Source organism: Solanum lycopersicum, chromosome 9, assembly GCF_036512215.1.
Source record: "Solanum lycopersicum chromosome 9, SLM_r2.1".
Classification (NCBI taxonomy): domain Eukaryota; kingdom Viridiplantae; phylum Streptophyta; class Magnoliopsida; order Solanales; family Solanaceae; genus Solanum; species Solanum lycopersicum.
In genome coordinates, this window is record NC_090808.1 from 62773764 (window position 1) to 62894447 (window position 120684).

The following is a 120684-nucleotide window of genomic DNA, read 5'->3' on the forward strand; positions in this document are numbered from 1 at the left end:
CAATTAGTAACATTGTTTGAAGATTTTACTGTCCCTTCATGAAACTTGTTGCTTAAATAAATCACCAAATTTGTTGATATTCCATAGAATGCCATCCTCTCAAATACCTCATACCCTATATATACATATATAAAACTAACTTTTATCACTTTATTAATTTTAGTCTTATTGAGCATAATAAAAAGAATTATAATTTTGTTTTATAAAATATTACCCTAACTTAACAGATATTTAAAGAATGACAATACACAACAAAGTAACGAGAATAATTATAATACAAGTATAGTTTTGTTTTTAAATTAATAGTACTATTATCATAAGTATCAATTTTTTAAAATGAAGAAAAATTAACACATGTTAATCTATTATTCATTTATTTTACGATAAATCAACAATCGATTTTAGGTAAGAAGAACTTTTTGATATTAATTTTCTTTTTTATTCAGACAAAAAACATGGAAATCAAAAATAGGAGTAAAAAGTCTTTAAGTGATTAGGGTCTTATGAGGAACCGTCAAGCACATATATATAAAACGTATCAAGAGAAATCTTCTTCTTGTTTAATAGACATTATTTTTCAATTATGAGTCATCTAATTACTTGATTTATGGGTAACTAGAAAGGTTCACCCCTCAAATATCAGTTTAAAGCGAATTTAAAATTTAAAACATTCCGTGTGTGTAGATGTGAATTATTAAAATTAAACATACCAACAATGAAATAACAAGCTCTCCATCTTCCAGTTTTTGATCTAAGCACAGGTCTACCTTTGAGGTCCACAGTCCCATCTTGTGTATAATCTTCATGATCCCTAATATTATTCTCTAATTTTTCACTCATCATACACTAAACAAGAAATTATAATTTTGGGGGTTTGGGTCTTAGAAGTCCCTTTAATATTTGTATATAATATAATATAATATAATATGATAACTAGACATATATTTCTAAGTCATGTTTGAGCCAGCTTTTATATATTGAAAGTTTCTATACATATTGTCCCCATAATTCCAAATGTTGCTTTCACCTTGCATCTAAAATATATTATACGTAATTTCCTACAACTAATGCAAAAGAGTTTTATATATATTTCATGATATATGCTTTTAATTATAAAAATATGTGTTTGTCTACATTTATATGCATATGTGTATTTGGAATGTGCAACATCAATATTATCGACGTGCAACCCGAACCCTCTTCGATAAAAAATTATATTTATTTATATATGGTTAAAATAATTTTATATGTGTATATAGTAGATGACGAATTTCCTTCTGCTACTTTAATTTATATATATCTACTTCTACAAATTTTAAACCCCTTTATTGAAAATCTTGATTTTGCCTCTGTGTCTAATTATAGAGCTTAGTCATAGAAGAGGTGATGTGTGCATCACACTTGGTCACAAATACTTTATATCTTTTGTTTTTTCTCCTCATTTTTCTCGTTTATTTTATTATAAAAGTCATCATCAAAACTTTCTCTTAAAAAATATTTTCATTTTGTAATTGCTAGGCACAAGGATCTATTCTAAACAGCTATATTAAATTTTGGATTTCTCTTTTATGGATTGAACAGCATGGTTGTAATTTAACATCTGTAGATATTCAAATTACTTTTACACGTTAAGTTGAGGAGTAAACAATTTTATCTCTTTATATCATTGTCAATGTATAAATATCATAATTATTAATTACACTTTCATTATTTTTCTTGATCATTAGAATTATAAATTTGTATTTTGGAAAAAATATTATGTGTCATGCTCTTTTTATTATTGAATATCTTTTAGTAAATTCATATTTAAAAATGATGGTAATTTTATAAGGCAAATAAGCATCATTTTACATATGAATTGTATTTTTTTCCTTATAGAGCTACAAATAAAATCTAGCATATAAAAAAATCCTTCTGAAACAGAAAGTAGCATAAAGATTTTTTCCTCTTATGTTATTAGAGTTCATTTCCATCAAATAATGTGAGGATTTATTACCACTACAAATATAAATACGCCTTTGATATTAAGATCCAAACTCTTATTTTCTTAATTTTCTAAAATTAAAAGTTTAGTCATGGATCGGGTGAATATATACATATTCAAACCAGAGAAAATCACAAAGCATTAAGTAAGCGACCAGGGGCATAGCTATGTACGTTTCAGGGTGTCCAATCCATTCGTCACATCATATATATAAGAAAAATATATATATATAATGGTTAAATAATATATTTTGAACACCTTTAACACAATCAGCTTTAAGATACCTTGAAAGAGCCAAGTTTTTAAGCATTTGTGAGTTCAAATCTCGCTAGCAACAGTTTTAAGCCTCTTATTTTTTTAAAAAAAAATTATTTATATTTCAAATTTTTACCTCTTTTTTAAAAAAATTCATGTATATTACGTACTTTTTTTCAAAAATTTTTATGTATATTACGTAGTTTAATTTTTAAAATTTCTAGTGCACCCTTTCATCTTCTTTTTTTTCAAATTTTTTCAGGTATATTACGTACTTTTTTTGTGTGTATTACGTAGTTTAATTTTTAAAATTTCTGGTACAGTGATTCATTTAAATAAAAAAATGTACTCGTATACAATTCATGAACACCATTCATGAAATTTCTAGTTCCGCCACCATAAGCGACCAAGGAGCACATTAGGTATACAAATATACACATATATCTAAGGGAAAAAAACAATAAATTTTCACAATTGTTAAAATTTATAATTATAGGTCTTTCACGAAGCAAGACTTATACATATATACTAGATAATCGAAGGCCCCTTCACGGGCGTAATATAATCAATTATCTTTTCAATTTTAAATTAAAAATTTACCTAAATTCATATTTTATTTTATTTTAAGTTCTAAGATTTGCTACCATTTAAAAAAATTACAAAAATTCCCTCTCAGCTACATTCCTATTCTCTGTATACATCACTATCTCCTCTCGAATATATCTCTATCCTCTCTCGAATACATCTTTATCCTCTATTCTCTCTTGGACACATCTCTCTCCTTTCAAATACACCTATATTCCCTCTCGAATACACTTCTCCCCTCTCGGATTCATCCGCGAGATATGTGTTTATAAGTTTTCTGAATAGTATCACGACCAATGTTTCCGTATTTCTGCAGATAAATCTATGAATTTTTTTTGTAATTTAAAAAAGAGTAGTGATATAATGTAATTAGTTTTTAACACTATGAAAATGTCTGTGACATTTTTTTGTAGTCAATTTCAAAAGAATGATGTATCAATATATTTAATAACATTTTGACTTCAAAAATATTCATTTTATTCTTAGTAAGATGATTTATAATCATATGAACATTTATGGTTTGTTTTAAGCCATGAGTTCTAAAAGTATTTTTAAAAAAAATATACTTCATGTTAAGTCAAATAAAACATTATATAAATCAAAATGGAGTGAGTACAAAATTTAGATCAATTTTATATTTATGAAATTTGAGTTTTTGTAACTATTGCGCCTTTTAACAAAATTTAAAATGAAAATACTAAAGTTTTTTCACAATTATTTTTATAGTATTTTTTCATATCAATATTCTGTCGATAATATCAAAATTGTAATAAAAGGTAATAAAGTAACTTACTTTTAAATTCAAGTATCAAAATATCAATTGAGAAAACATTTATTTTTAAATTGTAAAACATTCATAATTTAATATTTAATATGTTTCTTACTCTCGACAAATGATACTAATTTATCATAATTCAAGATTGTACAAAGTAAAAATTAAAATTAAAAAGTGCAACTCACTATTATATGAACGTCATTATGAGTTAATTGTCACACATTAGAGATATGTCATATATTAATTGTCATAATGAAACAACATGAAAATTATAAGAGATGATTAATTTATAGTTTAAAATTATTTATGAAAAATGGAGTACACATTATAAATGTAAATATGTCTATTTCATATACATATAAACATATTAGTGTAAAGAAATTTCACAGTATAAATTTATTTACTTATTTTAATATGTAATTTATTTTATTATGAAAATTTACAAATTAAATGTTTTATGAAAAATTGATATGAATATTTTTATATGTCCTCGTAGTAAGTAGTTCTTTACTTTATAATAAAGAAATATTACTTAAAAAGTAGTTCTTTACTTTATAATAAAGAAATATTACTTAAAATAAGTTATCACAACATTTAACCATATAAGTTGTAATATATTAATATAATTTTTTTTAGAAATAAATCACGTAGATCAATTTTCTAGGTCTTAACAAATTATTAGATTAGCATTAACTTTAGACCTATAAAAATCATTAGTATATTGTAAAAACAAAAATTTATTCTACAATTGCTTAATAAATATTTTTGGTTTAATGAAAATTTTGTACTATATAAAAAATAAATCTATAAGAAGTGTAATATCTCATTAAAATAGACTAGTTATTAGTCTATATTCAAAAAATTTAAGAAAGAAATGTGATTGAAGATGTGGTCCATATTAAATATCACATCATTAGGATAAACATGACATTAAAAATATATTTGGTTGTTTGGTCATTACAAATCTATTACCACTTTCTTGATGTCATGATATAGAAACAAACATTCTAGAATTTTTATGAACCGACAAATTTACCCTTGGTTGTCCTCAAATTGGCTCTTCTCTCTCTCTCTCTATATATATATATATTCAAACCAGAGAAAAATCATAAAATAAACAAATACAATCATAAAAATATATTTATCTGAGTAACTTATTATATCAATATACATATGAAGCTACTAATTGAGAGATATTAAATATAAGAATGACACAAAAAAAAACTTATCAAAAATTCAATAACATAATTCTGAATTTTGAAAAAAAATAATAAATATTGAATACGTAATTATTGATCTTTACAAACATTATCAACGATATAAACAAATAAAAAAACAGGGAACTAAATTAATATTATGAGTTCATCCAATCCTTCTAAAATAGAAAGTAGCACAAAGTTTTTTATTTTTTCCTCTTATGCTAATTGATGAGTTCATTTATGCCATCCAACACTTAAGTTTCTAACCATTGAAGAATGCTTCAAGCAATTTGGATGCGAGATCCAATTAAAGAACTCGACATTCTTGAACTTCAAGAATTAAATGAAACCCTAAAAACCAAGATAAAGAAATTTAAGTTAGAAGCGCGTTGTCATCACAAAAGAAACATCATGCTCCATTCCCTAATAGTTCCCTTGGATGTTCCTTGTGTGACAAGGAACAATCCTTTGTTAGATTTTGATGATAGGTCAACTAGATCGCGTTAAGATCTAAATGACCTAGCATCAACTTCTAAGGATGCCATTGGGAATGAAACATGGTGCTTCGTTTGTGATAAACACTCTTTCAACTTCCTTTATCTGGTTTTTCAAAGGTTACCACCAATTCTTGAAATTGAAGAATGTTGAGTTCTTCTATTCACATTGCTTGAAGCTTTCTTCAAAGTTAGGAACTCAAGTGTTGGATGGAGTATTCACTCTAGCTAGCCTAAAATATAATGTTGAATCTCAATATTAGAGGTATATTTATAGTGAAAAAAATTAACAAATTGTTTTATGGTAATGAAGTCAAATATCAAAAAAGGAAAAAAAAATACTAATTACTTTCATTTTCAGAATGATTTGAACAAATCTCATAATATTAATTGGGTTACCTTCATTGTGTCTTTATATAGATCACATTCAATATTTTTTTCCTATTTAGAATTTTGTTTTTTAATTTTTTTTTTTTTTAAAAAAAATGTGTTTCATTGATGGAATATCTTAGTAAGATTATTTTTAAAATAATAAGTAATTTATGAGGTAAAAATATAATTTTTTAATAAGTAATAAAAAGATTTTTTATTTTTTTTTGAATAAGGAATATACACATAAATCCTAAAGTACGTAAATCAAATGTGTGTAGTTTGCAAAATACGTGAGTGAAACATACTCTTTTTTAAAAAGAAAAACTAAGGAAATAAAAACTTCTATTATTAATTTTTAAACAAGGAATACAAACTATTTTTAAAAAAAATTAGGAATAAAAAAACCTCTTCTGAACAAAGGAATATTTTTTAGAAAAATAAGGATTACCAAACTTGAGGCGTGTATCATTGTTAAACATAAATCACAAAATTGTGTAGTTTGAAATTTTTTTTACGCAAATGAATAAATAAAATATATTTCTTATTTTTTAAATAAGAATCGTTGAACATGTGTAGGACTGTCGACATGTGGATTTATGGAGTATGATAACTGATGACTAAAATGTTAATTTAATAATGATTATAACTATAAATCCTCAAGTATGTTAATCAAGGGCAACAACTACAACCTACTCACACACATATATAAAAGAAAATTTGCATGTCAATTCGAGTGTGAAGAATAAAATAGCGGCTTCCTTCAATGAGTGTTTAACTTGTAGAGTTGGAAGGGTTAGAATTAGTCTCTTAGACTATAGAGTTGTAATCTGAAATCACTCATTGAAGTTACTGTATTTTTCATTGATTCTTCTCGTGGTCATTTAGGTCTTTCATTTGTAAACTCACATTCAGTTTTATATGAATAAATGTGTTCAAAGAACTTTGCGTTATCTACTCAATTATCGTATTAGCATGAATCTAGGAATTATCGGATTTGTAGATTTGTGAACCAAAAATCGACAGATCTTACTGTTCGCAGCATATTCAATAAATGCACAATCTATCGTTTTGGGTCCAAGTTTCACCCTTTTGGGTAAAGGAGCCTCTGCCTTGGCGAGACACCACCACACTTTGAAATATTTCAAGTTGGGTTCCTACCTTTCCACAATTCATATGGAATTGATTGTGTTTTGCTACGGGGTATCCTATTAGCCGTAAGGATGGCTTCCCCCAATGGTTTTGCGGTGAACCTGAGTTGATCGTTAAGGCATTCATTATTTCCTTTAATGTTCTGTTCTTCCGTGCCGCCAAACCATTTGATTGTGGTGTATAGTGTGCAGTAGTTTGATGAATAATACCATATTCCAAACATATCTCTGCAAAAGGAGATTCGTATTCTCCATTTCTATCACTTCGAATCATTTTTATCTTTAGATTCAATTGGTTCTCCACTTCATTTTTGTATTGCTTAAATGCATCAATTGCTTTATCTTTACTATTAAGCAAATATACATAACAAAATCAGTGCAATCGTCAATAAAAGTTGAAAAATATTTTTTCCACCACGAGATGGTGTCGACTTCATATCATATATATCTATGTGAATTAAGCCTAAAGATTTAGAGTTTCTTTCAACAGACTTATAAGGATATTTAACAAACTTACTTTCCACACAAGTTTTGCATTTTGATTTGTCACATTTAAAATCAAGCAATACTGCTAAAGTAACCAATTTTCGAGGCTTTGTAATTTTTATGTCCCAAACAAGCATGTCATAAATAATTTGACTTCAATAAATAATCAGAAGAATTGTTATTAATATTGTCAACAACCATTACATTCAGTTTGAAGAGACCCTCATTAAGGTAGCTCTTTCCTATGAACATCTCATTCTTACTCATTACAACTTTGTCACTAACTAAGACACACTTAAATTTGTTCTTAATTAACGATTAGTGCAGCAGAAACTAAATTCTTCCTAATAGTAGGGACATGCACAACACTGTTCAAAGTCAACACCTTGTCGGATGTCATTTTCAAAATTACTTTCCCATTTCCTACAATCATTGTTGTTGTTGTGTTTCCCATAAACACATCTTCATCGTACTCAGCAGAAGTGTACGTTGCAAAGGCTTTTTTCGCAGAGCAAATATGTCGAGATTCACCTGAGTTGAAAAACCACTCATTGAGATTTCCAACTAAGTTATACGCCGAGATCATTGCACACCAGTCATCTGCATCTTCCATATCTTCCACAATGTTTGCTTGACTTTGTCTTTGCATTTATTTTTTTCCTTTCTTGGACCACAACAGTCAGAAGACCTATGATCAGCCTTACCACAGTTGTAACAGTTGCCTTTGAATTTCTTCTTGGCTTGTTCTGACTCCTGTCCGTTGGACTTCTTTCTCTTTTTGTCTTTGGCATGAGTTTCTTCAAAAATATTAACTCCAATGATTGTTGAACTCTTACAAGACTTTTTTTCAGCGTTTTTGTTATCTTTCTCAATTTTTAGCCGAATGACAAAATCTTCAAGCTTCATTTCCTTATGCTTGTGCTTTAGATAATTCTTGAAGTTGTTCCACGAAGGAGGCAATTTTTTAATCATTGCAGCCACTTGAAAAGCTTCATTTTACTATCATATCTTCAGCAATCAGATCATGGGAATAATTTGAAGTTCCTGCACTCGTGATCCAACCGTTTTACTATCTACCATTTTATAGTCTAAAAATTTTGCGACCACAATTTTTTTCAGGCATGCATCTTTATCTTATATTTCTTTTAAAGTCCACCCCCAACTCTTTCTAAATTATCATTTTACTATAGGCATTATATAAGTCATCCTCTAAAGCACTCAGAATGTAACCCTTACATAGGAAGGTTGTTTATTTTCATGCTTCAATAATCATGAATTTTTCTCTTCTAGCATTTCAGTAGAAGTCACTGGAGTTTCTTCCCTGATAAATTTCTGCAGACCAAGAGTGATAAGTCAGAAAAATACTCGTTGTTGTCATCCTTAAACATTCATACCATAAAATTTATTCGGTTTCTCTGCTTGTGGTACAACAGTTTGGGCTGATGCATCAACAACCACCATAACATTGATGTTTTCCATTTCTGATAAAAAAATCGATACAATCTTAGTAAGCAATAACTCAAAATTGTAGACTTAAAGGAGTATAAAAACCACAAAGGTTTTTGTCTCCACCAAATACACAAATTAAACTAAAATAATAATTTCCTTAAGATTGTTGTCAACCTGTGTTTGAAAAATAGAATTACTGATTCCAACAAATAAAGTTTAGCTATGGTTGGAGTGAATACTCAACCCAATACTGAATGGAAACTTAGAATAGAAAAGATTAAGCCCACTGAATGTACAGTGTCCCCTTAAGGAAATTATTCTCTTCTAGTATCCGAGGTTTGATTTGGAATATGTCCTCCCAAGATAGAATGAACTCAATCACCAGCGTATTGATACTCAAAACTCTGGTGTCAGCGAACCACTCAACATCAAAGTACATGAAGAAACTTTTGTGCAGAAGAAGAAGAAGAAGAAATCAGAAAATTTCGTAATGAAAAATTATGAAGAATAAATGGTATTTATAGGCAAGAGGAACATGTTATGAAAGGTTGCAACCCTTTCAGAATCCACATTACCATTAATGAAAGTTTGTAACTTTTCAAATGGTCATGGCTGTTCCTGAAAGTTGCAACCTTTTGGAACAGTCATTTCCAAAAGGTGAAAAAAAATTAAAGGAAAGATATTAAATAAAACGGGTCACGCGAATCCAAGTCGGATTGGGTTAATCAACTAAAAAATTAAAACGTGTCGATTAATCTCAACTAAATAATTAAAAATGTTTATGTTATCAACTAACTAATAAAGTTTTGGTCATTTAATTTGATTTAATTAATTAAATAATTAATTAACTAAATAATTAAAACAAGTTTTGTCCAAAAAATAATCTCTCGATCGATTATCTTCCAAAGTTGTAGCCGTAGTCGAGCGAGCGAGCGAGCGACGGTGCGAGGGGGGTCCCTCTTTTCAACCCTTTTAACAATTAATTATATAATAGGAGTGTTTTTATATTTACAATCTCCTATTTTCCTTACCACCACCATGAGGGACAAATGTATTTTAACTAAAGTATAAGAGGACTCTTCAAGTTTCAAACTTTTCAAGTTCCTCTCTTTTCATCTTCCCTCAATTTTCCATTAATTCTTGTTATATACCTAACACGTGTCTTGGAAATTACATCATTACTTTTCAATGGATAATACTATGAATGGTGCCCTCCATTTTCCATTAATTCTTGCTACATACCCAACATGTGTCTCGAAAATTATACCATTACTTTTAAATGGATTATACTATAGATGGTGAAAAATTGGAATGATGTAATCTTTCCGAATTAGAATTCTTTGTTTGGATTCTTCTTTTTTTAAAATAATTTTTCATTCTTTGATAGAATAGAATAAGTTCATTTTTAAATAAGGAATAAATTTCTCTTTTTTTATTTTTAATACAAAGCGCTGAATCTAATGTGAGGTACGTATCTCATCGAGGTGATAAGAATTTGATATGTATAGCTCGCAAAGAACATAAAGTGAAAACACACTCTTCTTTTAAATAAGAAATAAAAAGTTTGATTTATTTATATATATATATATATATATATATATATATATATATATATATATATATATATATATATATATATATATAGACAATAAATAGAAATTTTTTTAAAGAGGGAATAAAAAACCTTTTTTTGGAATTTTTGGCCAAGGAATATTTTGCTAAAAAAAAATAAGGATCATTAAACCCAAAAAAGACTACCTACTTACCATGTTAAACATTAATCAGAAAATTGCCTAGTTTGAAACATTACTTATACAAATAATAACCGAAAGGTGTTTTATAGTGATAAAATCATCGGATTATTTTATGGTAATGAATTCAAATAACAAAAAAGGGGGAAAAAAATTACTACTTACTTTCAAATAGGTTTGAACAAATCTCATAATATTAATTGGGTTACCTACATCACTATAACATATTCAATATTTTTCCTAATTAGATTTTTATTTTTGGATTATTTTTTTTAAAAAAAATATTATGTGCCATTATTTGATAGAATATCTCTTAGCAAGTTCGTTTGTAAAAATGATCTTTAACTTATGAAGTAAAAAATATTTTTTTCTAAAAAATAAATTTCTATCTACTTTATATTGTTCAATAAGGAATACACATATATGTTTATCCCAAGAAAAACTACCTACTTACCATGTTAAACATAAATAAAAAAAATTGTGTATAGTTTGAAAAATCCTAAATAAACTTTATTAAGAAAAAGAATAATACATAAATCGAAAGAAAAAAATCATTGAATCCGACTGCCTATATGTGGATTTATTAAGTATGTTGACTACAATGTTAATTCAATTATGAGAATTATTTAATTGAGAATATGGTCCGGTATATAATAGGTATATGTGACGCATGCTATTTATGGTAAATGTACTAATTTACTAAGCACGAAAGAAGAAAAGAATCGTTTGCAAGTGTTCAATTTTCTACTTTTTTTCGTTTTAAAAATGATGGTATAGTTTAATTTGAAATTGAATTTTAGAAAAGAAAGAAGAATTTTCAATCTTTTGTGATTTTAAATTAAAATTATGTTAAATGTACCAAAATGTTTTTAATTTTGTGCAAAGATAAAGTTAAAGTGTTGTCAAAAAAAGCAATAAAATCATTCTCTTTTAAACAGACTAAAAACAAAATAAAATCATTCTTTTTAAAATGGAGGGAATATTAATTTTGAGTCCATATAGAATTGTAACTATTCTTATTACTGTTCAATTTAGGATTGGAAAAATTACCAAAATATTCAATTTAAGACTTTAATTTACATAATATTAATTTTATTTATAACATTATCATTTTAATTACAAATATAATGATTATGACGATTGACTATATTATGAATTAGTGTCATTCATACTGCAAGATACTCATGTAGCCCAGATCTTTGAGTTTGTGCATATTGACATAACTGAAATTGATCTAATGTACGAGGTTACACTCTTGTACATTCTATTTTGTTGCAAGTCCTTACACAAACATGGAAAAACTATACATGGAAAATAAGTTTTAATCGCTTCTCTTCGTCTCACCTACATCTCATATACAAAATAAATATTTGTTTTACTTCTATTGAAAAGAGTAAAAATATTCAAAATAAATAAATGAATGAATGTGAGGATAAATTAGCGAAACGACCAAAAAGTTAAAACTTCTTAAGAAAATGTGGAATGGTACCTTAAAGGACTTGAATTCAACCTTTTAAAAAAATTTAATCATGCGAAAGAATAATGCATTTGTTTCTATTATACTTATACTATTTCTAGTAAAAGGAACATCATTTATACAATAAAAACCCTTGATGTTGAATCTCAATATCAAGGGTGTATTTATAGCGATAAAATCATCCGATTATTTTATGGTAATGAATTCAAATAATAAAAAAGGGGAAAAAAAATTACTACTTACTTTCAAATAGGTTTGAACAAATCTCATAATATTAATTGGGTTACCTACATCACTATAACATTATTCAATATTTTTCCTAATTAGAATTTTATATTTGGATTATTTTTTTTTTAAAAAAAAAAAAGATATTGTGTGTCATTATTTGATATAATATCTCTTAGTAAGTTCATTTGTAAAATGATAGTAACTTATGATGTAAAAATATATTTTTTTTCCTGAGAAATAAATTTCTATCTTTTTTTTAATTGTTCAATGAGGAATATACATACATGTTTATCCCAAGAAAAACTACCTACTTACCATGTTAAATATTTTTTTTAAAAAAAGAATTGCTTAGTTTGAAAAATCCTAAATGAACTTTATTAAGAAAAGAAATAATACATAAAATAAAATTTTCTTTTTAATAGAAAAAAGATCGCTGAATCTGAATAGGATGCTATGGAGTTACGAAGATGAAGAAAAAATTAACAACTTCCTTTAACAAACGTTTAATTTATTATTAGTTCTACGATGATGGTATGGAGTTTGTAACACACTACATTAAAAATGATTATCAGCGATAATTAACATTTGTATATGTCCCAAAAGCCTTTAGTGACATTGATTAATGACATTTAACAAATGCCGATATTCTATAATAATTATCATAGGCAGATTTTTTATGCCAATATGTAGAAACTAAAATCATTTTCAAGTAACCAACTGTAGGAATAGATTAGATTTCACATAAATAGCTACTTCAGGTATGAGATCAAGGAAAGAAACATAATCATTCAGGTAGGAGTAATACCTTCAACAGAAGATGTCAATGTAACTAATCGTCTGCACGAATGTAAAAACGCTGTAACACCAGTTTAAACCAACACTAGTCAGCTGTAGGAATGTTAATGAAAAATGTAACTGTTACGCGATAATAAATAGACTGCGGTAACTCAACCAGTCATCGGATCTATTGTGACCAAACTGGTGGTGTTAACAGGGTTACTTTTTCTCTGATTGAGTCTTAGAAGCTGATAATATAATGATACGGTTAGTGCTGTTAGTATTCCCCTCAGTCTAACCACAATAAACCGGAATTTCTTACTTATCGGAAACTAAAACTGCATCAGGAAACCCTGGAGAACCAGTACTGCTGTCAAAGACTGTTGTTGTGGTACTGCACCCATTTGCATGGGTAGTTGCCTCACCACTGCTGCTGTTTGGAGGAGCACTACCTGTATGCCTATCACCAGTCTCGTTACCATCAGAATCAGTGATAGGACCTTCATTTTCTGTGTACATACTGCAACCATTCCCCTGATTATTGTTTTGAGAAGCATGACCCTGAGATGTACTAGTTGATGACAAAATAACACCACGAGTGGATGAAGCACCCAACGAACTAGAAGCGCCATAACTTGCATTTAAATTATAGAAATCACCATGCCCAAGATTCTGGCTGCTCCACTGGTTTCTTGTGGCACCAGGCAAGCTGTTACCATAAACAATGCTGGCCAAAGATGGATTCATATATACTCTAGCTGCCCCACCGTAGAAAGTATAAGGATCATAACCATAACCATAACCATAATTCAGAGCTCCATAGCTGTTATAGGGAGTGTAACCACAAAAAGCAGGCTGTGGGAACCTAATGGGATCAGAAGAACCATAACCCGGGTAACCTCCACCATAATTATTGCCAGCGGGATTTGCTTCTTTTGGCAGGGCACGTTTTACCTCCACTATCCTATTTTTCAGTTCATGAAAGGTTTTATGAAGAACTCTATCAACAGCATCTTCTGAGTCAAAGGTGATGAAACCGAATCCTCGCGGGCGACCAGTGTTTGGGTCAAACATAATTACTTTATCTGTCACATTACCATAATCTTGGAAGTACTGGCAAAACTCTTCTTCAGTAAGGGATGAAGGTAGCCCACCCACAAATATTTTTCTCGTTCTGTTGTTGAGATTGCGCATTACCAGTCTTGTATCTTCACTGGCATGAGGAAGTCGCGATCTCAAACTCTGCTGTTGTGCTCTTGGTAAAGCCCTCTTAGCTTCAACCTGAATGGAAAAACTTGAGTCTAAAGTGAAAATAGACAGACAAGTAAACAGGCATTTCATCAGCAAGAAATTCCAATGTGGTTTAGCTGAAGCCAAGCTACAACATCACAGCCGCCAAGCGGGATTTTTCATCAACTTTAAACACTGCTAAGAACTTTCAGAATATGTGACTCAAGCATATCCACTAGAATATCATGTCTTTGAATGGTTTCGGGCTCAGATAAACATATCCAATAAAGAACAAGAAAATCTAACAGATTACTCCTTTAACTTTGCATAGAGTTGACAACATAGGCGCAAGTGGGATGTCATCATGTAAACGAATAACAAAAAGTCATCTAATCAGTGTTCCCCAAAAGAGTGAACATCACATCATCAGAAGTTGGGTCCTTTCCTTGAATGAATATATTACAAAAAATGGGAAGTACAAAAAACAGAATCCTTCATTATCTAAGGAAATTTGTCTTCACTGCCCTGCAAAAGCAAAACTAAACAAATAATACCCTACCCTTACCCTTGCCTTCATAAATGTGATGGTTTCAACAGAAGCATTGCACAGCTTTTAATCAAACAACCTAAAAGATAAGTTACAAGTGAAAGGAGTGTACATCATTAATCATACCCACCATTTGGAAAAACTGACTGAAAAATGGATTCAAATTTAGAGACAATGTGGTATAATACACAGGTTATATAAACACTTGGAGACGAAATTGAAGTCACGGCAAATGCCTAGACACAACACATCCTGATGCAACTAATGACAAAATTCCAAACTGCCTTATGGGAAAACCTTAACTTTGAAAGCATTCAAACATAAATCAGTTGGAAAAAAAAAACTCAATTGAGATCAATTTTGAAAGGCATAATACATAAATGTGTTCTTTAACTTGGTTTCAACGAACATCTATTCCCTCTAACTTCGAGTCTCCACAAGCAAGCACTTAAACTTATATAAACATATTCATCCTACATTGCAATTTTGCGTCATACGTAGTGTCCCACGTGTAGCATGTCAGGTAGACACGTGCATTTATTTTTCAATTTTATACAAGTTTAACTGTACACATTCAAAATTGAAGGGCTAAAGCCAAGATAAAGGGCGATATGTATTATGTCATCTTAAAAAGTAAAAAATGGTAAGGACTGAGAGTGTGTTTGGATTGGCTTTTTAAAAGTAGGATATAAGCTTAAGCAAAAAGTCATTTTTTTATTGTCTTCTTCAAACACCACAAAAAAAAACACTTCCAATAAGTCAATCCAAACAGTCTTAAGGCTACAGGTACAAAACTGATAAAATAAACCAACACCCACATGAAATTAGCAACAGACAGATTGAAGACGACAAATTTTGTAGCTAAACATCAAAATTCATATGGATGATCATGAAATTGGAAATGTTACTTACCGGACGGCCATCAATAGTGTGTTTCTCCTGAAGAATGGCATCAATAACAGAAGGATCGGAGAAGACAACAAACGCGAATCCTCTCGATAAGCCAGTAACCCTGTCACGCATGATTATGGCATGGGTAACTTGTCCATAATGGGTAAAATAGTCTCTTAGCTTATCTTCCTTAATATCCCATCCTAATCCACCAACAAACAGCTTTCCTTCATCGGAATCCATCTTCTTCAAATTCTGAAAAACAACAACAACAACAAAAAGAAAAAAATCTCTCTTCTGCTGTGTAATGTTACAGTTTACGTATGTATTTTCTGTGGGTAAACAAAGCTTTTGTGGAATTCATCGCTAGGGTTGGGGAAAATGAAGATCAAAAAAATCAAATTGAACAATTCTTTTTCCAGATTTAGGGCAGATTTGGGAATCACACTTCAAAATCGTATTCTAACTGAAACTGCAATACTTTTTTGTGTGTGTTAAATGGTTAAATAAATACATTACTAACCTAACCAATTCTATTTTATTTTATTTTTCTTTTACGAATATATTTGTTTCTTTTTTTATAGTATGGTGTCACATGTTAATGCCACGATAGATACTGATTTATGATATGTTTTAATTGAGCATTTGAACATGTGATGAAGTGTTTTAATTAGACATATAAATTTATGTATGTTCTCAAGAGTTTGTTAGGTAGCTGAGTTAACTATACATAAACATTATATCTCTTAAATAGTATGATATGGTCTTAAAAGTCCTAAAAATTTGTGAGTATTTCCTAATTGAAGTTAATACATATATAATTAAAGAAGAGGAAGGCCCTTTCTTTCGTATTTCATTTGTCGTCAAGCTTATTGCTAGTATATCGACTAGAGTCAAGCTTTTGACTGTCATGAGATTTAATGTGGTTAATTCAAGATGGTTGTTACAAGAAATATAATCAGGCTTCTTATAGTTTGATTAGTTATGATTCGTAGTTATATGTTAGAGTGAGGAAATAGGCGAGCGAGAATGGGAGAGGGGGAAAAGAAGTGAGCAAAATGTAAAGTGAGACATAATTGATTTGTATATCTAATCAATAATTGTATTACAAATAAAATTGATACAAATTAAATTATTTGTATAAACATCTAGCTATTGAAAGGAGGACGAACAGCGATATTGGGAGAAATGAAAAAGGGCGAGCGAGATTTGAAAAAGAGATTAGAGAGAGACTCAAGTGATTTGTGTATCTCATCGATAATTGAATATATGTCCGATAATAGTTTCACAAATACAATTAATTTTTATTGATGAATACAATTATATCAAAGACTATGTATTCAATTCACATTGCAAATCAACTGCATCAGGTATATCAACAAATATAATTTGTATCAAAAAATATAATTGTATCATTGTTGTGCTTCGTAACTAATCGTATTTGCATTCATGTGTTGCCTTGTGTATTATATATTGTGTTACCATGTATGTTTGTGTTACCATTTGTTTCTATAAGTGATTATTAATTGATTTTTTTCCATTTGTATTATTGATTGTTACTGCTATGTTGATATTTTGATGAGTTGACAACTTTGAGATGATAAAACTCCAGTTACCCCAAGAATTCTTGCAGATAGGGGGAACTGGTGAATATGTTTGTCATCATCAAAAAGGGAAAAAAATGTTATTTGTAATTTTGATGATTTGACAAACTCAGGGACCTTATGAAGGAACCCGGTTCTTGGCTCAATATACTTTTTGGCTGTCAGCTGGAAAAAGTACAAAAAGTTGGTGCACAGTCTCCAACAGTGGCAGAAGTGGCAAACGCGCCAGAATCCTCAGCCAATGGGATTGTTTTACGTTTTGTGACCTTTATACATAAACAAAACATCCTCATATTCACAATTAGTTTTTGCAACTTGAAAAAACACATTCAAGAGCTCTTGCAGAGGCCTAGAAAATCAAAGAGAAGAAATATTCAACAACAACAGAAGCTCAAGTGAACATTGTGTAGTTGTTTGGGAATACTTTTTTTCGATCTTACATTGTAAACTGATCCTAAAACTATAAAGGAATCAGTGTGATTTGATCTGAAATTCTAAGTTAGTTGAATTAATTTAGTGGGCAACCTTTGTGTTGCTTAAAAAATTCTAAATCATAAGTAGGTTAGTGGTTTAGTGGGCAGTCTGTGAGATTGCTTAGAAAATTCTAAGTTGTCTAGAGTGATAGCTTAGTGGGTAGAATAACATCTAATTAGGCTCATCAAGCAATGGAGTTATTGCTTGTTGGTGAGATTATAACTTTTTCTCACATTTTGTGTAACCGATTTCCTTTTGCTTGTAAAGATTAGTGAAACGGTTATGAAAATCATGTGAGACAGGTCGTGGTTTTACTCCCTTGAGCAAGGAGGTTTTCATGTAAAACTCATATGTTGTTAAACTGCATTTACTTTTTGTTATATCCTTATTTGTGTGTCAAAGGACCTGGTACATTGACAGATAGTGAACGCAAGATTCTAACAGTTACCAATTGTATTGTATCATAGAGAGGGAGGGGGGGGGGGGGGGGGCAGAGTGACTAGCAAAAGTCCAGAGAGAGGAGAGACATTTGCCATAAAATTTTAGTTATAACTATAAATCGTAATTCTTTTAATTATAGTTATATATAATAAATATATATCACATTATAACTTGTTGTATAGCTTTTTCTTAATTTAATATTTAATAGGCTCTTGAGAATTTGTGCAAAAAATTCTCAAAACATAAATTAAAAGTGTTCAATTGCAATACTTTATCGTACGTACATATGTTCAATTAAATAGACAATATATAGTTAAAGTATCAAAATGAAATTTGGAGAAAATGGTCAAAAGCCCCCCTCCCAAATATATAATCGGATTCCCAACTACATGCTCATACTTTACAGGGGAGGTCCTATCATCCTCATGAATTTTATAAAACTGAAATTATTACATCCCTAGACGCTTAGCTGGCAAAGTGAGTGTATTTCACTCTCTTTGAGAGAGTGAGCAAAAAAAATTTAACATTAAAACTTTATTTTTAATATCTATTTTTAAAAATATATGTTTTTTAAAAAATTTATTTATTGTCTTCTTCTCCATAGCAATAAAGATCAAATTCATCCACCATTCACCATCTCTAAACCACCATCTTTAGTGGATTCACCATGGTTGATTTCACACAAGTTTTTAAAATCTCATGTAAGAAAATTTTATAAATCATTCAAATCAATTAAAAGTACAATGAGATCTATCTATATCACCTAAAAATGAGATCTGGATCATATTTGGGGAGAAAAAAAATCAATTTAGGTTCACATCAAACCCAATCGAACTCTCAAATAAGTTTTCTTTTTTATTTTATAGATTCTTTAGTTATCAATCTCAAATCTCAAGCAACAAATTAGAAATTTCTTCCTCATTTTTTCGAAGAGAATCTGCACTTGTTCTTCCTCTCTATTTCACTACCCTTACTTTTTTCAATTTTCTTCTCTCCACTACTACCAGTGAAAAACTACCATTGTTGCTTCCTCCGACGAAATGTCACCATTGTGGCTGCCTCTGACGAAACGCCACCATTGTCACTGCCTCCGATGAAATGTCACTGCTGCGTCTGGTACACCACCATTGTCGTCGCTTCCGGCGAAACTCAAAATATCAGCAAAAACCCTCTCACACCTCCTCTCATCTCTCTCTTGTTCCTCATAATCCAATTTTGATGGACTTTGGTGTTTAAAGTAATGATGAAGTTACTTTAGAAATTTGAAGTGATTGGGAAAAAATTGTTTAAGAATTTGAAGAAATTGGAAGAGTATAGGAAAAAGAGAAAGGAATTATAAAAAAATTAAAAAAACAATAAATTAATTAAATTTCTAATTGTCGAACGTGTGAAAATTCACAAATCAATATAGATGTGGTTGTGGCCTTTCAAGGGTGTAACTATTTCAGTTTTAGATAGTTTAGAGGGGGTGATAAGACTCCCGTAAAGTTAAAGTATGTAGATGAAAATCCAGTTATAGATTGGGGGGCTTTTAACCATTTTCTCGTGAAATTTGCTAGAAAATTTAAGAAAATAACTATGTAATAAGTCCCGTAAAAACCTTGTCTTGTATTTCTGGATAAAATTTTGTTGAAATTACTCTTACCAATCTCAAATATTAGTTTTTTTAAAAAAAAAAGAATAATAATAAAATAGGAGAAGGGGAAATGGGAGAAATGTATAAAAATTTAAAGAGTACTATAAAATCTAAATCACTATTACTTGTCATTTTTTGTTGATTCCCTATAGAAAAATCAATTACTTATATGGAAGATGAGAAGTTCACACAAAAATATAGAAGAAGACATTAGAATCAAACTCTTGATCCCATAATGAATTGAAATCCTTGAATTCTTCCATCAATTTTTATTCCTTACCTTTACCGCGGTAATTGGACAATTTGAGTTAAATTTGTGCGGATCATAATGAGTTAAGATAACAATCTGGACCTAACTCATTTTAAATTTAGGTATTTTTCCATGTATAATATGTTAGTATGATAAAATATAGATTTTTTTTTAATTGTCAATGTCATAACACCCTGAGTCAATATTAGTCAAAGTTGTAACAAACTATAATTACCAACTTACCATACCTTAGAATACTGAAACCGAACTTCAGTATACCGAACCATACCGAGTTAAATTGATATGGTAATGATATAGTATTTTTAAAAACGAATACCGAAATTACAGTATCTAAAGTTTCAAATACCGTATCATACCATACTATGTCCACCCCTAACTATAGTTATCTCTACCTTCTCAAGATAGGATAAAGTTGCATATTCACTATCCTTCCAAACCACGCTTATAAAATTATATTGGATATGTTATTGTTGAGATACGATAGATCGGTGAGTGGAGGGGATTAAATAATTTTAAATTGGGTAACTAGGGCCAATAGGATTCACACAAAAACATCTTCAATAGAAAAATAGAAATATAATTTTTTGAAAATTTTAATATAACATCCAAATCGACGTACTCTTTGCTAATACAGTATTAGCTTCCATGATGAAAATTTATTTTTAATTGACATTTAAGAAAAACATGCCCTCTTAATTGCACGAATAATATTGGAAAATTTTGAAGATGTATTTATAATACAAAATCTGAAAAGATTTGAAAATCCTTATAAAATTTGGAGAATAAAAGTATTAAAAGGGAGCCTAATTTTAAGGGAAGTGGGTGGCACTATTACTTTTTCTATATAAAAATGTTTGGAAAATTAAATGAGTTTTTGACTAACATTTAATATTGTATTTATTTGCCATTTGATACAAAGAAAATTGTAATTTATAACATAAATTTACTTTTTAATTATAAAATTATCAACCACATTAATTTTAAAAAAAAGGAGTTTCAAACAAATTTAGATTGAGGAAATTGAAAATAATAAACAAATCAAAATGGATTTCCAGATATGCGGTCACATCACATAAAGAATTAAAATAGGCTCATTAAAATATTAAATCCAAGTATGAACTATTTTTCTAAGAAAATAAATAAATTATAGTTAGAAGTTTGAATAAGCTTTAATGGATTAAATATTTTTTATCCGAATAATATATTTATGTTAAAAATCTACTTACAGCATTTAAACATTCTTCTAAAATCAGAAAAGAATTATAAAATTGAATTTTTGGCTCCCCCCTCATGTCATTTCAGGCAAATATTTTGTTCAATTAAACCAAAAAATTTATACTAAATATATCAAAATAAACTTATATATGATAATAATAATAAATAATATATTCAGAATAATTACACAAAATAAGATTTAAAAAGATAAAATTACGCAAACCTCGCTACAAGCAATATTTTAGACCAAACAACACATCTTAAAAAAATGAACTTTATCTCATTATCGAAATAGCATTTTCAAAATTAAATATGACGATAATGGCAGGTTTTTGTTCTGTTAAATTCACTATCACAATTATATAATCAAGAATTTAAACTCAAAAAAGCAAAAAACCCACCATTATAATAATAATTTTATTTATTAATTAAGAATAAAAAGGCAAAAATAAACAGCTATGATTAGTAACGGTCACATTTGCCTCTTTTTTCAAAGTAAAATAAACCCCTGTTTGCCACTCTGTCTTAAGCCCCTTCCCCCCTTACCAATTTTCTTGACCGTTTCAATCCAAACGCTCCTCCTCCTCCTCTGTAATCATGAGGGTTCTCGGTTGATTTCTTGCTCCACCATTCTTGGCTGGAAGAGAAACACAATCCCCCCAACCCCCACTCTGAAAACCAAGATTTGAATCGTTTTTTTTATCTGTGTAGATGGGTTGTTTTCTTGGGTGTTTTGGTAGTGATAAGGAAAAGAAATGCCGGAAAAACAGGAAAAAGGTCATCCCTCGAGACCAAGTAAGTGTTTCTGAAGAACCCCTTTTTTCTTCTTTACGTTTACTCCTTTGTTGTTGTTACCCTGTTCCCAAGTTCTGCTTTTGAAGTTCTTGGGAAGGGGGTTGTTGAATTTGTATCTATTTTGAGCAAAGATTTCATCTTTTTATCATGGTTGGGAGTTGGTTTAATTTAACTGGGGTTAGGGTTAATTTAGTTGATGATGACGGGAATTTGACGGAGGGTCTTTCGTAAATAGTCTCTCTATCTTGCACGTGGTAGTGGTAAGGTTCTCATACGCTCCATCCTCCCAAGACCTCACTCGTAGATTTCAGTGGGTATGTTATTGTTGAGTGTACCATTTATTCCTGTTCCCAAGTTCTATTTTTGAAAGAAGGATTTGAGCAAGATTCCAGCTTTTATAATGATTGGGAGTTGTTTTAACTGTGGTTAGGGTTAATTTAGTTGATTATAATGGGAATTTCTTGATTAGTTGATGATGATGGGATTTTGGCTTCGGGACTTTCGAAAACAGTTTTTCTATCTCCATGAGGCAGTGGTGTAATGTCTGAGACCTTCCCCAGACCCTACTTGTGGGATTCGACTGGGCCTGTTGTTGTTGTTGTTGAGTATATCATTTGTTATTCCTGTTCCCAAGTTGTTATTCCTTAGTAGTTACCCTTTTTCCCAAGTTCTATTTTTGAAATTATTGGTAAGGGGATTGTTGAACTTGTCTTGTATTTGAGCAAGATTCCAGCTTTTATCATGATTGGGAGTTGGTTTAACCAAGGTTAGGGCTAATTTAGTTGATGATGATGGAAATTTCTTAATTAGTTGGTGATGATGAGAATTTTGGACGAGGGTGTTTCGGAAGCAGTTTCTCTATCTTCATAAAGTAGTGGTAGGGTCCTCTCCAAACCCTACTTGTGGAATTTGTTGCTGTGGAGTGTACCAATTTTTTTTGTTTTCAAGTTCTGTTTTTGAAATTCTTGAGAAGGGGATTGTTGAACTTGTCTTGTATTTGATCGAGATGACATCTTTTATCATGATTGGGAGTTGGTTTAACAAGGGTTAGGGTTAATTTAGTTGACAGTCTCTTGCACTCCATGAGGTAGTGATAGAGTCAGCATACACTTTACCCTCCCTAAAATCACTTGTGAGATTTCACTTGATATGTTGTTGTTGCGTGTACCATTTTTTCCAGTTCCCTAGTTCTATTTTGTATTTCTTGGGAAGGGATTACTGTATTTGAACAAGATTCCAGCTTTTATCATGGTTGGGAGCTGGTTTATCTGGGGTCAGGATTAACTTAGTTGATGACGATGGGAATTTCTTAATTAGTTGGTGATGATGAGAATTTTGGCCGATGGTTTTTCGAAAACAGTTTCTCTATACTCTATGTTGTTGTTGTTGAGTGTACCATTTGTTCCTGGAGTTTTTTCCTGGGGGGACAAATTAGTAGAGCCATGGTTTTTGTATTTCTTTTCTTTTGGTGATATTAACAAACAATGTAAAAATCTAATATTGTGCTGCAGAAACATGTTTGTCAGGATGCTCAGAGAAGCATTATCTCTACAGAACAAAGCATCACAGAGGAACCCTCTGGGAGCTTGGTTACCGAAGCGCGGTGAGTTACTGAACTTGGCTTTTTCTCTTTTTCCACTTTATCTTACAAAGTTAAATGATATGGGTTGCTGTGACATGCAGAGATAGGCCTGAGGAGCAACTTAGCTTGAGTGCTAGAAAAAAAGTCACATTTGATTCAAAGATCACTACTTATGAACCTGTTTCAGTTTATGAAAGTACAGATTCTTTACCTGAAACCAAGAAATCTGGTGAAGAAGAAAGAGAGGAGGAGGGATCTCTTGCTAAATCAAGCAAGTCCAGCTCTTCCTCTGAAGGGGGTTCTGTCGTTTCTAGTGTAGGATCATATCCTACAAACCACAGGTATCAGAACTGTCGAGACAGTGATGATGAAGCTGAGGAGTTTGGCGACAGTGACGTGGACGAAGAATGTGATCTGGATGATGATGAAGACTACGGGGATTTCGATTGTGAAGGTGGACAAGTGTGGTCTGAATCAATGGTGGCTGACAAGTACTTTCATCAGATGAAAGAACAGGAAGTGGATAGTCCTAATTTGATGTTCGGTGTCCCCGAGAAGGAAACGAGGAAGGGTGAAACAAAAGGATATGTGAGAGATAGGAGTGCTTACATCCATCCTGTGTTGAACCCTGTAGAGAACCTCAGTCAGTGGAAAAGTGTTAAATCAAAAGCAGCAGAACCCATGAAGCTACTGCCACAGAAGGAAAATTGTACCGCAGAAGTAGAAGGGCCTCATGCTTCGTTCAGTTTAGAACCTACATTTAAGCAATCATCATTTAGTTTTAAGACAAAACCTAAAGATCAAGAAATTGGGGTTGATGCTAGTCTTTCAAATTGGTTGGTTACACCTGATACCACCAAGAAGGCAGGGTCCAACGCGCTTGAGACTGTTACATCAGAAAAAAGCATGTCACAAGGTTCTAACTCTATGATGAGCTTTGAAGACAGGCCAATTTTAGGTGTCTTGACAGTTGAGCAGCTGAAACAGCATTCAGCAACTTCCTCCCCGAGAAAATCACCCTGTCGAAGCCCTGATGAGATGCCTATTATCGGAACTGTTGGTACCTACTGGAATCCCTTGGGATCTGCTAAAGACTCTGGGTCAGTTTCTTCTTTTAAAGGCATACCAAACTCGACGAGCAAGTACAGAGAGGTAGAGTTGATATGAAATTTTTTCTTATTAATGATGCAACTCACCATCACTAAGTACTAAGTGGTTCTCATGATAATGCAGGATAAGAGAGTTAATTGGCACTCCACACCATTTGAGGCAAGATTGGACAGAGCCTTGAAAGAAGGTGCCACAGAAGCCTCTATAGCTTGATAGATTATTGTATATCTAAACTGGCACAGCAGATTGTGAAGCGAGTGCGCGACTCTTCTTGTTACTATTGTTTGTGTTTACATTTCTATACAATTCGTGGATTTTTCGTGTGTATGGATTATGGGAAAACTGTTTGTTGTAATTCTTTGTAACTATGATAAGTGGTGATGCAGTGAACTTATTTATTGCTTGTGTTTTTCCCTTCAAAAAATTTCCATGTTTTGCTTCCTTAATATAGTGATTAGTGATGAATGAAGTAAGATTAACCTAACCACGAAGGTCTTATTAGTGAAGATCACCAGACTATATTATGTGCTAAGTTGTGACTTGTGTAGACTCTTCACTTCCGAAGTTGCACCTGTGTGTCGAATTCTCCACAAGTATACTACTTTTGGAGAATCCAATACATGCATGTTGACATTTTTGATGAGTTCGAGTGACAGAGATTCTGTTATAATCACACCTTTGCAACTGCATGACAATTCTGGTGCTTTTGTTTGATTTTAACTAGTAATTTGAAAGGACAATTTATAGGGATGCTTTTAAAGCCCACAAAGATTTAATGGTTGGTACTTGGTCTATATTATTCGGCTGAAAAGGGTTTAAAATATTTTTAAACTATGTGAAGTTGAATAAAAATTTCTATTGTTAATAGTTGATCTAAATATGTCTCTATCATTAATACTTTGGTCCAAAAGTATCTTTACTGCTAATAGTTTGATCCAAAAATACGTTGTATTTAATGGGTTAAAAATATTTAGTTTTTTTTTAATAAATATATTTTATTTCTGTTCTTTCAAAACACATTTTATTCCTAATAATAATATCACTTTTAAGAGATCTAATCTTGTTTCTTTTCTGTTAAAATCACTTGAATAAATAAATAGGAGATATTCTTTTTTTTCTTAATTTCATTTATTAACTAAAATAGAATAACTATATGCACCTTTTTAACTGACGATATAAATCATATATATAAGATCATAATATTTCACTTCGTCATTAATTTTGATAACGATAAAATAAACTAATAAATTAAAAAAATGTATTTCTTAATCTATTTTGAATTGAATTAGTGTAACGACCTGTTTAGTCGTTTTGAGCAGTAGATTTTATTTCTGGAAAAACTGGCTGAGACGACGGAACCCACGACGGACCGTCATGGGCACGACTGACCGTCGAGGGTGTCTCGTTCCAAAATACTTAGAATTCTGAAAATTGGGTACTGAAATCGACTCTCTGAACTTCGTAACGGAATGGCAGGACGGACGGTCGTGGGCACGACGGACCGTCACAGACTCTTTAAGGGAATTGAGTCTTTGAACTCTGTGACGGAGCAGCAGGACGGACCGTCGCAGGCACGACGAGCCGTCACAGGCTGCATAATCCCAGGCGGAGTCGGATTTCTTTAATGATTTAAGGGACGTTTTTGACTATTCCGGCTTTAATTATAAAGTTAGTGGGTTAATGTTAATAAGTCTAATTACTTGGGGGTTAAAAGAGGTAACCTTGAGTAAATTAGTGGGTTATTATTGCCATCTTTTATTCTTAATTATATGCTAATTAGGGTAAAAGAAAGAGGGTTTAAATAAAGAAAATAGAAAGAACAAAGAGAGAGAGAGGATCGAACGTGAAGAGGAAAACACAAAGCTTTGGGGAATTTGCTTGTTTGATCACTAATCTTCGATGGAGGTAGGTTATGATTTTTACACTATTCGTAGTAAACTCTTAATAGCGAATGATATGTATTGGGTAGTGTTGTAAACCCTTCTATATGCTTAATTGTGTGGTTGCAAGTTGTGATTATATAATTGTGATAAAATAAGCATGATGAAGCTATTGAATCCTAAATCTTGAAAAAGAAACCCTAATCTACTTTGTTAATGATGATGCCTTGGTATAAAAGAAGGTTTGACGAACGAAAGTAGTGAGATTAGGGGATCGGGTGCCACGTTCCGGTACCAGGATAGTATATGAGGATCGGAGTGTCGCGTTTCGACACCAGGATAGTATATGGATCGGGTGCCACGTTCCGGTACCAGGATAGTATATGAGGATAGGAGTGTCACGTTCCGACACCAGGATAGTATATGGATCGGGTGCCACGTTCGGTACCAGGATAGAATATGGATCGGGTGTCACATTCCGACACCAGGATAGAATGAGGATCGGAGTGTCACGTTCCGACATCAGGATAGTATATGAGGAGCGGAGTGTCACGTACCGACACGAGAGGAATAAAGATAATGAATCTTGAAAGATGTTAATATACTCAATCTGATGAACCTAATTCCCAAATGAGTATGATGAGGAGGCGTGAGTCCTCATTGATGTGCTTGGTGTTGTAACCAAGGGTTATGGTAATTGTAAATGCTGCATGCTAAGGATATTAGTTGATTTTATGATGTTATCTGATATATACTGTTTTCTATTTTGAATTGGCCGATGATACCTACTCAGTACTTGTGTTTGTACTGACCCCTACTTGTATTTGTTTTCTTTGTAAATTGTGGAGTGCAGCAAACGTACCGTCGTCTTCAACTCAACCGCAACTCTAGCCAGTCTTCATTACTCCGGATATCAGGGTGAGCTAATGCTTCTAGCTTGGACTGGATCCTCCTCTTCATGTCTTGATGCCTTGAAGTTCCGGCATGGACTGGCTGTTTATGTATTTTAGCTTCTTAGATACTCTTAGATTTAGTAATTTGAAGTAGATGTTCTTGTGATGATGACTTCCAGATTTTGGGGATAATAAATGTTGTTGAGTTTTTAGAAGTTATTTAATTGATTTTCATTAATGTGTTTAAGTCTTCCGCATTATTTTCTGTTATTATTGGTAAACGATTGGGGTTAGATTAGTTGGTTCGCTCACATAGTAGGATAAGTGTGGGTGTCAGTCGCGGCCCGATTTGGATCGTGACAATTAGGAAATACATTTGTTAATAAAAATATGTTTACAAAGAAACCAGATATACTTATATATTTATTTGGCAAAATGATATTTTTAAATTATAGGTATTTTAAAATTAAATTAGTGACGGTGGATATATTTAGATCAAACAATTTAACACATCATATTTTTATTCAATTTCACATAATTAAAGGATCTTTTTAATCCGTCTTATTCTAAGTTACAAAAAAGAAAAAAAAACAACTTTTTAAATAACAACGTTTACTCAAATATCATATTATGAGATAGTGACACATATTTCCAAAGGGGAAAACTATTTTCATTTTTGATTGTGTATCATCTTTATATTAGCTGTCCATTTTTTTATATGTTTAAAAACTATATATAAAAAGGATAATTTTATGATAAATTATAAGAGTAAAATTAAAAAGAATAATTGATTAATTTTATCTTAATTTTGTAATTTGAGATAATTATTTTTAATATATAAAAAACCAATATAAGAAGGAGAAAGTATTTATTCAAACTCGGTGTTTGCGTCAAAATAATATATCTATGATATGTGTGCGTTATGTGATTTGTTACTTAATCATGAAACCTGATTTGATGCATAGATTAAGTCCAAATAACTTATTTTAGCTGAATATAACTAAATCATGATAAATTAACAATTGATTTATCCCACTCATTATTTTCTTCTTTAATATGATTTTTTTTTATTTTTGAAAGTGGGACTATGATGATGTCTTATCAAGAGTAACAAAAAATGCACATCATCTTTTTTTAATAATATAGTGGAGTACTAGGTACTAGGAAAATGATAAAAAAACTTTATTTATGCGCCACAAAAATGGCAATAGATTCACAAATAGATTACAATTGTTGATGATATAATCACTATAACAAAATTATGACATATTTCAAATTCCATTATATTGCCAAGAATTTACTCTCTACATTTTCACACATGTTAATTGAGGGAAAGTTGTGGGGTAAGATACTTCTTATCGGGAAAAGTTTGTTGATCATTTAAAAATTGATTCAGAAAATTTTTGATTAAATGAGTTGGGTTTAGGACTTTTTATTTTTATTCAAAAAAATATGTATCAGCATTACATCATTAAAGATAACCCAATTTATCACTTTTCGACTTGAGGGATCTTTTTCTGAAAAATGATAAATGATAAATGATTTTATGACACAAGAGAAAAAAAATTATTATTTTTTGGTGAAAAAATTATAAGTGACTTTTCTGATTTTAAAAAATAAGAACTCCATTCACCTATATTCAAAAATTTATTGACCTTTTCATGAATGATGAATTTGATCGAAAGTATTTAAAGGGTAGCTTAGACATATATTTTTTATGATTAAGGTTGATTAAATTTTTGTTTTAAAGAGTGAAAACTTTCAAAGACAAATAGTATACAAGTTTCAACTTTGAGCGCATGCATTTCTTTTTTACAAGTTATTTTGGTTTCTCACTCTATGTTTAAAATTTATATTAAAATTAAATTATTTTAAATTCATATTGCGTAGATTTAATTTTTTTTTAAAAAAACATTTTGTATATATTAAAGATCTTTTTACATTTAAGACTCCCAAATAACTTTATTCGTCGCACCACAATAACTTTATTGGTCGCACCACATTAATTGATGATCGTTTACTTTTTAGTTGTTATAGAAATTCAAAGTTCAATTGAGACAATAACATATTTTTCAACTAGTTTTTCAATTAGCCCATATTTTCCATTTGAATGCTTTGACTTTATCATCACTTATTTACTTTGGTCTTGATTTGAAAATTTAATGTGTTTACTTTTGAAAATGACGTATGTGTATACTTCTAAGTTTTGAAAAGAATTTAGTTATATGAGTAGTCAGATTAATTATATATATATAAAAAAAATTGGATTAAATATACATTGTCTACGTGATTTTTTCATAAAGTTCATCTAGTCAACTAGTCAATAGTTTATTTTAATATTTTTTCTAAAGTTAAAAAGATACACCTAAGAATATTTATTTTTTTAACCAAATTTATAAAGTTTTAGCAACGAAAAAATATTACTAGTAATATTGAGCTAGCATCATTTTGGTATCAGTATTACCTACAAACAATAGATAGTTCAATTAGAAAAAAAACAATGCATAAATTAAAAGTTAAAAACGTAGATCCATAAGGCGTAAGTCCTAAAATTTGAGGCGTAAATCCTGAACATAAAAACGTAAGTCTTGGGCGTAAAAACGTACGCCTCAACGTTTCTAATGTATTCCTTTTAATTTTTTTTGCTTTAAATTATATTTTTATTATTGGTGTAATGATATTTCTCAAATAATAATGATAATCCTTCTTTCTTCGTTATTAAATATTAACACTTTATCTCACATAAAAATCATAATTTATTGAAAAGTTTGCTTTTGCTTATTTTATCGGTAACAAAATTATAAAATTGAATATACATTCGACTATGCCCCGTAGATCCATGGGACTTACGTCCTGTGTCTCGAGGCTTACGCCTCGCCCCGTACTATATAAAACGTCTCGCCTCACGCCTCCGTCTTTTAAAACAATGAATTAAAAGCTAATAAGAATTAGTTGGTTAGATTATGGTCCGCTATCTAAAGCCTGATTGATTACGCTAATAGCTTATGATTATAATTTATAGCTTAATTTTTATTGCGCTAATAGCTTATGATTAAAATTTATAGCTTAATTTTTATTATTTTAACTTAAAAATAAGTGTGCAAACACTTTTTTATTTTACTGAAATACTATAGAAGTGTTTTAAAATTATATTAGTAAGTTACTCCAAATAGGTTATTAGTTTATTCATCTAAAGTAATTTTTTAGCAGATCATTAACTTATTTATTTATTAATTATTTTATTTTATTTAAATTTAACTCAACTTGATCATTTAACATTCTATTATTTATCATTTTTTATGCAATTATTTGAAATATCGTATCAAAGTATGCATCACATTATAAGTAATGCAATCTAGTCAAATTTCAAAGAATAGATGCGATAGATTCAAGATTTAAATATTATATGTTCAAATTTAAATTTTTAATATTAAATATTTTTAAAATTATAAATTTATATTTAATAAGTTATTATAATTACGATATATATTTATAAAACGCGGCGCAATTCTGACCGCTAAAAATGTTTTGATATTGGAAGCACCAAAAACTAACCAACAATTATTTTATACTTAGTAATTTCTTTAATGGTTTAACCACAAAGGTGATTTCAACAATCAATCGATAACAATTGACATTTTAATTTTATTATATTATCTCTATTCCATGACACCACTAATTATGAGATCTAGTGAAAGAAAAAAAAAATCTTAAAAAAGCAAGCTTGATCTTGGTATTTAAATATATTTTTTTAGTCCATTGTGTCACTTGAATTATGTCAAAGAAAAATAGGAAACATCACTATAAGTGACACATTATTTTACATTATCTAATATTTTATATTTATTATTGTACATTTTTCTACGAGCTAAGTATTAAATATTAAGGTAGACATGATTTTAGTTAAAGAAAAATCATGCCATTTCACTTGGTCATATAATAATTACGTAGTCAAAGACTAGTACCATTTAGTTAGTATGAATAAAGTTAGTCAATATACTCATAAATCAGCCTATAGCAACTTTTCCTAGACTGGATCGATGAGTTAAAGGTAAGATATATCGTATTATTTTATTTCATCTTTCATATGAAATAATAATTCTATCATATTTTAGTCTGAGATACTCGTTAACTTCAGAAAAAATTATGTTTAAATATGTATATTTTTCTTGAGAAACTGACAAGAACTAAAATATAATAATCATGCACCCAAGAGAAATTTATGAGTGCTCTTATGTCGTTGGTACAAGATGGAGAAACTATTGATGAAACCAGAGTTTGAATTTAACTAAAACCCTTTTCACTATTTTTTTTAGTTTAGCTTAGAGCTCAGATTTTGAATTAAGATAATACTGATACATCCAAAATCTTTAAATTTTAAATTTGCTTCTGACTTTAGTATAATTGTTTTGAGATTAAATAATATCTCGCACTAAATATAAGACAAATTAATTTCAAATTTTATCATCAGCGTATCAAACGACCTCTAACAGTTTTCTTTGGTTCTACTATTAGAAACAACGATTTTTATATCGTAAATGAATCAATTAAAATTTATATTATTAGACATGATTTTATTCATCAAAATAATATTTAGAATAGTTGTTAAATATTTTTCTAAGTGATATTTTAGCTTTGTTCGAGTAAAGCCAAGGTTGTTGAACATTTAAATGTATGTATTGAATATAGCCATCAATTTTGACCCCAACCAGCACATGTATGTACTTTAATCTGTATTTATTTTTCCACTAAAAGATTTTTCAAATTATAACTTGTTGACTGACCAATAAAAGGTCAATCATCCAGCTACTTTAATTCATCATATTTTTAAACCCTCTTGATAAATAAAAATTCTGATTCTAAATGTACAATTATTTCAATAATTTTTTTGTTTGTTGGTTTGTTTTTTGGTGTCATGGATTCAACAATTTAATATAAATAAACGTTTTCATCAGTTTTCACAATTCACACTACCACATGTTGAAGAAAACAAAAAAGAAAATTCATTGACTTGACTTTATTTTTCTTTGATATTGATTTTGAACCAATTTTTTTTTTTAATATACTTATCCTACTTAATTGTTCACCACTCAATTTTTTTATTTTCTGATATATAGTTTTGACCAAAAAAAAAAAAAAGAAAAAAGACAATAAACCGTGTCATTGTCATATCCTATTGGACACTTTAAGCTCTGTATTCCAACTACAAAAAGTACAACATTTTATTTTATTTTATTGGAAATTAACAATTTTAGATTCGCGCTGCGTAGTCTCATTTAGGGGGAAATGCTTGTTAGACGTTTTCATATTCCAAGTTTAAATCTGAGACTTTTGCTTAAGCGAAGAACTACCCCATTTGTTGTATCACATTTTTGTTTCCTACTTGGCGTTCGACGTCTTCATTAGAGTTCCGATAAAATTTGAATCGCACATTTTCTCCATATTCAGGATTTAAATTCGAGGCCGCTAGTTAAAAGTGAAACAGTATCAGCACAACCCAGTACATCTTTTGGTGATACAATGCAACATCTTTGACTTTTTTTTTCTTCTTTTATGATTGTTTTTCCACTACTAATATACACCCTTTTTTTCTCCACTTATATATTAACAGCCCTTTCATATAAAAAAGCACAAGAATGTTGTATTAATTCTTCTAAGAAAACCAAATATTACACATGACAACATTTCATACTAGCTTAGTTTACATTTTGTATGTGCTACTTCTTTTTTCACTTCCATTAAGTATCACATCTTCAGCAAGAACAGAAGCTGAATCTCTTCTCAAATGGAAGAGTAATTTACCTACTACTTCTTTCTTAGATTCATGGTCCATTTCGAATCTCGAAAACTTGTGCAATTGGACATCTATTGTGTGTAATGTTGGTGGAACAATTTCAGTGATCAATCTTTCTGATGCAGCCCTCTCAGGCTCACTTGATCACCTTGATTTCACTTCATTTCCGAGTCTCGTGAATTTCAATCTTAATCAAAATAACTTCAGTGGATCGATACCTTCGAGTATTGGCAATGCCTCATTGCTCACTTTCTTGGACTTAAGTAACAACATCTTGTCAGGTATCATACCTGAAGAGATTGGAAAGTTGAATCAACTTGAGTATCTGAGTTTTTATAACAACAATATCACCGGTGTGATTCCGTATCAGATTAGCAATCTGCAGAAGCTAATGCACTTGGATGTTGGATCAAATTACTTAGAAACTCCTGATTGGTTGAAGATGAGAAGTATGCCTATGTTGAAGTATCTAAGCTTTGGTTACAATGAACTGAGGTTAGAATTCCCTGAATTCATACTCCGTTGTCATAATCTAACATATCTTGATTTATCGATAAATCATTTCAATGGTTCGATTCCTGAAACAGTATTTACCAACTTGATCAACCTTGAAACACTTAATCTTTCATCTAATTCATTTCAAGGTTCATTGTCACCAAATTTTAACAACTTGTCTAAGTTGAAAGAACTTCAGCTAGGTGGTAACATGTTTTCTGGTTTAATTCCTGATGAAATTGGCTTGATCACTAGTCTTGAAGTTGTTGTACTTAACAGCAATTCATTCGAAGGAATGATTCCATCTTCTATAGGTAGACTCATAAATCTTCAAAGGTTGGATCTTCGAACGAACAGTTTGAATTCAACTATTCCTTCTGAGCTTGGCTTTTGTACTAAACTCAATTACTTAGCTCTAGCTGAAAATGACCTGCAAGGGTCATTGCCTTTATCATTCTCCTCTCTTACAAAGTTATCTGAATTGGGGTTGTCTGATAATAGTCTTTCTGGTGAAATCTCATCGAATTTAATCACCAATTGGACTGAGTTGACATCTCTGCAGCTTCAAAACAATTCCTTTACGGGGAAAATTCCACCCGAAACCACTCAATTGACAAACCTTGAATATCTTTACCTCTATCATAACAAGTTCACTGGTTCCATTCCCTATCTGATTGGGAACTTGCAAAACTTGTTAGAGTTAGATTTGTCTGATAACCAGCTTTCAGGCATAATACCTCCAACCATTGGAAATCTGACCAATCTAAAGACGTTGCACCTTTTCCGCAACAATCTCAGTGGAACCATTCCTCCTGAGATTGGAAAATTGATATTCCTTGAAAGCATCGACATCAACACCAACCGACTAAGTGGTGAGCTGCCGGACAGCATTTCTGACCTCAGTGCACTGACGATTATTTCTGTATATACTAATGATTTCTCAGGCAGTGTGCCTAAGGACTTTGGAAAGAATAGTCCTCCATTGTCAAGTGTCAGCTTTGCAAATAATAGTTTCACTGGTGAACTACCTGCTGGATTGTGTAGCCCAAATCTTAAGGAGTTGACGATAAACGGGAACAAATTCAGTGGGAAGTTACCAGATTGTTTGAAGAACTGCACGCTGCTAACCCGAGTACGGCTTGAAGGCAACAATTTATCTGGTAATCTTGCAGATGCATTCGGAGTGCACCCGAATCTTGTTTTCCTTTCTCTTAGTGACAACCAACTTTCAGGTGAACTCTCACCTAACTGGGGGAAATGTGATAGTCTCACTAATCTAAGAATGGATGGAAACAAATTTTCTGGTGTAATCCCAGCTGAGCTAGGGAACCTGAGAGCGTTGCGCATGTTAGCTTTGGAAGGAAATGAATTGACTGGTGAGATTCCTTCTGAACTGGGAAGGTTAGACCTGCTCTTCAATCTCAGCTTGAGCAAAAACAATCTTACTGGAGGCATCCCTCAGTCTATTGGCAATTTAACTAATCTCCAGTATCTTGATTTGTCAACAAACGAGTTAAGTGGTAACATACCAGTAGATCTTGGGAAGTGTGATCGTCTGTTGAGCTTGAATCTTGGCAACAACTCATTATCAGGTGGCATTCCATCTGACCTTGGCAATTTGATGCAGTTGAGTATTCTTTTGGACCTAAGTAACAATTCGCTAACGGGAACCATTCCACAAAACTTGGCCAAACTCACCTCATTAATGCATCTCAACCTCTCACATAACAACCTCTCAGGTAGAATTCCTCCAGCATTATCTCAGATGATCAGTCTTCAGGAGATGGATTTTTCCTACAATGAGTTTTCTGGACCAATCCCAACCGATGGAGTATTTCAAAGAGCACCCGCTAGATCTTTTCTTGGGAACTCTGGTTTGTGTGGAAATATAGAAGGATTATCCTCATGTAATTTGGATACTCCCAATGACAAGTCCAGAAATAATAATCAAAAGATCCTCATTGCGGTACTTGTACCGGTGGTCAGCCTCATACTTTTAGCAATCCTGTTTGTTGCATGTCTCGTGTCTCGAAGGAAGGCTAAGCAATATGATGAGGAGATCAAAGCTAGCCAGGTACATGAAAATACAGAATCTCTGATTTGGGAAAGAGAAGGGAAGTTTACATTTGGTGACATAGTGAAAGCTACTGAAGATTTCAGTGAAAAGAACTGCATTGGAAGAGGAGGCTTTGGAACTGTCTATAAAGCTGTTTTGCCCTCTGGGCAGATTGTTGCAGTCAAAAGACTCCACATGTCAGACTCAAGTGACATTCCATTGACTAATCGTCGAAGCTTTGAGAATGAGATTAGAACTTTGACAGAGGTGAGACACAGGAACATAATTAAGCTCTTTGGTTACTGTTCTAAGAATGGGTGCATGTACTTGGTTTATGAGTATATAGAAAGAGGTAGCCTGGGGAAAGTTCTATATGACAATGATATGGGAATGGAACTTGGATGGGGTACAAGAGTGAAAATTGTGCAAGGAATAGCTCATGCACTCGCTTACTTGCATCATGACTGCTCTCCGCCCATCGTTCACCGTGATGTATCATTGAATAACATTTTGCTTGAATCAGAATTCGGGCCACGACTCTCTGACTTTGGCACAGCAAAGTTGTTAGCTTCCGACTCATCAAATTGGACCACAGTTGCTGGTTCTTATGGCTATATGGCACCAGGTATGTTACATACTCATTACCTAATGCATCCATATTTCTGTTGATTAAGTAGTATATTCATTGGAAGGATACTTCAATAATATTGTGTCTCTCTTCTTATGCAGAGCTTGCACTTACCATGCGTGTTACAGAAAAGTGTGATGTCTATAGTTTTGGAGTCGTAGCGATGGAGACTATGATGGGAAGGCATCCAGGGGAGCTTTTAACTTCATTATCAGCATCAACAACATTGTCTCCGGAAATACTTTTGAAGGATGTTCTTGACCAAAGACTTCCTCCTCCCACCGGCCACTTGGCAGAGGCAGTGGTTTTTGTGATCACGATTGCCTTGGCATGTACACGTACCACGCCTGAATCGCGACCAACCATGCGTTCTGTAGCACAAGAATTGTCTGTTCAGACTTTGCCTTACCTTCCACAGCCACTGGGGACAATAGAAATGAGCAAACTAACAAGTTTTCAGAAATAATGTACAGGTTGTAGAGTTTTAGTGTTGTAATGGATCTATTCAAATAAGTATGTTTTAGATGCACTTTTCCCTAGAAAGAAAGAAATAATATCATCTTGTTAATCATGAATGTTACAAGGTATATTAATTTGGACAAGTATGAATATTACAAAGATGCACAATGCCCTTTTCCTAGTCTTCACTTTATTGCTAGGCAAAACACTAGCACAAAGATACAATGTGTTCACTTGCAATAAAAATAGCAACCTAACAAAAATTTGGCAAAGAAACATCACACAGATACCAGGCATGGCACTTAGCATTCCACTCCACACTGCTTGAGTATAGGTCCCTTCTGCTTTGGTAGGAATGGGTCTATTCGTACCCAAACGAGTGAGAAGATTGAAGCAAGAAGAATTGACCAGAGGACCACAATGGTGGGAGTCCTGTTCTGCCTGCCCATCAATCCCTTTAGGAAAGGATAGAGATGCACAATAACCCAAAAGGCGAAAAATAACTTTCCAAAGAGAGGACCCCATGAACCATAACCATTGTTGATGGCATCCGAAACACCAGCTACAACACCAACCATATTCAAGATGATCAGAGTGGTTGGTGGGATGAGAAGTGTGGTCCATTTGAAGAGGTAAAGCTCCCCAAATTCAGCGTCATCAGCTGCTTTTGATGTTACAGTGAAGTTTGTGTCTACACCAGCAAGAACTTTAAGAAGGCCTTGGAAAACTGCAAACAAATGTGCTGAAACACCACCGATGACCCAAAATTGCTCATTACGCCACCAGGCCTCAATGCTTACTCCACTCCATCGCAGCTCGAGTACACTTGTGGCTATGATGGAGATAAAGAGAGCCATGAACCAAATGCTAGCAAAGTTGTTAAGCTACAAAACAAACATGGGATTTGATTTAGAAAATCAAAATCAAATCTTTATATTACTGAACCAAATGACTTCAGTTCACTTACTGTGGGGACGATAAATTTTCCAGTAAGAAGGCATACAGCTGGAAGGGTGCAGTAAGCTAGCAGAGCAATGGAAGTGAATGGGTAAACAATGGTGTTAATGTATGCTAGCCTTTCCAACCATTTAAGTTTTCCACCCCAGGCATACCAAAGGGGACAATGACGACTCATGAAGATTTCAACAGAACCAAGAGCCCATCTCAGGACTTGGTGCAATCTATCTGATAGATTGATTGGAGCTGATCCCTTAAAAGCTGCTCTTTTAGGACAGCAATAAACCGATCTCCATCCTCTGCAATGCATCTTGAATCCAGTCAAAATGTCCTCGGTGACAGAACCATAAATCCATCCAATCTGTCAAAAAAAGAAAAAGAAAAATGTAAACCAATTTATTAGAAGTTAGCTAAGCAAACACCAGCAACTCATTATTTATTCATGAAATATGATTCTGACCTCTTTGCCCCAGTCAGTTTTCTCTTCATACCCACAGCTAATAACATGAATAGCTTCTTTTATGAGTGTTGTTGGGTTTGTCCCTTCAGGAAGCCCACCATCTTCCTTAAGTGTGGAAGCTATGAAAACGGGGGACTGCCCGAATCGTTTCTCAAAGTTCTTTTGTGACATGAGAGATGACTTCTCAAGCTCATCATATCCTTCAAGGCCTTCTTCAATTTCCTCAAGATCAAAGACAGGTCCAGATGGCTTCCTAGTGTAGTTCTTTCCATTCATTGTTTTCTTTTTCTTGTTGTATAGTCCTCCGAGTCCAAGTAAGGCCTTGATGCTCTTCTTCTTGGACTTGGACTTGGACTTGGACTTTCTTGAACCACAACAACAGCAACTGGGCCAGCAATCACATGTCATCTTTTGACGCTTCTCAGAAACAGGTGGATCATAGCCGTATAACGCCTGCCTGTTAAAGACAGTACCTGTTCCAACATAAACTGGTCCTTGAATTCCATCCAGGCCTTTCATGTTGATCTGCCACCATGAAGGGAAAAAGCATATTAATACAGGGATTTAATCCATTGTCAACACAACTGCAGTATTTATAGATCAACTTACATCAAAAAAGACAACATTACGATTGGCATATCGATCGTGGCGATCAATACCATCAAATCTTTGGGGAAATTGAACATAGCAAAGCTTCTTTCCAATTTGTGGGTCCATTAAAAAGCACATGGCTTCTCTAACTGCCTTGCTGTTGTTAAGGTAGTGATCACAATCCAAGTTCAACATAAATGGTGCATTGGTCAGAACTGCAGCTACTCGAACCTAATTAGAAAAACAGCACAAATTGCATAACATTAAGAAAAAAAAGACTTAATAAAATGTCAAGGAAGCAAGCCAGAAACTACTACATTAATTACTAACCAAAGCATTCATGGCACCAGCTTTCTTGTGGTGTTGATAGCCCGGTCGTTTCTCACGAGAAACATAGACAAGGCGGGGTAGCTCCTTACCTTCAATGTCAAGTGCTCCTTCACTACCAAGATAAACTTGAATCATACCAGGATGATCTCTGGTGTTGTTACCGGGCCATGGAGTTCCATCTTGCATTACCCATCCTTCTTCTGGTTTTTTCTGAGCTTTTGCTACTAATGCATTAATTCTTACTTTGAATTCTTCATATTCTCTCTGCCACAAGAAAGTGAGTTTTCAATTTGCAGAAAAAATCTTATTTCAAGCCAAAGAAACTTAAGCCCCGATAAATGATACTCCTTCTATCCAAACTTATATGACATTCTTTTATTTTGGGCACGTCCTAAAATGTTCGACATGATTCCTTCTACAACTTCTTCTTAAACCTTGATATGATTCAGTCAACATTTTAGGCACAGCATCTCCTCTGATATAGTCATATAAAATGAGACGAAATGAAGTAATTGATACATACCTTCATGGCCCTGCGATCCTTGACAAAGGTAGGCTGAACTTTATCTTTCAAGTAATCAATCTTTTCGTTGAAGTAGAAATCGGGTGCTCTAGGCTCTACACTATATTTCTTACAAAATGGCACCCATCTCCTGGCAAATTCAGCTGTTTCTGCTAATGAATCAAACAACAGCATAGAAGCACCATCATCTGATACATAACAGCTAACCTTCTCGACAGGATAATCAACAGCCAAGATTGACAGAACAGTGTTTGCAGTGATAATAGGAGGTTCCTTGAGAGGATCAACAGTACTCACAAACACATCCACTGGGGCTAATCGATTAGGCTCGCCGTCACGTTCAAACCTCAATGTCAATCGATCTAAATAAGTTTCACGGTTTATGGGTGACCATTTGGGGAACTGATCAAGTATCCATGATAATGCAAACCATATTTCACATATAACCGAGATAATCCATAATGGATATGCATCATAGGCTGGTGTTAAGATCCGGAAATGGAAAAAGAATCCAAGAATGACAAGCCTGAGGATAATGACAATCCGATATGGACTGATTAGACTTGATGGAAGTGGAATTTTTCGCCAAAGTGGTTGCCGAGCCTCAGCCAAACTGCTTGGAAATCAGTTAAGTGGTCAGAATATTGAAATATACTGCAAGTTCTATATGCTTAAACTTGATCTGTTTCAATTCATCCACACGCATTTCATGTTGAAACATTGTAGTATTTGATTCATTTTGTTAATAATATTACATGTAACTATAGAACTTTCACAACTATAAAGAGTTCAAATTATTTAACTATACCAGTTAGTCACTGAATGATACAAATCTACAAGTGACAGAGACAATATATAACCGAAAATCCAATATTTAAAAGTTGTAAGGAGAACGAGGGGAAGGTAAAAACAACCAGATATAATTTGATCGTTATGAACAAATCAATAGACCAGGTTGACTGATTTGTTATATATATTTAAAGTATTTCTATAGGGTCTTTTCCTGCTCCATCTATGCTGTTTTCTCGATAACTCCTCATGCAGGAATCAGCTTGAATAATCAAACAAACTTTTCAATATTTTCTTCCACTACTAAAAGTATATCTCAAATAACATGTTTAATTCCCCTTCTAAGCTGAAGGTCTATCGAAAACAGAAAATCTAGTAGGGGTAAGGTGTGGTATATCCAAGACTCCACTTGTAGGATTACACTGGATGTAAATAACATGTTACATACCCCCTTCTAAGCCGAGCGTCTATCAGAAACAGTAAATCTACCCCAGAAAGGTAAGCGTAAGATGCGGTATATCACTATATCTTACCCTCTCAAACCTCACTCGTGGGATTACACCGAGGGTAAACAACAAGTTAAAGTGAAAAGAAAGAGTACATACAGATAGTCATCATCTTCATCAGGTTGATCATTTCCACCATTATTAACAAGACCTCTCTTTTCTTGACGATTCTTCCATTTCTCAACTCTTTCCTTCCATTCTGCATCACCATAACTTTCTTTCTGCTCATCCTCCAATTCCTTCCCTGCAACTGTAAGTGAATTTACATTTTTGAAATTAAACAAAATCATGAATTTGAGTGACACATATAAAGTGATACAATTACTCATTTCGAAATTAAATAATAGAGATCGATATAGCTTTACCGCTTCCAATAACTGATTGATTAAAAGCAGCAGCACCATTGGTGTTATGATTATACTCTCCATTCTCCTGTCAAACATATAACAACACTTCAAATGAGAGAGCTCGATTGGTCTATTACATAAATTTCACTAGTTTAGGGCGTTATCAAAATCGATCACTATATGTATTGAGATTCATGTATCTTGTATACATAAGTCAAAATAATTAAGGTGTAATTTGTTACAAATATACGGTACACTCTCTCATCTCTCCCTATTTGGGGTGCACCGACTTACTCTCTGCTTGCTTCCCTCCTATCTTGTTTGCCACTTTTTTTGTATTTTTTAGAGTACAAATTATAAAAATTACGTACTTTTAAGGCAAAATTACAATCTATTAGTTAAAAGTTTATAATTACCAAAATCTCTCAAACTTATACAATAATATAAGTGCTGATATACTAAGTAAAGGGTCGGATACATGCGCTGATACATTAAAAAAGAGAGTCGGATACATTAATTGGAGAGTTCGAATACATTAATGGCCAAAAAATCAAAGCGATAAGACAGTAAAATGAGGGTCAGATACATGCGCTAATACATTAAAAAGAGGGTCAGATACATTTATGACATTTTTTACTTAAAGAGAAAATGAGGAATTTTGGAGATTTATAAAATTTATAGGGGATAATGATAATAAGTAACTAAAAGATGGGATTTTTGTAATTATTTGGTAGTAGAAGTACATATATATAGGTATATCTGACTTGAATTGTAATTAGTGAGGTAATATGTAATTTATTTAAACTATAGAAAGAATTAGTAAATATGATATAAATGTTTGTATAATTAGATAGTTTTTCTAAATAATTACTACCATTATTCCAAAATTTACATAATTGCTGCGAAAACCTCCAATTCTGAAGTACACTTTGTTCATCTAGTTAACCAACATGGACAATATATACACTATAAATACAATTACAGGTCCAATATGCATTTATATTTATTTATATTAATGTATAGATATATATAGTATACATAAATTTAATATAAAATATACACTAACCAATTGGTGGTGGTTGGGAGAAGTGTGATGATTCTTGATCTGAAATTCTTGTTCAAAATCATCATGAATATCATCTTCATCATCACCTACAACTCTAGGACACCCTGCCAAATATTCAACAAATTAACAAAACTTGTGTAAGATAAAAAAGAAATTCAAGAATGATTTTTTAGCCCATTATGACTTTAATTTTTTACGAAAGCCGTTTGAAAAGGTCATTATCTTCTATTCAAATCGAAAGAGGACAAAAGATCTTATTTACTCGTATTATCTATCTATCTTACTAACATATCTCGAAATACATAAGCTGACATGTGTTCAAAGGAGAAATGATTGTACATACACACAACATATATAAACAATTTATCGTACGATTTTAACTTGTTATTATTCCTATATAAGTGAGAGGGAGGGAGCAATGTACCTTTATGACGTTTATATCGAGTATGACAGTGAGGACAAGCTTGATTGCCTTCACTTCTTTCATATTCATAACATGGCCTGCAAACTGGAAATCCACACTCCCCACAAGCAACAAATACCTCTCCATTTTCCTTAACTTCAATCTCATCTCTACAAATCTTGCATATCTTCTTCAACGAAACGACAAACTCTTTCGACGTTTCTGTTGGAGGTCGTTGCTATATATACACACACAAAAAATTATATTCGTTAGCAAACAAAGCAAAAAATTATATACACACAGTCTGTGTTTGACTGAATACAAAATTTAGTATCATGTAAAATGAGACAGAGACAGAGAGACGTACGTCGTCTCCCGTATGAAAAACATGAAGTTCACTCCTAGAATGTGAACGAGCAAGAGCCATGGGGTTAGATGGATATTGGCAGTAAGGCAAAATGAGGTGTATTAATATTAAGAAGAGAATATGTAGTTTTTTTTGGTGGGAGTTTGAGATTTTTCACCTAATTGATAGTTGAAATGTCATTGGTTTGATTAGAAGACACGTTACTTGGATAGGTAGGAACACATTGCTTCTTCCACAACCTATTTAATTCTCTTTTTTTGTAAAAAATAAAATAAGATCTTATAATGTTCTCTAATATTTTTTATAATAAGATGATATATATATTGTGTATGATCACTTATCATGTGTGATTAGGTAGTATATAGATAGCTTTGATACAAAGGTATCCAAACTCAGAAACTTATAGGTTGGCCAATGATAACTCATTATAAATTATTCATTCTAATTAAAAATTATATTCTTCTGCCGTGAAAAGAAGTTTGTGAATCACATAATTAGACATACTTTACTATTATATATATTATTTTTATATGTACTTTTAAAATATTACGTATCTTATCACTAGTGAAGAGTTTTTAATCCTATATATTGAGAAAGATACGCTTAGATTCATGTATTTTTGCTAACCAGATACTAACATAGGTAGAGAGGAGAGTCAGATGGAAAGGGAAGCCAGCGAGATTTGTTATGTAAACCAGATACAAGCGAATCACACTAGATACATGTATTTAGAACAAATTACACCTAATTTTGACCTCATGTATATTGAAAAACATATACTTGAACATATCTAGAAGCACCAAAATGTGATGATGATTTTATTTTTCTCCAAATCTCCCTTGTGGGATTAACGTCGAATATCAAGTATATTGTTGTTCTACTGATCTTCTTTCCCTTTCTTCTATGTTTTTTTTTTCTTTTTCCACTTACATGATGAAGGGAGACTAATTACTACTCTGGAATTCCTAAGCCTACTTTAACATGATTATAAAAAGGCCCAAAAAAAACAGCATCTTTAGCCAAAGACTATATTTACATAATGTAACTGATGAGAATTCAAGCAATAAGAACTATTTTCCTTCCTGATACATAAGACTATAACAGAACAATTCATGTTCAGACAAGCTACATTTTCAGTTGATGGAATTTGACACGACAAGGACGACCAATAGTTCCTCGTTTTCCATCCAAGATGACTCTGAAATGCCACAAATCTAACATCAAAGGTTTGATATTTCTTTATGATCTAAGTCAAATGAGAGGACACGCCATGGCCCCTCGAGATATTGTCTATGAAAAGAATACCATGGTACTTTTAGCTCTTTCACGAGCCAACTCCGTTCTACTCAAGGATTTCATGTTCCAAGCGTCAATATATTACTATTCCATAGTCTACCGATGGTGTTTTGAACCTACAAAGGCTTATTCATCCAATTTAGAGCGCTTCAAAGGAGGTGAATCAGATGTGCTGGTTATATTTGTCTCAGGATCTCCAAGAACTTCTATTTCCCGCTCTTTCTGTTTCTCGTGATCAACTTCTTTAGCAGTGTCAACCTGTGACAACTGTGCAAAGGCATCATCTGCTGTAGAAGATGATGAGCCTTTAGCCAAGTCTGCGCCAGGCATTGACTTGCACTGCTTCTCAAACATCATCTGGAGGTATCGCCCTTGTTCTTCTATACGAAGCTGCAGGTTTCTTTGAATCTGGAAATGTATATTGACAATATAAGTGCTGCAAGTTAGATTACCACGAGATAATCAAATAAGAGATTAGATGAGCTGGCTATTCGTTATATCAATGAGCAAAAGAAAACTATTCTACTACCCATGATAGAGAAGATTTTTAGCCCCAAGAGTGAACTATGATTAACTCGAAATTGACTCATCAAAAAGATTGACAAGGAAGAGAAAATTACAGAAATTGCTTACATAATAAATTAAACTGAAAATGTACAAAGAAAAATCTAAAGTGCACTTTTCATTTTCTTCAGAATTATCTAGTACAAATTGAAGACTCTAAAAGGCCATAAAAGCAGCCAAAAGCTATCCTTGAGAAAAATAAAACATGACAAGCAGATATTCTCATATAACAGGCAGTACTTTGTTGAACACGTAAGTAATGATCACCTGTCAAAGTGTGAGTATTTTTTAGCTCAACAGAAAGAAGCCATACCTCAAGCTGTTCATGGAGACGCTTCTGCACTTCCATCTGCAATCGTAATGCCTCAGTGATCTCAATTCCCCTGTGTCAGCCCAACACACCAGATTTGAATGATACAAGTGTACAAGTATACACGAGAGTAAGATATAACAGGAAACTCAAAATTACATAAATAGAGCCCCTAAAGCTACCACCCAGTTACTGTATCGGAGCACCAGTAGTGACCTGTGTTAGATAATACATGCACATAATTCCCAATTAATGTAGAATTAGGAATTCCTCTCGTTAGATTATGTGCAAGAGAATTTTAAATCTTCATAGATTAGCTCAGTATTACCCTCCAGAAAAATTGTCGATTTTGGCTTTAACAGTCAATATTACTATTGTATTTCTGTTGTAATTATTTGAATATTTTCAAATGAAGAGTTTTCAGACTTGTAAAATTTTCAGTTTCCTTATCTCTATATTTAGCATTATAGATAGTGGTTTTATTTAATTTTTGAAACAGGCTTTAATTATAGTTAGTGATTAAGTCAAGTCCCTTTACTTAAAAAATTGCTAACTTCATTTACAGAAGGTGAAACGAAAAAAAGACTAAATTGGGACTGAAAATGTATTTGATATCAATAGGTTACCTGCAAAATCACATTCCTACATGAAAGCTAAACCAGAAAGTTTATTAAACAGAACCTAAGCATCATGTAATGCAAAACGAGAAGGGGACAGACCACATGCTATGGTTATGTAAATGCATTTCCAGGACACTGCTTTGTGGTATCAAATCACGAACAGGAAGGGCCTCATTGAGGACAAAGCAGGATTGGGGGGTGCGGGGTGGACAAACGTTCCACATTATTGTTCTAAATACTTCAGCAGAAACTGTTTCCAAAAATTTATGTTGTAATTGCAAATGATAAAGATAAAGCTGGTAATAGTCGGTTAATTCTCTTGTAAATTTGAGGACAAACAAGTAAATCAAGTATGTGCATGATAATTATGTGAGTGTTTTGTTGGCCCGGGAATTGTTTAATAACAAAGTACAATACCACAGGAAAAAGAAAAGGACAACTCCCATCCCTCTAAAAACATCAAAACCTACAATGCCTACACCCAAAATCTAACAGGTTAAGCCGCTCCCACAATCTAAAAACATTAATAAAGACAGGTCAAACACAGAAGAGAAAAGAAAATCTCCAAATCCTTATCTGAACCAATGCCCCGAACCACAAAACCAAAAATTGAAACTTCTATCACCAAAACTAGACCATATCCCAAGACCAAGAAACAGATATCTCCAAGACTCAAATTACATAACCAATAGCCAAATCCCAAGCCCAACAGAAAACAGAGATCACTTCATCAAAAAAAAAAAAAGCGACATCACTAAAGCTGCCATGGATGCCAACCTCTGTTCTTCAGAGCTTGTGGATAACATATTCAAAGATGAATTTTGAGAAGGAAGAATCCAGTAGAGCCAGAAAAAAAAAAGACATTGAAGAGGAGATTCTGGAATGGCGATGGACCAACCCCTGATTACTGGAAATTCAAGTTGGCCCTTGCACCAAATTTTGATAATCTATTATTTTAGGTGAGGAAGAGAAAACTGGTAATTTTTCAATAGTAGCTAGAGGATAGAGAGGAAGTGCTGCCTGTGGAAGAAAATTTTGTGCTGGAAAACAAAGAAGCAGTCAAGGTTCAGTGCCAAGGTGGCAAGGTCTTCCATGAAGATAGAATTCTGGCGAGAGGAAAGAAGAAGTCACTCTTCCTATATACTGTGCCAACCAGAGATATTCTTTTGATCCATTTGGGGTGGGGTGGGGCGGGGCGGGGGTAGAGTCAGAGTAGAAGGTGAAACAGAGGAGAGAAGAGGAAGGCTTATGTTATAACCTATAAAAGATATATTGCAGAAGTTCTCTTATGCGTAGAATAATATATTGACTTGTAATAATTATATAAATAGAAGTGCGGACATGGAACAGCAACTTACGTCTTTAAGTCCAGAGATGCCAAATCATCTAGTGAAGATTGTTTTTTCTCTGAAGACCCAGCTATGAGATAAAAGAAAAGAATGTCAGCAACCAAAATCATCAGAAGATAAGAATGGATGGAGAAATTAATTAGTCACAACCTGGAAACACAGGATATTTAGCAATCAAATATTTTATGCTGATTAACCATTTAGTTGAAGAGTATCTGATTTAGGTCAGAGAAAGACAGACTCGAATTTTTTTTACAAGACAATATGAAGTTCATAATACTCTTCTATCCAATAATATTTGTCACTATTTCCTGTCAGGGATGTTCAACATACTGATGCCCTTCCAGATAAGATTTTCTCATCCCCAAATTAGCCTTAGACAAAACATGTACAGATTTTCAATTGAAGTGGGTATAACTGAGGGGGGAGGGGCCTTGGGAACTATTTTAGTTCTTACACTGAGTGAAAAAGCAAGAGATGCAGGAAAAGAAGAGATGGAGGAGCAGTCTCTGGTAGGAGAAATTATTTTGAAATAGAAATGTAAGAACCTAACATAGATGTATCTGGAATTTAAATTTTCAGTGTAATGCTTCTTTTACTAATGACATTGATGTAATGTTGGAGTTTTTGGAATTACTGCAGTTTTAAGAGATTCACACCCAGCAAACTGTCTTTTACTAGTGCAGTACCATCTTGGGTTCATATTAATAAAATTATGCCTTATCGAAGAAAAATAGGAGTTAAGAAGAAAATACTGCATGCAGTGTAAGATAATAAAACACATTCAGCTAAGAAGGGAGAGGGAGGGAGAGGGAGAGAGAGAGACGGGAGGTTTAAATAAGAGAAACATACAAAAGAAGTACCTTAAGGTAGTGAGCTAGGCTATGAGAAGTGATGATACAAAACAAAGTACAAGATGTTGGAAATTGTGTACAAAGTTTACAGTTTCCTTAAGTAGTCCCAAACTTTTTAAGTTTCCTATGCAATAACTTCCGCACAGTATTATCTCATTCATTTATGTCCCTAACATGGAAAAAAACTATGTAGCTCGGACTCTTCAAAAAAATCTATGAGAAAGTGTCAGATTCTCCAAAAGTAGTGTATTTTTGGAGAATCTGACATGGGTGCGGCATCGAAAGTGAAGAGTTTGCTCAACTTAGGAAAAAAATACCATATCACGTGAAGTTTTCAAACAGAGCACAAGTTCATGTTCCTGAGACAGACAGTACCAACTAAAGATCTGATCCGAGACTCATTGCTTCAAAACCTAGTTGATAACTCACAGGTCCATATCTTTCAGATCCAACATATATTCTTTTCTTGGGCATTAGAGAAAGCTCATCTATTATGCAGTAAAAAGCTACCATATGAATAGCTGTCGAAGAATAATTTCATCATCTGCTACCATGCATATAAGGATTGAGGAATCCACATGAAATCAAATACAAAAACAATAAGTTGACATGTGAATAAATAATTAAAACATGCAAACACACATACATGCGCACGCACTCGGTTTCCAAGAAGAACCTTTCAGATCTCAAGTACTTAACAAAAATTAGACATCTACTGTCTCAAAAGAATTTCACAGCTTTACAACAATCAAAGTTAATTCAAGAATAAGAACAAAACACTTCTTTAAAATTGCTTGAGAAAAGAGAAAAAAAACAAAATGAATGAAAAGATAGACACGTAAACAAACACAAAAGAGTGAGAAACTACATACCTTCTGATGCTTCTGGTTTATATCTAGCTGTTCGATATTTCTGCATTTCAGAAAAATGGTTCAAAACCATCAACAAAGAAATACAACAGGTCCATCTCTAAAAAGAATCAAATTGAGGACATGAGATAGCACAAACCTGCAAATGGCTTTTAACGTGATAGATGGTCAAACCCTCAACTTTCATCATTTTTAGCACCCCTTTGGGAGTAGCTCCTGCAGCTCATGTAAAATCACTGAGTCAGACAACAGTCTAATACTAAAACTCGGTTTATGATGCACAACAAGGAGAGCTTTATAAGAACTGATGCACACTAAGGAGAGTAATCACTTTCACTTCCACCAAGCTTGTTGACTGCTTCAACAAAGGCTTCATGAAGTTCTGGAGTCCAACGCATGCGCTGCTTTGTTGCAGCACTACTTGCAGGGGATGATACAGGAGCAATAGCTGAAGTTTCTACAGGCACAGGTGGGATTTGCTGTGATGCTTGGACTTGCTGCATTGGGAAATTCAAAGGTTGTTTTTCCTCCTGAAATTGCATCTTTGAACACACGACAAGATAAGAATGGGTCTCCTTTTGTTATTTTAACACTAATAAGATCGTACAAGAAGTAAATGAATGAGGATTAGAAATTCAGCAGTCAGTGCAGAATAAACTGACCTTCAGCTCCGAGTCGCCAATACTTGTATCAGCAATAATATCATTCCAATCAGAAGGTAGAGCATCTTCATCATTGAGTACAAGGTCGGCCCACTCCTGCCAATCGCTTTGTTTATTGCTAGAAGCTACCTGACTATTCTGGACAGGGTTATCCATCGAATAATCAAGGAAATTAGGCAGTGGATCTATACACCAGGGTTCATGGTTTTCATTCAAATATTGGCTTGATGCTGTGGACTGAAGAACTCCCGAATGAGGTAATTGGATCGATGTCTCACTATATGTTGACTGAGAAATGAAAGGTGCAGTTCCTGAATGCTTTTCCTGGGGTGAAACAGATGAGAACTGAAGATCGGCGGAAAATCCTGATGATGATGAGAACATAAGACCAACAGCCCCACTGTTGGAAGGCAAAGAAGAGACAACAGTTGCAGGATGTTGCTTGAGCTCCTTTCCCATCGAAGCCTGCTGCAAGTCAGGAAACTTAGGGTACTTTTCTCCAAGGGCTGTTGGAAATATAGACAGGGAAGAAGAAAGTGCCCCTGATGCACCACAATTACTGAGTTGACTTGCAACCACACTTTGAACAGACACAGCAGGACGTGCTTCCATTTGAACTTTGTGGATGAGTACAATACACTACTATATTCTCCTCAATTAGTATCTTCTAATTTCTTAGTAACCAGTGTCCAAGATTGATTCCTGCATCATCAGCATGACATCAAAATCAAAACACCAAGAACCTCAAAGATAAAACATACCAGTAACATACCTTGCATTTAGGATTATTAAACACACATGGTACTCATGACTGGACACAATTCCAAGGAAAAATATCAAAGAAAAAATAACCATTTTAAAAATTAAGTGCTTAGCAACATGGATTATTATGAACAGAAACAACAAGCGCCCTACAACTAAAAAGGAGTATACGAGATATTTCTTGCCTTGTTATAGGAAAATTTAGATGGTTAAGCATAGTTCTGTCTATGTTGAAATTCCGCAAACACAGAAACTGCATGATGGATACATGCAAAACCCCACAAATGAAAGTTATCTGTCATTGTGACAGCTAAATTACAACCAAGCAATGAAATCAAGCATGACTTGCCAGTAAGATGATGCAAGACCCCAGCACTGCCAAGTAGAACATATTGTACAACTGGAATCTTTTTTGTAACCAGAGTAATTATATGTAAATTATCACTAATATTGCAACTTTGCCAACCAAAGATACACATCATATTCACAATTTTAAGTTGAAGAAATGTTGAATAAAATAAAAATGAATCGCATCATTGTAGTACACATGGAAATACTATGCATTTTTCAGATACATCCACATTAGAATTCCCCACAGAATTAGCCATTTATGTGCATGTCAGGGTGGCTGCATACATCACATCCCCTTGTGGTGCGGCTCTTTCCAAGACCCCACAAGAATGGGGATGATTCATGCACCAAGCTTCCATTTTTTTAGCTTTTTCTAGAAATCGCAACAGAATTATTTCTTTGAGAAGTCAAACCAGAAGATTTATGATTTCTTGAGTCAGGTTCACATCCTAGTGAAGGCAAAAACACTAGGTGATTTCTTTCTAAGTACCTGGTACCTGTGTCTGTCGAGGTAGCAGGTGACCCATTGAATTAGTAGAGGGGCAAGCAAGTTGTCTAGACACCAAGGCTATATGAAAAAACAAGAAAGATTAATGATTTCCTCTGTGAATACAGAAGGAAAGGTATTAGGTTGACATCAGGGCTTACATTGTCTTGCATGAACAGCAAGGATTCAACCATACAAGAGCAAAGTTATTAGAATGGAGATTACATGCAAAAACGGAGCAATTTTTGCACAAAGATTGAGCATAGCTTGTGTTAGCCAAAAAAAGTTTGAATAACATCTTTGGTAATGACAAAAGAGAATAGGACTTAAATGACACTACCAAGCTAATGTAGCTCTGAGATGGATAGGCTAAAAGTTGAGTAGTACTATCGAACCGGGATAAGAGATCAATAAATTTCAGAATGCAAGAAGAACCCACCTGCTGTTGAACCATGTTTATACAAGGCTAACCTCCTGTATTCATCTTTTCCTTTTGATCGGAATAGAATTGATCATGTCAAGTTAATTTAGCACTGACATCAGCTATTGCCTAAAGCTTCCGCTTTTATCTCAGTACCCCAACCAGATTAACTGAATCTAAAGTTGCAAGAAGTCCACACACAGAGTCAATGTTGAAATTTTCAATCTCAACCAACTTAATCTAAATAAAACCAGGCAAAAGTAATCAATTAACTATGTCTCAAGCCCAAATTAATCTGAATGGGCTCTCTGATTCTCTAATATTCATTTTGCTCGTCTCGAACTTATTTCAACCTAACATTGGTGAATAATTTGTCTTTTTAAGACAAATTAGGGGTTCTCTAAATTCTAGAAGTAGAGGATCTCGACAATCTCACACTTAGTCCTAATCAATAACTAGATTAGCAATGCTCCGAGCAAACTCCTACCCTTGGGCAAGTTTTATATCAACTAAGGATTCATTTGGTAATGCAGGTATCAGTTACTCCATCTTTTACCCAACATAAGATAATTCAACAATTCCCTCATAACTTATAAACACACTATTCATTCAGGTTTTAAATTGCAAACCGAACATCTTATTAATATACATGAATAGCTTACTTCCTAACCAGCTACCAAAAGTTGTAAAACTTAATCAAAATTAACACATAAATAAGTAACCTCATTACTAGCTCTACCAAAGGAACCCCGAAGTTGATACCAAGTAGTTGGTATGCCTATAAGAAATCTTTGCTTTTTGTCTGTTTACCCTTGTCTAAAACTCCAAGAACAGGTTTAATAAGAGAAAGTATAGGTCTTCTAAGATAACTTACCCCACTCCACCCCACCTCATCCCACACAAGAGATATCCCATTAGAGCTACAATCAAACTCAGCAAAAAGAAATAGATAAACATTAAAAATCACTTCTTTTGGCAAGAGATTATCCATTCCATCCAAAAACATCAAAATTATTGAAAGAAACGAAAAGGGTATACGAAACTTTTACCTAAAAACAAACCCAGATAAGAAAAAGTTTGAGTAGAGAATCAAAACAGCTCCATTAGAACCCGAAAAAACAGGCCAATCATAGAGCACATAAACTTCAATATAAAAAATCACCTGTATGCACAAACAGCTAACTCGTTGTTGCCGATTTCGGGAGATTTCATTTCATCGCCGGCGAAATCGAAAGAATTTGAACGGTGAACGTTGATTTTTTTTGGTTGGCTGAGAATTTTTAATTCTAGTAGTACAGTGCCTACTTGCAGAGATGGAGGTTGACTACACGCGCTTTGTGCTTATGGAGAGCGCGTGCGGAGATATGAAGGAATATGAGGAGAAGTTGGTGACTACCATGTGGTGGGTCCCAATTGACCAAAAAAGCAATATTATTGGTTTGTGAGGTGAGTATCTCGTGCGCTACACGTGTGATTTTTTAAAAAAAAAAATAATTTTTGGATTTTAATAATTTAATTTTTTATTATTATTTTGTGGGAAAATGATTTTAATATTCTAAGTGAAAAGGGAAAAAAAGTTAATAATTGTGAGTTGAAAACTTGATTTCATTAGTGTGGTTTCAGTGGATTAAAGGCCAAATTGGGAGGTCCTTCTTTTTCTGGGATAAATTATGTAAAGTAGTCATTTAGCCAGAAAAATTATACAACAAGGTAAATATATAATAATAATAGTATAATATGTATTTATGATAAATACATAATTGTCAAAAAATATATATATATATATTCCACATTAATATGACAATTGTGTTTTATCATATATCAAGTGTATTTGTACTCCATATCAATTGTGTTTTTGTATCATGTATCAATTGTATATATATTTTCTATCAGTTGTATTATGTCATTGTATTTGTTGACACAAATTGTGTTTGTTAATATCATTATATTTGATATATAATATAATTCAATTATATTTAAATAATTATATTTGTGTTTGTATGTGTTGATTGTAGTCGTGATACAACGAATATAATACGTATTCATTCATCTCTCCTTCCTCTTTCGATTTCGCTAGTCTCTCTCCTACCTCTCTCTGTCTGGCTCATTTCTCTCCTGCGCTTCTCTCAGTTTTGCTTGTCATACAATGAGTTGTATCAATTATATTCGTGATACAACAAATACAATAGATTTTCAACTTCTCTCATTTCTCCCTCAGATCTTGCATAATCTCGCTCGCGTCTCTCTTCTCCCTAACATATAGCTATAATTCATGATTAAGCAAACTTAAATCTTTTATTAAGCTCAAAATATAATCATTTTTCCAACTCGATCAAAATTAACCATTTCTTAAAATTTGATCCAACTCAATCAAAATTAACCATTTGGTATTCTTTATTGCAAATAAAGTGGACAAAAGTCCTTTAATGTGAATTAAGTTTTTTCTTCTTCAATCATTCATTTTTCGCTCTAATGCACAATTGTTTGAAGCCTTGAATTTTTTTCCACTTCCATATAACGGTTGCTCATATTCTTCCATTGATAAAGTTTGGCTCTTTTCTTTTTTTTATGGGTCCTAGATTTTCAAATTAGTCTTAAAATAGTTTTCATTTTGTTTGGTGTATTTTTCTTCTTCGTTGCTTCTTTTTTTAGTTTTCAAATTTGACGTACCATAAATAAAAATAAATTTAATACAAAAAAAAAATATTGAGAGAATTTTAGATTTAGAAATTTTTAACTATCTTTGAATTTCTATACGATTTTATATTTAAAAGACTCGAGAACACCTCTAAATGTAGATTTATCTTTTGCGACCGCAACTGCTAATGCTCATGAAGGTGGTGATTTTGACATTGCAATCATTATACATTGAACACAGATACATACTCTATGTATATATGGGATGTATCTATCTAATATCTGATACAATGATTGTGATACATACTTCACATATATATACATATTTCATGAAGTGGTTTTAGATACATTTAATTTGATATCATATATAATAAGCGTGCAACATGTACGTGTTATAGTTTAATCAGATACAATGTCAACTTTGTATATGTATACTGATTTCTATTTATTATATAAGTCTAATTCAGATAGACTTTTTTTATTGATAAGTAAACATTCAATAACTTCAAATACATTATATTAGTTCTAAATACATGGTAAAAATATAATTCATGTACATTTTTATAAAATATAGTTTCGATATAGTAATAAAAAAAATTTATGATTAGATACACTACTAAAAAAAACTTATCTTTCAATAAAAAAGTTATAACTCAAAAGATGGGGATTTACTTGAAAATGATAAGTTGTTAGTTTCGTAATTTACTCCTAAAGTAGCATTTTAAGTACACATAATTATGTGTATATTACTTGGAATGTATACATAATACATGTATCTGGATGTGTCAAATACAGCGAACTATATATGCTAAAAACTATAATTTAAAAAAGAATAAAAGGACACAAAAAATTTTAAACTAGTAAAATTTGTAGGGAAAATTTCATATATGGCAAACTTATTAGATTAAATAACATTATATGGGTATAGTTTACCTAATTACATAATATGGGTATAGTTAAGTTATTAAAGGTGTCTTTAATTTTGTATATAATTTTTTTATTATTATTTATACAATTCTATTTTAAAAAGTTGTTTGTAACTGAAGCATTAAATATGGTAACAATAAATCAAGATAATGCCACAATTTTAGGAAAACGTCCCTATTTTCAAGCCATACGTTCAAATTAAAAAAAATCTGTTTATAATAAGTCATGTACAAATTAATTTTTGTATATACATACCTACCTATATATACAAAAAAAAAGTCATTCACAGATTATTTTCTGTTTATATATATGAACTTACCTTTTTTGTATATAGGATATACCAGCACGTATTCAATGTCTTTTATTGTATATGCACATCCAATTAGATTGCAATAAATATACATATACAATCTTATTGAATAAATATATACATGTACAAAAATGCATTTTACGAATTTGTATAACAAGAGATATATGTTATTCAGGTTTTTAATTGTATATAGTATATACTAACACTTATTCAATGTTTTTATTAATTGTATATGCATATTCAATACATTATATTCGATAATTTATATATAACTTCTACAATATACAAAATTATAATCACATATGATATTTCCCCATCTATATACAATCCCTACTACTAGCTATTAAAACAGACATGTACATATCAATTTTTGTATATGTATGTAAACTTAATATATACTAACTTCAAAAATTTGTATATAACTAATAGAATATACAAATTCTAATCATATATTCAAATTTTCCATCTGTATAACTAAGTCCAATTACTATTTTGTATATATATACAAAAACCAAAAATAACATAAACATGCAATATACTATATACAATTACTCACATGGAATATACTATATACAATACTTAATTTAATGGTTTTTGTATATTGACAACTAATTAACAAAAAAATTGTATCTAAGTTTGTGTTTTAAGACACTATCTCATGATTATGAAGTTCTTCAGATCCGACTTCACAATCATTTTCCTCTGATTCAAATAGCACAGCTTTCCTCTTTCTTGTACCTTGTACAATTTTAATGCCTCTAGCTTTGGCATTTTTAATAACTTGTTGAACTGCCATAGGATCGTTTTTTTTCTTTGATCTCAGCTCTTCCATGGTTTGTTCTTGTATAAGTTTTTCCCAAAGACCCTACATTAACCCCAAATTCTTGAGTTAGCCCCATTGAAAAGGATGGTAAAATGTCAACAACATTGACATGCAAAGGACTACCTCTGGTAATCCTCAAAGATGTAGACGATTCGTTCATTGTTTGATGAATTTTAGATCTATCAAGAACAGAAAAACGATTATTTCATCAAAATATATGAAAAAAAAACCCAGAACACATGTACAATTTTTAGATAAGTTAGAAAAAAAGGTAAACAACTAAAATTAAGGATAACTTACGAAATTGACTTCAACTTAGGAAGGAGACTTCAACTTCAGGAGGGATTACTGAAATTTTGGACAAAAATTCGAAATACAAATCTGATATTGGAGTATTAAATGTAGGAGAAGACGTTAGAATGAGGAAAGGAGAGAGAAAATTAATTATGAATAGGAGAGAGAAAATTAGATTGTGTATAATTATATACAAAATTAAAAAATAAGGTTTTTATACAATTGGTTACATAATAGGTTGTGGGCCCCCATTAATTATAGCAAAATAAAATAAATTATAATTATATAATGTAAATAAATTAAAATATACCCCTAATATATAATTAGTTATGAATGTTTGCCATTTCATATAATTTTCCCAAATTTGTATTGTAAACTGAATATTTGAATTCACCAAGTGTGGTCTTTCAATGAATTTAAAGGCCCAACTGGGAGGCCCTTCCTTTTCTTTTACTTGGGCCTCATTTATTTACATTAGGATTAGAGAATGTTTATATCAAATAATTATAAGAATGTAATATGTTTAAACTTATAGTTTTTTAGTTCATTAAATCACGTAATAATAAAAATTACATTGATTTAATATATATACCCATTGCGCATAAGTTTTTTCGGTTATTCGATCTTACTTATATTGGTTATTGGTCGTTTTTTGCTTATTAATTGTTTTGCCTGTTAATCAAGATGGGTTGATGTCCATTTGAATTGAGGTTTTTACTTGTATATATACTTTTAAAAAAAAATTAATATTCATAAATAACGGTTCGAGTCGGATCATATATGAACGGATTGAATAATAAACGGGTTGACAAAAAAATCCTTAATTCAAATAATTTCTTACAATTACAACTTATCTTAAGAAACAAATTTAAAGTACATATCTATAAAGTAATTTCTACAAGTTCTTCAATTCCTTTATAATTGTCTTCAGCTTTTGAAAGTGAAATTAGAGAGCAAGTACAAATTTAAGATTAGAAAGATTAACAATAAACACAAATTAAATTAAAAATATTCTTTTTTCACAATTTTTTTTTTGACACACGGCACATATAAAATTCTGAAATTTGTTTTAAAAAAATACAAGAACTTACAGAGATTGTCATCAATGGTCGAATCATGGATGAAGAAGATAATGAAATGATCCACTGAGGTCGGATCATAATAAATAAATGTGTTTAGTATAAAAGCCCTTCAACTTTGAATAATGTATTTTGCACAAGTATAAATTTTAACATGTATGAACTTGAATAAGTAAGTACATGTGTCCTACTTAGCATCATATATGGTGTCTTACGTGTAGTATGTTACGTAGGACGCGAGTGTCTGCTTGTTCAACTTTATATATGTTAAGTATCTACATCATCGCCTTTGGGCAGCACACACGGTCGAGCGACGTCGGGCGTGGCATGCCATCATCGCCTTTGGACAGCACACACGGTCGAACGACGTCGGGCGTGGCATGCCATCATCGCCTTTGGGCAGCACACACGGTCGAACCCCGGACGGCCATGGAGGCCTGAAAACAAGATAGTCCGAAAAAAAGGCCTTCTGTCTACACGCTTTCGAGAATAGAATTGACGAGACGGCTGTGATTGACAAAGTAGGGGGAGGTGAGTCTTGTCTCCTTTCACTTTGTCGTACTCGGAGGTCCCGAGAGTACATGCCAGACTTGCGTGTGATGTCCTACGTTAATTATACAATGTCGAACGTGCATGTCTACTTGTTCAACTCAATTTATATATATTTATGTGTTTATTTCATGCGTGCAAGCAAAGTTTAAGAATATAGATGTCAATTGGGATCAAATCAAATGATATGTTTATGTATTATGTCTTTTAAGTTCAAAGAAAACGTTACATGTATTGTTGGTTTGAGAGTAGTGGTGAACTAAATTCAATAGGTTAGGCAACTAAACCTACTAGTAGGCTTGTAGCTTGGCTCACTTACTTGAGAATAAATTATCTTGTAATTAATTATCTCAAATTGTTACTTCTCTCTCAATGTAGGATAAAAATACAATAGTACAATTCTCAAATAATTAATTTCAAAAACCTTATCTTGTAATTTCATTCCAATCAAATAAGAAATATATTTATTTTAAAATTAATCTCAAAATCAATTATATCCTATCCTTCTTATTAATTGAGTGCAACACTCAATGAATAAATAATTTAACTTGTCCATTAACTCTTGGATAAATATTTAAGGCTCTTTTTACCTTTTTTTTTTTAAAGCTACCCATAGGGTCAGGTTAACTAACAAAAGGCTACAATTGCCTTTATTATCTTTTGATGATTACTAGGACTTGTTTGGATGATGTTTAAATATAATATTTATTTTAGATATTAATTATATTTTATTTTATTATATGTAAATTCATTGTATCCCAATTAGACACTGATTTTATCCTCCTACCTTCTCTCATATAAAAAAAAAGAAGACATTATACATAAATCTAATTATTAATTTAGTGTCAGGTGACAACTATGATCCTTAACTTTAAATATGTACAAGAAGACACTTAAATTTGTACAAAATTAAACAATTGACAAATTTATCTTACATGGAACCTTTTATGGAAAATTTGTGTTCTACGTGTATCATGTCATGTGTGTCTATTTGTTCGATTTTATATAAGTTTAAGTGTCTACATGTGTACGTCCAAAGTTAAGAATCATAATTGTTAATTGACGCCAAGTTAAGAGTCATATTTATGTATTATGCCCAAAACAATAAACTCCATATTGTTTAAAAAAATATTTTTCTTTATACCGAATATCCCTTACCTGGGTTGAAAAGCCATGCGGACTTCTCACGAGTTTTCTTGTCAGGTATATTGGGTTGAATTGAATATGGGTCAGATCAATTATTAGAGTAGTTTGTTCATATAGATTTGGGCAATTCTCTTCGATCTTATAAATTAGTTTTTCGAATTGAATTAGATCTACTTGTCATATCACATCATGGTATCAGAGTCGGGTTATAAACAGGTAGTTTGCTTATATAAACTTGATCAAATGTTTCATCATTAGCTAACTTTTAGAACTGAGTTACAATCCACCCAAATTGATTCAATCTTCATAATTTTTTATGCCTTTGGAACAAAAATATGAAAACTAATACTTCCCTTATCACAATTTCATGCCGTATAGTTAGAATTTCGAGAGTCTAACAGTTTAAGTTTGAATGTAAATTTTATGCATTTTGATCAATCAGGTTTACCTGTTTCGACTTGTTTTGATGCAATAATTTTGTTTTACTGAAAAATGTATTTGATTTTTGTCACTTCAGGTGATAGTGCAGGAGCCAATATTGCTCATAACATGATGATGCGAGAAAGTGTAGATGAATATAAACTCGGAGATAGTATAAACCTTGTTGGAAATGGTGTTAGTTCATCCTTATTTCAGGAGCAATGAGCCAGATCCAATTTGTGCGGAAAATCCTAGAACTGATGATCCGCGATTTAATCCAGCAGTACATCCAAGTTTACTATCGAAGCTTGTTTGCTCGAAGATTTTGATAAGTACTGGAGGAAAAAGACAGAGGTTGGACATACTATGAAGCCATGAAGAAATGTGGATGGAAGTTGAAATTAAGGAAACAGAAGGGGAAGAACATGTTTTTCATTTGGTTAAGCCAACTTCTGAGGAAGCTAAGGCATTGATCAAATGGTTGTCTGATTTCTTTCAACAAATCAAGTCGAATTTGACGAGAGATAGTTGCTTGGATGGTAAGCGAGTAAACACCCCTTACTTCCTATCCTTAGATTGTGAGTTCAAAAGTTTTAAGACCAAAACTACTAATTTGTAGTAATATAAATTAAGGTAGAATTAATTAATAATTATAACTCCCAACATATATTTGATATGTTCCAAAAAGAGAAATCCTAAAATGAGCACAAAAAAAATATACTAAACCTAGAGCATATAGTAAATAATTTAATTTCCTAAATGTATATAGATTAATTATCACATCAAACAGCAACTATTAACTCCTTGACTCTTTAGTGTCTCTACTTTCCCTTTCTCAGAATCAAGTTGCAGTTTTGTCCTTTGAGTTGTAGCATTGATACACCCTGCAGCATGCTCTAATTTCCTGTCCTTGTGATTATCATGTCCGTGAACGTGGTTATGATCATGTCCGTGGACGTGGTTATGGTTGTGTTTGTGGTCGTGGTCGTCAGACTTTTCACTTTTTGATTGTGAAGGTTTATCACCGTAATGCAAAAATCTACCATCTCTTCCACCGTAATAACCTGTCTGATTATCTTCCATTTGTCCAACAAAACTAGAAAGCAACATGTTATTTGGTACTCCAAATTTATTACTACCAATGCTATAATCAATTGGCCTTGAAGGTAAAAACAAGTTAGTTGAACACTGTCCAAATTGCAAATGACATAACTCTGCTTTATTCCTTGCTTTTTTTAGTATTTTCAAGAATTTATCTGGATACACACTTCCAGATAACTCCATTGTCCCATCTGTGTTCATTCTAAAATTTGTCACTGTTCAGAGAATAATCTCAATTTAGACGAATTTAACTTATATATATCGATGATTAAAAAGATACTTAAAAAGTATTGAAGAAATACCGTCTACGTTTTTCAACACCTTGGCAATAGTCCTTTGCCATCTATCAGCGTTGATATTAATCCTTAGAATACATGTCTGCGTAAAAGATAGAAACAAATCAATCACATGTGAATTTCATATAACACAATATAATACGATATTTATGAGAAAATTAAGGTACAAAGTTTACCATGAATGAAGAGTACTCTTCCATATTCATTTGTTGAATTAGCTGCGAAGTTTGAAGTATGTTTTTCAATCTTCATTCGAATTCGATAAAACAGTACAATACAATACAGTATGGTATAAATTATAGGTAGCAAACATTCAAAAAAATGAAATCAAAAAGGTAGATTTTTCAATTTTGTAGAAATAAAATTTTAGTATTTAAATAAAGTTACATAAGAAGCTACCTATAATAACTACTATTCCTTCATTTCAAAATAAGTGATTTTATTTAAGTTATCGTACACCCCTCAAAGAAACGACTCATTCCTACAAAGTAATATAAGTTTTTAAGAGACATGCCAAGCTAAAAACACCATAATATTTTATTGAATATCATCAAACGAAAAATTTATCAATAAGAAACAATAACCAATAAAGAAGAACATAGATTGACGAAAATAGCATAGTTTTGAACTATAATATATAGAACAATAATAACATACTCCACGAAATCTCATAGGAGATTTAATAAACAATAAAATGTACGCAAATTATATATTTTTACCTTTGAGATAGATAATCAATCTGATTATAGTAGACTCTTAACTCAGAAGAAATATTTTTGTAGATCACTAACTCGTAGAAATGCAAAGATGTAAGCAAAGTAAGATTAATTACCTTCTAACTGAGATTAATTGTTTTGTTTGAGCAAAGTATTATAAGAGCATAAATAAGGTGGCTCTAATTAATAGAAGATCTTAATTATATTATTTTTGTCTACTAAGTAATGTTTTCCATATATTGTTGGCTTTAGAATAAGAAAAAATATATATTTGTTTCCTTTTTGTTCCTCTTCCATATCTTTGGCTCGATTTTCATGGTAATTATATTATAGGTAAATCTTTATACTTAACATTACCATATGATTGAGATGGTAACGAAAATATTATAAAAGGTTAAGTTATACTAATAATATAAAGAATATTATTTTGTTTTGTTTCGTTGGAAAAAGTATATCATTATAGTCAGAAGACGGAGTTGGGATTTCAATTTTATGATGTCTGACATTTGTAAGTAATAATAATCGAGCTCTAAATTTAATTTGTATACATATATACATATTATATGAGCAAAATCTATTGAACTCGATCGAACCCGTAGATAGGTAGAATAATTTCAAAATCGACAATTTCTACTCGTAGAAAATGAAAACAATTAACCTAATTGTAGATTGAACTAGTTATAGGGCAATAAAACAGGAAAATATGTGTTCCTTTTCTGCCCTATATCACCTAATATCTTTTTATTTATAGATCTTGCTTGTTCTTTTACTAATCTCTCATGAAAAATTATATAACAAATATTATAACATAAATAACGGATTATATAATCAATGTTTCTTGAATAAAAGAGTGGATATGAGAACCACCATAGACTAAATAGATACCTAACAATTTTGAAATTTTATTAGTCGTGTCGAGGGAAAGAAGGATATTGTTGTTTGATTGGAAATAAGTTGTGTTAGAGATATTATTAATGATATTTTGCATTTTAATAATAGAAATTTAAATATTAATTAGTAGGCTTAAAGTGGAGAAAGTGATGGCATAATCTTTTGTAACTCCTCTAACCATAATTGTTATCTTCGACGAGTTGTCTCAAAACGTATTTACCGGACGTAGTTGGACGCTTGATGGAAACAAGTCAAGAGATATATTATTGGATCAATAGATTATAATTCATACCACAACAAAATTAAATCTCCTTATAAAAAATGAAATTTTGACATTTTAACTCGATAATTTATTATAATTATGATATATATATAACAATAATTGTTCTTAAATTGTTATCCCATTTTCTATATGAAATGAAAATAACATAACAATATCAAAATAAATTATTTCAATTACTATAAAAATAAATTTATCCTAAATTTAATTTCGAAATTAATTATCCGTTACCATATTAGCAAAAGTGCAAGAGCATTATTGATGCATCACAAGTGCCGTGGATAGATTTTTCTCTGTTTTTTTCTTCTTTCTTTTTTTCAAAATAGCAGCTTCATGTGACACGTACACTACTTTTTCACTTTAATCATTCAGTATCCATTATAATCATAGATTATTTGAGTGACTCATTTTTTGCCATATCATTATTTATTGGAATAGTTCTAATTTATTTATTCTTTCCCCCAATAGCTTTTATAAAAATCAATTTAATTAGTTGCATCAATATCAACATAGCATAGAATTAAAATTATTCAAACATTTAAGAGTAACATATCAATCTTATCTCATTTTCTGAAGTTACTGGTAAGATAAAAATGACCCAAAATCAATCTTAAGGGTGTTCAACTGTTTATTATTCCATCAATAATCCCATTAATTGTAGCCTTGAAAAGAAGTTATACTAGATAGACTTGAGGCCCACATTTGCTATCCATACACCTATTATTTTCTTTTGCTAAAGTTCATCAAACCAAACATTATAATATACTATATGCTTTAATGGAGAAATTGTACTCATTACCATTATCAAACTTCTTGCAGAATTTTCTTCTAATAAAGTTCATCCACTTATATATATACACACACTTAATAACCTGGGAATGTGAATAATTCAGAACAATATGTTGCAAGTAAAACTGCATTGTAATAGAAACATGACCAAATTCTCTACTCAACTTGCTAATTGTTGTACTGATGAACTCCTGAGAAATGAAAATTTACCGAGGAGCTAAAGGCGAACGATGTTCCTGGGAGCATCCATCATCGAAATTCTGAGAGTAGCTGTAAGCATCATAGCTAAATCGAACAGAACTTCTGTGCCACGAAAGAAGTTGCCTCCACTGTGACTTTAACCTCCAATACAACTTCCTAGCAATGTGAAGTCCTTTGAAACAATTCACAGGTGTTCTTCTTTCAAGACTAACATCAGAGCTGCTGTGTGCAACTCTACGTCCGTGCCACTTCAACATCTGGATCATCTTTGAACTTCTCATCATCAAGATTTTTGACCTACACCCTACCCTGCTTACCAAACATAACAAAGTACTTAGATATCTGTTGGTTTTAGGGGACTTCGAAAAATTACAAGTTTAATGGAATGTGTAAAGAGGAATATAAAATGTATGTGCTTTTCAAGTGTATATATTCCATCTGTAGGCATCAGCTTCGTTTATATTGGATGTCCTTTTCATATATGCAGTGAGTGGAGGTGGTTCTCTCTCATACCAAACGCGACAGCTGTGTGTTGTTTCTTGTAGGGCCTGACCGTCCAAACTTCAAAGAGAACAAAAAGCTCTTCCTATTGATGTAGTTAAGGCACTAATTAAGGATTAGATAGAATCTTACCAACACAATCCCATTTTCTTTATCTAAAATCGTTATGACAGGAGCTTGTAATGATGTCAAAGGAAGGCTCCCTTCAGCTCCTATGCAAAAAAGATAAAAAAGTTCTCTCCGCCAACTCTTTCACTATAGATCGTTGGATTGGAAGGACTAATATTTAAACAAGTAATAGAAAAAAAAGGATCAAAAGGGGATACGTGTGTCATAGAATGCCTCAGCATCTCTCTTTGTTATCCACTTATATCGCTATTTTAGCTTTCCTTTATTGCTTTATTGACCTTTTTCTTATTCTTTTCTTTGTTCTTTAACTGGAATAAGATAAAGATATAATATATTAGAAAAAGTGAGACCTATGAATGAAGAAGAGAGCCAACTTGAACCTTTTACTTTCTAATATAATAAAGATGATCCTACTTCAAGGAGTCAACAGTCAACATGAAGTGAGTGGTCACCTATTGGACAAGGGACGGTTTTCTCTTGTCGCTTTTGCATTCCATCTTAAGCAAGCACAGCAAGAAACAATAGAAATACTTTCTAGTTAAGTTTTATCATGACTAAGGTCTACATGCCATCCAAGTTCTTTCACAGCTTTGATCACCGCCTTACCAATAGTTGAAACTCTATGGCGAGAATGTTTTGGCTATTTTCCAAACAATGCAAAAAAACTTATAGTCACAATAAATACATTTAAGAAAGCAAGGCTTACCAGTTATGCCTTCAAGAAAAATATTGTCAAGTTCAACTAGATTCTACATCAGAACCACCAACATGACAAACATGAAGGCACCAAATTCTCTCAGCAACATCACCTGCAAGTGTTGAACATAAATCAGGCTCTGGGAGTACGTAGTATACTCCAAACAGAAGAGATGTTCAGGCTAACATGAATAACCTAATGAGAAGACAAATAGCAGAAACAACCAAATTTCATTACATGGTCTCTGAAAACCCATATATCCATAGAGAAATTATAGTGCCCGGAAAGGTATCATCGAGTAGTCCACCAGAAAGATTCTTTCACTTAGTGACCTCATATTAAATGATGTCACAGACAAATAAGCCTTAATATAGAGCTGCTGATAGGTCCAGCTTTTAACCAGTATTTGATAAGGGTATTAATTTTATCCTAATGGCAGAAAACAACTGAGATTTCTCAGACCTAGAAGGTAAGTTATGTTACCTACATCTAGGTGTAACTGAAACAGGAAAGGTTATTTATGCCTGAAGACTTTTATCTACTTAAGTAAACTACAACAAGAAAAAATTGATTTCCAATCCTTCCAGAGTTCGTTTCAGAAATAATAGAAATTGTTCCCTCAGGTCTACTAATAAAATTTGAACTTAGTAAAAATTCCTGGCTTCATGGAAGACATTAACTAAATGCTATGCAGAAAGGCCTTCGAGAAGTAGATAAAATAGTCTGTGAAACATTTCAGTTCATAGTTTTCAAGGATATGGTCATAGTCAATCAATGTATACATAACATTAGTACAGAATGAGAGAGAGAAATCATAGCAAACCCACATTCACTATACTTCCTCCTTTCCTTAGTACTACTATCGGATCTGCATAAAAGAAAAGAGGCAAGGTAGAATAATCAGCAGAATAAAGCTCTTCGCCAAGATAAGAAGCTGAAGTATAAGAAATTCAATATTGGAAAGGCTGATCATTATAACCAACAGAAGCATGTGACATGAAAGTGTACCTAGTAAATGAAAAGTCTCCTGTAACTTGACTGTCAAGCTCTGTCAGATATTTTCTGAACAAATTTGACCTACATTAATTAAACCAGCTATTCATTGATAAACTCCAAAAAATATAAAGTCAGTAAGCTGACTGGTGTAAAAGGATTGATCACTTCTCTGTGAGAAATCTCAACAGACAACAGGATATGAATCTATACCAGGAAGGAATTGCAAATGCTGCTAGGACTGGAGATAGTTCCCACAAGAGATATAGCCGATTGTGTAAGAAAACTTCAAGGTACTCAATAATTCCTTTTTCCTATTACAACAAAAAGAGAAAAAAAAAGGAATATAAACCATCCACAAGGAGAACAAAAATATAAGAATGTTCATAACGTGGAAATTGACAATGAATGCAAACTGGACGAAATGCTTACTTTCCTTAGGGTTTAACACAAGAGTGAAATTTAGATATGGTGCATGTTAGAGCAACAAGTTGAACATCTTGAGGTGAATGCTCACATACTGGCCTGGTTTTGGAATTTTGCAGATGCTACTTGTACAGGTTATAGTATCCGCAGGATATATATAAGAAAACTTAAAATATAAAGGATATAAAAACTTTGCTGAAAAAGTGACTTAAAGAGGTACAATGTTCATCTATCAGGTAATGTGTCACTTGAAGACGAGCACGACAAACAAGTAAACCTCAACTTGGTGTGTACACAATGATTGTTCAAGTATAGTTGGATACATCATAGATTTGCTTTTTTGCACAGTATAAATTAGACTTTACAATTTCATTCTCAAATGAATTTTATGTCTTCTAAATTAACACAATCATGTCCGTACGATACACTTTGTTTTCCTGCCATAGTTATTTATGTACACTAAGAAGTAACAAGAAAACAGTTCAGGTTATAGACAATGTAAATAAAGGACATGGCACAGTTTTCATACTTACCAAGGACATGGCCTAGATAGGAGGGTGAAGAGGACACGGATTGGGTAGAAGGTTAGTAGGTCACAGTGTGTTGCCTTGCTATCCGTTCATATTAGAGTCGTAGCATTGCTCTTTTAGTTTCTTGTCGTTCAACTTCTGTTACGATCACTTTTTTCTTGTAGTTTATCTTGTTGTTACTATCTGTCGATTTTCTATTATTTGTTGCTTCTTTTACTTTCACTATATTATTTTTTTTGTGACTGCTTTGGACTATTTTTCCTTGAGCCAAGGGTTTACCAGAAACAGTCACTATATCTCTGAGGTAGGGGTAAGGTCTATGTGCACTCTACCCTCTACGACCCAATTTTGTGGGACTACATTGGATATGTTGTTGTAGACAATGTAAAGAAAATGGACCTTCAACCTACCTCAACCTCAAAAGCTAGCTAACGAGGTGAGGATTACCCAAGACCATTTAGGAAACAACAACTCATTTCCTCAACCAATGTGTGTAACACCCCCGACTAGGAATGAACATCTAGAGTGGGGAGAATATGACAAACAAACCCAACATTGGGTAAATCAAGAAATAGGAATGGGTATGGCATTAATACCATGTAAGGAAAATAGAGTTTGAGCCTAACTCAATCCTAAACCCTAGTTCATGAGGTGATGATTGGCTAAAACCATATAAGGAAACAACATATTTCCTAAAGCAATGTGGGATAATCTAAAAGGCAAGCCAAGTTTGAATCCGTGACTTATAGGTCACATTGAGACAATTTCACCATTGCTCCTAGGCTCCTGATCCAATGTGGGATAATCTAACAAACAAAATAAACTATTGTGAAAAAACGATCTAACCTCTATCTAGATTATTAGATCCATACAGACATGTAATCCACGTATGACGAACAAATAATACTATCAATTTCAGTTATACCGATGCAATTTTATTTTCATAGGCTTGACGTGCAGCTCTTCATACTAGACAATGAAGGGATTTCATTTCACAAAAATAATTACCTTTGAGTTGATGGTTTCCTCTCTACAACCTCTCTGGACCAAGTTATGCACCTCATTGTATAGCCTCGAAGTGGTGACAAACTCATAAGAGGTCAACATCAAACGGTCAATCAGAAAAGTCCATCTATCCACTACACATGCTAGTAACCCGAGCTCCTGCAGAAGTTTGGTTTTAACAAGGAAAACTAGTCACATATTAGTACAATTACTTCTCTCAAAGAAGATCAAGCTGCATATCAAGAAAATCCCATACTCTGAATAGCCCAACCAATCAATTTAATTACCTTTAGATAAAATTTGCAACAGCAATTAGTGTTACAATTCAATTGGAATAGCTTATTTTTTAGATATCAAAGAAAACAATCACATGAACCACGTTAAGTTTTTTACAGAACAGAGCTTGAATAACAAATGTACGTGCATATTCTTGAAACGAACAGAAGTACAAAACGAACTGATGCAACTTCAGTCATCTGCATCAGGGTAATTGTGGTGTAGCCCTACAGTTTAAAATACCTTATCAATTAATTACGCTGCGATCCCAAATCAGTTCGGATTTTGTTTATCTACTCCCTTCTAGTTGGCCCCAGTTAACTCCACTCTTAGCTAATTTGTCTTTTGATGCAAATTGAGATTCTACAATCTCTCCATGATCCCTACACCAGCATGCAAGTCTCTAACCAAATTACTAAAAAAACTTCCCAACAAACAGTACCAACTAGTTAGTACCACTTACATTAATACTTTTTTTCTATTATGTAAGAACTTGTAATCTTTGAAATAATTTCCCACCATGTATTTTAGGTATAGAATAACTTATGAACCGAGAAAAGAACAAACAGAAAAAGACCTAGAACAATTACTCCCTTCATCTCAATTTATTTAACACTCATTTTGTTTTGGAATGTCTCAAACAGTTTAATACCATTCCATTAATAATATTGTTCTATGTACCGTCACAACTTTCAACAATTTAAATTCATTTAACTCTGCAGATTTAAAATCCTGATGTTAATGTTTCCTTTATTCAAATAACTTTTCAATCATCATTAATATATTTTCCAACTACCACTAGTACAATACACATGTTGAATTAGTATCTCAAATTCCATGTCCAATCGAACACCATCATACAAGTAGAAACAGAGTGAAAAATAATCACTCAGTTGTTCAAGTATTTGCAAATGTTAAAAGAAAGCCTAGAGCTTGATGGTGGCAATTAGAACTTACCAATATTCTCTAATTTATGATAAACACCTCCCATTTTTTGTCTCATGTCTAAGGCTTAAATGAATAAACAGGTTTTATCTTCAGTAGCTGCTAAGTCTCTCCTATATAATGATTATGACCCAAAAACCGAGTGAATTGCGAGTCAGACATAACAATTATTGATTTATTAAATGCGACCAATCCATTCTAACTAGAAAAATAAAAAAAATGCATTCCCGTTAGATTGTTTGAATATCCTCCTGTTAGTGGGAGGTAGCAGGTGCCGGATGAAATAGTCAAGGTGAGCAAGCTGCCCGGACACCGTCAAGGAAACAAAATAAAAACATTTTCAAAACAGAAGATTTGAAGGAGAGAATCTTTGAAAAGATAGATGAATTGACTTACAACTATTTCACACAAACTCTCTTCAAGTTGAGATGATATATCCATCCTCTGAAACACTTGAATCCATTGGCTCTTAGGGGCAGAAAACAGCAGGCTGGCACCTGAGACCAGTCTAATAGTTCTCTTGTCTAGAAAATATGAGAGGCTTCTTGATTTCCAAGAATTCCAGACAGCAGAATCAATTGGTCTTTCTTCAGTCCTTGGGGCATTAACAAGAATTGACTTTATTTTCTGTTGCACTACAAATGATGTGTGTATATACTTAACTATTCACGTAAGAACAAAGTAAAAAAACATGTATGCATGATCAATAGAAGATATCATATTCAGTCAAAACGACAGTAATCAAGCTTATTAGATACTTCTGCACTCTAATTACAGCTTAGGAGGTTTTAGCTTAAGCCTCTCCATCCAATTATAGAGAAGAAGCATTAGAATGAGATCATGTTAGAAGTCATGAAATATTGATGGAGAGCTTACTGAATTTAAATCACCATTTACGAGTTACTATTCCAAAGGTACTGCAGATAGTAGTGAATGCAGATGCCAGTGAATTAATCAATAAGTATCTTTTGGCCATGACGGTCAGAAGTGCTATGGTGATCTTCCTCTTATGGGATTCAAATTGTTTATACAATGCAAGCAACATACTCGTTTTCATTACAAGTGATAAGGTGCAGAATGATTTCTTATGTTACTTTATAGGCTTTGACGTTTGAAAATTGTTATATTTTAGAAAAGAAACCCCAAAAAAAAACAGAAAAACAAGATAAGAAACTACTTCAACCCTTGCCATGATGCAGAAGAAGCTCAAACATTCTGCTTTTAATTTCTTAGAAAAGACACATTATACAATTCATGAAGCTGACACACAAAATGCCAACCTGAAAACGGTCTTTATGTAAGTTTAATAGACAAATTGTCTGCATTGTTTACGTGAAATTTCCAAATAACACATGCTCAACAAAATTAGAAACTACTCCAGTGCATGTCATGATGAAGAAGAAGCTACAATGTTTGGCGATTAAGTTATTTTGGAAGACGCATATGCTAATGTAATTCATAAAGCTGCTAAACTTTTTTCTTTTCATATAAGTGAGTTCATAAAGCTGATACACTACATGCAGAAAATGGCCTTCGTGTTTGTTAAATTGACAGAGTGTCTACATCACTTACATGAAATTTGTTGTCTGCATCATTTTTACATCTAAAGCATTGCCATCCTCCCTCACATACAGATCTCTTAAGCCACTAGACAAAATGTTCAACCCTGTCTCTGCAGCAGATATCAATGAAACAGATAGTTGCCTCGTTTCAAGCGCTTGTGCAGTGAAGAGAGAAAACTCACATCTGATTGAATCATCAGCTTGTTCACTTGGAGAAGAATTTGGCAATGAGTTTAGAGATTCCTCCCTTGGAAACTTTTTCTCATTAGGAATAGCGTTTTTAGATGTACTACACATCAAGTTTTCGAAAATGTCATTGATAGATCTACTATCTGCCTTCTGGTGCATGTGATAATCCATCTCAACACTTGCATTAAGTAAAGCTTTCAAGTGTTCATCTCTCAGTGGAAAGACACTGATGAGATGTTCTAGCATAAATTCACTCGCTTTGCTAAGTTCCTTGGAAGAAATATGGGCTAGACCCTGTTTAAAATATTAACAGAAGGCAGCCATCCTTCTTTTCAGAATTATTCAAATTGCAATAGGAAACAATAGAAACAGGTACAAGATAGAAATACAGAAAGCATAAAAAAACAAGCTAATATATAATATATCAGGGCATGTAACAACAAATCCACTACCTGAGGGAGATATGGATTAGAGTTTATTTCACATAAAGCTGCATCAAGCTCCTCCAAAGAGTTTTTATAGTCATCTGAGCTACTTAAGTCCCTCATCACCTGTACACAAAGGCAAAATCAGCAAGTAAAGAAGCAAAATTAAGTAATCGTTTAGTATCAAAAAACACATTTATAATTTTCATGTAAAAAAAACTGCAAGTGACGAACTGTCTCCCAGTTCTTTCCCAAACCCTAACTTCAATTGAACAGTTATATTAGAAAAGAACAAAACAGGGAAGAGTTACTGACATTCTGGAGAAAGAGAGCCCATTGAAGCGCATTTTTGATGTTATGTGAATCCCAGTGAGCAAGACGACCAGATGATTGATAGCCAGAAGAGAGAATGGCCATATCTATGAACCCTTTCACCATTTTCACCAAATCTTCCAGAGAAGCATCTGGGTATGACCAACCCGCCATCTTCCACCACACTATGATTTTCCCGCCTTGAGGAAATTATTTTTTCTTTTGTCTAAAATAAAATCTAATATTAGTTCCTTTAAATAAATAAAAAAAAAATAGATTAAGATATAAAATGAACACAGTTTAAAAGTTTTACCCCTTATTAATTCTTGTAAAATTTATTAAAGTCATCACATATAAAAATCTAAATGAAGGGTAAAAATTGAAAGAATACTCTAAAAGTAATCTTGAAAACTGAACAATTAAGTTAATTTAAAAAAGAAAAATATCTCAAAATTCAATCAATATGAAATGGTGGGAGTATTGTGTTGAATTGTAATGTATTATTAGTTTAAATATAATGTTTTGTTTTAATTATTATTTAAATTTTATTATATCATATCGCTTAAATTCATCGTTAGATAACAACGAAAAGGATCATGATTGATTTGGCATGATTACATCTTTATGTTAATATTTTCTTCTCATTTTATTACTCTTATTATGACATTATATTCATTTAAATCAATACGATACAATAATTTTGAAACAAACACACAACAACCATCCAAAAAAAGGGAAAGTAATATCAATTGATATTTCTATAATTCTATATATAAATTAATTTTTCTTTTATAGGAATGTCTTTTTTAAAAAAGAAATACTTACTATATTTGTGAAGACATTATAGCAAGATTGTTAGTTTCTTAGTGTACGTCATGTGTCTCAAATTTGCCGTACAAGTGAAACTAGGGTGAATCAAATTTGTATATGATTTTAGAATATTTTAAGTTTGTCGATTATTATCAAAACTTTTGCATACACTTGGATAAAAGCATATTCAAAACCATGGAAATGCGAACAATCATTTGATGATCATCCCAAAATTTTGAACAAATAATTCTTACCAAGACAAAACCGTTCCTCAGATATCCGAAAACTTAATGACAACCCAAAAAAAACAAGAATCATAAACTACTTAGGGGAGCTCCTACTTCTTCTACACAATAGCATTGGCAGCAGATGCAATCCTAGGCCATAGATCAGCACATTCTTTACCAATTGGGCCAGTGATGGCAGACCCTACAAAGCATAACATCAAAAGACTACGGTTAAGGAAAAATGTAATACAGGTTCATATATTTGTATCTTGTCAAGGGGATAGTGACTTCAAATAGAATAGCAAAAAGTAGATTGAATTACCTTTCATTTCTCCCTTGGGGTTCACAATCACACCAGCATTATCTGCAGAACGAAAATACATATGAATAAGGACTAATGCCACAGAAGAAACTGACTTCGTGTAGGCTATTCAGTTATAATGATGTAAACACAACATATCTCACAAACAAGAGATAGAACTGCGACTGCATAAAATGATAAGATTAGTCCATAAGCTATTTATCAAACACAACAATGGGCAGCAGCAGTAGCAATATCAACACAGAAGGAACTATGACAGCAGACCCATGAAAAGATCCCTAAATACTAATTCAATTAGTACCTCGCGGACCTCTATATATCCATTCAACTAAATGATCTGATTCAAGATGGATCAAACGGTACTAGCAACTAATGTCCAATGTAGCAACGCAAACAGCAAATATTAAAATGCAATAATTGATTATAAAGAGAAATAAAACAAGGTCTACATATCCATCATGGTATAGCTACTTATTTGTATATAATACTAGTGACTTCTAGCTTCAATCATCACATGATTTAATAGTTGTTTTGGCTACTTCTGTAATATTCCATGCTATTCGCTATATTCTCTCCATTGTCTTGTTGCACTTGAGCAACAGGATCTACGTACATTCTACCCTCCTCACAACTCACTCGGAGCCCTCACTTGCGGGATTTCAAATTGGTATGTTGTTGTACTAGCAACTTCAACAGTAACACATAAAAATCTCCCTTCGAATTCCTCATTAGCTATAACAACAAACAAAACCAGCATATGATACAGCAAAATTCAGCTAAATACAACTAGAAAAAGCATTACAAATCCGCATTTTGATATCTACCACACCAATTCCAAACTAAGTTAGTATATACTATATTATCCAGTATATTCCAGCCTATTTTTTCACAAGAGAAAATAAGAAGAATGATACTCTAAAACATACCTTCAAAGTACATGAAAACACCGTCCTTTCGGCGCCATGGCTTGCGTTGACGAACAATGACAGCAGGCATAACCTTCTTCCTGAGATCTGGCTTACCCTTCTTCACAGTAGCCATCACCATATCTCCAACACAAGCTGAAGGCAACCTGTTAAGCCTTCCCTTGATCCCTTTCACGGAAATGATGTACAGGTTCTTAGCACCAGTGTTATCGGCGCAGTTCACCGTCGCCGCCACCGGCAGACCCAGTGACATTCTGAACTTGTTCCCGGCGGAACCTCCTCGTCCTGAAAAGTTTCACACATCAAATCCAAATAAATAATTACATGTAATCGGATAAAGAAGTGGAATAAGATCAAGTAATACCTCGTTTCGACATCCCGGACGGTGTTGTTCTTCACGATCCCAAAAATCTGAAGAGAAAAATTAAAGCTACGGAGGCGTTAGGGTTTTATATACAGCTAAATCTGTAAAATTGACTAGGGTTTTTTTACTTCGATAACCATGGCAGCCAGTCCAGTACACTGATGCTCGTTTGGCCCACTGGGCCTGTCATGTGGCCCAATTCATTAGGCCTGCTATCTGGTTCTGAGCTTCGAGTTTTTTTTCGAAAAAATTACATACGTAAGATAAATATGTGTTATGTATTTTATATATTACATAACTAACAACTATGTTTTTGTAGAAAATATCTCCTCTCTCTTAAACTCTTGCTTCGACACTCTTCTATGCCCTCTCCTTTTCTAATGTCTCTCCTCTTTCGCTTGCTTCTCGACTTCATTCCTCCCCTTTGATCTCATATCACTTTTTGTTTTATCTTTAGAGATAAAATTGATACAAAACAAGAGAGATATGGTGGGGACCTTTTTTTTTCTTATTTCTTATCTTCGATTTCTTACTCAAACTCTCAATATGGCTGAACGAGGAAGAAGTACATTATTATAGCAATCGTGTCATGAAAGAGTATACAATGTACGATACAAATGTATACAATTTAATATAATTGATACAAAGTGAATGCACAAGGAAAGTCGTTGTTATGTTCGTTGATAGAACTTGATATAATTGTATTCGTTGATACAATTGTATTCATTTAATATAATTGTATTTGTTGATACAAAAACAATTGTATATATTGATACAACCTCTCTCCTATCTCTTCCAAATCTTGCTTGCTTTTTTTCTTCCCTTTTAAATGTAGCTATGAATTGTTATTAACAAACTATATCTGCTATGAATTTCTAATAAGTCTAAACTAGTCACTTTAAAAATTTCCCTTTTTATTTGATTAATTAAATAGATTATGCTAATTTATCAATCTATATTGTCCTTAAACATTAATTATTTGTCACAGCTAACTCGAACAATTCATAATTATTTATTCGTACCAGTAATTATGATGCTTCACATTTTGTCACTAAGTTGATCCAAAAGACAACAATGTCTTATTTGCTTGAACTTGTTATTTTTATTCAAAATGGATACAAACAATCTTAAATTAATTTTAAGATCTATATTTGGCTCAACTTGTTTATGTTTAATACTAGGTAGCTCAAAGAATTTTTTTCTTATCCTTTATCCTTGTGTACAAATTACAGAGTAAATATCATACATAATTTGTGGAAGCGAATTATTTATATTGAAGTGGACAAGTCCTTTAGTCTTATTGACATAACTATAGAAAAATATTAGCAACATGCAACAAAATTGAATACTATCTACAATTATAGTCACCCCTGTATCATATTCTTCAAAAGCCAAAAAAGACTTAAGCATACTGCAACAGTAGGCATTTTACACACTAAAGAATCAAAAAATTGGTAATTCTTTTAGTAGAATTTGGACCACCCAAACAAAACTAAGGGATCCTAAGTCTCACATAATTGCTAAAGAATATCAGGTCAGAATGCCTACATAACAGTTTGCTATTTTTTCGACAGATAATTGTATTCGATGTTTTTTTTAAAGGTTTCATTATCTTCTTTTGTGCAGTAACTGAGCTGCATAAATTTGAAGCTAATATTCAGGTCTCTGGAAGCAGAGCAACTGTTTATGGGAAGGGAAAGGCAAGGTAAGTTTATAGTTCTTGCTTGATTTCCTAATGTTCTATACAAACTATATCGCGTATTGATGTTGTTATGGATTTTCTACTAGTCCATTCCGCAGTTCACAGGCCAATGCAACTGATTTGCAGGGGGAAATATCATTAGTTTTGGCTAGTCTGTCTGCTGAAGGAATTACTGAAATCAGTGGAACCTCTCATGCTGATAGGGGTTATGAAAATTTGGAAATGAAACTCCAAAAGGAATTACTGAAATCAGTGGAACCTCCCATGCTGATAGGGGTTATGAAAATTTGGAAATGAAACTCCAAGGTCTCGGTGCCAACGTCATTAGGACAACAACGACAACATACCCCGTGTAATCCCACCAGGTGAGGTTCGAAAAAGATAATGTGTATAACTTCTGGATTTACTCCTGTAGGACTTACAAGTAAAGATCAAAGAGCAAGCCTGAAGAATAACTGGGGATGTTGAAACTGTGAGATTATTCATTGCATTTCGCAATAGCCAAATGTTGCAGCTTTAGACAAGGCTCATTTGTCGATTTTTGTAATTGACATATGTCAGTAACTTCTAAGTTTATCAACCACTCTGTACAAACTCTTTCAAATCGCTTCCTATAAACAGAAAAATACTCGAATGTAGTAGACCGTCTAAACTACCTCATAAAGGACTCGTGCATAGCATAATCTGTCAATATAGTTCTGCTTTTATCATCTTTTTTTAGTTTATGGTGCTGAATTATTTTCTTTGAGCTAGCTCTTCTGCTGCGTATTTTGTTCCTGTATTGACTTCTCAATTATTATTTGTTTTGGATTCAACGGTTCAATTGTTTTGGTAGTATGAGTGTATAATTTTTAAACTACTATTAATGCAAAATATTGATCGAAAAAAAAAATCATACAGCAGCTCAACTAAGCAGAAACAATACATGAAAATAGCCTAAAACAGAACAAAAAAGCACAAAGTTTGAATCTTTAAACCCATAATCAACAAAGTAACCCCAATATTAAACCAACAAAACAAATTACCAACTCACCAACTACACAGAACAAAACAGTATGAAATTAAACCCCACATCAAGTCAAATGAAGAACTCAAACCATAATAAGAAAGAGCTCATACCTTTATCGAAAAATCAGGAAAGACCTTTGGGCTTAAAAGGGTCTCTGCAACAATGAATTCAAGAACAAGAACACGTTTTACACAGTGTAGATTTGGATAAATTAAAAGTAAAAATTAATTGCAGCACAAAGATTTTGGAAAAAGAACAAAAAAAGGGTCCTAAGAATCAGGATGAATCAATATGTCCCACCCATAGAGATAACCCCTCCTATTATTAACACTCGGCAAGGATACCCTTCCATAACCTTTCGGGAAGAAGATTTCAAAGTCAAAATGGCCAGTAGATGCAAGTACACCTTGGTTGGTAAAATTTACCAATTCTATACCCAAAATGGAGATAATCAGGAAAAGTTTTGTAGCCCAAACACATCCTGATTAAAATACACATCCTGATTAAAATACAACCAAAATTTACTGCATGTGAAAATATATGGGTTTTTCATACATGAACAGAGTGGAAGACCAAACTAACACTACATCTGACAAAAGAAAATCAAAAGTTACTGCATGTGAAAATATATAGGTTTTTCATACATAAAGAAAAGAAGACAACCAGAAATTTGAAAGACGAATTCAAAAAACGCCCAAATGGATTAACATTATTGTGATTTTTGTAACATGGAACAAGAATCACATACCCAAATCAAATTTGGGTATATTCACCCACCTAAATCAATCTGAATGAGCCAACCAAAAGGATAATTCAACATCAATAACAATTTCAAACGAAAAATTAAGTGAAAATTTTACACACCCAGATCAAATTTAAAACTTGAACATTGATTGAAACGAAGATGAAGGAAAAAGAAAGCTTAATTGAGACATGTAAAACATTACCTGGAGAAGGCTGAAGAGAGTGAATTTCCGTGTGCAAATAAAAGACATAGGAGGAGGAAGACATGCATATTCATTTTATCAGAAGAAGACACGTTAGCTGAGAAAATGAAAAGGTAAGAAGAAGACACGTTAGCTAAGAAAATGAAAAGGCAAAATAGATTAACAAAGAAAAGACAGCTAACCATATACTTGTAAAAACCAAAATAACCCTTGAATCAAGCATTGTAAAGACCAAAATAACCCTTGAAGCAAGCATGTTGATTATGCCTTGTAAAGACCAAAATAGCCGTTGAAGCAAGCATGTTGATTATGCCTTTTCTAATATAGGAGTAAAATAAGATAATGCACTCGTAAAATTCAGCCCCAACAATTTTAAACGAATAGATTCATAAGAGTCAAATCATTTAAAGGTTGAACCTGATATTTAATTGGACCAATAAATTCAGCATTACCTATTTTATTTAAGTTTCACATATAGGAGTATCACATAATAATTCTGATAATAAAAAGATATTTTTAATAGTAAACGAAGCTTAAAGAGATAGATAAGGTTATTTCATGGTTTAAGACTCGTATATTATAAGTAGTGGGATAAGTGATTTTAAAACTAATTAATACTCCTGATTAAATACAAGATAAATCAATCTTGCATTTTATCTTAAAATAATTATCTCATATTTCTTGTATCAAACGACGTCCTTGATTATTTAGGAAAAATTGTATATAATAACAAATTATTAGTTCACATTAAATGCTATAAATATAGTTTGATTTAATTATACCTCATACCAAACTGTTACTATTTCACCTCTCTCCTGATGAATCACGTTCGCCTCTCTCACTTTTATACAAATACAAATGTAATAAAAGTATGTTTGTATTTGTATAAAGCGAAAGAAAAATGTATATATACATATATTTTTGTTCCCCTCTCTCCTCTCCCAGATCTCGTTTGCCACTCTTACTCGTCTCTCTCACTTTATACAAATACAAATGTATACATTACGTTTGTGTTTGTATAAAGCGACTAAAAATTGTATATACAAATACAAATGCATATATTTCGTCTCATACACTTATGATTATACAAATACGATATTCCCCTGCCCAGTTTTCTTTTGTCTTTCTCTCTTTCTCGCTTCTTTTGTATATGTATACTGAAACAGAAACATATTATTCAACTGCTTTCTTTTATATATGTATAGCGAAATATACATATTTATGTTTGGTATGAAGCGCAATTATGCAAACTATAGATATAACATACAAATATATTTTTACGTTTACTATTTGTGAAAGTTATTCATTAGTTTAATAGTATAGAATGATGAATTGTTTTAAGAGAAACCTGCACTCTATGTCCACCGAGGAAAATATGTATATGTTATCCGATTTAACTCATATTTACATATAAACATTTTTATATATATTTCCATAAGGGTTAAACACATTATGTACAATATTTTCTCCGAATTTAATGGCGTAAGATATTGTATAAATCGAAGATATAACTACGTGATGTAATATTTTATGTTGGGATATTTTTTAGAATTCCTCCCTACTTTAACCCCCTAAGTTAATAGTTAAAGCATGTTTGGATTGACTTAAATTGATTGAACTCAGTTTTTAGTTTTTGAAAGTGATTGACAAAGTCAAAAATAAATTAAAAATAACTTTTTAAAAAGTTAAAAATTAAAAGTAATCTCTCATCCTTTTATTTTTCTTTTACTAAAAAGTTATTTAAGTTATACTTTTTATTTTTATTTTTAATTTAAAATCCACTTTTTAAGTCAATCTATTGGACTTCTAAAGATAATTGAAACTTTTTCAATAGCTTTATCCAATACTCCATCTACTATAAATTGTCTTATTTTTCATTTTTAGAGTTAAACTTCAAAAATTTTAACTAACATTTTAAGATATATTTTTTAACATATTAATATGTAAAAATTACAATGTATAATTTTTCATATAATTTTTAAATATTTAATTTTTTATTTAAAAAATAATATAATTTAATTTAACTTCAAAAATAAATTAAATTAACTTTCAAAAAGCTTAACACGACAAATAAAAATGGAAATAGAAAGAGTAATAAGCAATAAACAATAACATTGAAGAATGTTGAGCTAAAATATATTTCATAGCCGTGGTTTTAAGATACTGTGGATAATTACGTACTCAAAGTTTGAATTAGTGTTAATTATAAGTTGAAGTTTGTTACTAATACTCCAATAATTACAATTATGCAATCGGCAAAAGCAAAAGGGAAAACGCAAAATCTTATCCTCAGACCACATAGAAAAATCATCAAAGCTAAAGCAATTTTCAAGAAGATGATGATGAAACAACAATGGCTTCTTTCACAGAGTCAATTTCTATATGATCCTTTCAAATCTGGTCATGTCAAATGTATTTTCTTGGAGTCTGGGCAGTTCAGTAGTAAATGGGGAAAAGCTCTACCGCAGAAGCTTTTCTACAGACATACCAAGAAAGGTGCAAGATGCATCCATATTGATTTCGAGGTGACTGAATTTTGCTTTTTAGGATTTTGGGGTTGTTTATATCAAGGTTTTGGTTGATGGGTCTGTTGCAAAATTGGTTCTTTTTGTTTTGGTTTTTCGATTGGCGAGTAATGTGAAGGTTTTGAACCTTTTGGGGAAATTTGGTGGAGTTTTAGGAGAGTGTGGAGGATAGTGATTAGGGTAGAAGGTTAACTAGCTAGCTAACAGTGTGTCTGTTGTTTGCTGTCTGTGCATATTAGTAACCGTAGTATTGCTCATGTAGTTGGATTTTTGTTACTACTTGTTGATTACTTGTACCTCGAATATCATATTAGTTTTGTTCTGTTTTTTTGTTGCTCTGCGCTGTTTTATCTTGAACTGACAGTTCATCGAAACAACATCTCTACACTGAAGTAGGAGTAAGGTCTCTAGACACCACTTTGAGGGATTTCAGTGGGTATATAGTAGCTGTTGTTGTTGAATCTTATTAGAAAAGTGAAGAATAAGTTTCATTTTAAAGTATTTTAGAGAGGCTACTCAATTTTTCTGAGCTAATCCGTATATGAACTGTAAAAAGAAGAAGAAAGGCCTTAATCTGTCTGTTGTTATTGAAAAAAAGATGAGAGGTTTTCATTGTGTTTGAAGCATATTTAAAAGTTCAATAATGCTAATCAACGATACGAAAGAGCTTCAATATCACTGAGGGAATTAACAACAGATTGATTGTAGTTGTTGTCACATAGATTAATTTCCCAAGAAATATCACAACTACTAGGTGATAGATGTATGCAATGATTTTAAATTTAGCTGGTGAATATGCATATAATTGCAGTATTGGCCTCACTGGCCATCAAGCTAAACTGTCAAAAAGACTTTTGTAAGATACTCTCTACTAAAGCCATGTCTAAATTGCTCGTCACTACGTAATACCTGGGGAAGACATGTTATAGACTGAAAGTGATGTCATTTCACTACCATTTCTCTTGCTCTAAACCATTCATTATCTGTGTACACACTTGTTTGCTGGCTCTGTTCTGTTCTTACTACATGTTACAGTAGATAAATTCATGTTATTCTAGTGGAAAATGCAACGTATTCAATCAGTAATTAGCAAAAAGGCACTAGCTGAATTAATTTCTTGGCTTCCTTTTCTTGTTCAATTTCAATTGTTATACACATGGCAGGATATTTTGCAGTTCAGACACCCTGCAGCAGCATTAATCGTGACTAATGCATTGATGATGACCACACCTTTAGACGCCTTGGCTCAAACATGTGAAGCCGATACTTCTGTTTCCAATATGCCATTATTACTTCTTGTTGCCCTTGTTGGGGCCACCGTGGGAGGTAAGGTACTTTTAAGTTTAGCACTGCCATTGCTTTATTGCATAGTTCGGAGTATTCAACTTTGAAATGACAGAAAGTCATTGTGGCTGGATGGAACTCTAGATCATAGACCCCAAGTTAAGTATAGAGCATGGACATAAACTTCACATCAAAATTGCATCTCATATGATGCAGAAACTACACTTTTTCTGTTGAGGCATTTAAAAGATTACATAAGCAAGTAACTTGGATGATCATAAGACAAGTTACGTTTGACTTGCATTGCCATACTTCTTCACAAAGCTAAGTCAAAAATAGTACATGCAGATATGAGACAGAATTTGGATTAAATGAAAAGAAGTTCAAGTATTTTTGATGCATTAAAGTACATTGCAGTATAGATTCCCGGAGTTAATATGGCCATTTCATTTGGCAGTTCATCTGCCAGAACACTAGATAAAAATCTTAGTTATCCATGAGGTTTACAAATGAGCCTATGTATGTTTGTGGAAATGACCATTAAAGATGCCATTAGCTATAAAAATAAGCCAATTAAAGAACTTGTCAACAAGAACTGTGTAAATCCCAAACCTGTTAATGTTGACATATGGATCCTCAATATCTAATCTGATCCGTCTGTGCTCATTTCACTCTACATTTAATATGTTGTCTTTTGGGACAATTCAAAAACTGTTCAGAAAAGATCCTTATTGTCTAAAGATTTCCTCTCTTCTTCCTTTTTTCTTATATTTTTGGATTGGCAAAAAAGATGGGAATTTGAAATGTTTGTTTGTAAATAAAACATTTCAAGTTTGAGTCAACTCTGAGTACAACGGAATGAAGTGTTTGTGCTAAAATGGGTGAATATGTGTAGGAGTGAATGAGATCTCGTTTTAAAAATGTCTTCACTACAATTGACAAGTCCCTCACTAGCTTGAGGTTTTTTTTTTTGGGGGGGGGGGGGGGGGTAATTCATAAATGTATATAGTGTCCCACATGAAAAAAAATTTAGCATGTATTTTCTAGAATATGACTACAAATAGGGGCTCGGTGCAATAATGTTTATACACATCTTAATTATATTTTCCCCGTGTTATTTCTCATAGTTTTCCTTGGTTTTACTCTTTTTTTTGCTCCACCTTTTGACACAAGTATGTGTGTGCGTTCATTTGATTGTACTTCAGGACTACTTGCACGTCAGAGAAAAGCGGAACTGCAGCGGTTAAATGAGCAGCTCCGCCAGATTAATACAGCGCTTAGAAGGCAAGCCAATATAGAGTCCTATGCACCTACCTTAAGTTATGCTCCTGTTGGTGGTAAGATTTCAGTAAGTGAAGTGATTATTGATCCAAAAAAGGAGGAATTAATTTCTCACTTGAAAAGTGGGAAGAATTTTCTGAGAAATCAAGCTCTAGAAAAGGCTTTTTTGGAGTTTAAAACAGCTCTTAAGCTTGCACAGGACCTAAAAGACCCTATAGAGGAAAAGAAGGCAGCGAGGGGCTTAGGTATGTCAGATCTCCTTGTTTAGTTTAGCCTAATATTATCTTGGTTGAACTTGGTTAGACAGTAAAGGACTTGTGAAGTTAGTCGAATAGAAATCTCCTCTGCATGTGACCCTGCATTGACTGGAATTACACATGCATGCATCTTTTGTCTTCTTTGATCTAGCAAGAATTTTCTGGAGATGATTTTTGTGGTTGCTTGTCTATGTATAAATAATGTAACGAGTATGTTCCCTGGGAATGAGATCCTGTCTTAACCATATTTCTTGTTGTCATTTATTCCTAATTTCTTGGTGTCACAGAGTCATGTTGCTTCTTTTTTCTTGGCTCATTTTCTTTTTAATCTATGGAAGAAAGTGCCAAATCCCGCCAGAAGTTGGATGTAGAGATTTTGTTAAATTTACTTATTAAAAGAGACTTTGCTTCAACCTACTGTTGTTTCTCTTTCTAGTATATGTTTGTGTCACGACGTAATGACCCTCAAAGGTTCACCTCTTTCTCAGGGGCATCGTTACAAAGGCAGGGCAAGTACAAGGAAGCGATTGAATACCACTCTATGGTTCTTGATATCTCGGGAAGAAATGGGGAGGAGTCTGGCAGCACAGAAGCTTATGGAGCAATAGCTGATTGCTATACCGAGCTTGGAGACATAGAACGAGCTGCAAAATACTATGACAAATACATTGCAAGGCTACAGAGTGACTAAGCCATCTACAGAAAGACTCATGCATATCTTTCTGTTGCGGAAATTTCTTCATGTTCATGCATTTCAAGTAAAATGTTTAGAAGTTAGGTCCTTTCTCTTGGTGTATTTCTCTCTTGCATATATCATTCACTGGTTTCTTCTGTTTTTAGCTTTGTCTGTTACATTTTTGGCGTCTCGAGGGTGAACTCATCACCGATAGCTGGTATTCAGAATTGTCAGCTTAATTTACATGTGAAAGTTGGATTTGGGGAAACAAATGATGTTTAGAAAGTGAATATTTAGCAGCACTTTTGACTATGGAATGGACAATGCATAGAGATTGTTCAGTAACAGTCCATCCCATTAACATGTCTCATGATGACTTAACTTGGCTAACCAGCTAAACAATAATTAATGCTTAAGAGCAATCAATTAAATTCACACTAACTTGGCTAAGTTTGCAAAACAATGTTATGTAACCACATTTAAACAAAAATTTATGTTAATGTTTAGAAACCTAGAAGAACAAGGTAATTTTACAACTGAGATTTGAGGAGGTATAATATATGTAGGTGACACTTGAGAAGTACGATATTCGTTAATCTTATTGCTATTTTTGTGGGGAAAGAGGTTGTCAATAATAGATTCTTGGCTCAAAAGAAGTGCAACCAAAACAAAATTGGAAGAAAAATAAGGACAACGAAAAATAGAAAGATAGACAACACAAATGGAACAATGGATAGTAATAAAAATTGAAGAATAAGATATATGTCAATATTGAATAATACTCCTAAAGAAGTAAGGAAATATTTGGACAGACTATCTATCCTTTACCCTAGTTCTCAATCTCCGCACCTCTAAATTAAATATAAAATAAATCGATAGTTATCTCGAAAATAGAAAAATGTGGAGCCCACTTTAATAAAGGGCAAAATCTTAAGCTTTTATAATAGGAAAAAGAACATTTGTAGTCCAAAAACGGAAACTGTTTACAATCGGCTATTCCTTACTTTCAATTCCTATTTTTAACTATTAATTCGAATTTACTACTTAATACCAGCAAAGTATATATATAATCTAATGGTACCAAAGAGGAGGAATCAGTCCTTCAGTAAAAACACTACTCAGATATTATCCCACCCTTATTTGTTGACACATCCACATAAATCGGATATAATAAAATGTTTGTTTACACGCGCTTTCACGTATTGATTGGACCCTAAAACTCTAAAATTTCCCTTAATCTTTTCATTTTCCTCTTTCTTTCTCTAAACTTTATCCATTTTTCTATCGGACTAAATTCACCCATTCTCTTCATGATATGAAATTTCATTCCATTCAGGTAGGAGATGAGTGGGTTTACTTTGGTTACCTTATGATTGTATCATGGTGGGGTGTTAGATTTAACAAGTGGACAATCAATATATAAGGGTGGGCACTAGTTAAATCTAAAAGCCCCACACGATACCATCTTAAGGTAACCAAAGTAAACCCACTCATCTCCTACTTGAATGGAATGAAAGAACAGAGAACAATTAAACTACACATTGTACATTAAACACGCACACACTAGGTAAATATGAAAATATTATCGTTATAACGAAATGATCACGAAAATTGTAAACTTACTACACCATAGTATCATTACGAACATATATAACATTAAACGAGAAAGAAAACACCACATGGCTAACAATATGAAGATAATATGGTATAAATAGTATCATTACGAACATATATAACATTAAACAAGAAAAAAAACACCATATGGTTAACAATATGAAGATAATATGGTATAAATTGAACAATGGAATGCAATAATACTAAAACCCAATTATTGCTCTTCATTTTTTTTTTGGGTCAATTTCATAATCCTAATCAAACACAATCATCATTATCGTTCAAAATCGCTAGTAAAGAACTTAAAAAAACTAACCTTTACTCACATAAATAGGTGAATAACTAGTAAACAAACCTTCCACAACCCTCCCAACAAACTTCGATTGGAACGAAACCTCAGATCATGAAGAGAGTAGGGTGAATTTGGTCTGATAAAAAAAAGGTTAGGGTTTAGAGAAAGAAAGAGGAAAATGAAAAGATTACAGGAAAATTAGAGCTTTGTGGTCCTGCTAATACATGGCAGCGCGTGTAAACAAACATTTTTTTATATTTGGTTTATGTGGGCATGTCAAATATAAGGGCGAGATAATATATACAAAAATGTTCGGGAGGGGGGGGGGAGGGGAGGGGAATAGGATCCTCGTAAAGTATGAGCATGTAGTTGAGAATCCAGCTATAGGTTGGGGGGCTTATGGTCCTCTATATAAAAAAAATATATTACAACCGAGATACTTAGATATAATCTCACCCTTAAACACACAATTCCCAAACTTACGAGCAGGATTTCTTGGAGTTCTCGATGTTCTCATTTTACAATACTCTTTCCATTTACAAACATCTGATTCAATTGAATATACAAACTTTCAGAATGGTTTGAGACATAACTATCAAATTTTAAAATCAAAATATAAAGTATAAAAAAGTAGAACATTAATGAAAGATTGTCGAGTGAAAGAGATATAGTTCACGTGAGAAAGAAAGAGATATAAATTCATATGAGAAAGAAAGAGATATAGTTCACGTGAGGAAGAAAGAAATATAGGTCACATGATAATGAAAGATATATAAAGGAAGAAATAAAAGGAACTGTAGTTCGCCCACCTTTAAAGTTGGTGTGATATTATTTTAGATGAAATGGGAGTTTAACGGGGATGATGGGGTTAAGGGATGTTAGTTATAGTTCACCCATATGAGCAAACTAATCTGTTTTAGTATGTTTTTACCGAGGGTCATTTTTGGTGTCTGGGTTCAAAAAGTGTTTGTTTTGATGACATCAAGGAGGAAGAGACAGTGTCTCAGTGAAAGATTGTTCAATTACAATTTGATATTACCAGAGTATACTGATACCATCAATAATGGTTGAGTGAATAGATCAAGGGGCAATAAGGTGAATAGTTTGGGTGTTCAATTACTGTTTGATACTACCAGAGCATATTGATACCATCAATAATGGTTGAGTAAATAGAACAAAGGGCAATAAGGTGAATAGTTTGGGTTGTTAATTCAATTTAGATAAATACTTTGCCATCTATATATGTTGTGTATAATGCATTTATTTTCTTTTATCAAGTCACGTCTTTATTTGCTTTTCAAAGAAAGGATAGATAGATGCTTCTCAATTTTGGTTAATTTCTTTCTCTCTTAATACATTAGAGCTTGTAATGATATGAAAATGAAGTTTGTGTTTTAGGTTGCTCTAATCATAAAGAGTTAAGCACAATGAAATTCTCCTCATCTTTTTGTGCTGTGAGTGTTTGCCTGGTAGATACAAAAAGGTGCCTCCATATCTTTCAGAATATATGCTTTGCTATTTGTTTATTATCTGCTTGATGAACTTTACATTTGGCTCTTGCGGGATTATGGTATTGATTTTGATGATCTTGAACATCCAGTAGAAGCATTTAGCTGCCATTGCAGTAGCAAGTTCTGCCGAAATATGAAACGTCCAAGCCGTAAGTAATGTTGGGAATGATCTCCTAGTTTTTATGGTTGGACTTTTTGAAAATTGTCGTAATAAGTTGTAAACTTGCCCAAATTCTCAAAAAGAAAACATAAATTGTGTCAATCTGCAACTATTGGATCCAAAGAAGAAAATTCTTTTTTAGTGTGTTTACAGTTTCTTAATGTAAGATGGTAATTCTGCCATCCGAACAGATATTACCAATGGAATTGGTGTTATGGCTTGTCACTGGATTCCTGAAAGAAAATGCAGGATCAATAACTTTGTTGGTTCATTAAGTTTCTAACATATTCCTAGAAGGAAAATGCAGGGTCAGTAACTTTGTTTGTTCGTTAAGTTTCAGTAGATTCCTAGAAGGAATTGCAGAATCAGTTATTTCATTAATGTTTACCAGTCAACAACAACAATATACCTAGAGTAATCACGTAAGGTGGAGTCAGTTTAGGGTAGAGTGCACACACCTTACCTCTACTTTAGAGGTAGAAAGGCTGTTTCCTATAGACCCTTGGCTCTAGACAAAAATAGTCTAGAAAAAGCCGTAATGGAAGTACAAGGGACAACAAATAATAACAAAAACAACATATAGTAGTAGAATAGTATGGATGAAATTTTATCGACCAATCTTCTACCCTAATTTGTATCCTCCTAGTGTTGTCTGAGGCACGCTGAAGCCTTGAAGTGACGCTCAAAGCGCGTTGAGCGCTTTGCCACACTTAATGTGCTCATCAATGATGTAAGTCATATTTTCCTTACGAGTAAGTCTTTTTAGGCAACACTAAACCATTGATATTTCACTATATTATTATTATTATTATTTTTCGTAAAACACAAAGACAATAGAGCAATTTTCTTGTTATGTTATTCCAAGAATAAGAGCTAGCTCAAAGGTGTACAATTGAATATACTAACTTTCAGAATAGTTGAGACATCACAATCAAATTTTAAAAAATCAAAATATAAAGTATAAAAAAGTAGAAGACTAATGAAAGATTGTGGAGTGGAAGAGATATAGTTCACGTGAGAAAGAAAAAGATAGTTCACGTGAGAAAGAAAAAAATATGTCACATGAAAAAGAAAGATATATAAAGAAAGAAATAAAAGAAATTGTAGTTCGCCCATTTGTGAACGAACTACCTTTAAAGTTGGTGTAATATTATTTTGGATGAAATGCGAGTTAACGTGGACTACAGAGTTGAAGGATGTTAGTTATAGTTCACCCTTATGAGCAAACTATCCTTTTTAGTGCGTTTTTAGAGAAAAATCCATTTTGGTGTTTAGAGTACAAAAAGTGTCCGTTATGGTGCCGAACTCGTCCAATGGCATCAAGGAGGAAGAGACAGTGTCTAAGTGAAAAATATTCAATTACTGTTTGATACTACCAGAATATTTTGGTACCATCAACAATAATTTAGTGAATAGAAAAAGGGGCAATCAGGTGAATAGTTTGGGTTGTGGGTCCTAGATAAATACTTTGCCTAATGGGACCAATTTGTGTAGTTTAAGTTAATTTTATCAATCGTTACGTTTTTTAAATAAAAAAAAAACTCATCGTTGAGTTTTTGGCTTAAATATGTCATCCAATTAGTAAATAGCTCAAATATACCTTCATACCGGCAATTACATAAAACAAAATGATTCAATTTTTCCTTTAAACTATTGAAAACAAGATTGTTTTGCCCTCTATTTGAAGTTCAAGAAAAATATTTACTTGTAAGACTTAAATCAAAACTTAAAAGATTATGAAATTGATTTGACTATTTCAAATGATTTTTTAATATAATGTCAATTTTACATTTTACATGAAAATTTATACTTAACTTAATTTTCCAACTAAACATTTTTTTGTTGTTTTCTTTCAAAACCATTATACTTGCAGCCCTTGACTAAAACTTGGGATTACTTAAAAATTACAGTAAGTAATATAACATACCAATGTATAATTGAACCTGATTTCTTTTATAGCATTCTTAGAGTAAGTAAACAAACTCATTATTATCAATGTAGAAAAATAAATTTTAAATAGTTAGGTAAGAAACATATATCATCACTTTAAGAAATAAAAAAAGAACCAAAAGAAAGAAAGTCATGTCATCACTTTTAATTGATGAATGAAAAATGTTTTTACTACCTTTATATGTTATTAATGGAAACACAAAATTGAAAGACAAAATTGACCCATTTTTTCTTATGTAGGAGCAGATTGTTTTTGAGCTATTTTGCTAGTTGAGCATTTTCTCTTTAGCCAAAAACACAACGATGAGCACATTTTTGAGCAAAAAACACAACGAAGAATAATATTTGACCTATTCAGGTAACAAACATTTATAGACAGGCTACGTTTACGATTCATACCTGGGTAGGAGCAGGTCAGCAGCATCTATCTTCACCAGTAAACAATAGAACATATAGTGAAAACATTTTGAGTTCTTGTCCAGAAAATATAGTGAATTTCATTTCGACTTCAAATGAAACAAAATGGGCAGATAAAGAGCTTAATGAGAGAAGACATGAGGAAAAAAAGTTGCAGAAAAGGCCTAGTCTTCAATATGCAAACATCAGGCCATAAAACAAAAGGCCAAGTATTCTGGCATTAGTCCTATGGACCAAAACATCATTATATACAACCAAAATGCAGCTAATCCAGCTCTGAGTCACATCCTTGAAACTTCTATACAAAAATTGAAAACAACTATAAACACCGTTTAACACTGCATATGCACATCGGGCTATAACCCTTCAAAAATACAAAAAAATCACCTTAACTTAGTTCAAATAAAACAGCTTCGTGAACCGCCCAAAATCAGGAACGTGGCAAAAAAATACTTGGAGAAGATCACCATCTCAGGCTCTACCTTCTTGATCTAGATCCTACAGGTAGCAGCATACAAAGTGACTAATGGAACCAAATCTTAGCACAACATTCATGACTTCTAAGTATGAGTTAAGGCACAAACTCATGAAAAGTGATTGAGAGGATTATCAACCAGACCTTCAGTCTTTTTTTTTTTCCATTTTAACAATAAGGAAAATGAAACTTGGGCCTAACTCCACCCCAAAACTAGCTCAAGAAGTGAGGATTGTCCAAGCATATTAAAGATCCATCACATAAACAATCGATGTCCCCACAATGCATGAACATATCCACCCATCCCGTAACAAACTTGCAAATTAACAAAAACGGGTAACTTTCTATTGCGGAAAGCTGTGTCAAAAATCAAAGAAAATATTGCCTTGCTCATTTTTACATTTCAACACATCACTATGCATAAAGGGAAAACCCCATTTTTAATTTTGGGGTGCATTTCTCTCAACATGATCACCAATTTTCTCTCTATAAAGAAATGAAAAGGTTTTATCTTTTGGTTTTGCGGGTAAAATTTATCACTCAATAACTTCACCTAGAGCTTTTAACTTGACTTTGGTGGATATACATCTCTCTCAACACTTCATTTCCTTTCTCTCTATAAGGAAAATAAATGTATTCATTGGTTTGGTTTGATGGGTAAATCTGTCTCTAGATTTCACCTGATTTTCTCATTTAAAGAAAACATAAGTTGGATTTGTTTAGTTGTGGGATGTAATATACTTTCATACGCTTCCTCTTTTAGAAAAGCAAAATTATTTTTGGTGCACATAAAATTTCACTCACCTTCCCTTATTTATTTTTATTTAATAAGAAAAACGAAAGTTCACTCATTTCTATCTATGGATGGAAAGGAAGCTATTATTTTTATCTTTCTTTCTCAACCTTTCACTTGTAGAAAAGAACTTTTTATTGGGTTGTCATGTATTTTCCTCTCAATAAGTTCACCTATGTTTTCACTATAAAGAACAAGAACCTTTTTAACTAAAAATATAATTAACTTATCGAAAGAGATACTAAAACACAAACTCTCTATAAAGAAAAGATTTTTGGTGAATTTAGATGTTTAAAGAACTACAAAAAGAACAACAAGGAAATAATTTTGAATTGGCCGAGGCCAGGGAGGAGGGTGGTGGCGGTGGTTATGACCAGTTGGTTGTCCATTTTGACCCAAACCGTATTATTTTAGTCAAGCAGTTTAGGTTAAAAGCACCTCCAGTCCGGAAAAGAGATGGATCTTTTAGCAATTTTCAAGAACAAACACAACCTCTATTTTCTCTCTAGGATTAGACAGACTATCAACTTCAAATTATCATTCCTTTGGTGGAGTTACAATTGCTAATGAAATAGCAAAGACCAACCATATACATTAGAACAAATAATTAGAAACTAAAGCATCAATCAAGCAGTTTTTTTTTTTGCCTTGGTCATGGATGTATTGACGCGACAAATTCAAGGTGAGGTGCCATGGTGTATATTATTTGCATTTTGCAGATGACGCAATTTTTATTGACAAGACTCGTGACAGAGTTGACACTAAGTTGGAGGTTGAAGACAAACCTTAAAGTATAAAGGGTTCAAGTTGAGCTAGACAAACACAAGTATTTGAAGTGCATGTTCAGTGATATGACGCACGAGGCTGAGTGATATGACACACAAGGCTGACGAGGAAGCGAGGTTTGATACACACGCCATCTAGAAGAGAGGTAGTCTCAAGTATCATGAAAGATTGATGAGGATGTCACTCACCATGTTGGTGCAAAGTGGATGAACTAGAGGCTTGCATCCGGAGTCTTATGTGATAAGAAGGTGCCACCAAAACTTAAAGACAAGCTCTACAAGTGGTGGTTAACCATTATGGTGTATGGGGTAGAGGGTAGAGTGTTGGCCATTCAAAAACTCTCACATCCGACAACGGAAGTGGTGGAGATGAAGATACTTTGATGGATGTGTGGGTCTACTAGGAGAGGTAGGATTAAAAATGAGGATATTTGAGATAAGGTGGAAGTAACTTTGGTAAAAGACAAGATGCGCGAAGCGAGGTTGAATTGGCTCGAGTATGTGATGAGGAGATGCACGGATTCTCCAATGCAGAGGGGCTATGAATGGATTTAGAAGAGGTAATTAGATAGGACATGACACAATGACAGCTTACGAGGACATGACCTTAGATAGGAAGGTGTGGAGGACACAATGTTATCAAAAGCGAAAAGCACAGGAAAACTTTAAGGTCCATTGGAGCTTTAAGCGTGAAGCGCATATAAAGAGTGGAATTTAATGAAAAAAGACGCAAATGGAGAAAAAATACGAATATATATATTTAGTCCAAGACTAGTTATTATAAAACATCATATCATCATATATTATTAAAAGTGAAAACCTTCAAAGTGCGAAGTTGGATTACTATTTTACCCCTATAATAAATCAAAATAACCATCATATTTAATTAAATAATAAATTATAAGTACACTAGGTTAAATTACATATTCAAGTGAGTAAATAAGAAGTTGCATGTTAAAACTAATTAGTTGTAATTCTTTTTTTCATCTGTTTTAGTTACTTACCCTTAATCCCTATCTTATATGGTAAATGCTAATAATACCTTTTGCACCCTCTTGAAATTCCTAAAAAAAAAATCCACAAGTTCTTGTCTTATTTAAATTTAAGCTAAAAGTTAATAATTTCACTTATAGCCTCTTCAAATTTGTAGAGACACTCGCAATGTTTTTGGTTGCTTTAGTTAATGTTATGCCCAAACTTAATAATACCATTTACAACCTTCCAAAAATTTGTACATGTACAGAACTTATGGCATTGTAGTCGTTTTTGGCCCAATATTTTCCTTCATCAATCCAACACAATCAAGGATGATTTTATATTTCCTTTAGTCATTAAACATCTTATATGAATAGACATCAAGCATTGGATGAAACAAACTTAGCAGGTATGCCTCTTCCACTTACATTTTGTTTTGTTACTTACAACTTAAAATTCTCACATATATCATACTCCCTCTATCCCATTTCATGTGACACCCTTTCCTTTTTAGCTTGTCCCAAAAAAAATGTCACCTTACTAGAAATAATCTAACTTTAAAATTCCCTTTTTACTCTCAAGGAAATGATTCTCAGCCACACAAATATCTAAGACAGTGTTTTGGGAGGCGAGAAGCGGAAAAAAGCGACGAGGGCTTGCTCCACAGAAGCGTGAAGCAAAGCGCACGCTTTTTTTTTAAAAAAAATAAGTGACATTTAGTATAAAAATAAAAAAAATATTAAATATCTAAATAGAGGTAATATAGTCTTAGATTAAAAGAAAATAGATAGTCAATAATACTCATAAGTCATAACATATAAAGCAAAAAATCAAAAACATAATTAAATCACAAATACTCAAACTCCTATACTTCAACAAGATCCTCAAACTCTTCAAGTGCCATAACCAAGGGTTATAATTGGTCATCATCTTCTTCATCATCAGAAGTGTCAAAAAATTAAAAAAAGAGCTTCTAGCATACACATTGATCACAAAATAAAAACGAAAAAAAAGAAGCAAAAGAATTGAAAAAAACAGAGGCGGCAATCAGTAATTGTGAACAGACACAGAGCAGATCACAGCAGAGATGAAGAGAAGAAGAGAAGAAGAAAAAAAAAACTACAGCAGTTGCATCGTGAAGAGAAAAGAAACTCACCGAGATGACGCAAAGGCGAAGATTGTATATTTCAGGGGAAAAGGAACTCACAGAGATGAACTAACAAGCATCGGTTAAAACTTACTTGCAGTCGCGGTCGAGGTGTGAAGAGAGACACAGTCTCAGTCGCGGTTGTGAAGAGAGAAGAAGCAAAAGAAGAGTCGTGAAAGAAAAATTAAGTTATATTGTATATTTCAGATTTTTTTTTAAAAAAACTATTTTTTATAAAAAAAAACCCTAATTGTCGCTTTTTTTATAAAAAGCGCGCTTTATTGCACTTTTGCCTTAGTGTCGCTTTTCGCTTCTTTATCTGAAGCGAGCGCATTTTTCAGATCGCATCGCCTCAAGAGAAAGAAGCGCACTGGTGTCACCTCGCTTTGAAGCGCGCTTTTCACAACACTGATCTAAGAATTGTTTAAAGCAACAAATTCAAAAGTCTTACCTTTTATGTCAGGTCTAAGGGTGCCACATGAAATGGGATGGAAGAAGTATTCCTTGGGAAACTACTTCACAATGTCCAAAGGTTTCAGAGGAAAAGTTCAGCTCATATTTGCTTGTAGGCAATATTGAACTGAAGTATCAAGTGTATGTAGATTTTTTTATTTCAAAGTATAGGTAAGTGGCATATGTTTTGAATTGAATTCAAGGTACTTTCAGCTCGTACCGTTTTCATTTAATTATTTAATTACTCATTACACTACCGTTTTGATATGATTCATATTGTTTGTACTACTTCCATAGGACACATATGCAACACACGTGTCAAGTTACTAGTGAATGACAAATTTATCAACTAAGAATTTGAAAATGATACAATGTACATAAATCAAATCTACTCATAATATTTATAGCATAATTATAGTATCTATAGAGATTTTCTGATTTAATTTCCTTAGTTGCTTGTACACCAACAAATAGCTCTTGTTCTTGAAATAATATAACAAGGAAATTGGTCTATTGTCTGTGTTTTACATGGTATCAAAGCATTACATGTTCTTTGTCAATTAGAAAGCTTGTCGAAATTCGAGCAATGTACGTGAGTGAACTTGATTTTAGTTTCTGCCACCAACCAAAGAAGGACGGTCTTCTCTTGATCTATAAAACCATAGAAGCTGGTGTAGAAGCTCGTTAGTGGACCAAGCTTGGTCCGGCTTCCTTCTCCGACATTAGCTTGTCATTTCTAGTTGACTTGTGGTGATCCCCTAATTATAGGACCATTTTTTCTCGAGCAGAAAACCTCCAAACAAAATCTGTAGACCCTCTTTGGTCAGGTTTGAGACTTCTCTGTTTGTTGCTAATTATACTTTATTATGGAAATTGCCTATGAGTGTAGCAGTGGAATTGTTGCTTGACCAACTTGTGATTTGATATTGTTTGTTGGAGGCTATTTGAAGCTTATTTGGGAAATTATTTCCACAGAGCCATCGAGTTTGGCTACTATCCGTTTCTTTTTTATTGTGTTATTAGGTTGTTGTTTGTTTTTGGGGATTTTGAATCACTTTGACATATAGCTAGTAAAATGATAGATCAGTTCAAAGTTGTTGCTTCACGTTCATTATCCGACAAATTAGATTCGGTCGAGGAGTTCGCCAACTTTTTTCAATATCAAAAATCATTGAAGGAATCCGATCCGGTTAATTCCTTAGTTTAGGTCACATAAAACATGTCTCATCCGCTCTTCTAACAAATGGGTGATCGATTCAGGTACCGCAAATCATATGACAAGGAACACATAAAACATGTCTCATCCGCTCTTCTAACAAATGGGTGATCGATTCAGGTACCGCAAATCATATGACAAGGAATCCTAATATTTTACTAGTTTTAAATCACACAAAGCAGCCTCTCTTGTTACTATAGCTAATAGATCAACTTGTAATAGCGTTGGATTTAGTATTGTTCAACCAACCTCATCTATTACTTCGTCATAAGTGCCAAGTCTACTAAAATTGGCATTTGATTTGATTTTTGTTAGAAAATTTACGAGAGAACCTAATTGTTATATCTCATTTTTTTTATCATTATTGGAAAAGAACATGTGTCCGATGATCTTTATATCATGGATGAGTGGGAGTCTCCATCTATTGCCTAATTTAGTGTCGTGTCTCCATTTGAGGCACATTATCGATTGGGTGATCCTCAGCTACCTTTGTTGAAAAAGTTTTGCCTTCAATTGCAAAATATTTCCTCATTGGAATGAGAGTCATGCCAATTTGCAAAACACTATCACATCTCATTAGGTCCAAGGATTAATAAGATAGTTGAGTGAGCTTTTGAGTAAGGAAATTTTGATGTTTGGGGACTTGTCCCGTTGTTTCGAAAATTGGCATAAATATTGTCACATTTGTAGATGATTTTTCTTAAATGACTTAGATATATCATATGAAGAGCAGATCTAAAGTGTTTACTCCCTGATGCCATCTCTACTGCTTGTTTCTGATCAATCGCATGCCATCAATTGTATTAGCAGTAAATGCCTTATAATATTCCTTTTCCAAATAAATCATTATTTCCAATGGAACTTAAGGTGTTTGGAAGCACGTGTTATGTTCGAGATGTTCGACCATCTATTAACAAGTTGGATCCTAAAGCATTAAAGCGTGTTTTCTTAAGGCTATTCTCGCCTTCAGTAGGGGTATGAATGTGTTGTTCAACTGAACTTGGTAAATATTTAGTATCAACTGATGTAATACTTTCAGAGACTACACCTTTCTTTTATGCACCTCTAAGTTCTACAAGTCAGGGGACGAAGATGAGTGGTTAGCCTATCAGGTTACTCGTGTTGTAACAGAACAATCAACTGAAATAGTTCCCCCAATCTTTTAGTTCTTAAATTGAGCATCTATCGACCATTATGCCTTCACAACCTACTCAATCAGGACCAGCAAGACCACTAATTGTTCAAGTTTACTCAATGAGGCAATAGATTAATGATACATACCCTACATCAACTCCATCATCAGACCTTTCTCCATTTGATCCTTTAGAAAATTTGAACCTTCCTATTGCTCTTCGAAAAGGTACACGTCAGTGCAAATCCGCATATTCCATAGCTAACTTTGTTCTTATGATCACTTATCTCCTGCATAGTTGTTTGGTTGGCTCTCTAGACTATGTGACTATCCCTAAAACAGAAAAGAAACCTTGAATCATTTTGGATGGCATAATGCAATGGTTGAAGAGATGCATGCTCTACATAAAAATCATACTTGGGATTTGGTGGAGTTACCCAATGGAAAGAAAGCAGTAGGTTATAAATGGGTTTTTATCGTCAAAGTCAATCCTAATGGTTCTATTGCAAGACTAAGGTTAGACTTGTGGCTAAAGGCTATGCTCAGACTTGTAGGGTAGATTATTTTGATACTTTCTCCCTTTTAGCTAAGCTCACCTCTATTCGTTGGTTTATTTCCTTGGTTGCTTCTCAACATTGGCCTTTACATCAACTGGATATCAAGAATGTTTTCCTTCATGGTGATCTCCATGAAGAGGTGTATATGGAGCAACCACTTGGGTTTGTTGCTCAGGGGGAATATGGAAAAGTTTGTTAGCTAAGAAAATCCCTATATGGTCTAAAGCAGAGTCATCTTGCATTGTTTAGAAAATTTACGGATGTAGTTCAAGAATTTTGGTTAAAGAAGAGCAAGTGTGATCACTCAGCCTTTTACAGACAATCAATAGCTGATATTTTTCTTCTAATTGTCTATGTTGACGATATTGTGATTAAAGGAGATGATTGTACTGCAATTTCTTCTCTCAAGCAGTTTGCAATTTCTACATGCCAAGTTTACTTGAGACAACTGAAATACTTCTTAGGTGTAAAAGTAGTTAGAAGCAAGAAAGGGATTTTCTTATCTCGAAGAAAGTATGTGCTTGAGCTACTTGCAAAAACGGGTAAGTTGGGAGCAAACTGTGGGGCACAACAATGGCTCCTAATGCACATCTTACAAAGGATGATGTTGACCCTGTTGATAACCTAGAAAGATACAGAAGGTCGGTTGGGAAACTAAACTACTCATCCAGATATTGCCTATGCAGTCAGTATCGTTAGTCAATTCATGTTTTTACCAACAGTCAAACATTGGGCTATCTTAAAAACAAATTCTATGTATTTTGAAAGGATCCCTTGGCCTTGGCATATTGTAGAGGGACCACAGACATACATACTAGTGTTGTTTTGCATGTGCAAATTGGGCAAGATCAAGAATTGATACACTAGCTATTGCGTCTTTGTTGGTGAAAATCTAGTATCTTAGAGGAGTAATAAACAAAACGTTGTATCTCGATCTAGTGCAAAGTCCGAGTATAGAGCTATCGCTCAGTCCACATGTACACCTTTTAGCTGAGGTTGGTTTGAATCCTTCTTTTCCAGCAAAACTTTGATGTGATAATCAGGTTGCTCTACACATTGCCTTAAATCAAGTGTATCATGAACGGACAAAACATATCGAGGTTGATTGTCACTTTATCCTGTGAAGATTGAAGAGAACGTGATTGCTACAAACTATGGGAAGACGGGAGAGCAATTGGGTGATGTATTCACGAAGGCATTGAATGGAGCTCGGGTGGAATATCTTTGTAACAAGTTGGGCAATGATTAATATCTATGCTCCAACTTGAGGGGGAGTGTTACAAAATGTACATAATTATAGGTAGATATCTTTAGGGATCTTAGATATATTCAGGGATATTTTCTGATTTTATTTCCTTATATAGATTTACTTGTACACGTACAAGTAGCTCTTATTCTTGGAATAATATGACAAGGAAATTGGTATATTGTCTTTGTGTTCTACGAAAAATAACAATGATAATAATAATAATAATAATATAGTGAAATATTAATGGTTTAGTTTTGCTTAAAAAGGCTTACTCGTAAGGAAAATATGACTTACTGTATTGATGAGCACATTAAATATGGCAAAGCGCTCAACGCGCTTCGAGCTTCGCTTCAAGGCTTAAGCGTGCCTCAGACAACACTAGGAGGACACAGATTAGGGTAGAAGATTAGTAGATAATAGTACATCCATACTATTCTACTACTATATGTTGTTTTTTGTTATTATTTGTTGTCCCTTATACTTCCATGACAACTTTTTCTAGACTATTTTTGTCTTGAGCCAAGGGTCTATAGGAAACAGCCTCTCTACCTCTGAGTAGAGGTAAGGTTGTGCACTCTACCCTCAACTAACTTCACTTTATGTGATCACACTAGGTATATTGTTGTTGTTGACTGGTAAACATTAATGAAATTACTAATTCTGCAATTCCTTCTAGGAATCTACTAAAACTTAACGAACAAACAAAGTTACTAACCCTGCATTTTCCTTCTAGGAATCTGCTGAAACTTAATGAACCAACAAAGTTATTGATCCTACATTTTCTTTCAGGAATCCAGTGACAAGCCATAACACCAATTCCATTGGTAATATCTGTTCGGATGGCAGAATTACCAACTTACGTTAAGAAACTGTAAACACACTAAAAAAAAAATTGTCTTCTTTGGATCCAATAGTTGCAGATTGGCACAATTCATGTTTTCTTTTTGAGTATTTGGGCAAGTTTACAACTTATTACGACAATTTTCAAAAAGTCTAACCATAAAAACTAGGAGATCATTCCCAACATTACTTACGGCTTGGACGTTTCATATTTCGGCAGAACTTGCTACTGCAATGGCAGCTAAATGCTTTTACTGGATGTTCAAGATCATCAAAATCAATACCATAATCCTGCAAGAGCCAAATTTAAAGTTCATCAAGCAGATAATAAACAAATAGCAAAGCATATAATCTGAATGGTATGGATGCATCAGGCAAGCACCTTTTTGAATTTACCAGGCAAACACTCACGACACAAAAAGAGTACACGTTGAAATGGTGAACCACCATTAGTTACTAATATTCATGTCATAATGGAGTAGTCAGTCATCCCCACTCCTTGGAGCAACAATTTCTGTATTACTGACTTACTTCAATTGGTAAGTTTGAGCATTTTCAAATTACTGCTTATGTTTTCTCTCAATGATATCAACGAAAATTTCATCTAATTATGCTGCTTCTTGGCATATTTAGGACATAGCTCAGTGTTATTGACAATTGCAATACTAAAAACACAGAAAGTTGACATTTTGAATTAACTCTCAAAATCAGGGGCCTAAATATGATTTCACTCCATTAACGATCTACATAGGTAATCATAATTCCCGAGTAAAGAGGAGACTTTCATTGTGCTCAACTCTTTATGATTAGAGCAACCTAAAACACAAACGTCACTTTCATATCTTCAAGATATATCACATCATTACAAGATCTAAATTAAGAGAGAAAGAAATTAACCAAAATTGAGAAGCATCTACCTATCCTTTCTTTGAAAAGCAAATAAAGACGTGACTTGATAAAAGAAAATATATGCGTTATACACAACATATATAGATGGGTTTTTCTAACCTGCTGCATAGCATCATTTCCTTTTTTAATTCTAAAAGCAACCCTGCGAACACACTAACAACACCTTGATAGGAGGGTCTTTATTGTCTTTTTAACTAGAACTCTAAACCCAATTATCCTTTCCCTCTTTTCTTCTGACCCCCCTCAATTGTAACCCAACTCTGGTTGTATGACAAGGATATCGGGAGATGCCGTACTGCAGACTTGCCACCGATGATGGAATCAAGCCTGCCAATAGTGGCCCTTGTTGTACCAGTCCCTAAATAGTTTTTACCCAAAATCTAAACTCACCTCATCTCTTATTAATAAATTTTGCTTGAAACATGTCACCCATGGATAATATCCCCAAATTTTCTTTCTAGAGTACTGCATCATCCATTTCTTTTTTCCTTCAATGAGTATACCCATGAAAATACATTTGAACTAAACAATCTTTTCTTGGATGAAAACAACTGGAGAAAAAAACTTAGAGGATGTATTCTTAAATGTAATCTTAAAGTTGATATAATATTAAAGTAACATTTGCCAACAAACCAGGAAACAAATTCTCAAACTCTGTTGATTGAGAAAAGGAGAAGAGAGAAAGAGAGAGAGGGGGGGGGGGGGGGGGGTCAAGTTGATACCACAGAAAGTTACATTTGCCAACAAACCAGGAAGCCAAATTCTCAAACTCTGCTGAATTGAAAAAAGGAAATTCTGAAATGACCAAGAAGCCTTCTCGATGAATATTAAACTAAAATGCGAGTACAATGCTGGCCTACTATAGCATGTAGTAGGTTAGCAAGGCCCTATAAACATACAAATTCCATTAATTTTGTTTTCCTATTTGTTTTACTGGGGTAGGACACAGGGTTTTGGGCATAATTTTTTCTTTGATTTGAAAACTCGTTCAGTCATTTCTGCCTAAAGCCTTATCAAGTCACTCTTTTAGTTTTTTATACCTTGTTAGGTGGACAAGCTACTTCAGCACAAATGGCTGCTGTTTTTATGGACATTAGCTGCACAATACTAAAATGGGGCCTCCTCCCAACTCTCAAGTCTAGGGGCCAACCAAATATATATGTAACAAAAGTCTGTTGAGAAAAAATGTGGCTTTTTCCAATGAAATGAAAATTGGATTCATGTAACAGGAGAAAGATTTCCCATTTCTTAGCCAGGGAGATATGTGGCCATGAAAGAGTGATTAAGAGGAAGAGAATTGTCTGCGCGACATAGGCTCAATGTAAATGGAATTGTCAGCACACTGATCAGAAAACACATAAAAGTTGCTCCGAAGCAAACCAGACCAGTGTACTTATAGCAGTAAATCAAAGAGCAACAAAACAAGCTCACATTGATACAATGAACCTGAGCATGTGACAATGAAATAAAGACCTACTCACCCAAGTGAGCTCCTCCATTGCCTTAATCTTTCTTGTAGTGAAAAAAGCAAGCTGCAAGAAGCAATCATATGAAATTATCCAACAAAGCTATCAATGTGAAGGAATGGCTCTTGACGATGAAATGAAGTTAAAAGATCCAGGGAGCATACATGATAGTAGTGGTGATCAGGAGTCTCTATTTCAACTGGTATTTCAACCAAATTTGAATCGAAGCATCTGGAGCAGAACAACAATTAAAAAAGTAAATGCATCAACATATGTTCCCGACATCTATGTATCATTAAACATCATCCAAATACAAAATGCATGGTTCTCTTTGCCATCTTTCCTTATTGTTTGTTTGTACATTTTTGTTTTTGAATATTCTTAAATGACAAGGATGCAAATTGCCAGGCACATAGTCTCTCCGGTCTGCCAAAGGCGAAGTAGTTAAAGGAGCTAAATGTGGGAATGTAAGAGAAGAAGCATGAAATGAGCAGAATTTATTTATAAAACAGGATGTGGATGTTTAATGGGAAGGATATTGAACAGTTGACACTCAATAGTGGGCTTTACTTGACGTGCAATATGAATTATCAATTTTTGGTTTTTTGTTAATTGTGAAAAAGGAAGGTGGCGTGAATTTGAAAAGTAAGGGAAAAATACAGAAGTTTCAGAGATGCACTGAAATCTAGTTCAAAGTCAAGTAGGAGACTTACCTGAGGGCAAATGCACAGAAATTTAGACCCAAATTCAATCAGATTGCTGTTTTTGTTTTTAATGACTAAGCCCACCCAAGCTGGAGAGATACAGAAAAAGATAACACTTGGGATCCATCTTCACGAACTTACCTGTGATTGATGAACCTGGCAACATTCCCATAAAATGTAGCATCCAAACAAAGAGCCTCTTCATCCTTTAGGACACCCTCTGAACCCCAGTCAGCATCCAGCAGGGCTGGATAAGAATGTTCCTCCCCATTGGGGCTCCGTGCAACACGATCAAAGAGTTCTATGTTGGTCAGAACCTCTCCAACATATTCACAGACAAAAGCACCTCGGGGAAGGTCTTCAAGGGTTCGCAAGCCCCATCCTTTCCCTTCCGGAGTCATAAAGACCTGAAAGAAGAGGAACAAGTATAGAGCAAGCTAATAGTGGAAACCCAACTATGGTTTTGGAAGGAGCTTGTGGAACTCAAAGGACAAGCACAGTAGCAGTTAAATTTAAAGCATTAACTATTATGAACGTGATAAAATACAAAAGCAACATACACATGTCGTACCTGTAACTTATGGCTTATTCCTCGCTGTACTACACGGTTGCCACATTGTTTACTACAGCCACATTTCCACCAACACTCTTTTATGAAGTTCCTCACCAGATGACCTTTACAAGCTTCTATAATGTCCTCATTTTTTGATCTTTCCAATGGGCACACTTTGCAAAATAACTGGCAGTGTTTCTTGGGGTCACGATTCATGGAAATACATTCTTTAAGAAACTCTTCTTTTATAAGACCTTCCTTTGTGTAGGCAAAATCACCGCCGGTTATGTGTGCACAAGCACAAGGTGTGGACAATGATAAACAATCACCAGAGCAAGTTGAACAACTATTATCATCTCCAATACGAGCCAGAGAAAAGTTTACATATGCATTCTGGAAAACCACATTGGAAGCTATGTAGTGAAATGATGGTGGTTGATTGCTATTAACTTCATTCACCAAAGAAATTACAACATTTTCTTGCCCCTTGGTTATATCAATGACTTCAACAGACACAACATCACGTGGAGTCGCTTCACACGAAACCATCTCCTCAAGACGACTCTGACTTGTATCTGGAGCAATACCACAGTTGCTTGTTGATGCTGTATGATCAGCTTGAGTGCTGTCTCCACCAAAATAAGAATTGAGATGGGGTATCTCTGGTTGAGCTTCCCCAGCACCAAGATCAGAGTTCAGCAACTCATTTAAGGAATCAAAAGAACCTATTTCACCTAGAATTAATCCACATGGAGCGTCCATACTCCATGGATTAGTCTGCTCAATACCATTCTGATCAGTTCCTGTAGTACTACCACAGTTGCCCATTGATGCAATCTGACCAGCTTGAATGCAATCTTCACCAATACGAGGAGGAGAGCGTGGGGGTATCTTTGGTTGAGCATCCCCAGCATCAATTTCAAAATTCATACCTTCATTTAAGGAATTAACGGTCATGCTTCTCGAGCCAAAATCATTTTCTGCAGCAACATCTTTGGTTGATTGCAGTTCAGGACTATGTTGCGTTCCCAGTTCCAAAACACACTCACACATGTCTTTCATCAGCTTCATCAGAGAAAAGTTAGGGTCCATAATTCTGTATGATTTAAGACATTTAAGCTCCACCATCCTCAGAACTGATTCTACACTCGGCATATGGAAATCTGATGATCTACAAAGAGCTGGGTCACAGCTAATAGAGATTTTTACCTCTCCAGATGGTGAGGAGGCAATATCTCCATCAACGTGACATCTATCCTGGACTTCTATCAGCTCACGACTGGTTGTCATTACATTCAATGAAGTCATAATGCCTGAATCCCTTACACTTCTTAGGTCTATCGCTGAAGGTTCAGACCTTGAGGTGTTACCACTTGAAGTATCTCCCTTATTTGACGGCTCTGCAGAATCAAAACAAAGCCATTTAGAAGGGAAAACTTTGTAGATGTTCCCAAGAAACGAATATCACAGACCAAGGAAGGTACAATAGTTTATGAACTGTGTAGCTCAATTTATGCACAATGATCAAGATCCCACGCAGAGATCCACCAAGATGTCAAAGTTTAAATTTGTAATCTCCATAGCTTCTATTAGACAAGAGCACTATCCAAATATATTGGTATACTTCCAGAATACGAAATGGGTAAACTATGTAAACCAATCTAGCTATATCTTGTATTCATTCCTAATTCCAGTATAGAGAAACAAAATTGTATATTGGCCAAGCAAGATTTTGTAACCAAGAAAAATAATTTGTGACACGGTAAATATCAACATTTGACCATCCAAGATTAAATACCTGGGTGAATAACAGCAATCGGAACCTCAAACAGTGGCATATCATCAGTATATGGTTCATCCTTAGGCTTGATTAAAGCAAGGGATCCCGACATCTTCTGTTTAGAGGACAATTCTCCACCTGGTTCTGTCTTTGGCTCTTTGAGTTTTGATGCATGGGAAGATTTTGCAGAAACCGAACTCTGACCCCTGGACGTGATTGGAGATGTTTGAGTTTCGTTCAACCTGAGATTTTTCCTAACAGAACTAGGATTTGCTTCCCCTTGTAATTGGTTCTGATAACGAGGTCCAGATAATTCACCTTCCTCCTCCCGCCTAGGCCTTTTAAGAGAAGTCCCGGCACTAGAATTGTTAGAGGAAGGTGAAGCTTGACCTTCTTGAAATCTTAATCGCAATCTCTTTAATGGTCTTTCAGGCTCCTCGTACACTGCTTCTTCCTCTAAAACTTCCTCTCGCTGCACGAGCGGCTAAGAGACCAATAAAGTACAACAGAAGTGGGTAAGGAAAAAAAAACAGATCCTATAGAAATTACAGGGAGACTTAGATTGAACACATGAAAACATACCAAAGCACGTACTTCATTATTTTCAGGCTGCTTATGTTCTGCCACCTGCAATAGGATGTCAATCAAGAGAATTCAGACTCCATTGAGCACGTTTAATATTTTTTAAGGAAAGAAGAAAAACAAAGCACTGACTTGACCAGAAAAATGAGAGAAAGAAAAGCGAAAAAAAAAAGATGGACTGGTTGAACCTCTGCATCCTCGTTTTCAAATATAGCATCTGCAAGTGCTCTATAATTTTCCTCTTCAATAAGCTCCCAATTTTTGTCATATAGTTTTAGAAGGCTCTTCAAGATTGGCTTCACCTTTTCCTCAGAGATGCCAATACTTTTCATAGCACGAAATGCCTTTTTTACTCTTGGATTGACCGGCATTTTTTAGTGGATTTAAATACCGACCTCCAAATTACTCGTGAGCCTACAAAAAAACAGAGTATATATGAGAAAGAATCAGAGACAGAACTTGAACAAGGCTTTCAGTCATATGTAGATGAGGATGTTGCATGATATGACAAATAACCAATACCCTCTCTTCTGGCCATGGTGATCAGCCGCCTTTTGAAACCCCCCCCCCCCCGCCCCGCCCAACAAAAAGAAATCCACCCACCCCTCTCCACAAGGACCGCAACCCAGAAAGGAAGGGAAAAGGGGGTAAAGGATACTAGGAAATATTATCTCAAAAGTGTGAGCTTAAAACATGGAGATTTATTGCTTTACCACCCACACAAGAGCATCTCTCTGTTGTGAGCATATTCTAAAGCTTTACCATAAATGAGTATATTGTACATCTAAGACTACTCAAAGGCCAAAACAAGTTGTTTATTTAACCTAGGGAAATCTCATCTATCCTAGCTTTGATGGACAGAGCTACCTAGTACCTATTGTTGGTGGGAGGTACCACATATCCCGTGGTCTCAAGTTCAAATCCTAGCGGAGACTAAAACACTAGTTGATTCTTCCTATCTATCCTAACCTTGACGGACAGAGTTATCTGATACATGTCGCTCCGAGAGCTAGGAGGTGTAATTAGTCGAGTTGCACAAAAGCAACCCAAACACATCGAAAAATCACCTAGTTTTGTTGGCGATGATTCAATTCCCCATCTTGTAATTCCCTTTCCCATTTCCCCTTCCCCAACCCCCAATTTTATCTTTTTTTACAAAAAAGGAACACCCAAAATGGACACATAATCAATAGCATTCCCAAATTAAATTGAAATTCAGTCAGTTCAAGGCAAACCAGTACTGGAAACATTGACAGCATCCTTTTCTACTATAACAAGTTATAGAAAAAAATTTTAAAAATCACCAACAAACAGATGTCTCCGCAGATGAACCCTAACTCAGACAAACCACAAATGCAGAACTTCTAGCCAAAAAAAATTGAACAATCCAATGAACAACAGATAATTGATTTCAGCTTGAAAAAAGGGAAAAAAAGGATCAAATGTAGGCAGAGATAGAGAACTTACAAGCATGAAACTGAGGGAGTCGGAGAGTCCGAAGAATGAGATTGAGACAGTCGATATACCTGAGATGGAGACTGAAAACTATTATAGGGCAGATGGGGGAGAGCGTGTAACCACGTGGCTGAATATTAGCGCGTATATAGGGAAATGCAAAGACCCATATAGATACTCAATTGCTATGTACTAATAGCACTGCTAATACTGAGGAAATTACACTAGGCCCAGACGGTCAAGTGGCGCGTGGTGTCACGTTTGACATGCATTTGATGATGTTGATTATGGTGATCGGTGGAAAGAAATTGTTGGAGTGTCTAAGTACACAATTTATATTCGTCCTTGAATTGTTTGTTCTAGCTCAAACTAGACTATTTTTGAGAAATCATAGGTCCCGAATGGGAGAAGAATAATGTAGTTTGATCTTGTATAAAGTTAAACAAATATACGTATAATTATATGATATTATACATATATGATATCACCTAAAATATCGTGTAGGATGTGAATTGTTACATAAAATGTCATTAAGGACTTATGTATCCATTTGTACAATTCTTTATAAATTTAAGTGTTTATTGTGTTGTCACGACTCAAATTCATCGGGTCGTATGGACACCTATTCTAACACCTGGATAGGAGAACCTTTATCACCCAATTTTGAACTAAAAAGACCCGCAGAAGTGGATAAAAAATTAACAAATCACTTATTCGATTCAAAAAAAAAAATCTAGTCTTAACATAATACAACTTGTCTTTGAAAACATTCGTAAATTTTTCGTAAAAACTAGTCTAAACAAGTACAAGAGCTTCCAAGAAAATACAAATTATGAAAGGAAATAAAACACAACTCTTTCCAAGAAAAGATGAGTAGGGGTTGTTGCATATCATCATCGTCTTCACCTAAGAAACATCACACATCATTCAACCAAACTATGTCAAGTAGCACAACAAAAATAGTATCAGTACAAATAATATATATTGATAGACATTGTTAGTCGATTAGAACTCACAACATAATAGCATGTAAATAATCAAAAGAAAACATAAAAGTTGAACAATCCACCCTCGGTTATTTAGCCACTGATTCCCATCACCTTGGATGCATACACTATGTTCCTAAGTTCACTCAAGGATTAATATGTACACAATATATAAACTTGATCCACTCATAGAACCAACATATAGAGAAAACATACGTATCAAGGTACTCAATCTAACAATCAATTAGAGGTGGGTGTTCGGTTCTTCGATTTAGTTTTATTAAACTTATTCGATTATTTGATTTTAGATTTTAGAAAAGTGTGCACCATATATTAAAAAAAACTAATTTGGTTCGATTCGATTTAGTTCGGTGATTTTAAATCAATTTTTGGGGCGAATAGAAAATAAAATGAGGACAAAATAAAAGTATAAGATACCTAAATTTAAACGACATGGAACATTTATTGTGCTAACTATATATATATATATATATATTAACACTGACATTGAATCAAAAATTGAAATTAGAGAACCGAATTAGTTCAATTTGATTTAATTTTTTTATTTTTTTGATTTTTCAGTATTTATGTCTATTCTTACTGTCAATAAACTTGTACCAGCATGGTGCTCGAGCTAATTAATAAGATATCTCCTATCAGAAATGGTAGCTGAAATAAGTGAATATATGTCAAATATAATATCCGAACCAACTAATTAGAGATATGATGTATCATGTGTAGTACGTGTGTCAACCATTAGTATGTACCAGATGTGGTACCCAAGCTAATAACCAATAATCTCATAACCTAATCACTGAGCTAAGTGAATATATGCAATTGCATGATATTAACACAAGTTAATAACATTTCAGTTTATACTCTTTTACCTTCTTAACAATTAGTTATTGTTGACGTCCAATTTTGATCCTCCTCGATAAATTAATTTACGAGTTTCTTAAATTCCAAACAAGGTAAAATAATTACCTTTACAAATGTTCAAATATTTTTTGAGTCATTCTTTAAAGTAGCTTTGATCGATTTTTATAATTTTTAAGTGATATATTTTATATGTCTTTATATGATTAGTTTATTGTATAACATATTTGAAAATCGCGTCAAAAAGATTTTTAGTCTTATTTATCGCTCTGTTAAATTAATCTTAGTAACTTGTAATTCGGATCTTTAGTTTATAGTGAAATTTATTAGTTTATCTTGTTATAGTTTAAATAATATATTGTGTTATTTAATCTCGTATGTAATTTATTCATTTTTTTAGTATGCGAAAAGTCATCTAAAAGGATTTTGATTGTACTTAATTGGGACTCCTCTTTCTCAACTTTTCAGCTAACCATCCCAGGCCCAATTTTAATCGATTCTGAACCTTTCTTTGACAGAATAATTTTCCAGCCACTTCCTTACCTGAGATTGCACTCGTAAATCATAAGACTTACACTCGGGTCGAGATTTATCTTCACTTCACTCTATTTTGTCTGTTTCACAATGAATGACCTAGTTTGACTTGACATAGTTTAAAAGTATAAAAACTATTTTTGAATCTTGTCATCCTAAATTAAAGTTATGTCAAATGTACAAAACTATCATTTAATCTTGTGGCCTTAAACATGCCATGTGAAAAATTGAAATTAAAATATTACAAAAAAAAAAGAAAAACTCAATTTTTTAAACGGAAAAGTATATAAAACGTCTCATCTCAAGCCCCTCCTATTAAAACAAGAGGGAGATTGTGATTAGTTTGTTAATTTTGGCAATGCTTGCAAATCCTCTTAATGCATAATACATAAATATGCCCTTTAACTTGACTTCAAATCACATTTATGTCCTTCAACTTTAAATGTGCACAAATAGACACTTAAACCTTCAACTTTGAATGTGCACAAATAGACACTTAAACTTGTATAAAGTTGAACAAATAGATACACATGTCTTACATGTCATTTTATATGTCATTTTTTGTCATACGTGGTGTCCTACATGTATTGTGTCATGTAGTACTCATATGTTTATTTATTTAAAAGTTGAATAGTTAAAGTGTCCTATTTGTGCATTATGATATTTATTTATTTAAAAATTGAATAGTTAAAGTGCGTACATTATGAAAATTGAAAGTTAAAATTAAAATTTATAGTTGAACGGATACATGTATTATATCTTTCTCTTTATCAATATCTCAAATATTAATGAGTGATTGTAAAAGGCACCGTCTTTCTTACAGTATAGCAAAAAATGGCAGGGCCTCAGTGCTGCGAGAATCCACCAGCTTTGAGCTCAAGCAGTGGACATGGATCCGTTTTAGAACTTGGAGGACTCAAAACTTACGTGTCTGATTCTTCCAATTCTAAATACGCCATTCTTCTCATCTCCGATGTTTATGGTATAAACCCTTTAACCCTTTTGTCTTTTATGAATTAGTGCATCTGGGTTCTGTTTAATTTGCACTTTATTTCTCTTTCTTGCCCTTTATTCTACAGAAAAATTGAGGAATCTGTTGATCAATTTGGTACCATGGAAGATATTTTTTGAAAAATATTTGGTTGGGTTGTGGAAAAAACAAATCGGGTAGTGCTATGTGAATGTTAAAGGTTGATAATAATGTGTAAATGTTCAATGGAACAGTGATATACTATTGTTTTTGTAGAAATATGATCATTTGTGCTCTTATTGTATGTTGGGAAAATGCATAACTATTCCCAACATGTCCGAAATTTCAGAGATTTAGGTCCTATTATACTTAAACTTATTTTATAAATAATTTTCCATCTCTTTTCGGTCTATGTGACACTACCTTCTAGAGCCTAGCAAGTGTTGACTATTTTTCAAGGAGTGCCACGTAGACCCAAAAAGGATATAAAATTATTTATAAAATAAGTTTGATGTAATAAGACCTTAGTATAATATAAGTGTGTCTCTGAGATTTCGGGCTTAGATTGAAAGACTACTGTAAAGCAACCTTTGGTGTTAGGCGCTTGCATTTGTCCAAAAGTGAGGAAGTCAACTCCCCATTTGATGGAAATTCTCTTTTTTTTACAAATATGTTCAGGCAATGTAGGATAAGGTCTGCGTATATACTATCCTTCCAGGCTTTACTTGTGGGATTCGAGTGGTATGTGATTGCTGTTTTAATCAAACACTATAGAATAACTTATTTTTGAAAAACATTGATGTAGTTTGGTTTGAGAATGTCAAAGTTGAAAAAAGTTGTAGAGTACAACAAAGTCCTGTATTAGATTAGCAAGGACAAATAGATGTATATGGGAGAAGGAAAAGAACTCAACACTTCTTTTTTCAAAACTACTTCTTGTGTCCCATTATCGGTGTTGTTTGCTATTTTGGTAGCTAAGCGGATTTTTCTATAGGCGTAATACATAAACATGATCCTTAACTTGACTTCAATAGACAACTATGTCCTTTAACTTTGAGTATGCACAAGTAAACACTTAAACTTGTATAAAATTAAACAAGTAGACACATGTGTCATACATGTCATAATACATGCAGGACGCCACGTAGGACACGAAATTGACATGTAGGGTGCCATGTAGGACGAATGTGTCTATTTGATTAATTTTATACTTGTTTAAGTGCCTACTTGTACACAACCAAAGTTAAGGGTCAAAGTTGCCCGCTGACGTCAAGCTAAGAGTCATGTTTATTATTATGTCTTTTCTATAACTACAAATGTTTCAATTCTAAATGCTATGAATTAGTGCATTCTTTGTGTAGTATCTAAACATGTAAATTTCATTTCAAATGTTTTTTTTTAAGATTGGAATTAGATGTTTTGACCCTTGATAATGTTGGATATCTCTCTTTTCAGCTGAAAGAAGCATATTGTGGTAGGATTATTGTAATTATTTATGTCGAAAACAATTTCTTAATGTTATGATACTTTACAGGTTATGAAGCACCAAATCTGAGGTATGTACTGATTCTCAAGTTCAGCTTGGAGTTGTCTAATAGTACCTTCTAAAATTACTTTTTCTTTCCACTTCACAATTTGTTATTTTTTTCATATATTTCTGTACTAATGTTTGCACCATACGTATACTCTTGGATGCTTCTCTGCTGGCAACAACTGCGTTTCTTGCTTTCATGGATATGACAGTATCATATACAACCACAACTTCAAGAACTAACAATAACGTTATGGCTTGTATGAGTCCACCTCAAGTCCCTTGACAAAACTAGTACAAAAGTATTAAGATGAATGCTCAAAGTAAATGACTCAAATGTTTACGTGGAAACCTCCTTGCTCGAGGGAAAGAAAACCTGTTACACAAGATTTCTCAAAGCTCCAAAATCTTTAAGCAACTTGTAAATACAAACTCGAGTTACCTCTCCTATGTGGTTTGTGAGCAATTGCATAGGAATAGAGGTTTTTACCCAGTGCGCACCCAAAGGGTAGCGGCTGCGGGTTTCTCTTGTCATAAAAAAAGGGATCAAACTATTAATCCTACACACCTTGTAACTCCTCTATTACAAGACACAAAACAATAACTGTATTGCCCATTATATCAACTACCTCTAGGTAATATAGACTTGCACAAACACGTCTTGACTAACTCTAGCCGAAACTCAAATTACAATGATAAGAGATAAATAGATCTACACTCTTTTATATCATAGGAGTAGATCTACAACATGAAAGCATACAACATTAAACTCAACGAACAACTGAAGGTAATGCAACACTCTATCAGGTCCTTCGCTGCCTGGGAGAGTTGAACTTCCTTGAGAATGACTTTTGCTTTTGAATATTCTTGATTGCAAAAACTAGTTTTAATCTTGTGATTATGTTCTCTTTACAAGAGAGACAAAACCTAGGAGCAACGCCATTGGTTGAGGACTGCGGTCCTTTCCACGCCTCTGCTGCAGTACCCACCAACCACTGCAGCTTTACAGCTGCACACTATTGACCTGTCCTCTGCTTCCCACTGCGGACCAGCTCCCTTAGCACCATAGATTGTTAATTCATCAAAATCAAGAATACAACACTACATACCTAGTGTAGTTCCACAAAGTGGGTTCTGGGAGGATAGAGTATACTCGGGCCTCTCTCCAACCTTGGAGGTAGAGTGACTGTTTTTAATAGACCTTAGGCTCAAGGAAAAACAGTCCAGAAAAAGGAGTAAACGGAAGTTCTAGAAACATTAGATAATAACAAAAAACAAAAAATAGTAATAGAATAGAAACTGCGATTCTGCAATACAATGAGTTACAAGGAACAATTAATAGTGATAGAATTTGAATGAAAAGAAACTATCAAAGCAATACTATGACTACTAATTTGAATGGATTGCCAGACAATGAACTGCTAACTGCTAAACAGCCACAGCTCTTTTTTTTTTTTTAAAGAGTCGATGCTCTAGGGTGCTTCTGTCTGTTGATAACTTTAGGTTTTGCACCTTAGACACCAGAAATACAAAATACAACCACAACTCCATCAGAACCAGGGAAAAGAAAGAAAAAGAAGAATAAGAAGAGAGAGAGAGAGGGAGGAGTGTGCATTACAGATTTTACCTATGTGAAAAAAACTCTGAATTACAGATTTTAGGCGATCCACTGATCATATCTTTAATGGAAGAAGTTGGGATGATTGTTCTTCACATTTTTTCAGTAATTAAACTGCATGAAATTCTATTTTATCTTGGGCTGATACCAAAACATAACTGCTGTTATATAGGAAGCTTGCCGACAAAGTTGCAGCTGGGGGTTACTATGTGGTCGTTCCTGATTTTCTTTATGGGGATCCTTACAATCCCGAAAATAAGGAGAAGCCTATACAAGTCTGGATACAATCACATGGAACAGTATGCCTTCTGATTGATTCTTCTTGTATATTGCCATAGATTTGCAATCAAGAATAGGAGACCACACCCTCATTATCAGAGTTTTCCATTCATTAACTTGATAATGCTTGGGAATTCCATTGTGCAACATTAATTTTATTGGGCTCACCGCCATGACATTCATTTTTTTCTTTGTTCTGTTAGGATAAAGGTTTTGAAGACGCAAAGCAGGTTATTGCAGCTTTAAAAGATAAAGGCATATCTCCAATTGGAGCGGCAGGGTTTTGCTGGGGTGGTATGTTGTTCAACTTTCTCTTTTAGGATTATTCATCCCTTGCCTGCCTAGGATGTATGGGTCAATTTCTTGTAGTTGTCTAAGATTCTGACCTTCTGTTTTCTTTACAGGCAAGGTGGTTGTTGAATTAGCCAAGTCCGACAACGTTCAAGCTGCAGTGCTATTGCACCCATCATTTGTCTCTGTGGATGATATTAAAGGTACGATTGTTTTTTACCAGAATCATTTGTTATTGGATTTAGCTATTGCTCCTGGATTTTGTACAAGTGTGTTGCGTATGGGACACAGCATTTGATGTCTCAATGGCACTAGAATACTGATGATTTGTTCCGTCAAGTTAGGCTATCTCTGTGTGAGGCTAAGAGATTCAGTTTGATATTTAGTACTCCGTCCAGATATTGCTGTTCTATCGTTCAAAGTTTAGTTTCATTCTTATATGAAAAATTATTAGTGCTTTCGATATTCCTTCGTCCTAAGTAGTATTTGCTATAAACTGTTTTTTTGAATTATGGTGAGTAAATTGAACGGCATCATTTTTTTAGATTCTTCCTGTTTCCTTTTTTATCTTTATTGTTTCCCTTTCCTGAATGGAGCTGATTATGTAGCTTTTAGCAGAGGTGAAGGCACCAATAGCTATTTTAGGAGCTGAAATAGATCAGCTATCTCCTCCTGAGCTTGTTAAGCAGTTTGAGGAGATTTTATCATCAAAACCTGAGGTACGCGAACATTCCTACGTTTAAAGATTACTACTTCAGAAAGGCTTCATCTGTGAAATAGTACACACCTGTTTATTTGGTGGATGTATTGAGATAAGTGGATACCTAATTTAATGAATTTCTTAGAGAGTTTTAGATTTATCCTTTCCATTTCTTTTATTGCTATCCATCAAAATAGGTGGACTGCTTTGTGAAAATTTATCCCGGAGTTTCCCATGGATGGACTGTTCGATACAACGTGGAAGACGAGAAGGCTGTGCAGAGTGCTGAAGAAGCTCATCAGGATATGTTGGACTGGTTTACCAAGCATGTGAAGTGAGTTTAAAGAACCCTAGCAATTGAAAAATTAGCCATGATATTAGTTATGGAGCTCATTGTGGATAAAACACGTATTGTATCTTTTATTTAAAGAAGATTTATCTAGCTATGTTTACGTGAAATGTACTGTTTATTTTAAGTTTTTTCTTTTTCATTTTCATTTTGCCTGAGAATGATAAGCAATACACATCTCTGTTACTCGATGTTCAGTAAATTAATTAAATGCTTACAAGATTGGCTTTGCATGTACTTTCTCTAAGAAAAGGCATTATCTTAGTAGTAAGTTGGGAGACTGCATACCACCAAAGGACGTGACGTGGTGCAGTCTCAGGTTCGAGCTTACGGAACAATCGTTGATAGGGAGTGCTTTTTTCGAATGAAGTCGGTTCTATGCAGAGATAATATTATCAACACTTTTGTCATATCACAATTACAAGGAGGGGACACTCTGCAAAAATTTACAATAGACTAAATTGTATCACCAATTTAATAAAAAATGAAATTTCTCCATTTCACTAGGGACCCCTGTTAGCAGCTTCATGCTCCTGGGCTTCACAGGATGCCAACTCCCATTCTTCCTGTCAAACTTGTAGGCTTTTAATTGACTAAGTTGAGGCTTGTTTCCATGCTTCGAATTCTTCATATACAGTAATTGATTGATGAGATATATACTCGTTTTGAGTGATGATGATATGTTGAGTCTCCTAGGACGAAAACACCACAACAAAGCATCCACAAATGTTGGGCAATCCTCTCTTGACTCTATAATTACATCTAAAACGTCCACTTGTGGGATAGCAATTCTATAGTGTTGTTTCAAATACTCCGTATAAATCCCATCACAACTGTAAATATGAAGGGAAACTTGAGACCAGGAGATAGAATTTGATAGAAACTCTGAATTTAATAGAAATTCCATCAACCGATAAAACCACCCAACATTCAAAGAGTATTTGTTGAAGTTAAGAGTTAAGTTGTTGAAATTGCTTGATTCTTTTGCAAGTTCAAGCTGCGGAATATCACTTCCTTCATACACGAGTGATACCAAATTTGGAGCATCTAGTTCAATTTAAAGTATCTAGACTATTCTAATCTTTTTTACAAGTATCTCCCTTAAAAATTTAATACTCCAGACTATCTAGATTTTTCTTAAGTACAAATATCAAAGATATTTATTTTAGAAAGTTCTACAAAATATCTAAGATAGTTTTTGTATCTCCAAAAAAATAACTTTAATTTTTCACGGAGGAGATCCCCCTAGCTTTGCAGATATTCAAACACTGAAAAAGAACAAATCTCTGGAGGCTTTAGCTTTGAAACAACTGACATGGTTCGCATACATCAAAATGAATTAACTCAAAAGCTGATTCAACTCGTTTATTAACCCTTGGACTTAATGTGATGAGATGATGTTTCTCGGCATGATTCACGCTCCAAATAAGGAACATTTTGAAAATGGGGGCATAACTTCTTTAATAAAGCTAAAGAAGGGTGTCCCAATCGACAATGTGTTTCAAATGGAGACAAGACACTTGAGTAGACAACAAATCGAAACTCATATTCATCAAGGATATATAAACCATCAATTACCAATAACTTCATGCGTCGCAACAAACAACCAATGATTAGGAAATAACGAAACATAACAGTTAAGATCCCTAGTAAGTTTACTCACACAAATCAATTTGAACGCCAACTTCGGTAGATTTTATATAGAGGACAGGTAAAAGAGGAGGTTGCTTTGACGGTTCCAAATCCCACAATGTTACATGTTGATCCATGAGCTACGGTTACAGGAGAGGGAGCTTTGTGTCATTGGAAGGTAGAAAATATGTTATGATTACCTGTCGTGTGATCTGTAGCACTTGAATCAATCACCCAGTTGTTCGAAGATGAGATCATGCATGCTTTTCTCGAATCAACAAGGCAGTGAATTCTTGATACTGAGAGAACCCTACAAATTGATCTGCCGAAACCAAAATTGTCTTATCCTTATTATTTGTAGCCATATTTCCGCCTTTCTTATTGTTTGAGTTATATTTTCCAACTTAAATACCCAAAGTAGCAATACAGGAGAATCCAACAAACACAAACAACAAATACAATCCAATACCAACAAAATAATTATAGTCGAGGCTCAAACATCCAGAACAAAGCAAGATGAGAACAGAAATCACGAACAACATCCAGAAAACACTATTCATTCAATGTTTAACAGTATTCGACAATCACAGCAGTACCAAACAGAATATCAGATCTGAATTGCAGAACCTAAAGGAAAAAATGAACCTGGAAGTAACTTTGAAAAAAGTATGAACCTGGAAGGGAAAAGAGTTCTCCAAACAGTGTTTCAACACCAAACAAAACTCGGGGTACACCAGAAAGGATGATTTGTGGTGAGTAAATCGAATGGCATCATTTTTTTAGATTCTTCCTGTTTCCTTTTTTTGTCTTTATTTTTTCCCTCTCCTGAATGGAGCTGATAATATGTCTTCGAAATTCAAACAAAGTGAAAAAACAGGGGAAAACATTTAATGACCAATAACAAGGAGGGGACACTCTGTGCAACAATTTGCAATAGAATAAATTGTATCACCAGTTTAATAAAAAAAAAATTTCACCATTTTGTTAGGGTCCCCGGTTATCAGTTTCATGCTCACAGGATGCCAACTCCGATTCTTCCAATCAAATTTGTAGGCTTTTAATTGACTAAGTTGAGACTTGTTTCCATGACTAGAATTCTTCATAGACAGTAATTGATTGATGAGATACACAATCATTTTGAATGATGATGATATGTTGAACACCACAACAAAGCATCCACAAATGTTGGGAAATTGTCTCTTGACTCTATATAATTACATCTACAACGTCCACTTGTAGGATGGCAACTCTATAGTGTTGTTTCAAATACTCCATATTGATCTCACCACATGTGTAAATATGAAGTGAAACTTGAGACCATGAGGTAGAATTTGATAGAAATTCCGAATTTGACATGGATCATGCATCTGCAGGAATAAAGAATTAAGTTCTTGAATTTGCTTGATTCTTTTGAAAGTTTAATCTGTGGAAGATATTCTCCTCCATACTCGAGTGACACCAAATTTGGAGCATCTACTTCAATTTTCTGTGAATAAAAAATGTTCAAATTTTTAATCTTCAGGACCTTCAAGGATTCACTTCTGCCAATGTTAAGCCTTGTTGAAGCAAATTCACCAAATAACTTTAAAGATTTCAGATTCGGATATTCAACAATATTCAATTTTTCCAAAAAGAAACTAGAATAAGTCAAGTTTTCAAGAGTTGGTGCTTGGATTTTAACTAGTTGTTCCTTCTCTATCATAATTTTAAGTGACTTAATCTTTTGAAGATTCCGCACCTCACACTTTTTCCAGCCACAAAAATGGCGAATGATTAAATTCTCAATCAAGGGATAATTAGCGAGTAGACCCTGTAGCATGTTGTCGTCTAAAGTTACACTAGTTAGAGAAAGCTTTCTCAAAGAATGACAATTCCCCACATGACCACTAGGTAATGAAGAAAAATACACCAGATTACAATTCCTCAGCACCACTTCTCGTAAACATTTGCTGTCAACAGTTTAAAAATATTGAAGGATGAATGATATCCTAAATTTCTATAGGCGAGTTCTCTTACACCATTCTGAAGAGCAATGTCAAACCACTTATCAATCGAATCGAAAAGATAACCTGTAGTAGGTGTTACAATGTCCATGGAAAGTTCAAACTTGTCAATAGGAATTTTCTCATCTCTGTATCTCTTCATAAAATTTAATATTTATAAAATGACTATAAATTGATTTAAATATATTGATTTTTCTTAACATTCTATTCCATGGGTGTCTCAGAAAGACAATCTCCCCTCCCTATCACCCTTTATATTTGTCTTGCATTCGTCTTCATTTAACTTTATACTTCTTGTTGCTGAAAATGAACGTCAGAATTTGAGAGCACCATGTAGAGTTGAAGCTGTAGCCTACCAAATTTGAGATAACAGAACCGGAAGAACAAAATATGGCTTTGTTTATTCTGTTCAGCAAAAATATTTGTAATTCTAGGTTTACTGCTAGGTAAAACAACTCGTGCGAGATTGTTGTATAATAAGAAAATCATTGTTTCTCATTTTGATGTTGAAGCATGCTACAACATTTCCAAACCATATAACCGGAGAGAGCTATTACAAGATATTTTCAGCAAAGATACTGGCAAACTTGCTGATATGTTGCAGAAAAGCTTATTGGGAAAGAGATATTTCATCGTGTTGGATGATATATGTGTGATGGGATGACTAGTAGTGACAACTCGACTTGAGAAAGTGGGCGAGTATGTCAAGCACCACGCCAATCCTTATTTCTGTCCATTCCTCACACTAAAAGAGAGTGGGGAATTGCTGCAGAAAAAAGGTGTTTCAAAAGGAAGCTTGCCCGTCTAAAGTACACGATGTGAGTCTAGATGTTGCAAGAAGATGCAATCCGTAATCTTGAATTTGAGTCCCCATAGAGTGAGTCGTTTGTTTTCAGTTACATTGCAACTACTAATTCACCTAAAGTACTTAGCAGTTTCTGCAAATAAATTCTATTTTCATGTAGAAACCTTTATTGTGCTGTGTCCATTCAGGCGTCCAGTGTTGCCACCAATTTTTATGGAAAATGAAAACATTAGGGCGATGTTGAGATTAATTATGCTGTTTTTGATTTGAAAACCAACAGGAAATGGATCTTTTATGAATCCTTCAAATTGGAAAAATTTAACGATTTTAAGGCAAGTTGCGATTAAAATTGGCGGTGATGATTATGTCAACTAAATAAGAGGAAGTTAGTAAGGAAAATTTGTTTACGAAAGAGGACTCTTTTATTTTGGTTGATCTTGGGTTTAGTTAT

General features: G+C 33.2%; 12 protein-coding genes and 1 long non-coding RNA gene across 29 annotated transcripts in view; 4 read left to right on the forward strand and 9 right to left on the reverse strand.

Moving 5' to 3' along the window:
* The window catches only part of LOC101266069 (protein NRT1/ PTR FAMILY 5.2-like), a 4151-nt gene extending 3186 nt beyond the window's left edge, over positions 1-965 (reverse strand). Inside the window, exons 1-2 of the mRNA XM_026032934.2 lie at positions 711-965; positions 1-115 (exon numbers count right to left, since the gene is read on the reverse strand). The exon at positions 1-115 is cut by the window's left edge and continues 103 nt beyond it. Coding sequence (XP_025888719.2) covers positions 1-115; positions 711-843 — 248 coding nt within the window. The 5' untranslated portion in view covers positions 844-965. The remainder of the gene's footprint in view (positions 116-710) is intronic.
* Positions 966-12969: 12004 nt separating this feature from the next.
* On the reverse strand, positions 12970-16173 carry LOC101247161 (heterogeneous nuclear ribonucleoprotein 1). Its single transcript, XM_004247455.5, has 2 exons — positions 15670-16173; positions 12970-14261 (listed from the first exon to the last, which is right to left on the reverse strand). Exons 1-2 carry the CDS (start codon positions 15889-15891, stop codon positions 13299-13301), a joined length of 1185 nt encoding a protein of 394 aa, XP_004247503.1. The 5' UTR covers positions 15892-16173; the 3' UTR covers positions 12970-13298.
* Positions 16174-21753: 5580 nt separating this feature from the next.
* Positions 21754-25307, forward strand: LOC101246864 (uncharacterized). Its single transcript, XM_004247454.5, has 4 exons — positions 21754-22084; positions 23596-23687; positions 23768-24818; positions 24900-25307. The coding sequence occupies exons 1-4, from the start codon at positions 22001-22003 to the stop codon at positions 24987-24989; spliced, it is 1317 nt and encodes a 438-aa protein (XP_004247502.1). The 5' UTR covers positions 21754-22000; the 3' UTR covers positions 24990-25307.
* Positions 25308-32793: 7486 nt separating this feature from the next.
* Positions 32794-37140, forward strand: LOC101246565 (MDIS1-interacting receptor like kinase 2-like). The gene is made up of 2 exons (XM_004247453.5): positions 32794-36519; positions 36624-37140. The coding sequence occupies exons 1-2, from the start codon at positions 33225-33227 to the stop codon at positions 36986-36988; spliced, it is 3660 nt and encodes a 1219-aa protein (XP_004247501.1). The 5' UTR covers positions 32794-33224; the 3' UTR covers positions 36989-37140.
* On the reverse strand, positions 37053-43613 carry LOC101246281 (cellulose synthase A catalytic subunit 4 [UDP-forming]). 2 transcript variants are annotated; one of them, XM_026032770.2, is made up of 11 exons: positions 43321-43613; positions 42975-43191; positions 42551-42654; positions 41503-41569; positions 41237-41381; positions 39843-40455; positions 39320-39583; positions 39008-39220; positions 38399-38923; positions 37949-38299; positions 37053-37865 (listed from the first exon to the last, which is right to left on the reverse strand). In XM_026032770.2, the coding sequence occupies exons 1-11, from the start codon at positions 43378-43380 to the stop codon at positions 37284-37286; spliced, it is 3141 nt and encodes a 1046-aa protein (XP_025888555.1). In that variant the 5' UTR covers positions 43381-43613; the 3' UTR covers positions 37053-37283. The 2 variants fall into 2 exon arrangements, with proteins under 2 accessions (XP_025888555.1, XP_004247500.1); XM_004247452.5 differs by having other exon boundaries at positions 41237-41387.
* Positions 43614-44334: 721 nt separating this feature from the next.
* On the reverse strand, positions 44335-53221 carry LOC101245990 (protein PHOSPHATE STARVATION RESPONSE 1-like). Of its 5 annotated transcripts, none has more exons than XM_069288788.1 (9): positions 53028-53197; positions 51455-51525; positions 49845-50546; positions 49514-49724; positions 49322-49398; positions 49186-49225; positions 47469-47529; positions 45494-45563; positions 44335-45024 (listed from the first exon to the last, which is right to left on the reverse strand). In XM_069288788.1, the coding sequence occupies exons 3-9, from the start codon at positions 50454-50456 to the stop codon at positions 44743-44745; spliced, it is 1353 nt and encodes a 450-aa protein (XP_069144889.1). In that variant the 5' UTR covers positions 50457-50546; positions 51455-51525; positions 53028-53197; the 3' UTR covers positions 44335-44742. The 5 variants fall into 5 exon arrangements, with proteins under 5 accessions (XP_069144889.1, XP_069144891.1, XP_004247499.1 ...); XM_069288790.1 differs by having other exon boundaries at positions 49514-49712; positions 53028-53143; XM_004247451.5 differs by lacking the exon at positions 51455-51525 and having other exon boundaries at positions 53028-53221.
* Positions 53222-60662: 7441 nt separating this feature from the next.
* On the reverse strand, positions 60663-61785 carry LOC138338126 (uncharacterized). The gene is made up of 3 exons (XM_069288791.1): positions 61624-61785; positions 61454-61529; positions 60663-61366 (listed from the first exon to the last, which is right to left on the reverse strand). Exons 1-3 carry the CDS (start codon positions 61651-61653, stop codon positions 60828-60830), a joined length of 645 nt encoding a protein of 214 aa, XP_069144892.1. The 5' UTR covers positions 61654-61785; the 3' UTR covers positions 60663-60827.
* Positions 61786-64591: 2806 nt separating this feature from the next.
* Positions 64592-72604, reverse strand: LOC101265770 (uncharacterized). Of its 2 annotated transcripts, none has more exons than XM_010328336.4 (10): positions 72318-72604; positions 72030-72128; positions 71399-71871; positions 70223-70421; positions 68609-68764; positions 66858-66958; positions 66660-66728; positions 66479-66519; positions 65661-65763; positions 64592-64633 (listed from the first exon to the last, which is right to left on the reverse strand). In XM_010328336.4, the coding sequence occupies exons 1-9, from the start codon at positions 72486-72488 to the stop codon at positions 65693-65695; spliced, it is 1380 nt and encodes a 459-aa protein (XP_010326638.1). In that variant the 5' UTR covers positions 72489-72604; the 3' UTR covers positions 64592-64633; positions 65661-65692. The 2 variants fall into 2 exon arrangements, with proteins under 2 accessions (XP_010326638.1, XP_069144888.1); XM_069288787.1 differs by having other exon boundaries at positions 64592-64636.
* Positions 72605-73310: 706 nt separating this feature from the next.
* LOC101245201 (large ribosomal subunit protein uL14) lies at positions 73311-78742 on the reverse strand. 4 transcript variants are annotated; one of them, XM_019215688.3, is made up of 6 exons: positions 78622-78742; positions 77785-77828; positions 74964-75010; positions 74600-74884; positions 73674-73715; positions 73311-73553 (listed from the first exon to the last, which is right to left on the reverse strand). In XM_019215688.3, the coding sequence occupies exons 3-6, from the start codon at positions 74974-74976 to the stop codon at positions 73471-73473; spliced, it is 423 nt and encodes a 140-aa protein (XP_019071233.1). In that variant the 5' UTR covers positions 74977-75010; positions 77785-77828; positions 78622-78742; the 3' UTR covers positions 73311-73470. The 4 variants fall into 4 exon arrangements, with proteins under 4 accessions (XP_019071233.1, XP_010326636.1, XP_069144893.1 ...); XM_010328334.4 differs by having other exon boundaries at positions 74964-75029; XM_069288792.1 differs by having other exon boundaries at positions 78539-78623.
* A 2044-nt stretch (positions 78743-80786) lies between these two features.
* LOC101244708 (protein FLUORESCENT IN BLUE LIGHT, chloroplastic-like) lies at positions 80787-84912 on the forward strand. Of its 2 annotated transcripts, none has more exons than NM_001346017.1 (4): positions 80787-81146; positions 82310-82472; positions 83636-83956; positions 84457-84912. In NM_001346017.1, exons 1-4 carry the CDS (start codon positions 80868-80870, stop codon positions 84657-84659), a joined length of 966 nt encoding a protein of 321 aa, NP_001332946.1. In that variant the 5' UTR covers positions 80787-80867; the 3' UTR covers positions 84660-84912. The 2 variants fall into 2 exon arrangements, with proteins under 2 accessions (NP_001332946.1, NP_001332947.1); NM_001346018.1 differs by having other exon boundaries at positions 82322-82472.
* LOC138338127 (uncharacterized) lies at positions 82073-86743 on the reverse strand. The gene is made up of 2 exons (XR_011211471.1): positions 86575-86743; positions 82073-82660 (listed from the first exon to the last, which is right to left on the reverse strand). It is a non-coding gene; the product is annotated as an uncharacterized lncRNA (long non-coding RNA).
* Positions 86744-90739: 3996 nt separating this feature from the next.
* On the reverse strand, positions 90740-108011 carry LOC101244414 (probable inactive histone-lysine N-methyltransferase SUVR2). 6 transcript variants are annotated; one of them, XR_003248121.2, is made up of 11 exons: positions 107672-108011; positions 106393-106618; positions 106205-106249; positions 105641-106106; positions 103861-105242; positions 103431-103696; positions 102750-102816; positions 102601-102651; positions 100405-100501; positions 90976-91086; positions 90740-90886 (listed from the first exon to the last, which is right to left on the reverse strand). XR_003248121.2 is itself a non-coding variant. In XM_010328332.4 (10 exons), the coding sequence occupies exons 2-10, from the start codon at positions 106573-106575 to the stop codon at positions 91067-91069; spliced, it is 2565 nt and encodes an 854-aa protein (XP_010326634.1). In that variant the 5' UTR covers positions 106576-106618; positions 107672-108006; the 3' UTR covers positions 90740-91066. The 6 variants fall into 6 exon arrangements, 4 of the variants coding, with proteins under 4 accessions (XP_010326634.1, XP_004247495.1, XP_069144895.1 ...); XR_011211470.1 differs by having other exon boundaries at positions 107731-107822; XM_010328332.4 differs by having other exon boundaries at positions 90740-91086; positions 106217-106249; positions 107672-108006.
* Positions 108012-110758: 2747 nt separating this feature from the next.
* On the forward strand, positions 110759-115903 carry LOC101244119 (endo-1,3;1,4-beta-D-glucanase). 2 transcript variants are annotated; one of them, XM_004247446.5, is made up of 7 exons: positions 110759-111037; positions 112560-112581; positions 114347-114473; positions 114657-114747; positions 114858-114947; positions 115363-115463; positions 115642-115903. In XM_004247446.5, the coding sequence occupies exons 1-7, from the start codon at positions 110890-110892 to the stop codon at positions 115780-115782; spliced, it is 720 nt and encodes a 239-aa protein (XP_004247494.1). In that variant the 5' UTR covers positions 110759-110889; the 3' UTR covers positions 115783-115903. The 2 variants fall into 2 exon arrangements, with proteins under 2 accessions (XP_004247494.1, XP_010326630.1); XM_010328328.4 differs by having other exon boundaries at positions 110830-111037; positions 115360-115463.
* Positions 115904-120684: the final 4781 nt, after the last annotated feature.

Bases quoted from the DNA above. Each gene is read 5' to 3' on its own strand.
- LOC101244414 (XM_004247447.5), bottom strand. From the start codon at position 106,575: ATGCCGGTCAATCCAAGAGTAAAAAAGGCATTTCGTGCTATGAAAAGT. The intron at 106,107-106,204 runs GTATGTTTTCAT...TTGGTCTCTTAG, and splicing joins ATAATGAAGTACGTGCTTTG to CCGCTCGTGCAGCGAGAGGA. The intron at 105,243-105,640 runs GTATTTAATCTT...TTGATTCTGCAG, and splicing joins GATTGCTGTTATTCACCCAG to AGCCGTCAAATAAGGGAGAT.
- LOC101244119 (XM_010328328.4), top strand. From the start codon at position 110,890: ATGGCAGGGCCTCAGTGCTGCGAGAATCCACCAGCTTTGAGCTCAAGC. The intron at 112,582-114,346 runs GTATGTACTGAT...GCTGTTATATAG, and splicing joins TATGAAGCACCAAATCTGAG to GAAGCTTGCCGACAAAGTTG. The intron at 114,948-115,359 runs GTACGATTGTTT...TGTAGCTTTTAG, and splicing joins CTCTGTGGATGATATTAAAG to CAGAGGTGAAGGCACCAATA.
- LOC101246281 (XM_004247452.5), bottom strand. From the start codon at position 43,380: ATGGCTCTTGCTCGTTCACATTCTAGGAGTGAACTTCATGTTTTTCAT. The intron at 43,192-43,320 runs GTACGTCTCTCT...GTGTATATATAG, and splicing joins TTTTTCATACGGGAGACGAC to CAACGACCTCCAACAGAAAC. The intron at 41,388-41,502 runs GTAAAGCTATAT...ATTCACTTACAG, and splicing joins TCAATCAGTTATTGGAAGCG to TTGCAGGGAAGGAATTGGAG.
- LOC101265770 (XM_010328336.4), bottom strand. From the start codon at position 72,488: ATGGCGGGTTGGTCATACCCAGATGCTTCTCTGGAAGATTTGGTGAAA. The intron at 71,872-72,029 runs GTAGTGGATTTG...TATTTTAAACAG, and splicing joins CTAATCCATATCTCCCTCAG to GGTCTAGCCCATATTTCTTC. The intron at 68,765-70,222 runs GTAAGTCAATTC...AAACTTCTGCAG, and splicing joins AGAGTTTGTGTGAAATAGTT to GAGCTCGGGTTACTAGCATG.
- LOC101246565 (XM_004247453.5), top strand. From the start codon at position 33,225: ATGACAACATTTCATACTAGCTTAGTTTACATTTTGTATGTGCTACTT. The intron at 36,520-36,623 runs GTATGTTACATA...CTTCTTATGCAG, and splicing joins TTATGGCTATATGGCACCAG to AGCTTGCACTTACCATGCGT.
- LOC101244708 (NM_001346017.1), top strand. From the start codon at position 80,868: ATGCAATCGGCAAAAGCAAAAGGGAAAACGCAAAATCTTATCCTCAGA. The intron at 82,473-83,635 runs GTAAGGTACTTT...ATTGTACTTCAG, and splicing joins TGTTGGGGCCACCGTGGGAG to GACTACTTGCACGTCAGAGA. The intron at 83,957-84,456 runs GTATGTCAGATC...CCTCTTTCTCAG, and splicing joins GAAGGCAGCGAGGGGCTTAG to GGGCATCGTTACAAAGGCAG.
- LOC138338126 (XM_069288791.1), bottom strand. From the start codon at position 61,653: ATGAATATGGAAGAGTACTCTTCATTCATG. The intron at 61,530-61,623 runs GTAAACTTTGTA...TCTTTTACGCAG, and splicing joins AAGAGTACTCTTCATTCATG to ACATGTATTCTAAGGATTAA. The intron at 61,367-61,453 runs GTATTTCTTCAA...TTCTCTGAACAG, and splicing joins GGTGTTGAAAAACGTAGACG to TGACAAATTTTAGAATGAAC.
- LOC101245201 (XM_019215688.3), bottom strand. The intron at 73,716-74,599 runs GTATGTTTTAGA...TTCGTTCTGCAG, and splicing joins TGTTTTCATGTACTTTGAAG to ATAATGCTGGTGTGATTGTG. The intron at 73,554-73,673 runs GTAATTCAATCT...TATGCTTTGTAG, and splicing joins CCCCAAGGGAGAAATGAAAG to GGTCTGCCATCACTGGCCCA.
- LOC101247161 (XM_004247455.5), bottom strand. From the start codon at position 15,891: ATGGATTCCGATGAAGGAAAGCTGTTTGTTGGTGGATTAGGATGGGAT. The intron at 14,262-15,669 runs GTAAGTAACATT...TTTTCCATTCAG, and splicing joins ACACTATTGATGGCCGTCCG to GTTGAAGCTAAGAGGGCTTT.
- LOC101246864 (XM_004247454.5), top strand. From the start codon at position 22,001: ATGGGTTGTTTTCTTGGGTGTTTTGGTAGTGATAAGGAAAAGAAATGC. The intron at 22,085-23,595 runs GTAAGTGTTTCT...ATTGTGCTGCAG, and splicing joins AGGTCATCCCTCGAGACCAA to AAACATGTTTGTCAGGATGC. The intron at 23,688-23,767 runs GTGAGTTACTGA...TGTGACATGCAG, and splicing joins AGCTTGGTTACCGAAGCGCG to AGATAGGCCTGAGGAGCAAC.
- LOC101245990 (XM_004247451.5), bottom strand. From the start codon at position 50,456: ATGGAAGCACGTCCTGCTGTGTCTGTTCAAAGTGTGGTTGCAAGTCAA. The intron at 49,399-49,513 runs GTGATTACTCTC...CATGAGCTGCAG, and splicing joins CAAGCTTGGTGGAAGTGAAA to GAGCTACTCCCAAAGGGGTG. The intron at 45,025-45,493 runs GTATGGCTTCTT...ATACATTTCCAG, and splicing joins GTCTCCATGAACAGCTTGAG to ATTCAAAGAAACCTGCAGCT.